This window comes from Phaenicophaeus curvirostris, chromosome 1 (genome assembly GCF_032191515.1).
Source record: "Phaenicophaeus curvirostris isolate KB17595 chromosome 1, BPBGC_Pcur_1.0, whole genome shotgun sequence".
Classification (NCBI taxonomy): domain Eukaryota; kingdom Metazoa; phylum Chordata; class Aves; order Cuculiformes; family Cuculidae; genus Phaenicophaeus; species Phaenicophaeus curvirostris.
This window is the reverse complement of record NC_091392.1, coordinates 8,114,746-8,258,924: the sequence shown is the minus strand read 5'-3', so window position 1 is coordinate 8,258,924 and position 144,179 is coordinate 8,114,746. Positions and strand designations below refer to the sequence as shown.

At 40.1% G+C, this 144,179-nt stretch overlaps 1 protein-coding gene across 4 annotated transcripts; it reads left to right on the top strand.

Moving 5' to 3' along the window:
* Positions 1–33,024: 33,024 nt before the first annotated feature.
* GRM3 (glutamate metabotropic receptor 3) lies at positions 33,025–138,452 on the top strand. Of its 4 annotated transcripts, none has more exons than XM_069873784.1 (7): positions 33,025–33,101; positions 72,915–73,019; positions 95,303–95,906; positions 107,840–108,695; positions 126,001–127,067; positions 132,218–132,392; positions 137,910–138,452. In XM_069873784.1, the coding sequence occupies exons 3-7, from the start codon at positions 95,409–95,411 to the stop codon at positions 137,981–137,983; spliced, it is 2,670 nt and encodes an 889-aa protein (XP_069729885.1). In that variant the 5' UTR covers positions 33,025–33,101; positions 72,915–73,019; positions 95,303–95,408; the 3' UTR covers positions 137,984–138,452. The 4 variants fall into 4 exon arrangements, with proteins under 4 accessions (XP_069729885.1, XP_069730137.1, XP_069730055.1 ...); XM_069874036.1 differs by lacking the exon at positions 137,910–138,452 and adding an exon at positions 134,096–134,236; XM_069873868.1 differs by lacking the exon at positions 33,025–33,101 and adding an exon at positions 37,427–37,471.
* Positions 138,453–144,179: the final 5,727 nt, after the last annotated feature.

Below are 144,179 nucleotides of genomic sequence, written 5' to 3'. Positions count from 1 at the left end.
ATCAGGTTAGTCTGGCAAGACCTGCCTTTTGTGAACCCATGTTGACTGGGCCTGATCACCCGGTTCTCTTGCATGTGCTTCATGATAGCACTCAAGATCACCTGTTCCATGACTTTCCCTGGCACTGAGGTCAGACTGACAGGCCTGTAGTTTCCTGGGTCCTCCCTGCGGCCCTTTTTGTAGATGGGCACAACATCAGCCAGCCTCCAGTCCAGTGGGACTTCCCCAGTCTTCCAGGACTGTTGGAAGATGATGGAAAGGGGTCTGGCCAGCACATCCGCCAGCTCCTTCAGTACCCTAGGGTGAATCCCGTCCGGCCCCATAGACTTGTGACTGTCCAGTCGGGCTAGCAAGTCTCTGACCACCTCCTCTTGGATCATGGGAGCCTCATTATGCTCCTCTAGCTCCTGGGTTTGTACACAGGCGGAACGACCCTCCTTACGACTAAAGACTGAGGCAAAGAAGGCATTAAGTACCTCAGCCTTTTCCTCATCCCCTGTTACTGTTGTCCCTTCTGTGTCCAATAGGGACTGTATGGTCTCCCTAGTCCTCCTTTTATTATTTATATATTTGTAGAAAGATTTTCTGTTATCTTTCACTGACTTGGCCAATCCAATTTCTAGCTGAGCCTTAGCCCTTCTGATTTTTTCCCTACACAATCTCACTTCCCTCCTGTAGTCCACCCAAGAGGCCTGTCCCTTCTTCCAGAGGCCATTATGACATAGATATAAGGGACCTAGGGAGTTTCCCATGGGTTCTACTGGGAATCATTTGCTCAAGACATCCTTGCTTCTAAGTAGGTTTAATTTATGCTTCATTTGAGTCCGTCCTGCAGTGTCGACAGAGCCACGTAGGGCAGAGATGGAGTTTATTGCTCACAATTTAACAGCATGGCAAAGGCTAAAATGAGCTTCAACTCACACCTAATCTTGTTGAAACTTCCCTACTGATGGAATGAGGTATTGCAGGGGAGATTTGGCCCAGTCTGAGAGCATCTGATCTAGAAACCAACAGAAAGTTACAAAACATGGAATCTACATCGATATCTTTACATTAATTTCCCATAGGCAAGAGATTACAATTTCAGAAGCACCTAAGACTATGCTTATATGACATAAAGCAGCACAGCGTGAAGATACCCGAGCAAGTGCTGAACAAACAAGCTTTATTGTGGAGCTCCACTGTGACTAATTAACACAGCTAGAAGTAGCTATATTAGTCCGGGCAAGCTGCCATGCAAACCTCCTATACTGCTTTTTGCATCCAAGTAAATTACTTTCGAGTTACCTACGGCAGCTGGAATGCAATAGACTTTAAGGGATGGAGGAGCCTTAGTCCCACAAATTCTTAGAGATGCAAGCTCCTAAAAACTCATTGCCCCTGAATCCTATTTTTAAGTCGGAAAAAGCTTAAGGGAATAACCCCCTTCTGGAATTTAGTGCCTATACAATCTTTATTTAGTAAACTCTCACCATATTATCCACTAAAATTCTTCAACCCTCTTGTCTGATTTAGATAAAGGTTGCCTGTGCTTAAGGAGCATGAAAAGAAATAACCCCTAAGAAGCCAAGATAAAGGGGATTCCTTCAGTTTAAAGATAATTAGTATGATTAGAAACTGAATAATTTATTTTTTTTACCTAACGTGGATTCAGCTCCAATTTCTTCCTTCCAAGAATGAACTCACAGTCTTTACCATACTTCTGAGCAGAGGTCCTACCATAGTATCCTACTTTTTTTTGTCAGTCTTTTTAAGGGCAATGATATTTCTCCTAATTTTATCTTCCTCAGTAGCAAAGAAAGCGCATCCTGTAACTGTCTGAAGAAGGCAACATTTATTACCTTTGAAACATTAGTGATTGTAAGTTTCATGAGCACTTCTGGAGAAGTGTTTATGCTCAGAAGTGGCTGAGACAATGCAAGTTGTGCAAGGGATTCTTATGTGGGAGTATGTTAAGAAGAATTGTTCATTAAAGCTTATAAATATGGTGAGCTGTTTTAATAAAACAACAGATATAAGAACTACTGAGGGAGGGGAAGGGATCTACCTGTCTCCTCTCTGCCAAGATACTGTCAACCAACATTAACAACATTTCACATCACAAAATTTCCATAAAAGGACTGATCACTACCATGCTGTGTGAGAACGTCTGAATCTAGAGGACTGATCATACTGGAAGAAGGTCCCACCAGCCATTTAGTTCATGAGGACTCTGTTGGAATGGTGAGCAAAGGTGCTGCAGATAACCAGTTGTTGATTTCTGAGAAATGAAGCCGTAGCTGCAAGGAGCTGATCCAAACCCCTCACTTAATTTGATAAAAGCTTTGCTATCACTTACAGTTTATGTTACTATAATGCGTAGCAGTTGCATTCAAATCACTAATATAAATGCCTGACTTAAATTTTCAAGCATGTTTCAAGAAGAGTGATGGCTGTATTTATTTTTATTTGTTTGTTTGTTTGTTTTCTGGAGTTGACAGATCTGTCTCTTTCTATAATAAATGACTACTTGTTTGCTTCAGGCTTTCCAGTACAGTGGACCTTTGTGTGCATCATGACAGAGGCTATCTTTAAGAAGGATTATAAAAGGTCTGTGTAGATTTTCAAGGTGCAAGAATATCCAGAGCACCAGGAATGGAAGGGAAGCCTGCTGTGGACGCTCCTTTGAGTGGATACATAAGCAAAATTAAGAATTAAGCTTCAAAAGATCCAAAGAGTATTTGATTGCCCTCAGCATTTTTATGCCTTCCAAAACAATATATGCGTAACAGTAATATCACATCAATTTGGGAAAAAAAAAATGATCAAGCTTCACAAGTTAACTATTTGTTCCCATTTCCAATGAGTTTCACCTGAGGTTCCCAATTTGGGAGAATGGTTGGGTAGTTTTGACCTTGTTTTTTGAAGAAGCTTGCTTGCAAGTTATATTTTTCCCACCTACCAACTGCAGTTCTAACTGAATCTCAAAGATGAGACCAGTTTTGTGTTGGGTAAAAAGAAACATTGAGATGATGCCTAACAGCAACAGGACACAGTTGAAACAGAATATTATGATAACTACACATTTGCTAGCTGAGTAACAGTGAATATGGCATTGTGTCTTCTCTTGACAAGCAATTTAAAGAAAGTGATGTCTATTCCAAAAGATCATGATCTAAAATTTCAGCTGGTGTATAAGAGCTGGTGTAAAGGTCAGTGAATTGGTTAAGACCATTCAAGAAGCTGGCATTTTTCTGTTGGTCATTTTTTCCTGTCCCTTGGTTTCATGTCTTAAGTGTTCGTTTCCTGGTAACACCTCAGTAAATGTCATACTCCCAAATATTTGCCTGTAGATATATTTACGCAGCAGTACTTCTTCCTGGAGTACAGACTCTGATATGTAACAAACAGGATGCTCTATAACTCAACATAGGAGCAGGGGATATAGCCTTTACCTGCAGCCAGATGAATCGAACTGGCATGTTTCTTTCTGCCTGTACATGAGCAGGCATTTCCAGGCTGGGAATCATAATAAAAATTTAAGTCTTGCAAGTAACATCATTCTATTTATACCAAAAGACAAAGAGAGTGCAGAAGGAAAGCAGTTTTTTTTCCTCTGTAAGCCACAATGTCAAGAAAGCATAATAAGCTTCAATGTTGAAATCAACAGTTTTCCAGTTCCATTATCATTGGATAATCACAATAGAACTCTGCTCTATTAACAATTCAGTATCACCACAATATGGTTGGCTTTCCATAGCCAGTGATAAGTGTTTTCCTACCGTACACCAAACCGTAAGTGCAACTTTTACAGCTGAATGTGAAATTACAGCCATTTTGAATGTGTTTTGAATTTGTTCATCAATATACATTATCTTAGATAATTCTTAGGTCAGTATGAAGGATTCTGATGGTCAAAAACTTAAAGCAACACCAGTTTTCTTCTATTGGGGCTTCTCTGAGTTGTACTACAAAAGAACTCCCCGAGGTGTCACATCATTTGTAATAGAGAAAAATTAATCATTTCTGACCCAAAGATGCATTCAGCAATTGTTGGATTATGCTCTAGCAGAAAATAAAACATGACTGTAAACAATTGTTTCAGCCTTATCTTTTAAAAAAATCATAAAGTAAAAATGCAGGTTTTCTCCAAAAAAATATATAATGCATTTATAACAAAATACACTCTCTAGTGAATAAGATATACAATCAGCTGTAATCCCAACTATGTGCCAGGCTCCGTTCATTTTTTCAAGGAAATATGTGGGCTGCTTATAAATATACTGAACCAAAATATTTAGGTTATCATGAGTTGAAAGGATCCCTCTACTGAGATTAATCCAGGAAAGTAAAAAGCCCAGAAGTTGTTCTACAAATATGTGTATACGTGTCTATAAATATTCCAGCATTTCCTGTAATTAGTGTTGCTCAATATTTACTGGTTTAGGATCTTTTATTATTTACTCATGATTTTCCTAATAATTTTGATTCAGGAGTTTTCTATGCTGGTGCTATCCAAGAAGATTCAGAAGTAGTTTGTTTGAATCAAAACAGCTAATGCATTCCTGCAAATACCAATGTTCAATAACAGAAAATAACACAGGGAACGTTGTTTGTTTGGGTTTTTTTCTCTAGAAAGATTGGAGAGTTCTAGGATGCTTTGTGGAGGGGTTTGAAATTTAGGTCATTTTACTTAGGGTGTATAAGAAAATCTACAAAAAGATGAGCAAATTACAAGCCTTGAAAAAAATCTCAGTTCATTAATACTTAAGAGAGATCATTCTCAGCCTAGCAACTGAAATTAGCACTACTAAATAGTGCTAATAGTACTATTACTATTAAATAGTACTAAATTGTACTATTACTGTCTCTGTCCTGAGCATGCATCAGTCCCAGCAAGGCCCACCAGTGCTCGGATGTCCCATCCATCATTTCCCTTGCAGCAGAGGAGTATGCCCCAGACAGTTCCTGTCTCTTTGGCTAGACTGTTTCTTCTTCACTCTATGTTGAGACTTTCCTCTTACTCTACCTTTTTACATCTCTGAGCCCAAACTCAAGTCCAGTTTCAGACTACAGGCATGTCCAATACTGACCTAGCCCCACAGTTTTTCACCTTCCCAATCTCTCGGGCCAGGTTTTTTTCCTGGACAAGTGCCATAATTCCCCCTTATCCTAGTGCCCTACAGTCTTTCTTATTTGTATTTTCATGCTAACTCTTATTCCCTTTGATCTGCAGTCCTTAGCCCAAGTATGTTATATACTAGTGGTTCTCATGCTGCCCTCATGCTGTACCACCAACAAATGAGCTTTTAATATTTTCCAAACTAGCTCATTACCCAAGTCTCCATCCCTGCATGGCTCTTTGTCCATTTTACACACCCTATCAGTCCTAGCATCCACCTACAGTCAATCAGTATCAGTGTCTCCTCCACATGCCCAGTCCCATGAGACTCTTATGGGTTTTTTTAAGTTTTCTCCTTTATTCTACCTGAGTCCAAAAAGGGCTGTTAACAGTATGGCAGACTTCTTTCTGACTATTGTTTAGCGAGACTGTAAGCAGCTACTCTTGTTAGAAAAGATGATGGGTAAATTTAATACTGGATGATGCTACCAGGCCCATCCTATACTTGCAGAGTTGTGCATGTGTACGTGTAAACACACACGCATGCACACATACAAACAAATGCACTAGTGTATATACACAAATCTTTTCTTCCAACTTGTTTCTTTAGAAGAAGCTTTATCTGTCTTGAAAGATACAGCTGCCACTTGCCCTGGATTTGTTGATACACCAGAGCTCTTTGGCATTGCTCCACTGATGCAGAGAATCACAAATGCTGCTTTTACCAGTTTACAGCTGCTTTCCATCATCTGAGATGCACCACACAGAAAGCTCATACCAGCAGATCTGGTCTTATCTTTATTTTCAGACATTTACAACCCTGATCTCTCTGTCCTTTTCCCATTTATCCTTATGTAAATAGTCTTTAGAATTTAGACGATGAGAGATTTACACTGTGATTTTTCACTCTGGAAAGTGAAACTTGTCCAAGGACAAATTTCTTTAAACGCTCCAGGGTGAAATTATCATGCTCTGCAAAATATTATGAAGCATTTTCAGATCAATGACTCCTTATCACGGATATGCCTTTTCTTCTGATAATTCCTAGGAGGAATTAAGAGTAAAGTGACAAGACCAGAGTATGGAAATCATAGTGAAAGTACGGTCTTGACTAATTTTAGACATTAAATTATGTCCTTCAGTCATGTGAGTTTACACCTACATCATTAAAACTGGAATTTTCACAGAGGTAAACATTCTGTAGGCTTAGTCCCACCCTGCACCAGACTAAGTCATAAATAACAAGAAGGCAGGGGTGGGAAGAAAGGAAATGTCATAAGGAAAAATGTTACTTCTTCAAAGCAGAATTTCACTGGCTGCAGCACTGCCCAGTGGGACTGAGGGTCTGAATCAAACCCCTATAGATGCAGTATTTTACCCAGTAGTCTAGAAACAGTATACGGAGATATGAGAGAAACCTCAATACAAATTCCACTTCTTTGTGAATAGGAACAGATGCTATCCCTAAAGGAAGCTTTAAGAATCTCTTGTGAGGCAAGTAGGGGTAACAATTCAGTCAAGAACTACTACTGTCTGTGGCTAAGACTCCTCCTAAATTTATTTCCATCTCAGTCATCTTTTAGCAGTCCTCTTCAAGAAGAAGAGTTCAGTTTCTTATCCTTCTCGCTCCTCTGCCTCCAAAATCAGAAATCTGATGATTGTATATATTCCCCATACATGGCAGCTGCAAGTTCATCTCTTTCAGAGAGGAGAGGTATTTGAGCCTTAATAGCTTTTCTACACCTCATTTGAATGCAATCAAGTTATTAGGAAACAAAAAACACTGCTTTCTTGCTGCTTATCCAAATACCAGGGGCATGTAAAGACTGCTGCCATACTGGCCTAGGTTAGAGGTAGGTGCTTTGCTTGTTACTGCAGATGGTACTTAGCTATGTAATTCAGAACTCTTCCCAGCACTGTCAGCGTTTCAGTGGATGATGACTACCACAAATATATGGACTTGACAGACTCTTCCAGAGGAAGTTGAGCTGTGAATGACTTCTACTGGTTTGAGAACATGGGATCTTAAGGTTAACAACTTGGTCATAAGTATCAGATCAGCGAATAGTTTTAGATGTAGGCACATGTGCCATTTTGGAAATTAACTTCTGGATGTTATAAATCTTACTGAAAGTCACTGGGTTTGTTTTCACAAATTCTCAATCACATTTAAGTACACTCTTGACATCTAAATCATGTTGACACATCTAAAAAATTTTGCTGATGAGCTCTGTGAAATATATGATGTGTATTTAAAAGTGGCAGTGCTAAAGCTATAAATCTGTCCAAGTTTCAGAAGATCAGAATATTGTTATTGTGCAGCCAGGCAGAATAAAATTTAAATGCCAACTTTTTCCCCCAAAATCAAGACACCTTCAAATCCAGATATTTACAATTGATTCCAAGTGTGTTCTGTAAAGAATAAAGTTGGAAAGAAGACAAATCCCATATGTAGGTCATTATTTGCTTGCAGCTGTTTGTCGAAATAAGAATGCTGGCTTTCACATGCAGCATTAAATTTGGACAAATATATTGATCACAGGACTGCAGTATAACCAGAATATGCCGCTTTCCCCTATGGAGAGGACTTAGCTAGTACTGCAGAATTTCTCCTCTTAGTTTAAAGATATGACAAATCTCTCTTGGCAGCAATACTGTGAACCATCAAGTCAATCCATTGCTCAAGGAGATTACTTGGATTCAGGAGAAGTCCCAGAAGGAGCCATGAAACTTCAAGGCATACGCTTGCAGTTTCACATCTCTAAGAGAAAAGCTGATATCAGTCAGTCCTCACAGACAGTCCTTATGGTATTTATTTATTGAACAGATAGATATTTCCGTATCCCCCACTCTTACAACTAGTAACAGATTCAATCAGTATAAGCACGAATGGCCTAATAAAACTCTTGATGGCACATAGAGAATTGAGCACAGTTTTCCTAACAGAGGTCATAAATACAAAACAGGGTTCATAAAACAGGACCAAAATCCTGCAGGCAGTAATATGTTTCTTTTTAACTATCATAATAATCATGTCCTGTGGCTCAGTATTTTACTTCTCTTGTTTGGGACTCTGGATTTTTATTTTCTAAACCCCACCCTCCTTATTCTGCCCCCCTGGTGTATAATGTTCTAAGTTCAACCTGTTTTCACTCATTTTAACTACATGGGAAGTCTGTAGAATTCCTTAATTTAATTGCTTTGCTGATGCTGCAGCCCCAGAATAATGAACTTTTATTCACTTAGGCTGAGAAGAAAAGTCTGGCTGCATCAGACATGCCAGCTCCCATTCACCTCTTGCTTGCACTGAGCATTGTCAGCATAATCCCATTGGTTTGACTTTTTTTTCTGGTTTATACAGATGCAAATTAGTATTACATAGAAAAAAAAAACCACAAACCAATCAACAACAACAACAACAAACAACAAAAAAAAAGAAAACCCTAGCAAATAACTTATTGTTTCCATATAAAAGATGTTTTCATGGATCCGAATCATCACTTTTACAACATTCATGTCTGGGGAGAAAAACAAAAACAAACTCTTCAGAACAATTAAATATTTGATTTGATATTTCCACAATAGCATCTTGTTATCTGGGAGGCAAGATTTAGAAAAATAGGCACAAATAACAAAACTGAATCCTGTTTTCCCAGTTTTTGCATATACCTCAGGTACTAAAACAACATGCATTGTGCGGAAAGCCGATATCCAAATTGTTTCTTACCTGACTTGGAATATAAACAGGACCTCTTTGGATCTTAACATAAACCACTCAATCCTTAAGGAAATCTGAGTCTTTACTTCTTAGATAAACATATTCTCTATCACAAGCCAAGAGAAAACCCCTTTGGCACAAGAAATAGCATCTAAAGTCCTTTATTCTATCTATTATTTTTCTTTTATTTTCCTCTTTATCTTGTTTTTTTTTGAACAATGACCTACACAGCCAGATATTTGCACAATTCTAATTAGAAGTAAGTACAAGGAAGCCACAGGGCAGAAAGAAGCCTGTTAAGTAAATTCAGTAAAGTTATTACTTATTAACACAGACACAAGCAAGAAGACAGGCACTCTGCTTTTAACACTTCTGTTATTTGCATCCATATATTAAAAAATTTCAAGTACCAATAGCCGGATGTGTTTCTGTAACTTGGTAGATCTCCACTGAGCTTTGCAAATTTGCATAACCTGTGGATCTGGTCCAACTATTTAAGCCAGTCAGCATCATGCTATGTGAGCTTGTTTTTCTATGGTCTTCACTTTTGATTGATTTCTTCTAGGAAGTGATGTGCCACACACCTGCCTGAGAATATCCTCTGGTAGTGGCTCTGCTTCTATTTGAATCACCAGTACATTTCACTTAACCCTTTCATTCACCTTTAAGCGAAAGTTCTATCATGATGAGTTTGAATCTCTGGATAAAATTTCTAGTGTGACTGCATTTGCTTGATCTTTTAAAGTCAGTGACTATTTTAAGAAGTCATGGTGTTATTTCGTTCTCTTTCTTACTTGGTTTCAATTGTTTACAATGAAATCATTAGGCATAAGAATATAAAGTACTCACATAGAGCTTTCCTGAATAAAAATTTCTCTTTAGTCTCAGAACATCTGCTGGCAACCCACCATGCACATAGACAACTTATTGGATATCCATGACTTTTTAAAAATGTGTGTATGGACTATCTTCCTAAGAACATTACAATACAGAAAAGCTTATGATTCCAATTCTCAAATAAATGCAGTCATCCTCTGGCAATTCACTTCCACTCCCCTGGCAGGACACTCAGAAGACAGATTCTTCTGTGTACCCAGTTTCTTCTCAGTGCAGCAATGGGGAAAAGTGACCACGGGATAGTCACAGCTCTTCATCTGAATGGATTGGTCTCAGCCAGCATGAACTAAAAAATGCCAACAGACTCTTAAATTAACTAGAATTATGGCAAAAATCTGCTTTGTGCTTCTCTCTTACTTCCACACCATCCACTGAATTATGAGGACAGGAAGCAACTGTGTTATATCTATGCCAGCTGAAAGCTGGACATATTGTGAGTAAATCTTGTAGGCCAGCCAAAATGAAAATCCAGGTCTGTTCCTTCATTTGAGCAAGGAAATGTCTGCAAAGCTTTATGAGTCAATGTGTTGACTTCAGAACTTGTGTTTGCCCTAAATTGTCCTCTCCAGGCTGTAGGCACCCTGTTCTACAGAGGATTTCAGGCCATTTAAAATAAAGGCACTACAATCAAGCCCCAGCTGAGCATGGGTCAGACTTTGGCTTTTATGTGGATATATAGTACTATTTTCTTTGCATAGGACTGTGGGAGAATTGCAGTCCCCAAGTTCAGGCAGATTTATGAACTTCTTCTTTCAACCAGGAAGCCAAAAGAAGAAAGTCAGGAAGGATCAGCTGTCAGCCTAGACCCAGATGAACTACTCCTAAGCAAGGAGCCTGAAAGAAGAAAGTGCTAAACTAGACATGCAGGATTTGAAGAGGAAATATCCAGGAGGGGAGATGGCTCCCTTTACATGAACCCCTTCTCAGAAAATGTCGCATCTTAAGCCCTATGAAATATTACTGTTCCGTTCTGATAAAGATATCTCCCCAGCTCTCATTCCAGCATTCCAAATAGAGTTATTCTGAACTCAAAAATGGTGTGGGCAAGGTCAGAATAAGGACAGATGTATTACACTTGCTTAAGCCTGGACTCCAGTCAGGATAAGCTCATAGACCTTTGCTGCTTCTAAACCTTTATTTCATCTTCAAGTGATTTCCTGGTATGTCCTTTGCACACTTCTCTCCTTCCATGTTAGCAGGCTTTTGCTCAAATAACAGTTATTAATAGGACTGAAAAAAAAATAATCTGACATAGCTCACTTGGAGTTCAAGAAAATAGGTAAGTAAATACTAGTCTAAATGGCAGGTAAACGTACTATATCCAGATACCTGTAGTGTCACCTATATTGTGAATACAATCAACTGTATTAATGCATACATCATCAAAATGTCTGTTACAGAGATAGCACAGTTAGAATTAGGGGATGCAGCTACATTTATTTGGTTCTTATCTCTTATGTGCTTTGTTCTGAATTAACAATAACCCCCTATTGCTTTTGTATTCTAGATGCAATAAACTGTTTTTATGAGAGATTAGCAGCTCAACTTTGCTTCTACATTTGATCAGCCAGAGCAGCTGTTCATTATTTTGTATATTTCAAGGCAGCAGAGATTATCAATTAAATAGACACTAAAACTTGTTGTGGGGCGAGTAATCACTTCAGCTGTTGCAGAACAGATTTGTTTGCTCTCTTAAAATATTGTAAAATGTTTAAATGTTTCTTTGACAAATGTTTTGTTTTGACAGCACACTCTATCACTTTTATTTAGTGAATAGACAGCAGTTACCACCCTTCTGCTGGTCTGGTAGGTGACTAAGGCTTGTAGAAAAACCCAAATATTGATTTTAATAGAAGTCAAGAATCCTGTCATAGAGAACTCTGTACTGGGACTAGAAAATACAGATTTTATCACTGACTGTGTGTTACATTTCATGAATCACAGATGTCTGGATATTCTAATATATCAAGCAATTAAGGAATTTTGGAGAATCTAAAGTTTAATCTCACTGTGCCCCATATGTCTCCAAAATAGAGTAACAGTTTTCTTGAAAAGTTACCTGCAAACTTTGGAAACCCAGCATCTTTTACTGGTTGAAATAACATGTCCTCTCTTACACAGAAAAGCAAATTAGATGATCATGATGAAAACTTTGGGGTCTGAAATGTGTTCATCTAATTCCCCATGAAGTGTTTAGATACCAAGACAGTTATTTGTCTTCCTGGTCATAATATTAAAGTACAGAAATTGATAAAAATGCCATTTTGCAATCAGATGTGTCCAGACAGTGAAAACAAAGCTGTACTCCATACACAAATTCAAAAGTTAAGGTTCTGAAGTGTTCTGGTTCCAGTATTCTGAGGTCACAGGTACCCAGGCGAGCATAATCTGTTCATTTCTAACTCACGAAGCTTTAAAGTGCAATTGAAAACACTTGTTTAGAAATCATGTTGACTGGAGACAATCTTCTTGCTCACAGATCTTATCGTCATCTAATTAAGTGCAGAAATAACATTTACCTTTATTGCAAAAGCCCTGTTGCCTGCTCATGCTGTGCAACCTGCAGATGTATATAAAAAAAGAAAGGTCCTTTCTACCCTTCTAATTTTCTAAAGACTAAGATGAGCTAAAGACATGTGTTATACTGAGAAATTAAGAGCAAATCAGGTTGATAGGCACCTTGTGAGATTTTCTAATGTACATATACATAGGCACCTAAAGTGCAGAAACCTGACTGAAACCAAACCAAAAATACTTTAAGCTAATAGACCTGAAAATCTTACCGGAATATGTACTTATTTTTAGGGGTCTGAACATCTTTGAAGATCTGGTCCAAGACCAGTTTTGCGACAGAACAAGGACTATGTGTATTCTGTGTCATATCAAGTATCTCACCCACAGAACTATAAAGCAATGTCCAAAAGGCACAATATTTTGTTATGGGAGGTTATGAAAGTGTCCTAGAGAAAAATAACATTCTTATTACAACACAAATCCTTACTGATCACTTTCCTGGGTCAGAAAATCTAAAAGAAACTACTCAGAAAATTTGGCAACATCCACATGAGCTTTCCTAGCTTTAGGCAGCTGAGGATCAGATATAACCTTTTTGGTATGATTCCTTCAGACAGTTTCCTTGTCCCTGTCCATAATCTGAAGGCTGAGGGGCAGGGATAACATATCGAGATTCCAACCATTTCTTCAGCATGGTATAATGAGGTGAAATCATTTGACTTCAACACATATTCCTGTAGTTTTCTTCTCTTGCTTACGTAGTCTGGCAGCTGAGTTTGCAAATGTTTCCCTTGACATGCTACTATATGGCTGGAAGATCATCAGAAATCCCCTTCTGTAGCTTTGTTCTGGCCTTCAAAGGTATAGGGAATCTAATATGGAACACTACAAGTGAGATTGGGGTATGTATCATCCAGGCAAAATAGCCTTGGAGACTGCTCTTCTTTCTGCCTCTTCCTTCTAGTTCATAAATCAAAGGCAGACTTCTGCTCCTGTCTCTTAATAATATGCTAGGATATGTTTTTAAATATATTGAGTGTTTGTATCCGTTAGATGACTGAAATTTGGTAAATGTAAATTATAAATCCTCCAGGAATGTTATTTCCTCTCTTCGCTCATTGCTATATCTCTGAGCAGATTTCATGGCACAGTTTCTTTCAGAGTTCTTTCATTTATATTCCATGAACAGAATGCATCCTTCCATTCAGTGCATCCTCTAGGTTCAAGATGACTTGAAAAGTCCAACTCCATCCTAACATGCAGTTAATTTCCCACCACAGTAAGCTATTTTTTTATTTAACTGCAATTTAAATTTCTGTGTCATTCTGGAGTTATGAGGTTAGCTTTATCTGGAGAAGTAGTGAGCTTGCAGTGAAGTGTTAGTAGCTATCCTATAATTAGTACTGTTTTGTCAATGTAAGAGCTGAAAAGAGTGATTTTCCTCCAATGCCACTCATTTCCTTTTTTTTAATATAAAAATCATTGATTCAGAACCTCATATCTGAATAATCCCTGATGCATGGGATGCTAATTTGAAAATATAGTGAATTAAATTTTTTTTGTCCATTTATTGGTTGGCTTGTTGCACTAACAAGAAAACTGATAAGTTTAATTACTTTTATGAAAATGAAAGGGAACTCTTATTATTTTGCTGAACTGCTATTAGTATTGTCACTGTAACCTAAACTAAAGCACACCACAGGCTAAGTGACGTGCTTGGTAGGGAGCATATCAAGCAATGGAAGAGAATTCTTATTTATTGTGACAACATTAGCATTTTATGGTACAGAGATTGATTACCCAACTCTGATTTGTTTGTTTCTCGCCAGCCGTTCAGTGTTCTCCTTTAGGCTCTGGTATAATTCCTTGTTTCCCAGCAGTAATAGTGATTATTTGATTCAATGACAGATTGTGTATCCTGTATGTAATCAAGAGATAGTAGCAATTACATTCCAAATTTAAAGACTTAAAAAGATGTTTACATGTTAGATTTAAAATAATACAGATGAAGTGTCTTGGTTTTCCTCTCTGAGAACAGAGTGAGGGATATTTGTTTATGCTTTGATTGTGTAAAGAATCCCTTATCATGCACATTTTATTGAAATGTAACTCACATGTGTCATTCTATTAACTGTCTTATGGGTTACTTTTACCTTCAGATCAGTGAAAGGTAGAGGGGAATTCACCCCTGAGACTTTACTGGTTAAGTTATCTGCCACCAAAAACTCCATTGTTCTATCACAACAACTAATTTTCACAGCAGGGAGGAGGAATCAAAAGCATCATTTTACAGCCTAAAATAAATTTGAAGGCCATTTTGAGTCTGGGTCATAAGTAGCAGCTGGAACTTCAGCTGTCTCTGAACATTTTTAGTGGCAAAACTTTCTTAGTCACTGCAAGAGTTAATTTAGTACTTTGGGAATTTGAGACTGAAGATCATAGAATTATAGAATGGTTTGAGTTGGAAGGGACCTTAAAGATCATCCAGTTCCAACCTCCCTGCCATGGGCATGGACACATCCCACTAGATCAGGCTGCTCAAGGCCCCATCCAACGTGGCCTTGAACACCTCCAGGGATGGGGCACGTACAACTGTCCTGGGCAACATGGGCCAGTGCCTCACCACCCCCATCATGAAGAATTTCTTCCTAATGTCTAATCTAAATCTTCCCCTTCGGATTTTAAGTCATCCCCTCTCATCCTATCACTACATACCCTTGTAAAAGATCCCTTCCTGGTTTTCTTGTAGGCCCCCTTCAGGTACTGGAAGGCTGCCATAGGGTCTCCCTGGAGACATCTCTTCTGCAGGCTGAACAACTCTTCTGTGCCTGATCCAATAGTTCATATAAAGGAGCCTTTTTTTATTGTTCTTCCATCTTTTCTCTCCCTTGTCTAGAACTCTGATAACTGTGTTCTCAGGAAGCTCGTAGGGAATTGAGCCACAAGCATCCCAGACTAAAGTGTAAAGTACTAGATATTGAAGGCACAAGCCTCTGAGGCAAGCTGGATCATTATGGGAGAGACAATAAAGCAAAGCTCCCCCCCAGGAAATTTTGTATGGTAATTGTTAAATGCTGTGTTTTTCTGTGTGGCCATATTATAACACCTCATTCAAGTAGAGCTGTCATTTTAATGTGACTTCTCTACATCATATGAAAATGCACGTAATAAGATATTAAAGTGCTTCTCTGTAGTGTGCTTGTTATCATGGGTCTGGTTGATCAGCAGTGCGAACTTACACAGCAGAGAAAATACATTGTACTTTCTTCTGGGGAATACATACCTGCTTTGAAAGATATCAGCTTGTATATTTTATGTTTTATGTGTGTGACTTTGTATTGCTATTCAATAGAGGAAAGAGCAGGAATGGGAACAGGAGTCTCCTCTGGGCAAAGCTTTCCTTAATGGTGCTTGAAAATTCCATTCAACTTATTTCCTCACTGTTTTAGAGGGTATCTGAGGATTCATTGATTACACTGGCTCATTAATCAAACAGAAATGAGGTGTCATTTCAAAAGCACTCCTTTATTTAAGCATTTGTGGTGTTAATCTTACCATCCAAAGAAAAAGCATGGGACTGAGAAGAAAAAATCTCTTCTGCCATATTAATATAAGAAAGAGTGATTGTTGCCAGCTACAATTACTGAGCTCTGTTCTCCTACATCCTTTTATCTACAAGTAAATGTACTCCAGATGAAGAGTGCCGATTTAAATACATGCTTCAACAGCATGAGTTGCCACAGAATTGTCTCTGAGAATGAAACAAAGAAACCTTGAGTAAGATGAGAAGCATGAAGAGGTAAGGCTTTGTGGAGAATAGAGAGGTTTAACAAAAGGTTATTAAAACACACCTACCAGCCTTAGGCTTTCCAAAACCAGGAGGCAAAGATCAAGTGGTTTTTGATTAAGATATACTGGGTTCCCTTGCGGTTGCCTTCTAATCTCGCAGCTCCTGAAGAGGACTCCAAAGTCCAAAGCATCTCTTCAGGCACTGAAGTATCTGAAAAGTCATCATGAATTTGACTTCATCTGAAAATTCAGCAGCTACTCTAACTGGATGGCTAGGCTTTCTACACAGTCACTCAGAATAAGGGAAGTGACTTTGAAGAGCAATCCAGAGAATTAATACGTTGAATGGAGCCATTAACCATATTAAAAAAAATAAAAAAAGAAAGGAAGAAAAACCAAGCAGACAAACAAAACACACACACAAACAACAAAAACACACTTACAAACATAAAAACCACAAGTAACTCCAACCCCATCCAAAATACAAAGAATCCCCAAATCCCCTGTGCCCAACCAAAACAGAACAAAAAATACTCCACAAGGCATTATCTGAATGATTAGGTAATAATAAACTGCTGCAGGTTACATGCCTGATCAAGACTCACCTTCAGCAAAGCCTCTATTCAGGGTTCATTTCAGTTCAGAGGTTTCAAACCCAGGCTACGGGATGCTCCATTATTCTGCTAAAATTACATTTCAAAGATGGATGCAGTGAAACAAATGGTGGCTTTCTAGCCAAACAGGAGAGGCACTCAGCTGCAAATGAGCCACCTCTGCTACTTCTCCACCACTTTTTTGAGGCAGGAAATGTTTTTTCATCTCATTATGAATAGATACCAGCTCAAGCAGCTCAGGGTTACCAAGATATAGTTAATCCATAGAGTGAGGGCAAATCACAGAATCACAGAATGGCCTGAATTGGAAGGGGCTCATGTGGATCATCAAGTCCAACTTCCATCCCTGTATAGAATAACCCCAAAATTCACACCATGTGTCTGAGAGCATTATCCAAATGCTTCTTGAATGTTTTTAGGCTCAGTGCCATGACTAGTTCCCTTAGGAGCCTGTTCCAGTGCTCCACCACCCTCTGAGCGAAGAGCCTTTTCCTAATATCCAGCCTAAAACTTCTCTGGCACATCTTCCTGCCATTCCCCTGGGTTCTCTCACTGGACACCAGAGGGAAGAGATCAGTATCTGCTCCTCCTCCTTCCCTTGTGAGGAAGAAGTAAACTGCTATGAGGTCACCCCTCAGTCTCCTCTTCTCCAGGCTGACTCCAGATGCTCCTCGTACAACACCCCTTCTAGAATCTTCACCATTTTTGTGGCCCTCCTGAGATATTTAAAAAAAAAATAAAATAAATGGGAAGTGTCTGATGCATAGCAAGAGATAAAGTAATGAATTAAATATTTTGGGGATGAAGGCCAGAGTCTCTTCAAAGTCATGGAATTAAAAATCAGAAAAGGCAGTCACTGGGAAGGACAGGGAACCTGGCAGAGGCCAAGGAAGCATAAAAGTCTTATCCCAGAGGAAGAAGGTGAATGAAAGGAAGAAGGGATAGGGCCTGAAAACAAGACAAATCTTCTAAATTAATGTTTCTGTATAAACTGTTTGGGACAAATTATCATTTCCAGAGTGACAAGGCCTGAAGTTCCCACTACACATCTTTTTTCTGTCTTTTGTGTACCCTATCCCAGATTAACGTATGGTCTAGATCCTGTTATGGGAAAGTAACAGTTCTTTTCCATAAGAAAGAAGAAATTCCACATCCCCGAACATAGCATGAGTGAGTCCATGTCTAGAAACAAGGGCAGACCCACCTGTCTATGCAGGTTGTGCCCACATGGGGAGCACTGATGCACGAGAGCAACCCTGCAAATGTGAGCAGCCCCACAGCATGTCCTATACACAAGCACTTGGAGAAATAAAAAAATTGTTACTGGAGATGGAATCCATCTCTCCTAATTCTGTGGGACAGACATCTTCACCTGAGCTGGTTGCCTGAGGCTGCCTTTCAAAGGCAGCAGAGAGGAAAAGTCACCTTCAAGAGCCACTTCACTTCATCCTGAGGTAGACATACAGAGAGCAAGCTCAGGGTGAGCGTCCCTCAAAAATATGTCCCTAGGTTCAATATCTGTCCTTAATCAGATGAATCCCACCTATTTCTTCAGTGTCCTCAGACGGAAACTCACAAACCAGAGACCTAAGTGAAAACCAGGCATTGAACCTGTAAATGGTGAAGGAGCTTCTGTCCCAATGTCTACAGGATGTGCAGATGCAGAGGATGCACACTGCAAGCTCCCTGTAACATGCACAGGGAGTGAGAGGCTCTGAAGAAAGGTTAGAAGGAAAGCAGGTTTAAATCAGCCTTCACAGCTAACATAGGGGATCTTTAGCGAACAGATATTTCACTGGTGTAGGTGGGACTTAAGTAAAAGGGTGGATGCTGGTTTGTTCCACAAAGTGCAGCAGCTGCAGCAATGCAGGTTCCAGAATTCCTTTCAGACACATCCAAAATGAGGAATTTTTAGGGACAATGAGGTGAGACTCTATGAATACCAGCAGAATCTGCTTTAGATAATGTCTTAGTATATCATCAACCCTTTAAGTTCCCTTTACCAATCTCACCCCCAACCCCCTAAAAAAACTAAAAAGAATTTTCTTTGAATAAGTCAAGACCTTAAAAAAATCAAATAAGTGGTAAGTCTTAACAAAAAGTTGTAAGTCTCTTTCTCATAGCATAAAGTTCCCTTCCACTTTTAGAAGAGATAGTAATTATGTGATTTGTGTAGGGGAACATGAGTAAAAAAAATAACTAAGGTAGAATGTGGCTCATGCTAGATCTCACTTTTTCTAGGTCTAAGACAAGTATAATTCTGGGGACAGAGAAAAAAAGTGAAAAATCCTGATTTAAAAGAGAGCTGCTTCTAAGACGAATTGAGTTTTATTTTGCTGTTTGTCGTGTTTCTGTTACGAGCACCTCAAAGTTTCACAGTACTACTGTTTGAGTGAAATGGATTAAGAAACAGCCCAAGTGAAAAACTGCCAAGTTCATTGTACTTGCAGCCACCAAATGGCTTTGCAACATATCCCATTCATATTGTATCACAGGTATGTATTTGACATAGGTAGATATGCAGGCATTTTAACACTATGAGAAATAACGTAAGACAAGCACAGTTTGTTCACAAAAATTTTTTTTTACTAAAAGAATAGCTGTTAGCAACATTAAAATTTGAACATGAATGTGTTATCCAGAGCAAAACAGTGTATGTGTCTGTTACAAAAATATTTTCTGTTCTGTCTCTAAGGCAAATAGGACATAAATAAAAATAAATGTCACATGATCTGTAGTTTTTCCCTTTTCAATGTCATTTTCTCACATTTCCCTAAGGAATGCTTCAGTCACATGGAAATTAATTTTAGATTTAGAATAGGTAAGATTTTACACATACTAAAAACTGGCTTTTGGGGAAGGGGAGTCCAAGTCTATTTTTTTAATTTATTATTAGCCCCATAAACACATAATTCAACTCTTTTGCAGTTCAGGCTTTTCAACTTCTTATTGGCACAAAAGGATTAGATACATGAACCCTGCTAGGAAGTCACTCTGTAAATCAAGGTGAACCTGGCATGTCCATTACCATGGTCCTCTACTGCCCCAAGGCAAAATAGTAGCAGGGATTTTCTTTTTCTTTTTTCTAATTCTCTCAGCATCAGTAAGTAGCACTGTTAGTAGCACTGCAGGGGAAAGGGATGGCTTTGTGGCTGTGCTGTGTCCATGTGAGCTGCAGGGCCGGGCATGGTGGGGCTGCTGCTCTGTGACACAAAGGGAGGATGAGCATTACTGGAGGGAGGCTGCAGACCCCTCTGACCACTTCGCCATATACGTTCCCATGTATCTCTAGGCTTATTTTAGACTTCAGACACAGACGTCAGCAACAGCATTTACAGAGGTGTTCATCTGGTTAAATGTCTAGGGTATAGCTGATTTAGCCCCCAAGACTCTTCTTACAGTTAGCAGAGGGAAATAAGCCACATAAGGATGTGAATCATCGAAACCCCTACATCTAAAAGGTATGTTTAAAATGGGTAAGATTGGTTACACTCCTTAAATTTTAATTAAAAAAATGTAGTTTCTCTTGATTGGCTACATAGTGATCCAAAAGCGGCTAGTTCACTGTACCCATTTATGCTATAGCTACTTTGCGCTCTTGAGGTCTGATTCTCAGTGCTATACTTCACAGCTGATGTGTCAGCTGGGTTTCTGACATCTTTCATCCTGCCTCTGTGGCTTGGATTGTACTCTATGGCAAATTAAATCTTTCCTTTGTTTGTCTCATCTGCTTCATCAGTGGCAGGGACCGCTTCCTATGCCTATGGCCTCAGCAACACCAGCCAGAGGTAGCTGCACCTCATCCATTCACTTTGTCTTATGTCACTCAGATGGGAGATACTACTTGTGATTTGATACCTGCATTTTCACATTACTTTTCCTTGTGTGTGCGATAATCACCTCTGAAGCCAAGACCTGTCATTCTCAGCACTACTGTGATATTCCTGACTTGTGCAATGAACTTTTTAAAGAGAGCAGAAGGGAGCCTTGGAAAGGATGTGGAGGATGAAAATTACTCACTGTAGGGTTACAAACCAGCATCCATATATATTGAAAGGCTGTGGAACCAGTTATGCAGTTGCACTTATGTTTTGCCGTGTGTCCCTCTTTGGAACCACCCAACTTGAAAAACAATCATCACTGCATTATACAAGCAATTGTATTTGTGTGTTTTGACTGAATATAACTGCAGAAATGACAACTTCCAGTAACAAATAAAGCATTTATTGTGGTGACACTACATCTCAGCTAAAGGTTTTATTCACCATGTTTATGCACTGTGTAACACATATATAAAAGATAAAACATATCTTACTTACACATGATGTTAGTTGTAACAATCCTTGTAATAACACCAGCTTGACAACTATTATAAGTATTAATCTAAGGATTATATCAGCTGTGGCTCTGACTCCAGCTTTGTCCTTCCATGTCTTTTTCTTCTAAGGTAATATCACCTCTTTGAGATACATTCCCACCTGGAGATCTTCTCACGCCCGCTGGAAACATCAGCACGTGCTTCAGAAAAACCTTTTCTCTGTTTGCCGGTGTTACGTTCATGTTTGACTAGCTTTTTATTACTTTGACTGTGATTAGCAGGTTAGGAAAGTTTGAGTTATTCTGATAATAATCTCTGAGCACAGAGCTATCTCAGGTACTTAAGAGTATGTGTTTCTATGTCATATAGCATTAGTTATAACTTAGTGTTTGCAACAAAACTGCCATGCCTGTTGTAAGCGCTTGGTGCCAGTTTTCCTCTTTCTGTAGTGGAGCTATGTCAGTAAGACCCATTATGCTGGATTGGAGAGAAGCACCTTTTCTCTGCAGACATCCTCAAGCCTTTTTATTCATTAGCATGCACAGGTTTCTTTCAAGTCTGTCTAGCCTGAAGTAAAGGAACTTGGTTGCAAGCTATGAAACCAAGTAAGCCAACTTCATCTTTCTACTGTAGTGCAAAAAAAAAAGACATATATTGATCAGTCTAGTGTATTAAGTTAAACATTTCACTTCCTTTTCTCTTTCTCTGCTCTCATAAAAGCAATTCAGGAAATATGAAGCAGAGACAGAAAAAAACTCTTTTTTTACTGCTAGTGTAATATCTCTGACGCTCTTAATGTTTAGAAGCATGATCAGAAAGGTGAGGGAGTCAGAAATGAAATAGACCATCCAGAGAGTGAGCATTCTTTTGAGCAGGGTCAGCAAAGTATTTTCCATTTATTTCTCTGCAAGACACTCTCCAGTAAGACTTCACAGCCTGGTAAAAATCAATGAAGTAAACATTTGCGGCTGGACCAAAGGAAAGAGATAGCTGGAAGTGTACTTTGAGATTCCACTAAATTTACTTTAGGAGTCCTAGCATCTACTCCACACTTGTAAGAGTTGTATCAGTTGCCATCCAAATGGTCACAAATATCCCTGCCCTCATGAACAGTTGTGAAGCTCAGAGTAGCTTATTTACATCTTTCTCTCCTGTAGTAGATGCCTATTCGTCTTGGAGACAGGATTTAGGCAATTGCCCTATGGTATATAAAATCTTTGGTGTCATGTGTTAAACTGAAAAAGGTTTGGAGGTGCAAGGTGCAAAAAACAATCATAAAGGCAAATAATAAAGTTATTCTTTGTTACATCAGAAGAAAGCTTCCAGAGTTTAGGGGTCAATAAATAGTCCAGGTACAGAAGAAGCACTGAAGGATGTTAAGGCTGTAACAGAAAACATAAATGAATTTTTCACACCAGTGTTCACCATAGCCCTTCTTTACAAGTGGCAAGTATGAAGAACTGTCTCAAATGTAGTTGTCAATAGGAGGAATATTAAAAAAATGATAAAATGAACAATAAAATTTACCAAACCCAAGCAACAAAGCGGTTCAGATATGAAACTGCTGACATACTGCCAGTGGTCTGTAACCTATTTCTTAAATCAACTCTATTGCCAAAGGAACAGAACATATCAGGGGGGTTTCAAAAGCATTTTGAGGGTGATCTGGAAAAATGCAGACAAATAAATCTGTCTGTCATACCAGCAAATTGCTGAGAAAACTATGACTAAGTATGGTATTAATTAATGTGTGGAAAAAACTGTTAGAAATAAATTCTTGATATAGAGAAAGCCATACTGCACATGGCTGCAAAAACACTTTGGAGCCTATAAACAGATACAAGCTACATATGTCTAGATCTTTCCAACGTTTTTGACAAAAGACTTTCATGGAAACAGTGAAGACAACAGGAGGTATAAAATGCCTGAAACTGATGGAACAAAGGATAGAAATTGACATTCAGTTTTCAATATGAAAGAAGACACCTAGTGTGTTCCCCAAATGTCCATTCTGGGACATGCACTGCTTAAAATAGCCTGGAAAGATCTGGAAATTATTGACTTGCAAGACATGACACTGTTGCTTATATAGAGACATATTCAGTATAATAAAAAGTAAAACTACTAGTTACAAAGCACAAAAGGATCTCACTCTACTGACTGAATAGACAATAAAATTGCAGATTAAAGTCATTGGTAGTGATTGTGAAACTCTGCAGATGAGACAAAAAATAACTCAAGCTATGCATATGATACAATGGACTCTCAATTAAATAATATTGCTTAGGATGGTTCTCTGAAAATGCTAACTCAGCCATCAAAATGATAAAGAATATGTTAGGTATTATTAGGAAGGAACATGGAAAAAAAGATAAAAAGAAAGAAAAAGAAAACCAATGTCATCATTGTGACACTATAATAACAGGTATTTCTCTCACATCTTGAGAGCTCCAAATCATGGTCTGCTGATCTCAGAAAAAGGTAAAGTGGAGCTAAAAAGAGAATAGAGAAGGGCAAAAATGTGGTCAGAAGAAAATCACTAGAAAGGAAAACTAAGTAGCCTAGAGTTTTTCAGCTTTCTCGTGGAGGAGGGGTAAGAGAAATGTTTAAAGCCATGAACAATGTGAAGGAGATGAGAAAAGGAAAAGTATTTGTGGTTCTTCAGAATTCATTAAATCAGAGTTCACACCAAAACAGGCTTAAGATGCAAAAAATGGAAGCGCTTCTCATGCACCTTTTAATTCAGTGAGGCAATTTCCAGTAACAGAGTTTTTTAAAGTCAAACACAATAATGAGATCAAAAGGATATTAAAGTCCCTAAAGCACAGGTTACTTGAAGCCAGAAACAGTATATCAAGAAAAAAAAAATCTGCTTTGTCAGTCTACATATTTTCTAAGCATCTGCTGCTGACCATGACTAGACAGAAAATACTATCCTCGATGGATACTTGGTGTGATCCCATATTAATATTCTCAGAAAGCTATTTCTTTTTCCAGGCCAGGTTCTGGTAACTGTCACCACATGACGTGCTTCTTACACACCATAAAAAACTACCAGAGCAAAATCCATATAGGGCATATACTTTCAGGATCTTCTCACCCTTCTTTACTTTTCCCTTCTGAAACCCTTCTTCTGTGGTATTTAAAGTCCAGACCTTTTAGAGTGTGCTGTAATGTTAAGCCAGGTGATGTAAGAAAACTCCATAGGGAGAGGGATTGATGTTGTTCATCACTATTTATTACTTGGAAAATTTTCTTTTTTTTTGTACTTTTATTAATTTTTCTTTAATTTTTATACTTTTACTAAGTTTTTTATTTTATTAGGGCTTTATATCAAAAGTTAGGACATGGAAATGGAATTTCTGTTATGTATCTTCAGTCAGACTATCTAATACTGGCACACAGCTTGGGCCTTATGGCTATACAAGAGTCAACACTGGCAGACCCCTCTCCTGGGAAGCGTGAGCAAAGTCCACCATCTCTAGCAACTGTCTGCAGGCGATCTCAGCCTCCCCTTACATGGGAAGCAGGGAGGAAAGGCCCACAGAGATGTAGTCATACGAAGTTTGAAAATAACATGTATTTGGCAAAGAGCCTGTAAGAGACAGAGACCAGTACCAGAGGAAGACACCTGCTCCCCTGCCATCTCACAGAACTCATGGAACTGGCTTTGCAGAGTGATCCAAAAAGGTTTGTATAATGTATGATAATCACCCTGCTGATGACAGTTAGTATTTTAGACTAAATTCCCATCACAACTTAATATTGGAGTCTGTTAGAACGCCAAGAACAATATCAGGTAGTGGTAGTAGTCTAATTACTGAGCTTTTCCCATCACGAAGCACTTATTTCAGTGGCTTAAAATTCTGCCAAAATTTGCTTGTTGAGATGGACTTTTCTATATTGACTGTCTCTATGCATGATTTCATACAAAAATATTTAATTACTTATAAGAATGAGTCTAAGAAAACTGTATTACTCTCCCAGTCAAAACAGAACCCAATAAAAACCAGTAACTAAGCACAGACTTAAATTAAGGTGATCGACATCCGTTATTTCAAGCTGTAATATGAACTATTCAGAAGGTTTATACTTCCTAAATACGAAAAATCAGACACCCGTCAGCCAAGGAAGCTTTCAGGTTAGCATGCATACGCCTTATCTGTGAAATGGAAATTCAAAGCACTAGCCCTTACCTAAGGAATGTAGTAAAACTAAATGGGAAAAAAATTTGCATAACACTTCAGTGTTTTTCTGCTGAAGATATTGGCCATTCTCACTCTAACACAGGGTCAGAATAATGCATGGTATACAGGGCAGAGGCACTGTTCAATGCAGAGAAATAAAACCATTAACAAAATCCTCTTTCTTTAGGGTGCTGAATGTCTGAGGATTCTCTGCAAAAGAAAAAAAAAGACAGTGTTAAACCAATTAAACACTGTTTAAACATGCATATGCACAAGGGAGCTGAGTTAAGATTCCACTGTCAATGTTAATTCTCATATTTCTTAAATTTGGGTTGCTTTGCAACCTTAAGTTATTCTCCTAACCACATTTACTGGTGTGCAATTTAAAAAGAACAAGCTGAAGAAAAAACATACAGCTCTCTCAATTTGCCTGGATTCCCTCTCTTTTCTTAAATTAGATGGGACAACAGTATTCTGACAGAAAAAAAAGAGGCATTCAATGAAAGGTTTTAAAACAGCCTAAGCGCTATTTTCATCACCACCTGCTCAATTATATTTTGTGCTAGTAACAGTTTTCTAAGCACAGGTATGTTTTCCTTCTGGGAAAATGTTTTAGGTTTTGTTAAGGGATAGTTGAGATCCTTAACTTGTTACTCGCTTGTGGTTTGGGGGTTTTTTCCCTTTTTTTTTTTCCAGTCTCCTTTCCAGGAATTTTATTCCATTTATTTCAACTACCTAACTTTGGACTCACTGTGTCTTTCAGGAGTGCTAGTGAAATTAAAAAGTTGGGAAAAAGAAAATGAAAAAACCCAACAAAAACAACAACAAAGAATCCCAGCCAAGATAAAATCCAGAATATCTTTCAGCAGACAAATACAATAAACTTCCTGTTTATAAATTCAGCCATTCATTTTTAACTAGTGTCAAAGCACAACCTCTGCAGGATATGTAGACAGTAGTATATCCAGATGGATTCTCAGTGTGAACAAAGTCTGAAATACACTCACTGACATAATAAAACCAGTTTTTTCAGTCTTGCAAAGCAATGGCACAAGGGTTGTGGGTAAATTTAAGTCACAGGAAGCACTTATCTTGAACTAATGGGAAAACGCAGATCTTTTGCCTTGCTCTGTATGTGGTAGGTCATAGATCTGATAGGATTATAAAGGAAATAGATCTATGTGCCACACCCCCTGGCAGCATTGCGCAATATTTCTTGCCCCGTGCCCTAATTCAGAGTCACAAGCAATCCCTTCTATCAGACAGTCAATGCTTAAAGTGGCTCACAGCTTGACTGCATTCACGTAATTCCCCAGGGGCAAAGCAAACTTGTCAATAATTCCTAAGCACCTTAAACAAAATATGTAAATGCAGTAATTCCTACAGAGAAGAGAGATGGGGGAAGGGAAACTGTTTCAGAAGAAAAGAAATGTTGTTAGGGGATTTTCAGGGGGAAGGAAGGAGTAGTTTGAAGAAGCCGAATTGCTAGCAGCTGAAATACTAATAAAGATGATAATAATGCACAGAAATGTAAAGGTGACTTAAGTCAAAAGGAAGATGTGTTATGTGATTCCCGTATCTGGTATCTAATTATTCACATTGCAGGAAAAAGAGATAACAGTCAGGTTTTTGTAGAATGGGGTCATCTATACATATTAATTTAAAGAATATGATATAGACTAGAACACGCTATTTGGTCACGTCCTGTTTGCTTCTGAGGAAGATCCCTGCTAGTCTCCTCTCCAAAACCAGGTATCACCTCCTATATCACAGACTTAAGGGAGGATGGAGTGATAATATGTAAACTGATAACAGACCTTGACGCCAAAATAACGAGCAACTGAAACAGGAGGTGGTTTGAAGTGTGCTGCACATATCAGGAATACATAAGGTAGAACCTGTGTTATGCTTATCCCAGCCCCTGCACAAACTGGTGCAGAATTTTGACTAGGAAAAAGTTGTGGTGTGTAAGTGGAGTGAGTATATTTGTATCTATGGCAGGGACCTCAAGGGACCCTTGCTTTTTCATGTATTTTTATGAAAGAGCTCCACTTAAATGACAACTGGTGTCATGTGTGTCCCCAGCAGTATGTTGAGAAACTTAATTTCTGAGAATGAAGAAGAGGTGGAAAGAGGGCAGCTAGTTCCCACACTGGAGCCAGACCTTTTCCCCTCTTGTAGCTGATGAAGATTAACACCAGCTGCTGTGTTTTTCCATGGAAAGAGGTCTCTTGGTTGAGAAGGGGCAAGAAAACCATGGGGTTAACTAGAGACATGGCCAACAGACATGAGCAGGCAGCCAGCTGTTTAAAGAGTGAAAGGAAGGAAGGTGAGAACAGCAGAAGGAGACAGAAGGAAATGGGAAAGTTGGCTGGAGCTGAGAAGAAGAGGTAAGTAAGGACAGTGGTGGTCACAGGAGGTAGAGGCAGAGGGGAAGTGCGTGTCCACAGGTATCATTGAGTGCAGTCTTCCTTCCATGGGCCATACCATACCACGTGAAGCCCAGGGTTATGTTGCATTGAGCCCTGCAGTCAGTTTCCACTGTCCTTGTGGCTAAGAAAGGCTCAGGCTGCCCAAGAAAAGCCTGAGGACATGATGGTAAGTTCTCCATGTTGGTGCAAGGCCAATATCCCTTCAGTCAGGTGAAGAAGTTATCACTGGACATTTGACAGGAAATAACAAGGTCTCTAAAGTCCCAATGAGTGCCGCATGTATCAACCATAAGAGGGTGAGCATTGTCAGCAGTAGTGTACATGGGGACTTTGTGCACTGCATGTATAGACCTAAAATCTCTTCAAAACCATTTAAAAATAAGAAAACAAGACATTTCATTTTTAAGTTAATAAACCATCAGTGCTGTTTAGTGAAAAGTGCATACTAGTGCCAGAAGAAACTCACTAGATTGCCACTTCTTGGTAGTGCATGAGGCCCCTATATATGACAGTGACATCCATTATACTTCTCATAGCTGTGGATCTCCCCTAGGTATACCCAGATGGGGACACATCCCCCTGAAAGCCCTGTGCCATTGGGCCATTCCTTTGGAATATGTCAGTGTCACCTACAACTGACAGGTAGGGATGAGCCAGACAGTGAGGGGCATTGTAGATTTCCACATCAGCCATTATGAGCTTTTTGCCTTTGTGTCTCCAAATATGGAGACTACCATGGCCATAGTGTTGTGAAGGCACGTCTAGACCCTTGTGGATGCCAAAAAATGGGAGAGTAGCCCTCCTGTTCTATCAAAGAGTTGATTTGCACCCTAAGGTTGAGAGACTCTCAGGAGAACAGGACACCATCTCCAGGTGCTGCTGATGTGTGCCCAAAGCCACTGAGATATGCCAGGCTTGGTTCTGTGATGATGACAAGAATTGTTATCTCAGGACAACTGCCACAGAATGGCATTATGCCCAGTCATACTCAAATGGAGCAGTTGCAGAGCTGCTGGAAATCAGGTGGGAGAGAACAATTTGCTAGAAAAAAATCATTGATCCATGTCCCTATTCTCTGTCCATTTCTGTAAGGTCCCCAGGAAAAAAAGAAAAGATCACAGGCCTCATGAATTATTCAGGTATGCTTGGCCCAATCCATAGATCACTCACTGGCAGTATGTGTACACTTGCAATTTTTCTAAAGCATCACTTTGGGATTTAGTCTGCAAATAACATGAGTGTCTTTCAAAACAGCTGCTTATAGCAAGTTAGGGAGCCCTACAAAGTGTTTTTTTCTGGAACAATATCTTCAGTATCTTGCTATCGGATGTAAAACTGGAAAGTTCCCATATGTACAATCTTAAAGCTCATGTCATAATTCCATGCAAGAAAAAGATACACATCTGTTTACTTGTGGTGGTAAGCCTGTTAATTAATCACTTTCCTGAACTTTATAAAAACAAATTCTTCGGTTCATCAAAGCTTTCTACAAGCTCAATGTGGTATGGAAACTCAATTTGAAAGAAATCTATCTTTTAACTAGCCATAACTATTTTTTACCAACAGATAATTCACAAAGGTAAAAACTACTTATTTCAGAAACTTTTAATGATGATTTTATATTTTTGTGCTGGAGATAGAAAATCAATAAATAAATAGATTTCATAATAAGTCTCCTTCTTTGGATCCAGGTCAAAGACATCAAGGGCTGTTGATTGCTTTGTTTAAACTGTCCCTGGCAGAGCTCAATTGGCCTGATTGCTCTGTCTAGCCATGGACATACCTACAATCAAGCATAGCCTAAGGTGCTCAATTTAGACTCAAGGGAGTAATTTGCCTAATAACAGCAAACTACAGCTTAACACAAAGCTTCACTAAGACCTTCGGATTACCCTGTATTGTAACACTGTGTGTATCCATAAGTCTTAACATCTGGCTGTCTGAAAACATATGTCCAATATGGGACTGCAGCTTCACTACACCCACTGAAAGTAGCACATGCTATCTCAAAAGGGAACTAAGACATACTTGTTTTCCCTACAAAAATAAAGATGGTTCTGCCACAGTCATACACTGGAATAAGGTCTCCAGAATCCTGCTTTGGGATGACTGGGTAAGGGTTCTTGTGCCTAAAATGAGAATAAGTTTTGCTAGGAGAACCAGCTGAGGAAGTGCATTGGCAGAAAGTGGGACTGAAACCTTTGTGCCTTCACCTAAAGCTTTGTTGGCTGGTCAGGTTTATTCCCCTGCTTCTCAGTAGCCATAAATCAGGTGTAAATGCAAGTAGTAGTGTTAGGGACCATTATCAAACACTGCACAGCAGCAGACATGGTAAAAGAGTGATCCATCAATGCCAAAAATGCTTCTTGAAGTAAAAGCATGAATGACCTGGTCACCTTCTTTCCTCTAAGAGACCTATTCAAAGTCATACAATACTTCTCAGCTAAATTCCACTTGCTGCCTGTGGTGATCAATTTCATACACAGTGGGTTTTATATCTTACCCAACTAAAAAGTTACTTTTATACTCACTTTGAGCCATGACTTCTGTGTACAAGACACTGCAGAATCAGATCCTTCCTTCCACTAGTGTTTTTTGGCAATCAGCCTGCAAGACTGTGAAAAGAAAAAAAAAATCTCTAGACCTATTTGTCAAAATGTGTTATGATTTAAGATGTGAGACTGATTTCCTACTCATTCCAGTTTACCCTGATGTTACTGCAATGTCTTACTTACATTTTAATCCAATTCACAGTAGGGTAAACCTAGAGGAACTGGGCTCTTTCATTTCACTCCCTGCTTAACTTTGAAGTCCTTAGTGAAACAGTATAACATGCACACCTTAGTAAATGTCCTTGGCTTCCAAGAAAAAGCTCTTATAAAATTAACCAAGTAGCTCAAATGTAATGGGAACATAACAAAAGTAAGAAGATGTTAAATAACGTAACATAAAATATTAAAAAGCGGATGCCTCTTTTTTCTTTTATTTTATTTCATTTTACTTTGGCTTAATTCCTTACCAGAACCATGGCTGCTGAAACAATAGTGTCCCCATGTGTGTTGCTGGATTGCAGCTCCTGACTGCAGTGTCTTCTTGCTTCATCCAAGCACTGATAGGAATCAAGTGGGGACTTGAACTGTAGTCAAGTCCAGAGGTGAGAGGGAGCATCCAGGGAGAGGTGGATGATGGCTTTCTCCCTGCTGAAGAGTTAGAGGTGAGAAAATCACAGTGTCCCAACCAGAGCTGTGATGGAAAGGAAGGGCTGGGATTTTAGGGACACCCTCTCCATGCTACACTCAATCAGCAGGAAGCAGCTGCTCACTGTCTCCAACAGCAGAGAATGAGCAATGAAGCCACATGTGGTACCAGCAGTGCCCCATGAAGCACAGCTTGAACTCACCCTCTCTGAAGTCAACACATCCACCCTCACTGACTGCTGCAGCTCACTCACCTCATGGTATTTAATGCCCTCTTTAAGATCATGACCTTCTGTTAGCACTCTAAGTGATGTAAACATGTGGGTTTCAGACATACATAACACAAAAAGTAGCTTTCTTTTTTCTTTTGCATCCTTTGCTGCACTCTAGAGTGACCTTTCCCCAGTAACTATTTTTTTTCTGCCTTCCCATGCGGATTACAATATGGCAATAATGTAAAGAACATAGATAATACAGATAGTTTGCATGGAATATATATGTCTGCTCATATATGTCTATATATAAATACATTTCTATATTTTGCATCTATGTATATATATACAAATGCATTCTTTTGCCAGGAGATATAGGGCAGAAGCAAATTTATCAAGCCAGCTGGAAGAGAGAAAGCCAGGAGGGTGGTGATACAACCCCCTGAACTGTCTCGGCTCTCCTGCCGTCTCTCAGTCCCCCCTGCCCGCTCGCTGCTTTTTGAGGATGCGACAAGTCGCAGTGCCAGAGCGCAGCATCCTCGGAGGGGCGTCCCTGCCCAATCAGGGCCCTGGGGGAGGGATGCTCGGGGCAGGGATGCGGGGTTGCCAGGCGACAGCAGCGTCCCCTTGTCCCGTCCCCCCTGCTCCCCCCTCCCGGGGACCAGGCTGCGCTCCTGCTCGCGGTTAAACGGGCTCGGGGAGCATGGGGACGGCGGCGAGGGCTCCCAGGAGCCACAGCCGGCTTCAAAGTTAGAAATAGAAACGCAGTAAGCGAACACACGGTGGGAAGCTCCGGCAGCCCGGCTGCAGAGCTGCCGCACGCCCCGAGTAGCCGGCTCTCTATCCTTCCCTGCCTTTGCAACTCTAGCTCGCCTCCTGATTTAAAGCTTTGCACCAATCCCCTTGGCCCGGAAAGGAGAGGAAATCTAGAAAGATGCCAGGCTGCGAAAAGGGACCCCAATTAACAGCGCGGGTACCAGGCGCTGCCTGGCCGAGAGGAGACGAAGTTGCTCAGAGGAACGGGAAGCGGGTGCTCCAGAAAGGAGGGAAAGGGGCCGGGATCATCGCTTGGTGATCGCAGTCTCTCCTTCCCGCTGCGCCCCTCGTCCCCTTCTCCCTCCCAGCCTTACCCTTGTCCGCTCAGGAGGCCTCGATGAGTTTCCGTCGGGATCCGATCCAAGGCAGGGGGGAGAAAGCGTGACCGTTCCCAAAGGAAGCAGCTCACACAAGTTTTGGGGGGTGAGACTCCCCGGTGGATGTTTAACGAGAGCATCGGGAGGCCCGCGATGCTCGGGAGCGGCAGGAGACCCTCGCCGGGACATTCCTCCATGGCACGGTAAGGACCTGGGCGCTGATACCCCGCTCCCTGCATCCCACATCCCGGTCCCTGCACGCTGCCTCTCGCATCCGTGCATCCCGCTCCCCGCATCGCTGCATCTCAGCCTTCTCACCCCAGTCCTCTCATCCCAATTCCTCACATCCCACACCCTGCAGCCTGCATCCCTGGATCCGGGGTCTCCGCAACCCGCACCGCCCGCCCTGCCCTCCCGAGCAGGTGCAGCCGCTGCGGGAAAAAAGTTTGGAGACGGGGGTTTGAAAGGGGGTTTGCTGACGGGGGTCAGGGGCCAGGAGAATCTAGGGGTGGGGAGGAGGAAGCGGGGGGGGGATGTCAAGAGCTTTGACACCTGCAGAGGGCAGGTAGGATGCAGGGGGTCCGCAAGTGGAGGGGTGGGGGCAGAAAGGGCTCGCCCAGGACACTGCAGCCGTGACCAAAGTTGCCCGGAGGTTCCTGCTCCCACAGGGTTTGGAGGTGAAAGGAGGAGATCTTGAGCTTGCCGTCCTGTACTCTTCCTTAAACTGGGGTGGGAATTGCCGAGCCAGCAGCTGGGAGAGCCGTGCTGGGTACCCAGCTCATCTCACTGGATCTGCTGCTGGGAGTGAGGTGGGGAACCTTAAAGAGGCTGCAAGCGCTTTGCTCCTTCTGAGCTACCTCCCCTGCAGGGACCTGGCTCGCTCCAGAATCCTAAAATTGGAATGCTTCAAAAAGAAAGGAGAAATTAGCAGGGATGGTAGAGTCAATGTAAACTCTCCCTCATACATACCTGTATATCTATCTGTCCATGTGAGTATGCATCCAGCTGTATAGGTGTGTGATTCTAGAGCTGTTTGTGCCTATGTTTGTGCCTCGCCTACGTTCCTATGTCTCTGGGTATGTATGTGTGTATATCTATGCTCATGTTTGCTTGGGTGCATATAGATATATTAAACATAGAGATTCATAAGAAAGTGATTTTATTCCTAGACAGTGTTTGTCTAACTCTGTGTAGACCTAGGGGTGTGTAGGCATGTATCTTTCATCTGTGTCAGGTGCCCATATCTGCTGAGATACACATGTGGGTGTGAGAAAGTATACCTCTATGCTAGGGTTTAGGTAGTATTTGAGGGGTGTGTTGGATTATGGAGACTTTTTTCCCCTAGGTTATCATAGTTTTTCCGTGGATCATTTTACACATACATCCCTGTACTACAGCAATCTTGATAAATCCCAAGCAATTCTTGAAAAACTAGGCATCTTACCAATACTGCAGTGAACTGAACTAAGGATCTGCTGGTAGCTTGTGAGTTCTTTGGCTTTTTCTCAGTTTATGCCACCTGCTGAAGATTATTTAATTTTATTTTTAAAATAATTAATTCGGCTTCAATAAAATCTCAGTTGGAAGACTATCAAACAGAACAGCCTGGGACACAGACTGGTACCTATTTCAGGTTGCATATGTCTCACATTGATTAAATATGCATGAAAACAGTTTGAAAAGCACACAATCCACCTGATCAGATACATATTTTAAGAAAAATATTTTTTTCTTTTTTTTCAAATGTACTTAAATCATTATGACTTCTTTTGCAGTTGCTCATGTTGATAAATGTAAGTATTATAAGAAAATGTCACTTCTTCAGTTATGCTGGGAAAAAATACACAATAAGCTACTTTTATGCACAATTAGGGTAATAAAAACATTTTACCTTTGTAACGTTCATTCTCATAGTAAAATCAATAACAATCCATGCAAATCCTTCTTAATAAACTGATTACTTGAAGAGCAATGAAAGTTAATTTGTCCTCTGCTAGAATATTTCATAGTCCAATTTATGTGCCTTTTTTGCTTGTTGCTTTTTTATAAAGAATGATGTAGTCCACTGCTACGCTCAATATTTCTGGAGTCCTGTGTTATATATAAAACAAAACACACTTCAAAATAGAAAATCCATCAATTTCTTTATTGTTCTGTAGCTTAAAAACAAGGAAAGTGGCATTGGTACCAAGTGCATTAAAGCAGGACTTTCATCCCAGAGTCAAGATGCTTTTCTAATTGCTGTTGACGTTTCTCTGGGTTACTTGTGCTGCTGACCTACTTATAGCTTCTACAAATAAAGTTTTTTAAGCAGATGTTGACACCTTGTCTAGGAGTAAGATTCTAATTTTATCATTGAAAGAGTGAACCTAAAGCAGGAAACAGGGGTTAACTATCTTTCTGTATTCACTTAATGTTTTTATACTTAATTAAATTATGTTGAAGCAAAGTACTAAATATGATTAGAAAGCCAAAAGAAAATAAATACATCACAAATAGTAGTATCATTCGGTTCAGTGCTGTGCGTTACATAAGTGAAGCTGAATCTGGAAATGAAGAAAGTGTAAGGAGATCTACTGACATTTGAAGAAAGAGCTATTTGGATGTTTTCTTCAAACACAACACACCTGTGGAAGTGTCCTACAGAACACAAATTACTCTGAATGTCTCAGAGTCCCATTTAGAATACTATAAGACTTGAACACCCTGGTTCTAGTGTCACTTACACTGGAGTCACATTGCATTTTTTTCTTTAAACCCGGTGGGTTAAATTCTTTATTGGTCTACAAGAATTGAGGAGGGTCACATGAAGTGTATGCCCACCAAGAGTCTGGTTTAACAGTGTGATTTCAGAATCCAGCCACAAGCTTTTACAGGGTGCAATATTACTGCTTGTGTGTGAATGTGTGTAACTACAGTAAGCTACATAAGCTCTTGTGAAGAAGATCATGTAATATTGACTGGTTTTTCATCTGCTTGCTGATATGAAACTGATAGCTGATGTAAAGCTTAGTTTTGAACTTAGTCCAGGTCAGAGACTTAAAGACAAGACTGTCTTCTTGCTCTCTACTAGTGTGGAGATTAAGGTTCTGCTCTAATCCCCGGGTAGGTTGCATTGGCAATGGAGGGGGGTCCAGAGTCAAAGGGAAGCAGTGACTAGGAGGATAATGAAGCACGCTGCTCCAGCACCAGGTGTAGAATGTCCAGAGCATGACAGTGGTGGATTTGGGCTACCCATGTGGCAGGGAAGGAGCATAGTGTTTGGCTGGCACCATCTTCCTAAATCTCTCTGTGACTGTTCCGGGCTACGAACTTACTAAGGCAAACTTTCACTGTGATAATGTAGCACTAAACAGGTAGAAAAATCTAGGACACATTTCATCTTATGAAAATACAGATTTGCTTGAAAATCATGATTTTATCTTAGTAGTAGGAGTAAAATGACAAAAAAAAATAATAAAATAATAAAGGAATTCCTCCTGGGCACAAGGATGTCTGGGAACAGCCCCAGTACAATTGTTAGATATTTCCACTGAGATAAACACATAGCTCTTTATTATAAGTGTTTTAACTATTACAGGTTAGGGCAATTGGTTCTTTTTTTCAGGTAAGCCAAGAATGCAGTATGTAATCTAAATGAATTTGCTGCCTTGTCTATTGTCTTATGAGCCTTTAGAACATTTTATTTGAGGGATGTTCATTTTTTCAAAAACACTGCAAGAAAATACTGTCTTGTTTCTAGCCGTTTTTCCAAAGCAATGCATCAAATTTTCATAGGGGGTAAATCTCTCTAAACATATTAAAGTCAAAAAAGAAGTGAATTTACTAGAGCTTTAACAAATAACACAAAAATAAGACTGTAGAACTGTATTGCTTTTACTTCATATTGGCCTTCTCAAATGTAGAACAAGGTATTATAGCTGAAACTATTACCATGCTATTATTCATAGCTATGCTGAGATTATGGGAGCATTTATGTAGTTAGCAATTGTACTGCTTACATAGCAACTTATATGCTCCTCAAGTAAATCAATAGGTTGTGTCAAAAACCTAAGCAGCAGCGTAGCAGCTTTTCCAAACCTTCTAACACACAATTTATCTGCATGCAAAGACATGGCCTTAACCCCAATTACTGAGGCAGCCTTCGTTCAGAGTGCCTTAAAGTCTAGCAAATAGCTTGACCTTGATAATACTGATGACCTTGGCCACAAAAGACCCCTCCTCAGTACACACAAAGGCTGATGACTAAATATATAAACTATATCATATATGCACCAAACAAGGTGTGTACAGAGGGAAATCTGAACATTTCATGAATGAAATGGGAACTTAGAAGAGGATTTTGGGGATGCTGTGAAAGCCTGAAATTTTCAATTAGAAAAGTGAACAGACAAGAAAAACAAAGTTGTGTAGACAAAAAAGAAGGTTGGAGAAAATAGATCTGTAGGAGATAAAATGGGAAAAATAAAGAGAAGAAAGCTTGATAAGACAGGAAATAAAGAGCAGTAAAAACACTCAGATGAGTATTTAAGCTGGAAAAAAAGTAAATAGAATGGTAAATCAGTTGTGGGATGAAGAGATTGTAAAGCTAGTGAAGATGGTGAAGAAGACATTCTCATTAAAGAGATCAGAAATTATACTAGCAAGGTATAAATATCGCACATTTTATGGAAGTGGTAACTGCAGAATTTAACCAGGCAGAGGATTACATCCACGCATACTGACTAAGGACGGAAATGGCCTCAGAGATTTAGGAAAGGGTGACCTAGTAGAGAAAATGTCATAGAGGTGGGTTGTTTTTTTTCCCATAGTAATCTTAAGTAACAAGAAAGATATAGAAGCTAGGTGGATAAGTGGAATGTGAGGGAATTCTAAAGTTCACCACGACCAAGAAGTCTTATCAGGTGTCAGCATACATTGAGCACACATTGACAGCTTAAGCATATTCTTGGGAAAAGGAGGGAGGGGAAACGTCTAGTCACGCATGGTCTTCAGGTAAAATTCAGACACAGCGCAATAAAAACAAAGGAGGCAGAAACAGATTGATGTGGTCAATTAGGAAGTCAATAGAGACATTTTCAGATTATGGAGGAAAACCAATAAACTACACACAAGGGAGAATGAAGTCAAAAGCTCAGTGGGTGACCACAGAGTCAGAAAATTCATAGGTCAAAACTGTGTTAGGAGAACTAGTGTGTTGAAAGGAAAGTATTCATGGGAACAATGATGACTGTTAGCTCAGAACACCCCTTAAGGAACAGAGCATCTGAGGGGAGGGATGCTAAGAAGGAAGATGTGCTGGTGAGAAGAAACAGGACCACACTTGAGCAAATAAGAGATGTTTGATCAGAGGACAAAAGTAAGAATAAAATAGGGAAGGAAAATGATAGGGTTGGGACTGAGATGAAGTCAGGGGAAAAGCATTTTCAAAGGCTGAAAGCAGGGACTGCCAAAAAAAAAATGAAAGAAAAGAGGAACAGAGAGGGGTGATACAAGGAATTACTTCCCACTGGTACAGAGGATAAAGAAGGGCCTAGGCTGGGAAGGGCCTGAAGGGAACCTGAAAACTGTAAAATAACTTTGTCTAGAAGATGACAGGCAGGTGAAAAACAGCAAAAAAAACCCAAAATAAGTGTGCAGGATGCAGCGACTGAGTGCCCACTCATCTGATAAATATAGTAGGACTCTCACAACAGCTTCCATTCTCATAGAAAGCTCCAGTAACAAGTCCACACTCAAATCAGAGACAATTTTATCTAAATGCTGTGTCTGGAGAGGTTAACATAACTGCATAACTGAATAATCTAGGGCTCTGCAAAGCCTCAGCCTCTGGTTTGTGGTTGCTAGTTCTCAAAAGCACATGTTGTTAGGCAGACAGTTCGTGAAGGAGGATGCTGCAGGCAATTCACTGAGTCTGAGATTCAGCAGTGCTGGGACTCTTCTCTGGAATTAGCCCTGCAAAGAGGTTGGCTGACATAAGTGGCCAAAAAAGAGACCACCTAATTGTATGGTGCAACTCCGTAAGCCTCTTTCAGCAAAACTAGTGTGTCAGGTGCCAAATCTAGCACTTTGGGTCATCAGTGATTTGCAACAGTCATTGAATACTGTGTGGTAAAACCAATGATTATCAGATTGACCCATGAAGTATAGGAAAGGACACCATTTGAAACGGGTTTGAAAATCTTACAAAATATTGTTTCATCTCGAAACTTCTAAAGTTTATCCCTAAATTTATTAATAAAATTTTTCATCTCAAAAAATCCCTAAGCATTATTTCATCAGTGGTGCAATTGCCTGCTCCACTGTCATGTAACAGCAGGGCTGAGATGGTTCAGGAGCTGTCAGACCAGCCCCAGTCCTTTGCTATGGGAATAAAGGGGTCATGTGGGCTATATTTATTCCAGTGAGGAATGGAGCCCTATAGAAAACGTGTCTGTTCTCTCAGATGCTCCTACATCATTCTTTACCTTGCTGACACTGGCTATCTGATTTAAGGTACGCATTGCAATTATTGACCATTTTAATGTACAGCTCAGCATCAGGATGGTTGTCTTCTTCATAAAACTTAGTTTTGTCTACATTGACTTCTTAGATCCCATAATGGCTCCAGCTTGTGTGTGCCATGACTTCCTGATGGGAGACTGGCAGTTGTACTTGAGTGAACAATTCTGCATATATGTTTTATATGTCTTTGGCTGAGCTGTCTTTTTGATCCAGTACTTACTTCCCAGCAATTTCTGTACTGTTCTATAATTATTATATATTTGTATTGTTATTAATTTAATTCACAGTGGCTGCAGTAATTTGTGAAGAAATTATTAGGAAATCATAAGAAGACATCGTTCTGCTAGTGTTTAAAAATTTCACATTTGTGATACTTAGCAGATATTAGCTGCCTTGCTGTTGGAATTGCATAACCAAAGAGATCTGATAAAAATCAAGAAGTAAATTTTGGACATGTTTCTAGAACAGAAAGAATGAATTTATTTTTTCCTTACTTCTGTGTATTTTCATTGTGAAATAAGCAGATAAACAGACAAAATGATGAAGGCAAGGAGAAATATAAAGATGTTGTGCAACAAGACATATAGAGTTCAGTTCTAAGGTGTCAAAACAATTTGATCACTTGGGGCAGCTCACACAGCTAAGAAATATCAAAAATTATCTTTATCTCTAAGGGCATTTAAAAATTGATGTTTTATGCAAAAATATGATTGGTTTTACCATGAAAAGGGAGTTTTCAAAAAAGCCTCATAATATCTTTTTGTTTATTTCAGTGTTATATGTGACTAGTTGAGAATATATCCATAGACCTTCTGGCTTTTTATTATAGATTTTTAATGGCATTTTTACATTAGTTCAGTTAATCAAAAAGACACCTTCACTGTGTGTCAACTGACACCTAGTTTGGTTCCATTGTTAAAGATTCTAGATTCTTCAGGATACAACAGGTGAAAGAACTTAATTTTACCTGCTCACAGATGTATTTTGCAGTATTTAATTCTTTTCCTTCTAGAAAAATGAAGTAAAAATGTAATAGAATTGGATTAAAATTTAGCAAAAATTTGAGAATAAAATACCTTACAATGCCTGGTCTGTACAACGCATTATTTGCATAGACAATGATAAGGGTCTGCTTTTCCTCATTTTTAAATACTTGACCACAAAATGCTACCACAGAATGACTTTTTAGTAGAAAATTTACAACATTTATAAGAATCTTCTAAATACTTCTTCCAAATGCTGTAAGAATACACTAAAGTGCCTTTGTAAACCTAACTTGCAACCATTTTCAGTGTATTCCCTTGGGCTCTCTTAATACTGTTTGCTCACTTTCTTCTTTGCAAACATCATAGCTTTAGAAGAACCCTGGAAATAGCAGGCAATGAGATCAACAGACAATGTATTTTCTTAAAAACTACATTTCTTACAAAGGTGTAAGCCCATCCTACCTGGGACTGATGCACTAAATTAAGTTATCAGGCTAGGTTTTGCTATCCCAAGTTGAGAAAAGGGTAGAAATTGTCTGTGTGGAGATGGTAGATCAACACTAAAGTCTATTTCAGCCCAATATACCATTCTTGCAGGACACATTTACCTTGAAAAAGATGATTTTCTTCATAACCAAGAAATAAGGCGTATGTCTCAGGGTCTTGAAAGCAGAATACAAATGACTCTTGTTCTAGCAAAAGCAACATGCAGTCCGTGCCCTTTTTCATCCATTCACTTGTCAATGTGGCTGTCAATAAGATCGTATTTACATATGGCTAATCCCACACTCGATTCATTAAGATGATTTTATGAGAGAAAAAGGAAGATGACCTAATCAGATAGCTCCAGGAATACAAATAAAGTGAGATAACTTTCTGAGAATAATAATTTTGCTTTCTGTAGTGGACTTCAAATCCCCCAAAAAAGAGAGAATAGCCCTGCTTAAAACAAGCTTTTCTTCTTCATTCAGAAGTGATCTCCGATTAATTGTGCAGTTTAGCTGAACTTTGCTTTCCTTGGTATCCTAGGAGAAAAGCTCTGGCAGACTGGGAATTTTAACTTGTTTGTAATGTAAACTCAGCATACTGGTGGTGCTTTTTAACACTCCAGAAACTGTTTGGGAGGAAAAAGAAATAAGTAAAAAAGCTTTGATCCTCTAAGCAAACAAAGAGGGGAGAAGGAGGTTAAAAGAACCATCATTTGTGAAAGGCAGAGAAGGAAAATGCTGGAAAGGTGTCTTTATTTTAATAGTTTCAGAGACTATTTGAAAGACTATTGGAAATATCAGGCACTCCAACCACAACAGAGCCCTCTAACTAGCAGGGAAAGATTGATTTCCTTTTATTATTTCATTGACATTTTTGAGGTTTCTCAGGACTACGGATTTCTTAATGATAACAGTTAATCTGCCCAATATTTTTCACAGAAAAATACATCTAGGACAGTGCTTAGTGCTTAGATGTTAACGTAAATATATTGAGTATCAAGCTCAAATAAATATACTCCTTCTGGCATCACTCGGTATGAAGAAAGGAAGAAGAATCAAGTCTGGAGGTAACACTAGCTCCTGGGAGCTGGGAGATGACTTGAAGCCCAGGTTTCTTAGCCGAAAGCTGAAATGTGAATTGAAACATCCAGTTGTAGCAGCAGGGAGTGGTGTGATCCAGCAATTCCTTGTTGTTTGTTTATCAATGGGAAATGTTCCTGCTCCCTAAAATGCCACTGATCAAGGTAGTTTGGCCAGTAGGTAAGAAGGTGGAGCCAAATATCCACATGCTTTTTCAAGCTCTCTGTCTATTTTGCTTTCACCGGTTTTAAGCAAGGAAGCAGACAAATAGCTCAATTTAGACCTAGATACCTTAAATCAATGTCCAGTGAGCAGCTGCAGAGAATAATAGGTGTTCTTAGTCCCTCTGATTTCCTGGCAAGGGCACAAGGTCGAAATTAGAACTTAACCTGAAAGGGTGAAAAATCCATTGGGGTAGAAATTGATGGAAAGAGGCCTTTTTTATGTAAGATTGTTCATTTTCAAAGACTGTACACAAAGTTCCATTTTCCTGAGCAGAGTATTTATAGTTCCACAGATAATGATACTAGTAAGGACTTCATCAGATCCATTTCCCCTTCCAAAGATGACATAAACTCTCTCTAAGTCTTTATTAACTAATACTTACTGAATTATTCCCTTAAAATCTGCAACAACAGAGATTTCACAGCCTCCTGCAGCAGTACATGCAGTGCTTCATTGTTCTTATGGACTCTAAAAGTTTAATTAAATCCCACTTTTGCAACCAAGCACTCTTGTCCTCTCTGCTATAGAGATTAGAAGCAATTCAGTACTTTCCTTTCCATTCCAGTCCTTTATATTTCAAAGGGATTCGATTTTAGCTTTTTAAGATTCATTTATGTAATGTTCTCCTCAGTATTCTCCTCCTGACTCAATGAAAAAATCTGCTTTTCCTCTATCCATGTGCTTCTTTTAGGATCTTGTTGTTCTTGCTGTTTTCCGTTGAACCTTCTCCAGCTGCACATTTGGACCCATACCCAAAGAGATAAGTATAGTTGATGAATGGCTTGACTTCACTTGTCTTGAATACCCTCCTCAGAGAAATCCTTTGTGCTATTTCTTTGCTTTAGTCTCCAAGCCTTACTTCTGTCAACATTTTCCCCAAAGAGCCCTCAGGAGCCTCACAGAACCATATTGATGCCCTTGTCCACCTTTTTTTCTTGACTGCTTCTGGTCATTTCTAGTTCTCAAATACTTACATATCCAACCAAATAATTGTCAGCACTCATATCCACATTCACATTTCAGAAGAAAATTTCTTATGCAGTTTGAACAACCTGTTGCTTTGTCCTTGCCAGAGGAATCTACATGGGCGATGGCTTCTGTTGGCTCAATCGTTACTAAACACAGGGATGCTTAACTGCTATGTTGTCTAGCATAAACCATGTTCAGCATGACATGTTTGGCATGTTTGGTATAAGATGACCATTGTGATCATTAACTTCAGCTAGCAACCTGACTGTCCACAAGTCAGAGAAATTCTCCCCAGGAGCATGTGTAAAAGGGAAGCCTCCAAGTCACTTCAAGCATAAAACAAACCAATGAATACTACAGATGTGAGTGATGGATACAAACACAGGATCAGTATTTGAGCAACGAAGCTGGTGAAGGGGCTGGAGAACAGGCTTTATGAGGAACAGCTGAGAGAGCTGGGGTTGTTTAGCCTGGAGAAGAGGAGGCTGAGGGGAGACCTCATTGCTCTCTATAACTATCTGAAAGGAGGTTGTAGAGAGGAGGGTGCTGGCCACTTCTCCCAAGTGAAAGGGGACAGGACGAGAGGGAATGGCCTCAAGCTCCACCAGGGGAGATTTAGGCTGGACATTGGGAAAAAAATTTTCACAGAAAGGGTCACTGGGCACTGGAACAGGCTGCCCAGGGAGGTGGTTGATTCACCTTCCCTGGAGGTGTTTAAGGCACGGGTGGACAAGGTGCTAAAGGGCATGGTTTAGTGTTTGATAGGAATGGTTGGACTTGATGATCCGGTGGGTCTCTTCCACCCTGGTTATTCTATGATTCTATGATTCTATTTGTTTGGGTATTTCCACAAAAAGGTAGTAGCTTCTCATGCTTTCAAGTTCATAACTGTGGAGCAATGTGTCAGGAAGTCTTGGATGAGAAGTTCGACTTTGCTGCTGGCAAACCCACACAGAGTTCATCTACGTTAAGCCTGATGAATGTGGCACTAGGCAAGAATCCAGAACTTCATGCCCCCTAGACACATGTTCTGCATCTCTTGTTTAATTTCTCTTCTTTTTTTAGGGCTTAAACTTTTCCCTGGCAGACTAGAATATACCTCAAATTGTCAAGGCCACAGATAATGTCAGAGGGATCCTAACAGAGCTGCCACAGGTGGCTGCCTCAAAGGCTCCTTAGGAATCCCTTTGCAGCTACTAGGTTAATGCATATGAGGGTAGCAATTACTACCAAGAGAAAGTCTCAGAAAGGGAGAAAAAGTAAAAAGCATTCACTCAAGTATCTACATTAATTCATGGAGCACCTTAATATTGCAACAAAATACGTCCCCTCTAGAATTCAAACTAATCAACATGACTTTTTAACATATCTAAGTAAATTAAAACACACCTGTCCATCTCATTAGTTCCTGACCATTAACTTCCAAGCCTTGATTTCCCACTGAACAGGTGAACAGCTGCTCCAAATATTGAACTGGCCTGACTCCACCATAGTACAAGCTACAATTATGCATGAGAGTAGTCCCTTTCCTCCACCCTTTGTCTAGCTTGATCACACTGAGACTGCTATATAGGCACTACTTGGATGCATTGAGTGAAGGGGAAGGTTCATCTTACGTGAGAGAGAACTTTTTTACAGTCTGGGATACAAAGACATGGTAGAGCACAACCGGGCAACCAGTGGGATACAGCTTGATGCTTTTTCCCTCCAGTAGTAATGCATGGATTCAGGGTTTAGAAATCCCAAATACTCATCTGGTGTGTTGTGTCTTGAACCTAGATCACGACAAGTAAGTTAAGTGTTTACATACGCTGTATGATCATGGTCAGTAGAGCCTACCTTTGTAATGCTAGTTATTGGGTGGTTAAGAGTTTATTTCTAAGGCCTTAAAAACAGCTTCCATGTAGAGTCATCTATATTTAATCCAGATTTAAACAGGATTCACCTCATTCCTATTTTAGAGTGCACCAAGTTCTTTGCAACACTTTTTTATAAAGCACCAACTAATAGATGCTCCAGTGCATCCCATTTTTGTCCGTTCCCATTTCTAACACAATTTCCATGTCAATGATTACAATGTAATACTAATATAAGTAGTTTCGAAAACAAAAGCATATTTGGAATCATTTGTGTTTATCTTTAGAGAGTAAGAGCTGCAAATCAGAATGGATAGAAGGGGATTAAACACTAGGCTAATTGTTCATTAGGCAACCTAAGACTGATTAAGTGTGCTAATCCATTTAATATTTTTTCTATTTGTTTCCATAACTACCCCTGCCAAAATTATTTTGCATGCATTAATTCACCTATATTTATTTATTAATAAAGGAATCAATTGGGAAATCAGGTCTTGCATCCTATGGTCCTTTCTCAAGAAAAACTTACATGACAGCAGTAGCAGAAGGACTTCAAGATGTGACAGGAACTCTCTGTACTGCTTTTTCCCTAAAATATAACTTCAACTCTTTCAATAAGGTTTAATGTGAATGCACTCTCCATCTGTATTGATTCCAGGTACTATTCCTGTTTAATTAAGATGTCTTATTCTGCAAAATTCTACATAGTTCCGTGTAATGTCCTATGAAAGTGGTCCTGATTGTACCCAACCCAAAAGAATTGTTCTAAAATTGATTGCTGACTACTATTTTATATTAATGTTTACATTATTTTGATGTGCAATTAACTAACTTTTTGCCTTATAAGTAGAAGATAGAGAGTTATCAGTAGCTAACTTGATTATTACATATTCCAGGTTCCAGAAAGCAATGAGTTTTTCAGATCATCTGCACTTTAGTAGTGCCGGATTCTGGTTCCCAAAATAACCCTTGGAGGAAAGTAGACAATATAAAATTATTCACAAAGATATTACCACAAATATGGGAAGATGAGCAGCAGGCCAGGTAGCAGTTAAACAGAAATGGATCTGAATTTTGGAAGGTTAGAAGTAATATATGACTCAACTGCATGGTATGGCACTGTTATGAAAAAGGGAAATCTCCTACTCAGATTAATACATAGGAAAAATCTCTGCAAGATATGGAATGTAAGCATTACTCTCTACCGAACTCTCATAGTGAAGTATTTGTAGTATGGTGCCCACTTTTGCATGTTATGTTTTAAATAAGAAATATAAATCATTGAGACAGAAAATAGAGAATATCAATAAGCCTTCTTGTGTGAAAAAATGGTTTTATCACAGGTAAGTAACAGGTTGAAATTGTCACACAGAAGACTAGCCCTCAGGAAAAGCTTTCAATGATAAGGAGAGTGAAGCAACAGAATAAACTGCTGGAAAGTCTCAGAAGTTCCTATCACCAAAGCTGTTTAAAAACAAGCTGGCAAAGGCATGAGTTAGATGAGAGTAAAGTTGATCCTGATTTGGGTAATAGCAAAGAAAGATCAAGATCTTTCAGCATCCCTTCCAACCCTCTTCTTTTCTAAGTGACATGAACATCATTCAGGGGTCATACTCCAAGATCTCACAACATAGCACTCCATACTGCAAAAATCTGGCTCCTCCAGAGACAATCTTAACATCTGCCAGCAAAGCAGAGCTTCCCCTGTTCCCTTTGCGAGGTGAAGCAAAGGCAAAAAGAGAACAATATGCTTCTCTTAGGGAATTAACAAATTTCAGGACCAAACAAGGTTGCATTGCAAGAGAGAAGTAAGCTTTGCTATTTAGAGACAGACCGTGTGTGTATGCAGGGAGAGAACCCATGACAATTCTCTGCTCAATTCACACACAAACTCATTATGAGGGTCTATTCAGTTCCTGCTCTGCTCTAGAAGCAACAGCATGCTGTATCAGCTTCAACATACATAGCAAAGAAGCCTGTCATGTAAAGACCATTAGCAGTCCTGCCTCTTACCATAGGGACTATGCAGAAGTGTATCTGTCTAGAAAACCCAACATTGAATCGTTAAATGAGCTCTAATATTAGGAGAACAGAGAAGCAAGAAAGGAAAGAACAACACAACTTGCGCTGTCAACTTCAACATCTTCTCTGCATGTTCTTAGGCTTTGATACCCTCATGTGTAGGCAACACACTGCATAAGGTTATAAAGTTATGTGTGTTTTTAAAATATTTGCATAAGGATGCGAATGCAGTAAATCTATTGACGTCGTCAATGCAGAACTACTGTAACTCTAATGCTTTCTGCACTGCAGTGATGATTATGAAACTAGTAGGTATTTTATGTTATTAACTTAAGGCATCATCCTGGGTAAATACTCATAAAACACATTGGCAAAAACATAAACTGCAGAAACATGAGTAGGAAATTTGTGATGTGTTCCTTATAATAGACAAAATGTTAATACTGTTACCCAGCAATTATTTAATCAAAAGTATACTTGAGAAAATCTAAAATAACTGAGAGATCTCAGTTGTTAGAAATAAGGGCCCTCTCTTCATGTTAATTACTGAAGCAGGGTTAGAGTATATTTTAATAAAAGTGTGAGGCAGTATTGAAATTCAAATAAGTCCTTGGAGGTTTTATGACTCATACAAAATGCAAAGAAATTCAGAAAGAAGATTTTTCAAAATTAATAAATCTTTCTTAAAGAGAGATAAAGAATTATATGCCATCTTCTAAAAGGACATTATGTTTTGTCATGAGTTTGTGAAAACATGTATTATTCATATAATTGACAGAAAAGATATTTTGCCTAAATTATATTCTTTCCATTCTACCCTGAAATTTTTCTTCCATTCAAAAACTACTGTATCTTTCATCATTCAAGGCCACTCTGCATTGACCCTGAAGAATACTGAAATATTCCTTTTATCAATTCTAAATCAAGTGAAGAGTAAAAAGGTTTTGATTTATCATACATTATAAATAGCTGACAAATATATAAAAAATTAATGCAAGATTCAGTGGATCAAATCTTAGGCTGTGATAAATTAGTGACAAAGTCAGGGGACCTACCCCATGTTACACCAACTGGCAATGCTGTTCAAATTGTCAGGCGTACTGCACTTCAATCATTTAACAGCTTCAAGAAATCAATAAGATCTGCAGTTTCAGGTTTTCAAATGTCAGCCTGCTTGCATCCCATATGCTTACTTAAGCAGTAGAGAGGACTTCACAGTAAAATCCTTGCATTGCAATAAAGCGTTACCTTCAGACATGCTTATAGCCTGTCTAATTGAGACTAGATATTCTGACACTGAGCTTGGTTGTAACCAGCAGGAAGCTTCTGTGGAGTTCATGGTATGAGAACACGAATCATACAAATGTTATCTCAGTCCCCCAACTAGTGTAAGTCAGTGTAGCAGCACTGTTAAAAGATCCAAGGACAGAGACAACTTGTAAATGTAGGAAATATGGGAATTGTGCAACATATGTAAGGCTGGAAGAGGCAACAGAAGGTCATTTGGTCTATCTCCTGCCACAAAACAGTCAGAATTATTTTGTCATTTCTGGAAAATAAAAGTTTGATTATTTTTTTCTTGAAAACTTCCGATGGTGGAGACTCCACCGCTTTCCCAGGCAGCATGTCCCAGTGCCACGTTACCTTCCTCATCAGAACATTTTCACTAGTACCTAGCCTAAAAATTTACTTTTGCAGTTGAGTTCGTTTCTGCTTTACCTAATGACTGCAGCCAGAGTTCTCCTTTCATCCCAATTAATGTCTCATCTCCTGAACTTGTGGCAGCTTGGCATACAATATGGTCTGGTCACATCTTTCATGAACCCGAGACTGATGATGTGATCTGGAAAACTGAGAGTCTCGGGCCATTCTTTCTATGATTTTTCTAGTCTTCTGAAAGTAGCTCTTTTCTCAGTCTGAGACAGCTTCTAAACTCATGAACTGGTCACAAAACCATGAAACATTTATTTCCACTGGAAAGACTCAGAGTAATGCTTGCAGAACAAAAAAAGTCCTAAGATTGCTAATTTTTAAATTTGTCACCTTTTACAGGGACATTCTTTTATGGAGTTTAGAAGAAGAAACAGAAACCAAGACACATTTGAGACAGTGTAATTAGCATGGTATGTTCCAAAAGGAAGCACTTCTTTTTGGCACAATCTCATTCATCAGCAGTGTAATGTTCTCTTTCTAAGTTTTAGCACCAAATAATCTTATAGTCCTAAGTGAGACAACAAACTTCAGCCCAGGCATTGTCTTTCAAATGGCACCAAGTTTTTGTTGCATGATGGCTCCGACTAACCATAGAATCACAGAATCATAGAATGCTTTGAGTTGGAAGGGACCTTAAAGATCATCCAGTTCCAGCCCCACTGCCATGGGCAGGGACACGTCCCACTAGAGGGAGTGATTCATTGTCATCTCTCATGCTCATTAAAGAAAATATTTAGAATCTATTCGAGTAAAGGGCTCAGTGTTTGGTGGAGGAAATAATACTCATTTGAAAAGTAAATACAGTGTAAATAAAAGTGCTGGTGAGGAGTTGATGAAAAAGTATTGAGAATGGCAGAAATGTCCCTTTTTCCCCGACAAGTGTTTCTGCTATGATCTACAAAACCTCCTAGACTGACTCAGATGGTTTAAGAGTCATTATGCTTCCTAATTCGATTATTGAGAAGAAAACAAATCGGTTCAAAACCTTTGAATTAAGCACTAGCCATGGCTGAAGCTCAGTCTGGTATTTCTTCACAGAGGAAATTCAGTACGGTATTTCCCTGTCCCAGGCTTAGCCTCCACTTGGTGCTAGGGCCACATCTCTTCTGCCTAGAGGGAGGGAAGGACCCTTGAATTGTCTGATGGCCAGAGACATTTGCAGACATTTCCATGCCTGTGTTCCTCATTGCGGACTGTCAGCCATACTCTGGTGCCTGAATCGTTTCCTCTGTTCTAATCCTCCTGTTTCACTGCAGAACCCAGGCACCCATCTTAATGACATCCTTCAGATGCTGCTGAGACACTTCTCTTCTTGAAGTTTTCCGACAGCCTCTAGACTATATACAGATTGTCTACTAAATTCCTTTCTGTCTCCTGCATCTCCAGGGGCTGGTAATCTCTGGCTTCTATCATCCATGCTGACGTTTTCAGAGCAATAGCAGAGAATACCTGAAATGATACAATAGGCTTATTTTCTCAGCCGAGACACATTGCTATGGAGTAAAGCTACTATGTGCTGGAGGACTTTTGAGCCTGTGGAGAGTAGAATATTATCTGGATTTGTGCCTGGCACGTAGGCAGTTGACTCCTCGCTCTTGCCCAGAAGACTTTCACTGCCTGTAGCGCTGAGATCCTTGTGCTCTGAGCCCCTGGGGTCATGTTTGACTCCAGCTCAACTAAGTATGTGGAGAGCAACTGTAAAGACTCAGTTGATTGCACAAGTATGCTAATTGGTTTGCCCTTAGGTCTGAACTTCATATCATTTAATCTCCCTACAAACTCTTTGCAGTTAACCAAATAGTTGCATTTCATCTCAGATACTTCAGACTAACATCACATAAAAATGTTTTCTACGGAAGTAAGTAGTCCTTTCCACTTCTAATCAAATCCATGTATTTATATTGAACCTGTCTGCTTGTAATTAATACCAACAGTGAAGGTAATATTTAATATGCCTCACATCCCTCAAAAAGACCAAAACTGCCTTGACTCCCACTCAGATGTCTAGAAGAACAAGCAGTCTTTCTCCAGTTCCCCTTCTGTGAGATAATCTCCTTCTATTAAGTCAGATAGAGCTTGTGGACTTTGTGGGTGCGGGGTTGGGGAGAGGGAAGGATGTATCTATAACAAATCACTGCACTTTTCACGAATTCTGTTATTAACTGGGCCTTTTTTGGTCATTTCACTCCACAACCTCATTCTTTGTTCAAATGAAGGAAAAGAAGAATCCAAGAGTGAGATTTATCTCAGAAGACATAGCATGAAGATTGAGACAGCCACAACACGGAGGTCTACATCTGCAGAATATTTTATTTAATGATAAAAAGAAAAATAACATTTATAAGGAGTGACTCAGCTGACCCATTTCAGACAAAACTACTGTAAGAAGAGAGCAACCATGTCCAAAAAAAATTGTTTTTTTTCTATAAAGGGACCTTTGAATAACCAGATCACTTATAGGAATGCATAACATGACTTTTCCTTAGAAGGATCCCACCTAAAACTGTCGGGTAGGACTCTAGCAGAGTCTAGAGGCTCAGTTTTATCCACATTTCCTGCACAATTAAAATTTTAGTCATAATTTTAATCAGAGCCTGCTCTGTGACTGCCCTCGAACAAAATGCCACATCAGCAACAGAGGAAAACCTGGTGCAGCTGTTTTTTTTCTGGTCTTTGCCAGGTTGTTCTCCCTCATTTATTTCCACAAGAGTCTTCTCTGCACCTTTTCCAAAAATGAAAACTCTTTGCAACACAAGATTTTCAGTAGGAGAAAGGCAAACTGTGTCTGAGATCCTACAATGCCAACTTTATTATGTGGAGGTACATTTGCCCTACAAAGGGAATTTTTTGTCCCAGAATTCAGAGCTTTCCTTTCCACTGAGACTGAACTTTAACACATGCAAAAGGAACAATTTACTTATGCTGATGGGGAATTTTTGCCATCTGAAACTGCTAGAATGCTAAGTTTTTTTAAAAACTTCTAATCAAAGGATGCTACCAAAAGGATCGCTCTATGAATGCATTGTCACAGCTATGCTTCCCTAAGTGTACACTGATGACCTCTGTCAGAGACTGAATAGTAGAAGACATGGAGCACAGAGACCTTTGCTTTAACCCAGCCCAAAGACTCTTAAGTTTTTTGTGCTGAACTATTAGGCTTGAAGTGGAGCACTATTAGTGCTCTACAGGAGAGGTCAAGTTGGAAGGTCATCGCAGACCCTATGCCCTTAAAGTCAGTAGATCTGTGAATTAGCTGTTCATAATTTTCAGGGATGACAAATTAAAATTATGTTAAAGTGAGAAAAAAAATATTATTAGAAAACCTGGCAAGCATTCAAGCTGTTCATCTAGATCTTGCTGATTTGAAAGATTTGCATTTCAGACTTTTCTGAAAATATTAAGTTATTCTTCCAATCTTCTCATAGTGTCAACACTCTGGTCCAATATTAAAGTCTTTAAATATGCAAACATTTCTTAGTTTACTTACCATGCATATGTGATAATTTTCATCTTGGTTATAATGAGGACTGAACCAACAATTTCCTCAGCCAAAACCATAACATTCTTAAACTAACCCTCCTTCCTGTTCATAAAGTTGAATTAGGCTCAGAGCTTCTGTGGTTTGAGTGTGGAGGAGGTTACACTGCACAAATTAAAGCAAATACACTTTCTTCCAAGTGATGCTGTCAGAAAGTGACTTCTGCTAAACTCAAGGTTTTCATGTAGAGGCGTTTGCAGTATCATAAATACCTGCTCTTCCTCCTTGCGTCAAGAGTTCCTGAGACCTCGAGTGCCCTTATTTCCTTTCTGAGCACAGATTCCCTGACAGGGTTCACCAGAGTTTAGTTTAGTTTAAATTCAGTGACTGGTGGGTTGAGTTCTTTCTTTTCTTTCCTTAGCCTTTGCTGTCTGCTGTTAAAAGCTGACATGCATTTGAAGCTCTCCGATAAAAGGCTAGACTTTGCACCTTCTGCATAAAGCAGCATGAATCTGAGTCTTATAGCCCCCAGGAGTGGGTTTCTCATTATTTCCCTTGTGTACTCCTTTCTCCTCCTCAAAGCTACCTTTTATTTCTCCTCCCCTGCTGCAGCTTGCATTGGCTCTCATTCTGAGGTTGGGCTCAATTAGAGCCAGAGAAAGTCTTTCCCAGGGCTGTCAAAGCTTCCTGAAGACTCCCACAATCTTGCAAATATTTTGCCACCTGCTTGATTTTCTCCTTTCTAAGTCTGCTGACTCTAAGGCCCCAAAACCAGGACTATTAACAAGGTCAGCACAAGACCATTAAAACATCCATCATCTGTTAGACTGATCTTCTCCGCAGTCAGAAATAGAATCACTTCCTTGGTATGATTTGGGTTAATATGGTTCATCCCTTTACATATTCAGATTTTCCTATTTATTAGTCCTTCTGACTTTGAGTGGCAAAACTAAGTAATAGCAACAACTGCAAGTACGTTTCTCTGCTGAACCTCAAGAGGATGAACCATCTGCATCACTTAGTCCGTATGGCCTGGCTTGTATTTACCCTTTGGCGTTCAGGGATCTGGGGATTTTTTTCCCCTTGTTACCACTTTATGTCCTGTGCTTGTATCAAGGGTTTATAAACCCCATATACACACTCCCTTCTATCAGTATCTGTTAAGGCAGCAGAGGATTAGTTGCAATACAGGCAGCCACTGGACCTGCTCTAGGACTGCACGCAGCCTGCCCTACTAGTACTGGTCCCTAGTACTGACCTTTCAGGATGATGCTGTTGCACTGGTTGTTTGATGATTTGTTTTTCCTTCTCTAGGTCTTCATTATGAAAACCAGAATTTAGTGTTAGGATATTCCTGCTGTGTTTAGGAATGTCCATTTTTGCTAATGTCTTTACAACTGAAAATATCTCTACAGCATGAAACTGAAGTATCATCTCCACTAATTTTCACCGAATAACTTCTGAGTTGCATCATCATAAACATCAGAGAGGCAGACCAAATTATCCCATTGCATAATTTGAATTCATGAATCATCACTAGCTTTCTTGTGTTCATAGATGTGTCTAAACAGATTAAGACTGTTTTCATAGATGAAGTATTGTCTGTGTCTCATTGTGCTGTGTATTTACTGCTTAAATCCATCAAAAAATATGTACAGGACATGGAAACCACTCCCCTTATGTCTCATATTTTACTAGGTCCAAACTATTCTTAAACTGCTCCAGTCCAGAGTTAGCATATTTCTAAAATGAATCTCAACTGTCAATGGATGATTAGAGGTACAGAACTCATGTCTAAAAATTATTCAGTTCTAATGTCATGTCGTGTAAAAAAAAAAAAAGTGTGATATTAGGTGAGACATTCATAATACTGGACATCTGTCTTTGACAAATAAATGTGGCATATTCAAGCAAAGCAGCTCTAGGAGAATATTAAAGATGTTACTGAGCTTTTATAAAAGAGAAAGAGCTAAGGCCATTTTTTCCACAAATACAGATGAATGAACAGCTAGAGAGTATTAAGATAACATCAAAGACTGTAATTTCATAAAGTCTTATCTGTAGCTTGCATCGTATGCCTGAGCTCTGTGATTTCAATGCCCCCCTCCATGACTTACTTTAAAATGTGAATTTTGCTTCCTTGTTCCAGGAGATTATGGGTTTTATCTGGCCAATTAACACTCTTTTTCCTAGATGTTATTTTGGTTTGATTTGGTTTGGTCCAAAGAGTTGAGAAATGCCGCATATATTAAGTAGAACAGACAACCTTTGATCTCCGATCCACCTGCTAATTCTCCACTGGGTATTCAACATAAATTCCTTGCACAGACCTGTCACAGAAACGAACAGCAGCTCAACATGCTGGAAGTGAGAAATACAGACAATGCCGAGCAAAAAGCTGGCTGCTGTTCACTGCTGATGGGCTATTTTTAGCTCACAGACTGTTATTCCACTGAGTAAACTCAAGTCAGGTAAAAGAAAATGCACTTTGCAGGCTCATCTGCATGGAGTGCTGGATCAATCGGAATTTTCAATACCTTTAATGCACTCATATTTTTAACACTTGGCTGGCAATATTTTGTCTGCCTGATTGCTGTGGCAAATCCAACAGAACTTCTTCTATAGAGCAGTCATGCTGTTATAATAATAAGATAACCCCTAAATTTACATTATGCTAAAATAGACGCCATGATCATCCTAAAACAGCTGGCTAGCAACTTGAAGAGCCAATAGCTGCATTTATATTGTTGCAATAAAAAGGGCAGTCAGCACTTTCCCCTCTTTAACTGCATCTTGCCAGTTTGCAGCTTCTTTCCCATCATCAAGAATGATGATAAGATTTCAGGTCTCCCTTTTCTCTGAGCAAAGGGCCATAGCTCACACACCAGGTTGGAGATTTAGGCCACAATTTAAATCTTCAGTTCCCAGCGATCAGTTTAGCAAATCTGACTTCAGTGCAGCATTTTCTGTGTGACGCTGTGACAGCGTCATTGTTGTTGACAGTGTCAATGACTGTTGCTATCTAGCTTCTCTGCCTTTCAGTCTTTCTTGATACAAAAGTCCTTAATGAACCAAGAGGTTTCTATTGCAAAAAAAAAAAGTAAAAAGAAAGAAAAAAGAAGGTCATGGAACTCTTGACTCCAGTGGTTCTCACCCATTTTTGCACTGTTGAACCCTTCCTATATTCCCTTGTAGATGCAGATTCTGCTGTAAGTGCATTGGCATTAGGGTAGCTTTTCTCAGAAAAGTATAAAAGCATGGATGTCAGGAAAATAGTCCCTGGACTCATGTGGATTTACAGGTCAAAAACTGCAGTTTTACTGTCATTGGGAAATAGTATTATAAAACAAACAAACAAACAAAACTGCAACCGAATAATACCTTAAAAGCTGTCTCTGGTCTCTTAGATCACACAATAGTGAAAGCAGATTTCTGGCTTTGGAAGAGCAGACAATTATATGAATTAAGGGTTTTTTTCACCTGAGTACTTTTCCACAATACTTTCTTCTGCGTTATCCCATGCAAGTCCATTAAAGTGGGATATTGCACTCTTAGCTTCCTAGAGATACATCTCTAATCCAAGAATCTAACATCTTTGTCACTGACGTGGGCAGTGGGATTGAGCATAACCTCAGCAAGTTTGCTGACGACACCAAACTGTGTGGTGCAGTTGACATGCTGAAGGGAAGGGTGAGGGGACCTTGAAAGGCTCAAGAAGTGGGCCTATGCCATCCTCATGAAGTTCAACAAGGCCAAGTGCAAGGTCCTGTGCCTGGTCAGAGTAATCCAAAGCACAATTACAGGCTGGGTGGAGAATGGGTTGATAACTGCCCTGAAGACAAGGACTTGGGGATGTTAGTGGATAAGAAGCTCAACATTAACTAGCAATGTGTGCTTGCAGCCCAGAAAGTCAACCATATCCTGGGCTGGCAAGTAGAGGGAAGTAATTCTGCCCCTCTACTCTGCTCTTGTGAGACTCCATCTGGAGTACTGTGTTCAATTTTGGAGTGCTTTACACAGGAAAGATATAAATCTGTTGGAACGAGTCCAGAGGAGGGCATGAAGGTGATCAGAGGGCTTGAACACCTCCAATAAAAGGAGAAGCTGAAAGAGTTGGGTTTGTTCAGTCTAGAGAAGAGAAGAGAAGGCTGCAGGGAGACCTTACAGCAGCCTTTCAGTACATAAAGCAGGCTACAAGAAAGTCAGGGAAGGGCTTTTTATCAGGGGGAACTGTCACAGGATGAGCAGTAATGGTTTTAAGCTGAAAGAGGGTAGATTTACATTAGATATTTGGAAGAAATTTTTTCCTGTGAGGGCGGTGAAGCACTGGAGCAGGTTGCCCAGAGCAATGGATTCACTGTCCCTGGAGGTGTTCAATGTCAAGTTGGATGAGGCTTTGAGCAACCTGACCTAGTGGAAGGTGTCCTTGCCCGTGGCAGGGAGTGTGGAACTAGATGATCTCTGAAGTCCTTTCCAACTCAAACCATTCTATGATTCTATGATTCCAAAAACCAATATCAGTATTATTTATGCCGGATATATATTACTAGAAACATAATCTCACCATGTTGGTAAACCCTACTTACATTCTTAGTTCAGCAGGGAGCTCTTACATTTTGCCCAGCACCCTGGAAACTGCATCTCCACAATGTCTGTTTCCTGACACATAAGGTATTTGGGTTACTGATTACTGGCTGAGATGTCCAATGCATTTGTCCTGTTTACGCTCCAAAGATGGTGTCCATCATACTGTTGTTTTCTTACTAGACAAAGTGAGGTAGATCTCCCTTTTCATATCAGCGGTCACTTCCTATGTTATTTCTCATTAGCTCTTTTCAACTTCTTAAAGCATAATAATAAACTGTTCAGGGAAGGGCAAGGCTTCTCCTGTTTGTTTACATGCTTTAAGATTTGTGGCAGTTCTCAAACCCCTCTGTGATAGTAGCTTACATAGGTAACTTCCCCTTAGGCTCATGCAGGTACACAAAATGTTTACAATGATGATACATAGGTTTTTGAGCATTCTGAGCATCTGCTACAACTGTGTAGCTCTGCTTCCAATGCCTCACATCTGGCAGAGACTTTCCAGTGCATCTAGCAACATCCATGAGCTATCTCTGTGTTATTAAACAAGTGAAAATGGTCTTTTCTCCATTTGAGGTTATGAGAAATCACACGTAATTCTGCTAATCCTAGTTGTACTATAGTGACCTTAGGCCATTTCTAAATGTCTTGGAGAAGTGTAGCTTTTGGGAGGGTTAGAGATCTTGTCTATGTCAGACTAGATTAATTAGTCTTCTCCATTTAAGGGAGAAGCAAGGTTTTCAGCTTCCCCTTTTTATGCAATTTTCCTGGGTTACAACGAATCTATCTCCCTTGAGGTCTCTGCCTCTCTGCACTGAGGAGAGGGAGCTTTGTGATGTACATGTCTAGGCTCCAGTCTTCTGAATGGTTAAAATTAAATAGGATTAAATGCACCCATTTTGCTTATTTTTTTCAGCTATTGTATCAAATGGAAATCATTTGCCTATTTTTTCTTCTCAGTAGCAGTTTGGAGGCATTAATTTTTTATGACTTTTAAATTTCAGGTTTTTTTAGCATGAACTATGATGTATAATATCAGTGGAAATATTATAACACTGTAGGAACTTCACCACATGCTCCAGTTGTTTTTATACCCTTATTGCTGTGCCATCTTAATGCAATTTTCCAGAGTCCTGTATTATTAGCATGCATTTATCATTTATATCCCTCTCCTGAGGCTTGTTGTAAGACTCTATAGAAGAAGATAAATGAATTACAGATACAGGAATTAATTGTTGCCTCATTGGATCACCCCAATAAAGGGATGTTAGGAACATTGGTTGGAGTGAAGCAGCCCATAGGCCACACAGATGGCAACGGTAGGAAGAAGGTTTGAACAGAACTGGAGAAAATGGTAAAAAAGAAATTCACAGATTTGTGCAGATATGAAAATGGAATCCAGGGGAAAAGATAAACAGCCACAGACCTCCAAAGAATGAGGCTTTGGAAGACAGATGTTAAATACGCCTTCCAGCAGGTTTTCTCCCTGTTGGTCACACAGCTTTTTCTACAAGCCATGTCACCTTTGCAGGGATCATTAGCTAGCTCTGCCTCTTCTTTCTCCTCATTTCCCTCCTCACTTCGGATCAGGCATAGAAGTCCCTGTTCCCTCTAAAGGGTCAAAGTGGCTTGACCCTTCCTGGCAGACCCTTGATGGCCTCTGGTCCCAGCCTCACCTTCACCCCAGGGCTGGCAGAACAGCTCGAGAGGGGAGCAAGGAGAGTGTGAGGAAAAGAAAGAAGGACCACAGTTCTGAAAAGGAAGACAGTGTTAAAAGAACAGTAGAGAGAGGAGGAAGGAGGGACAGAAGGACAAAGTGAGTCCAGAGAAATGTGGAGGGCACATCAAAATGATTGTGTGTATTAAAGGAGCATATGTTGTGTTGAACCACAGGGGAGCTGTGTCATGCTACAGTGGGGAATGACACAAAGCAGTAGCCTGCCCCTTTCCCTGAGAGTGGTGTGGTTGGAATGTATAAAATACACCAGAAGGGAGAGGAGTGAGTGGAATAGAGCCACCAGGTAGCACCAGAGCTCAGCCCAGCCAGATGTGTTAGCAGCAAGGCACTGATGCCCTCCAGGAGCATGGTGAGACAGAAGAAAACAGGATACAGAAGACAGAAAATTGTGGTGAGGCAGACGGTATGAAAATGGCCAGAGATGGATGCAAAGTTTGTCTCCAGAGAGAGACAGGTTTGCTAGCCTGACCTCAAGTGTATGCAGAGCCCATGAGAGGGTGAGAGCATGACGGAGTTCCTTGCTTGGAGCAATAATAGTGACTGTGAAAGAAATGGAAAAATGGCAAGCAGGCATAAAAGAGAAGGAATCTGGGGAAGAAAGGAAAAGAACATGAAAACACTGTCCTCAAAACCAAGGCAGACATGCCAGCCATATTAATTTCTAGTGCAAAAGCCCTTCCTACACTTCATCTCAATGAAGGATCTGAACACGTTTAAGTTGTGCTTTTTAAATAACAATAATAAATAATAATAATAGCAACAACAACAACAAAAAGCCAATGTCAAGAAAGAAAAGTCAAAAGGCTCAGCTTGATTCTGCAGGAGAAACATAAGGAGAAGCTTTATATGGAGGTGAATGTGTTCTCTGTCTAAAGGAGAGATTTGTGGGTGGTTTCAAGCAATTTCAGTGGTGGAGCTGATGATGCTAAAAAACAATCTCTTCTGTTATGTACTACAGGGTTTTTTTAACCACAGCTATCAATCAGGCAACTTTTCAAAGAAGGCAACTGTCAGTATCTCTGCTCTGCAGAGGGAGATGAATCAATTCACCCACAGGCAGCCAGTATCACTCACCAACAGGGCTGCTGCCTGGCCAACACCACCTGTGTGATCCCTCTGCAAGGGCTGGGGTGGCTTTTCTGTTGATTTGCTGGCATGACAGTCAGAAAAAGGCCCTCACCTTGTTCAAAACCATAGGGTAGAAATTAATTTTCATTGACTGTTGTGTCCTACAGAAAGTGGTCATTTCTATGCCAGTGAGCCGAAGCAGATTATGGGAATCTATAGCGGACACATGCACTGGAATAACTAAATGCATGGGTGATATTCCAGGTGGTTTGTCTTGATTATGGTCGTTCAGTGTATGACTGGGAGAAAGCATTTTGTGCTTCCGACAATGATATCTAAAGTCTGAAATAGGTACCTCTTTTGTCCGGTAGATAAAAATTAAACCTACACATAATATCAGCCGCAACAATAACTGGAAATTATGAAGATGTTTACCCCATTTGTGAAAACATAATCTCTACAAATTCTCATATACAAATTCTCCCTGCAACTTCTAGTGCTGGACAGTCTCTGACACAACATGTTGGACTAGATTGGACTTGGGTGCAGTCCAGCCTACAAATGTCCGTACTCCTAAATGAGCTGTAAAATACTTCCACATTCTGGTTGTCAGCCTGTATAGAGTCCAAATAAAGCATAATCCCCTTCAAGAAATCTCACATTACATACTTTCTTATATTCAGAAGCAAAATCCCTTTCAATGCTCTCTTCAAAGCACTTGTTCTCCCAGTAATGGTTTTGTAATGTGCTTATCAAGGCTTCACTTACCCAGCAGAGAGCCACAGTTAATTATTGTAGTCACAGAGTGTTTGAACCAGTGTTTCCTAAACACCCTGCTGTCCTCAAAGTTGTCTTGTTGGCTCAGTCTTGAAATGACCACCTAAAATAACGGAGTTGATAGAGATGCTCCAATTGTTTTGCACATTTTTAGTATGGAATTATTTCATAGAATCATAGAATAACCAGGTTGGAAGAGACCCACCGGATCATCGAGTCCAACCATTCCTATCAAACACTAAACCATGACCCTTAGCACCTCGTCCACCCGTGCCTTAAACACCTCCAGGGAAGGTGAATCAACCACCTCCCTGGGCAGCCTCTGCCAGTGCCCAATGACCCTTTCTGTGAAAAATTTTTTCCTAATGTCCAGCCTAAACCTCCCCTGGCAGAACTTGAGGCCATTCCCTCTTGTCCTGTCCCCTGTCACTTGGGAGAAGAGGCCAGCACCCTCCTCTCTACAACGTCCTTTCAGGTAGCTGTAGAGAGCAATGAGGTCTCCCCTCAGCCTCCTCTTCTCCAGGCTAAACAACCCCAGCTCTCTCAGCCGTTCCTCATAAGGCCTGTTCTCCAGCCCCTTCACCAGCTTTGTTGCTCTTCTCTGGACTCGCTCCAGAGCCTCAACATCCTTCTTGTGGTGAGGGGCCCAGAACTGAACACAGGATTCGAGGAGCGGTCTCACCAGTGCCGAGTACAGAGGGAGAAGAACCTCCCTGGACCTGCTGGTCACACCGTTTCTGATACAAGCCACCTTTACTGCTTCAAAGATTTATCACCTTTACTGCTTCAAATGTGCAGTTTGTTAAAGAATAAACACAGAAACATGGTTTTCAAAACTGAACTCCAGTTTTCCATGGGAAAATGTTTCTTTTTGTTCTACAAATGGAGGATAGATGAAAAAAAAGATATTTCTTTAGAAAACAGAGGAGCCAGATTGGTGCATGGATGAAATTGTTCATTTTCATTATCTCTTTAAATCCAGATCAGTGTTCTTTTCATCTACTTTTTACAATTACAAAAGAAATTGTGTCTTGTATTACACGCAGGTATCTTGCTTTGCAGAAGGGAAGCATCTACGTTGCTTGACTGGCACTGCTTCAAACAAGCTACATAACAAATAATCAGCAATCACATTTCATTTTAGAAAAATGCACTGTCCCAAGGCTCCAGCAGGCCAAATGCAGGATCTGAAACAAAAGCTAATGGGTACAGATATATCTGGTTAACTTCGAGGGCCAGGCACAGAGTTACTGTCCTGTATAAGAAGCTGGTAGATAACAGATCCAACCTCACAAACGGTGGTGAGCAGCTTGAGCTTTCAAGTAGATCTGTGGGAATGATGAGGGAAAAAATCAAGTCCATATAACAAACGGTTTTAAGCAGAAATAGATTTAAGTAAATTCTGAAGCTCTGACTCTCCAGAAGCTGGGAGCTTTATTAGAAGAAATCACAGAATCACAGAATAACCAGGTTGGAAGAGACCCACCGGATCACCGAGTCCAACCGAAATGATCACTAGATGTTTCCCTGTTCTTGTATTTTATGTGCCTCTGTACTGTTTAAGGAAGTATGTCACATATAAAGGAAGAGGACAAATAAAAACAACCAAGCCTCTAAATCCATATAACGAGACAAAGCAGAGAAAGCAATCAGCTGGATACATCCTCTTCCGTTCATCCAATTTACACCTGCTGTAGAGCTGACCCTTGTAGGAAAATAAATACCTGGCAGCTATTCGCCGATCATGCTAGGTATTACATTCCCTTCTCACAAACCACCAGTGGCCAATGCACTGATTTTAAAATCAGTCCGAAAGCAACATTTTTAACACCATGCTGGATTATTACTCCGGCTCTGTCTTAAGGAACATTTCCTCTAGCTCTTGCATTTTCCTTGGCGGCCTCTCCATCTAAGCACTGACCAAGCTCAACATGCTTTAGCTTTTAAAATATGACAAGGTAATAAATCACGGCTGCAGGCGAGTGGGGCAGCTGTGTTATTGTAGCTTAGCATGAAAGCTGCCACACAGTGCCATGACAGCTTCTCATTTTGCTCTCTGTGGGCAGCAGTGTGTATGTCAAAATCATGTCCTGAGGTCAATAGGCCTCCTGTGTGCCCACACCCTGGGGGGGTGATAGAGAAGGGATGTAAGCAGCAGGGACACATTGCAGAAATAGATTTCCAAAAATAACCTGGGTGTTGAAAACTTCTAAAATAGGCCATAGGACCCTATAGACATCATCCTCCATGGACATGCCCTTGCCTCAGGCGTTGGTAACCCATTTCCTTGCCCTGGGATCCTGCAGGCTGAAGGCAAGAAATCAATAAAGCCTGGTGTTCAACAACATGGTACTACAGCAGTGGGCAAGTCCCTTGAAGCAGTTCCCATGTTCAAAGAGGCTACAGATGCTGCATCTGCTGCTTGTCCTACCAGCCTTTCCTCTCCCACGTAACCCAGTATGCATCGTGCTCCTCGCAGCACTCCTCAGATCATCAAACTCATGTTGATAAATAATAAACTCTGGAGATTTATTGTCAAATAGTGGAGGAGTCATTGGGTAACTTTCAGATCAGTTTAGGGGATTTTTGCCCAGCAAATAAGAAGCAATAAACAGTGGAGTCCAGCCTCACAGCTGCTTCGCTGCCAGACACAGCGCAGCAAGGCTGGGGACTCGATCTCTAGCTGGCAGAACAACGAAAAGGGGAATCCTATGCCAGGCACTTGGAGCCAGTTTACAGCTGCTGCAATAGTTTTGAGAGAAATCTGGCCCTCTACTGCCAGCAGCAATTTATGCACATTTGCAGGTGTGACAAATCTGCTTCACATGACCTCTGGGAAGGCAAAAGCATCGCTTTGAAAGTGTGTCAGTGATACCACTTAGCACTTACATTTTCTACTTCAAAGTGTTCTACCAACATTAATGAAGTGAGCTTTAAAATAAGAGCTAAAACTGCCCTAATAACATGAAAATATTGCCCTGGAACAAGGATATAAGAAAGAAGGCAAGAAAACCATTATAAAATGAGGACATTTTTTTTTTTCTCTAATGAGCTGGCTTTGCCCAATCCATTTTAAATGTAGCTCATCTGTTTAGCTGAAACCCTCCAGCCTTTTCTTGATTGTACTGTGCTGTGGAATATAGCAACTAGGAATGTAAAACCTCAGTTCCTGTTGACCCTGGTGGCCTGGGAGAATATAGTACTAAGTTTAGGAAGATCTTAAATTACTTCAGTTATCACTCCAGACTATTTTTCTAGGTATTTAAATGTAAATTACAGAGTCCCTCAAAGAAAGACTTAGCCCCTGTTTTGAAGTTCTGGCACTGAGGGATTCAGCTGAGATCCGACTGGGGTCTGTAGACATCTGAAGGTGCAATTCTCTTCTGAAAGCATCATCAGGACCCACATAACTGTGAACAGATCAGATAGATTTGAACAAAGCAGGCAAAACTGCTAAATCCAGGCATCACTTTATCTAGTCTCCCATTGCTTTTAATAGGGTTAGGATTTTTGCCTGCTAGAACAAATTCCCATCTCTACACTGAATTTACTGCAGCAGAAATTCCTTAATCTCTCTGTGCTTCCTTCTTTCTGTACTCTTTCCTATCTCCTTATCTGCAGATAAGGATGATACTAATGTCTGCCTCCATGGGTGTTATGAGAACTAATTAACCGAACTTTCAGGGAAACTTCTGCAGCAAAGGCAAATTTTTTGTCTGGAGATGAAACACATATACAAGCACATATAAATACAGATAATTGTGTTTATATAGAGATACAGAAATATATAAATACAAGCCATACCTATTACCTGTCAGACTTTTCTCCATGTCAAGGTTCTTCTTCTCTTTGCCTTGTTGTTCTGTTGCAAACTCATTATTTCTAAATGCTGGGCTTTATTCCAAGGCAGTGTGGGAATGTCAAGCAGGTAGCTGTCAAAAAGAAAAAAAAAAAAAAAAGCCTTTGCCTGTGTCTTCTCTGCCTTCTCTTTTTTTTAATAGCATTTTTGTTCTGTAAACATCGTTCCTGCCACTCAGTAAAACTACTTGGTTTTTAATGAAAAATCTGTACATCAACAATTTGCAACCCTCCCTTTCAATACAGACATATCCTTTGAATTTAATTATGCCTCAGGCAATGCATTATAGCAGGCATGTGATAAGTGACAGCAAAATCTTACAGCAAATACAGCAAATAACCCCCACTGGGCAAAAATAACAGTACCATTTTGCCTGTTTTGCTCCCAAGTCACTCAGGGCCAGAATCTGCTTGATTTACCCCATCTGGGTGCAAGTGTCACAGCTTGGTCTCATTAATGCCAGGAGAGCTGAACCCTTTTAGAGCTGCTGAGGGTCCTCTCACCATGTGTCACTTCCCTGGCTCTGGCAAGAGGAGGCAGCTGCAGGAAAATGTTAACCCCAAGGAAGGGGTGGAGGATCATGCTCTGTGGCAGAGACATTCCTGGTGGAGTGATTCAGAGCAATCAGTGGGAGTGCAGGGGGCAAGGGAAGTGGATGAGTTTGGGAGGTTTCCTTTCCTTCTGGAATAACTTCTCACAAGCTGTGTCAACTATCTGCAGTTAAACAAATACTTGAAGTATCATCATTTCCCATCTGGAGGGAGAGGCAGCACCAGTTACCTTTGGGTTTGTTGTCTTGGGAGCAGCAACAGTCAGTGAGAGGGGACTGCCTGGGATGTTTTTGAATGTTCGCAAACAAAAATTTCCTTTGAAAACAAACATCCAGAGCCCTGCCTGTAATGCAACACCAGGGTTAAGCTCTGTCCTTTGCAACCTTCTGGATAATGCAATGCCCCTGTGTAATTTAGTTCCTCTGTCATGGCCAGTAACTCCCAACCAGCAGCAGATCATAGAATCATAAAATGGTTTGGGTTGGAAGGGTCCTTAAAGATCATCCAGTTCTAACCCCCCTGCCATGAGCAGGGACACCTCCCATTAGATCACGTTGCTCAGCCAAACCAGTCTTGAAGACTTCCAGGGAGGGGACATCCACGACTTCCCTGAGGAACCTGTTCCAGTGACTCACCACCATCAAGATGAAGAATTTCTTCCTCACAGCTAATCTAAATCTAACCTCTTTCTGTTTAAAGCCATTCCCCCTCATCCTACTTCTATATGCCCTTGTAAAAAGTCCCTCTCCATCATTCTGGTAGGCCACCTTTAGGTACTGGAAGTCTGCTGTACAGTCTCCCCAGAGCTTTCTCTTCTCCAGACTGAACAATGCCAACTCTCTCAACCTGTCTTCAAAGGAGAAGAGCTCCAGCCCTCTGATCATCCTCATGGCATTCCTACAATCCCGCTTCAACAGGCCTATGTCTTTCTTATGTTGGGGGCCCCAGAGCTGAACACAGTACTCCAGATGAGGTCTCACCGCAGTTGAGCAGAAGGATAGAATCACCCTTGATCTGCTGGCCAAACTTTTGATGCAGCCCAGGACACAGTTTTCTGGGCTGCAAGAACACATTGCCAGCTCATATTAAGATTCTCATCAACCACCACCCCTGAGTCCTTTTCCTCAAGTCTGCTCTCAATCCACTCTCCATACAGCCTGTATTTGTGCTTGGGATTGCCTTGACCCAGGTGCAGGACCTCGCATGTGGCTGTGTTGAACTTCCATGAAGTTCACTCATTTGTTTCATCAGATCCCATAGACTTGTGCACCTTCAGATTCCTTAGATGGTCTTGAACCTGATCTTCACCTACAGCAGATGGTTCTTCATTCTCCCACTACCTACCTTTGCCTTTTGTGACTTGCATGGTGTGGCTTGGGCCCTTGCCAGTGTAGACTACGGCAAAAAGTAGTTGAGTACCTCAGCCTTCTGCACATCACAGAATCACAGAATAACCAGGTTGGAAGAGACCCACTGGATCATCGAGTCCAACAGATATCCTGTTTTCTTTTGGATGGAGCCAATGTTTTTCCTTAGTCTTCCTGTTACCACCGATGTACCTATAGAAGCTTTTCTTGATGTCCCTGGCCAGATTTAATTCTATCAGGTCTGTAGCTTTTCTAACCTCATCTCTGGCTACTTGGACATTTTTTCTGCCTTCCTCCCAGGCAACCTGTCCTTGCTTCCACCCTCTGTAGGCTTCCTTTTTGTGTTTGAGTTCATCCACGAGCTTCTTGTTCATCTATGCAGGTCTCCTGATGTTTTCCCCTAATTTCCTCTTTCTTGGAATGCATTGCTCCTGAGCTTGGATGAGGTGATCTTTGATTATTAATCAGGTCTCTTGGGAGCCTTTTCCCTCCAGGGTTTTATCCTATGGTGTTTTGCCAAGTAGATCCCTGAAGAGGCCAAAATCTGCTCTCTGGAAGTCCAGGGTAGCGAGTTTGCAGTATGCCCCCCTCACTGCCATATGATGCAAACAGTTTGGCAATGATGGTGGTGCACAGTGGCTGGGTCTGTTTATTTTCAGAAGGCAAAGTATTCATATGTATAGGGAGACAACAGTTGCAAATGCCTCCTGACATGAGTGGGCAAATATCAAGACAAATTCCATCTAACCTCCTAAGCCATACAGCCATAAACACAAAATGAAGCAATTGCAATCCTGCCAGAGACATTCATTCTTTCAAAGTGGCTGCATGTGACCTGGTCTCTGTCTTTCATCCCACTCTTTTCTGTACAGATGCTTTGGCTCAATGACATTTTCAGAGAGGCAATTACATTAATTGTTTATCAGATATAGCTGCTCTGGGTCTGAAGACCCCTGTTCATGTCAGGAAACTGGTTTCCTGCAGTGTTGCAGCTCTCTCACGAGCTTCTACAGCAACTGCTTTCATTGGAGTCTGAAAGATGGAAGAGACATAGTGCTTTATAGAAAAGAGGCCTAGGATGCACAATCCAGTTGTTATGGTTTAATGTATTTCAGTGCAGCAGCTGAGCCACAATCCAGCTGGGTTCATACCTTCAGCTTGTGGTAAATTCAATATTTAAGTGTCTGGTAAGATAGTCACAACAAATTGTCCTCTTTCTTGAGCACAAGAACTCCACCACATAGCTGAGTCTTCCATGTACTTAAATATCTAATTTCTGATTTCTCCAGTAACTTAACCTTGCAACCACAGGTCATAACACCTCCTTAGGTTTCAAACTTCAGGTGTAAAATGGATATAACAGGAGTGCTTACTCAAAAGGGTATTGCAAGGAAAAATACAATAAAACCTGTGAGGTGCTGAGATATCCTGAATATCTCAGCTGGCCTGTGGGGCATTTTGCACACACCATTCTGCTAAGAGGAATCAGAATAGCAGTGCTTTGCTTTTGGTTATTCACAGTGCTCCTCACTATTTATTCAGCTGCAGAGCTGACAAATGATTTAGAGTCTTGTCTTTTGCCGCAGTAAATAGAAGCCAACAGGGCTGCGTTACTTTACAGGAACTGAGAAGCTGGCCTGCTTTGTTGCGTGTTTTAATGTGAACCTGCAAGTGACAATTCTTGTACCAAAATATTTCCAAGTATATCTCCTTTGAAAGATGAAATTTTGGGAGCTGCTCTAGTATATCGCACATAAACAACATGAAGGATAACATCAAACATTAGGAAAGTGTACAAGTACACCAAAGGGAAATATGGTGATTTACTGAGCTTTAATCAGTTCAATATCATTCCGTGAATTTTATACCTAAAGGACTTGGATTGCTGTAACCGTTATCTGTGAATAAAGCTTGCTTTTGGCAAGTGATAATTAATTCTTAAATCTTGGAAGCTTCTGAGTTTCAGAGACCCCTAAGCACATTTGTATGAAGATTAGACATTGTTTCTTTTCTCCTTTTTTTTCTTTGAAGTCTTTTCTTCAAAGATTGCAGCTTGTTGTTCAGACTGTATAAACCTTCTCTTGACAGAGACCACTTTTATCTGCACTCACAGAGGCTTTGGGTCTGACTCTGCATTCCCCTACTCCGCTCTGCACCTCACCAAAGTATATAAGAAGACACCAGCATCACAAAACTGTGAATGGGGAGGAGAATCAAACCCTTTGCGTAATACCTCAAGCGAATTGCTCATCCCCTGTGGGGAAAATTTACCACATAACAACATTGTAATTGGTATTGATGGTGCATGTTGTTCACATTTCATTTTTCCAGACACTTGTTTTCAGGGTTGGGAGAAGTCAGGTTACAGTGATCAAAGGTCAAAACCTGTAAAACTACTTCCCCGAGGCTATGCCCCATGTGGGAAAGAATTAGTGGTGAGATTTATACAAAGCACATACCTAAGTTAAAAAAGATCAAAGATGTTAAATTACAAGAGCGAGATTTTCTTCTTCTTTCCATCCCTGTGAATTGTAAGTAACTTCTCTGATGTCGAAGGAATGACCTCCTCCTCATTTTTAGTTGGAGTAGGAAGTGTTTGTTCCATAGCAAATGCAGCTGAACTCTTATGTTCACACCTTAGATGAACTTCTTACTTCTCTCTTTTCAAGCTGTGCTTTTCTTGATCTTGTAATGAAAAAATATTTTGCAACTCCTTTTCTGATAAAAAAGCCAAAACAACTGTGCAGTCAAGAAGTGGTTTGGTTGTTTTCTGTTCTATGGAACTGCTTTCTGTCAGCTCATTATAGGGGGAAAGGAAGAGAAGGGAAAGGGAACAGGAACAGGAATGGGAATGGGGGAAGGGAAGAAGGAGGGGAGGGGAAAGGAGAAGAGTCATATAGTTCAGGAATTCACTTTTTTACAACTTGGTATAAACAACCCTGATTAGTGAGAAAACCAATGTTCCACCTTTATAACTCAGAAACCATAAGGATGACTCATTTATGTGTATAGCAGGACCCCAGGGTCTTAATGCAAAACAGGACAGCCTTCAAATATTCCTACTGATGCTTGTACTCTTAGCTGTTCTCCCTCAGAGACCACTTACCCTGCATGACTTGTGTAAGGAATTCACTGCTGAGGTGAATAAAAGTCACATTATCTAGACGAATTCTTGTAGATTAAGTTTATGCTCAAGGTAAACCCAGTGATGACCCAAGGCACTGGTAAAAAGCAAACAATATTCTACAGCCTGGCCAAAATTGGCACCTTTCCATTCAGCAATACGATTTTAGCCAAGTCACTGCAAGTCACTGCAGAAACCTTCACACTGAAAATACATGGCTATATGTTCAATGGTGCAAGTGATACTTAATTCACACAGTGTCTTGCTCAGCACTCGATACCTTTAAAAAACCAGTTAGGCATGAGAATAGAGAAGTGGTGCCTTAATACATCAGGGCCAATAACAGAACAAAGAGTAGAGCTTGGAGCTCTCACGTCACATGTTCAAACTGCCCCTTATGTTACATAGGTTCCTGATTTAGTGTCCTAACTGGTCTATTCATGCTCCTTCTAAGCATTCTTGAGAGTTTGCTCTCGTATTATTTCAAAGCACACAGCCTGATGAAGGAACTGTCTCTAACTCTTATTGTGAGGCTCTTTTTTTTTTTTTTTCCAAAAAAATTCAATGCACAGACCTGAAATTTTGAGCCACTTCTTGAGAGTGGCACTCCAGGACCCACATGATTCCATCACCCACTCTGAGCGTGCACAGCACTGCCCCATGGTGTCCCAATATGCAAGACACACCAGTGTTACTGGACTTCTATCCAGCGGCCACAGGCCAGATGACAAAGAGCCAGGAGAGGAGGTTTATAGCTGAATATTTTTGCCCAGGGAAAAGCAGGCCAAGGAACACAAAATGTCGGCAGAGGGCTTGTTGCCCTTGATTGAGAGGAGAAGGGCCACTGCTGGCTGGTAACCCAGAATTAACAACAACAACAACAAGAAAATCAGTAAGGCTTGCCAGCTGGGGAGAGAAATCTGGCTAGTGATCAGAGGGGCTTGTGAGTCAATTAATCCATCTCCTAGCTGGATTACCACATTGAAACATGCTTCTCTTCACTGCTGCAGAGGGACCTGTTGAATGAGCTGTAAAGATGAATGGAACTAAAGAAATTTCATTTAGATGAAGAAAAATGGCTCTGAAGTAGTGGGTGGTTTTTACATGCCTTACGTGCTGCAAGAATTAAGTACAACTCAGAGAATTTAGGGCATGAAGGAATGATTAAAGCTCTTGTTTTTAAGTTCTGATGGATTTAAAATTTGTGTCTAGATATTTGCCTGTTTATTTCTCATGCTTATACCATACCTAGGATGTAAGATACTGCAAACACAGATTAGGATAAATAACTCTTTCATTTCATTCTTCCCGTACTGTATTATAACATGTTAGAAGCTGTTCTTGGGCTCTTTTGCTATTATATGGAACGGCAGAACTTTTGTCAATGACATCATCCTGCATTTAGCTTTGGAGAGGTTGAGACTCAGTCTCCAGCTTCTCTGTCATTACAGATAAACTGGATATAGTCTCCTTAGATACTTTTTATATCATTAGAGGTAGGACTTGAAGGGTCTGCTTTTGTCACACAGTTCAGGTTGTGCTGTCATGAGTCTTCAGGTCGTATAATCCGTTCTGTGGAGTTGTGGAAGCTCCCTTTTCAGTTTTTATTTTTTGGCTGTTATTCCTGGCGTTGGAAGTCTTTTCCAAAGCTTCATCCCTCTGCTGTTTAAAAACTTCTTTATAATTTTTGATGTCTGTTTATTAAGGACCAGGCTATAGCCCTATTGTTCTTGTGCCAGAAATATCCTCCCGTCTCCTCCCTCTGAAGTACTCAGTCTCCTGAGGTGTCTATGGATAGCTGTCAAAAACTTCATTGGTCCTTTTATTCAGCTAAATAAGTGAAGTCACATTGCTCTCCTTCCTTAACAGGCTCACTAGTCCCCTGGTTGTTGTAGTACTCTTTTCCTGCACCTATTCCTATTTTAATTATTATTTTCACAGTAATACATGGATTATACACAAGTTTTAAATGGTATCCTGTGCAATGGCACCAGCACCTGCCACCTACAGAAATCTGTACCATGGAAGTTATATTCACTGTTGAAACTGTTGGTTTCAGCAAAGAAGCTTTCAGCTTGAGGAAAGTAAGAGGCTTTTTTTTCTAGCACCTGGAAGCTTAACACTGGAGACCTCTTAGGAAGAGATAGATGAGTTTTCTTATCCAGGAGAGGACACCCAGAGACAATCTTGATGCAGATATCAAGGTAAATTCGGGGCTCAGATGCATCAGCCAAGATTTCTTTAGTAGAAGTAGTGAGGACTGCATTACTAATAAGCTAAACAGTGCCAGTGAAAAGTCCTAGACAATATAAGCTGATTGCCCATACTCAAAAGCTTACAGAGAAGCTCAGAGGTTGCAACTACAGCTCTTAAACAGTGACACCAGATTACTGTTATCTATTTCACTTAATTGCTAACACAATCCCTGGCCCTTGAGTTTTGGCCAAGATAACTCTCCCAAAACAACTCCTGGGAGGAGGATGGAGACCATGTCAGCCCCAACTACACTCACAACAGACCTCTGAGATATGACCATCCAATTCTGGAATGCAAGATGTTTTATTTGCAAAAGACACAGTACGATGGTGCCAGATGGTGTCTGGACCAGAGAGTTCCATGACCCATCCTGTTTGCTAAGATAATTGCAGAGACACTGGATCAGATGTAGTAAAGGGTTATTTGAGTGACCAAGAGAATACATAATTAACCTTATGAGAGCAGATAGAACAGAATTTCAATGCTTTTAAAAAAATCCTTTTATATTCAAAGACTGTTTTATGTACAGAAACTGTCCACAGTCCCTGGGAATTTGGTCCTCAGTTCCTATAACTGGAGCATCCAAAATGATTTCAGCTTTCACATGTTATGTATGACAGACAGCGAGCTTTGACACAATATGCACCCTCAAATGGCTGTGGCACTTCTCTGGGAGGCAATGACAATTGCTGAGCATGATTTTCTTCCCAATAAATATGAAAACTCCACATACAGCAGTCAAAAGAAGTTTACTCTCCTTTAAGATATTTCATATGATTCACCTTCTTTCCTCGGCCCCTCTGTTATCTGTCTCCTCTTTCAAGGAAAGTGCCAAAGCAGATAAATTCAGGGCTTACCCCTCTGGAAAACTAAAAGGCTTAGGGTAATGAAAGCCCAAAACCATGAGCATCTGCACATAACTAGGATCATATCAGATTTGCAGTGCTATTGTCTAGCCCAGTGTCCATTGCCAGCTACTGACTGTTATCCAAGACAGTCTCGGAGATAAAAAGGGAAGTACTCCCTCTTATCATATGTATGAAGTCTAATTCAGTGAATGTTTTGCTTTGTCAAGACTCTTAGTTATACTTACACAGTGCCTAATCTACAATATTTGTCACAAATTCAGTTATCTCATCTGAGGAACCAGAGAGGAGATGGGAAGTGCTTAACTGCTTTAAGTGCAAAGGAAAGCTCAGACATGGTCCCCAGTCTCAAATATGTTCAGACTGGAGGCCTAATAATGCAAAACCTTGTTTTTCTGAGGACCACCATCCTCTGATGGTGTCTGAGAAGCAGCAAGTTTAGTACTTGCATGCTTTTTAGAGAGGAGAGAGTACATACAGAGGAGGATCAATGCCACAGACTACAAGGGTGCAGAAACATCTCCACCCACTTCCCTGCAGGTCCAAAGGAAGGTGACTTGGGACTAATCCAGCTATCATATTGTCCCTTCCCACCAGCTGCCGGCATCCCATGAAATAGATCTAAATACCCCTTTATAACCATTAAGCTATGTTCCTTCAACATGGCACACCAAGAGACACACGAAAAGGACCAAGGAAAGACAAGCCTGTTCAAGACAACTGTCACCCATTTAATCTCTGTCAACTGTAACACTGTAGGTGTTTGCTGCCAGGAAAAGCAAACGGCCAGCAGTGGCCATCACAGAAACAATCAGTCCCTTATTCACGAAGGAAATGAAAATGAGTGGTTCAAACCTACTCACAAAGTGTCCTGACCTCACACTCCTGTATAAGGGAGCCCATGTGTTATAAAAAGAAAGTGTTGTTTAAAGAGAGATTATTAGCTTGTTTAAAAGTATGTTCAACTGAAGCTCTGGGAGTAATACGGAAGTGCTTAAAGCAGATTGCCTGCCTCATTCAGATGTGTCAAGCGGCTGATCCAAAGACATCCAGGAACTTTATAAGGTGCTGGAGCACACCCATCAGTTTCTTGTATTAACAGGAGCTGAGCTGTTAGAGCTTTTACATGTCATCCTGGTAGAAAAAGCACTAGCATTTGGCTTATTCAGGAGAGATTTCACCATCTGTTATTGTAGAGACCCAATAATGATACAAAAAACAAATAAGCGAAAAACCCTAACACACTGTCACCATTTCAAATTTAGTGAAGTCTTAAAATATTCCTGCACAGGTAGAAGATTTTGCTGGAGAAGAATCAACACAGCAACGGGCTCAATTACATCTGAGTTTCCTGTGTAAGATCTGTCAAGCAAATCCTATCACCACGTCTGTGAGTGTGAGTAATGGGTTTTATTTAAATTCATGTGGTATTTGCTACCTACGCCCAGACAGATAATGGACAGATAGCAGAACAACAATCAGCAAGTGGCTACCACCTAATTCTTTATTTATTCTGCAGTTTGCCTGCCTTCATCTGTCTTCTTTTCTGAAGAAGCAAGCACGTTCCTCCTGTCTCACATGGAAATGCAATGGCCTATTATGAATTCATTGCAAGATTTCCATTTTCCATCCAAAATCATGACAGTGATAAAAAACCAAAAACCCACAGTATTTGTTTCCAAAAGCATTCAGCTCCATGCATATATGTTAAACTTCTTTCAGCTGGGTTTCATATCCCCCAAAAGACATAGTAAACAACTGAACTTTCTAAGCAGCAAATATAACATTTAAGGAGTCTATTTACCTTACCAAAACCAATAGGTATTAAGCATGGTGGTATGGACAAAACATCCTAAGAATCATAGAATCATAGAATCACAGAATAGATAGGGTTGGAAGGGACCTTAAAGATAATCTAATTCCAACCCCCCGCCACGGGCAGGGACATCCCACCAGCCCAGGCTGCTCAAGGCCCCATCCAACCTGGCCTTGAACACCTCCAGGGATGAGGCATCCACAACTTCCCTTGGCAATCTGTTCCAGTGTCTCACCACCCTCATAAAGAAATCTTTATATCAAGCCTGAATCTGCCCTTCTCCTGTTCCTCCTCATCCTATCACCACAAGCCTTTATGAGTAGCCCCTCTCCAGCTTTCTTGTAGGCTGATGAGTTCACTTGAATTGGTGACAATAAGCCCAGTATTGCATCTCCTCGGGTGGGGATCTCTATCAGCTGGACTAAGAAATTATCTTCAATGCACTCCAGGAGTCTCCTGGATTGCCTACAGCTTGCCATGCTACTTTTCCAGCATATGTCAGGGTGGTTGAAGTCTCCAAGTAGGATGAGATCTTACGAGTGTGAAGCCTCCTGTAGCTCAAGGAAGAGGACTTCATCTGTTGGCTCTCCTTGATTGAGTCACCTGTAGTATACACCAACCACAAGGTTCCTGTTAGTTCTTCTGTCTTTTTTGACTCACAAGCTTTCAACCTGTTCATGGCTACTCTTCAACAACAGTTCTTCACACTCGATCCCTTTCCTGAGAGAGAAAGCAAAGCCTCCACCCCTCCTCACCAGTCTGTCCCTTCTGAACAGCCTGTAGCCATTGATAGCCACAAATATACAAAAGAAATATCGAAATAATCTGTTGACTTGCTGCAGTTCTATTGATTTCAGAAACACTAAGAGAATATGCTGAACAGGATGAAAAAAACATTAAGTAACATCACATGAATGCTGTAGTTAAACAACCTACATACTCTGCCAGATTCCTGCAGGAAGAAAATAAATGTTTAGCCCTTAAAACTACCTCTTTCCAATACAAGTATTGGTACGCATTCATTTGCTCTAGCTATCTGAATTCCTTTGGGTTTAGTGAAGCTGTCAAAACCTTACAAGTGTGAATGCTGTTGTGTAAGTAAAATTAATGATTCCTTTTCTGCTTCCCATATTTTAAAGCTTTAAATGAGTCTTACTGATGGAGGAAAGGGGGAGGGGGGGAGCAGAGGGGCTGTCAAAATGGAATTGTAAATCTTTCAGCATTTAAAATCTTAGACCTGATTGACCTCATGACGGTGCTTCAGACCGGCATTTATCTTGGTGTTGTAAAACAAGCATACTCTCTTTACTGAGGCATTAATCCCACTGTGCAATCTGTTGTAACTAACTAGGGTATGAGGCTCAAGTGGAATGCTCCAGTCAAGCAAGTAAGCATTGAAAAACAAACAAAAGATTTTGCATTTGTTGAAGTAGCACGTGTATTTATAGTCTGCCCTCTGAGTGTGTGTAAGTGTTGGAGAAAGGGGACAGTAATATGAACATAGTTGTAAGTCAATTATGAAATAAAATTGAAATATATGGACAATTAATACCAATAATAACCAGTGCTTGCCAGGCTGGCATGTGCTGGGGCTTTAGTTTATGCTTGTTATGATAGGAGGTTGCAGACTAAGGGTTGTTTGGGGAGAGGGCTTGCTCAGTGTCTGTATACCCCAGCACGTTTTGGGCTGCCCCCCAAGGTATAGGCTGGTTATTTTCAATACAGCAAGGTAGACTTCCCAGCAGCACCACACTTATGGCTGCAAGACAAAATCTGGCTTCAGAAAGCAGTGTCAGCTTGCCAAGCACCTCTGTCTATATGCTGTCTGTCGACAATAGTGGCTTTGGACTCACCTCAACAGAGCTTATTAACACCCTCGTATTTCAGCTGGCTGCCCTACACTCCCCCGCACTCATTCAAAAGGCTCCCCAGAAAGCATTTTGAAGCAGCAGCCAGGCACAGATGCTCTGAAAATCCCATGGGATTTTCTTAAGGAACTTGCATATGCCCCAAAAGAGGGAACCCTGGAAAGATGACTAGCTTATGACTTTTGCTCTACATGCTAGCAGCAGCAATGACCCCCACATGCCTTATTTAATTGTTCTTTCATCAGTCATTTCAGAGGGTGCAGGTGATGTAAATCTCTGGAGTTTTGCCAGCATGTGTGCACCTGGTTCGTGTTCAACCTGTCAACGTACTTTCCCAGAGCCCAGAAAAAATCTTCCGTTGCAAGATATGTCAGAATGTTGAATTCAGGTTGGAGGAATGTCGCCAGCTGAATGAAGCCTGGAGATGATAGGATTCATGTTGCTATCCAATGGGGCCAAATTTCTGCTGCCATCAGAGGAATATCTAATTTACTTCCATGCAAAGAAGAACAGAGTGTACTTACTGACTACCATTTACAAGACTGTGTAGAACATTATAAGCATTAATTCTTAGGACACAATCACAAGGTCAGAAAGCAAAATTATCCCGATTTTATATCGGCACAAAGAGGTGAGCTAAGGACTAAGATGAGACTGGAACCAAGTTGCAATGCATTGTTTTACTTACTAAACTGGAGTTCTTCCAACAAATAGAAGGGAATTTTGTGTATTATATTTTGAGCCCAAAGACAATAAAAATAATCCTCATGGTTTTTAATGAGTTGACTGCAGAAAATATGGGGTGTACATGAGTTTTCATAAGAGATTTGCAGGAGTCAGTCTTTAAATTAGAGATCATCACAAAGTCAAAAAGTGCCAAAGGACAGCTTCATAGAAAATGCCAAGATTTTCTCCTCTCAGAAACAAAAAATTCTATTCAGGGCATTTTGAGAGGTTCTGATCTAGTCTTTCAGTGATCTTTAGCCTTGGTCCTGCTACTGGCTGTTCAGTCACTTCCCCAATTAAATTCATCACCTTTCTGGACAAATGGCTTTGTAAAGAGAAAAGTTCTGGCCATAGTGGTCTAGTTTAAGTGCGGCAATATTTGTAAAGATAAATGGGGATTCAATTTATGTTTTTGAGGAGAAGCAAATAAGCTTTGGATAATGAAAAAGAATGGTGTCTACTATTTGCAGCCGCATCAGCCTTATAAGAAGAACCACTTATTCTTGTGTATGCACTGGGCTATACTGAAAGTAATAACTCACTGCCTCTAGCTTCTTGTTGTCTTCACTGCTCTTAAACACTGATGATATCTGAGAGCTAGATCCTGGCACTGGGAAAGATGTGATCTTTCCTTCTTCTGTCATGGATTCACATTATACTTTCTTTTCTTCACAGCTTCTCATTGGTAAAATACGGGGATGACACTTGGCCCCAGCCATAAAGGCATTTGTAGGTGATAAAGAAGTACAAAATATTCTTGTTTATTCTTTCAGCTAAGGGAAAAGAAAGAGCTGTTCACAAGTCCATGAAAAAATATTACTGAGTGTAAGGGTTAGGTGTTCAAAACTGAAGGAACCACAGGAAAATGAGATGTTTTACAGGTTTACTTCCCTGTTGCCTTACTGAGCTGTCTGGGATATTAACAGTCCCTGAGTGAAGATCGTGCCAGTGGTTTAGACTCACAGAATGCACTGAAGCACGGATAATGCTTTACCGCGATTGTTTCCTGAATGTTGAAAGCAGCCAGAAACCCCACACGTATGCATACATATATATGCTTATTGTTATTTTGTGGCTGATGGAAATTTTATAAATTGCTTACCCTATCTGGGACTGTATTGCTTCCAACCAAATATCAGTGCACTGATTTGAGGAGCAGATCTAGGAGTTGAAATTCAGTTCTCTGAAATAGCAGGCTTAAGAGCTGAAAGCATCAAAACTCTGAGCCTCCATACTGGCTATCTGATAAGTTTTCAATTTCTTCATGGCTCCTGAGGTGCAATAACAATTTCCTAGCTTAATTCTGCTGGCCTATAAGTATCAATGGAGAAAGTCTGCACCTTCTCTCAGAAATGAAATAATCTATTGGTGCATTTATTTAGACCTCTAATAGTCATGTTAATATGGTACATGTGCTCATTTTGCCAACTTGTTTATTCCTTTAGAAAATACATTTCCATGATGACCTGCCTAAACTCACAGCAGTCACTCAGAGTCACCAGTGTGCATCTAGTGGAATGGATTAGTTCTCTTGTATGTGTGTCAGGTAAACTACTGCCCCAGACAATGAATGCAGGTCTGTCCATATTCCTGAGAACAAGATCCAGTTCTACTTCACATACAAATTTCTATTAAAGCTCTCTGGTTTTCTTGCTACACTTATTCACCTTCAATACACTTTGTACTAGATCCATCAAGTAAGAAAGGAAAGAAGGGAGGAATTTAATTTTTCCACTTGAAAAATTATGGATCTTTGCATTTTATTTCTGTGCATACCCACATTACACTCATATTTAATTTAAGGTCTTAAGTGGTTTTAAATATGGTTCTAAGATTCAGTTTAAGTACAAAATATTCATTCAGGGTGAATGAATAATTCTGAATAGCTGGAACAAGAGAACAAAAAGATTTTAATGCTAACAATGGGCTGAATCAATCGACAAGATAACTATGATGACACAAATGGGGTCTTTTTCACCAATGCATAATGCAACCATTGCATTGCAGTGTTTTATTCCCCATGATTAGAGTCCTAGCTCAAAATAGTCTGTGGGTACAAGAGAACTCAGTTCAAGTCTATAATGCTCCTGACTCAATAAACCAGTGGAGGCAATCAAAGGTCTCATGTTGACTCTAACGGATGTTGATTCAACAACTGACACAAATTCTTGAATTCAGTTTGAAAAATGTATGTTTTCTCTCCGTGTAAGAGATCCTTTCAGCAATGCCTGTTGTAAAATTTGTCACACGTTTCCCATAGTGTGTTCTCTTGAGCAATAGCTGAATGGAAATTTAGGGTATGGTATGCTTGAGGCTCAGTTTAAGTTTAGCTGGGAGTGGGCTGAGGACGAGGAAGTTTTAGCCAGGTATTGTTTAAGAGGTGCAAATAGAGATGGAAAGATGTCTGCTTTGCCATTTAAAAAAAAAAAAAAAAGTCTAGCAAGCTTTATTTGAAAAGCAATTACAGTTGCTTATGCTCTAAAGTACGACACTGAGAGTGAGCAGAAGAGTCATTTGGCCAAGAATTTTGCTAAACCTCTGAGAAAATCCTGAGGCTGGGCTGTTACCAGCCCTTCAAAATAATCACCACTTACACATACTCAGGAAAATGTTCTTAGGAGTCGAGTAGCTGAAGCCTTTAAAGAGTGTGTCCTCACTGAAAACACTTGAGCCTCTCAGAACTTCTAGTGCCATCCAGGATAATCCCATGCAATAAAGAAGGAGGATGCATTGCTTCACAGTGTTTGCTTAGGACCAGCTTTTCCATGCAAAGAATGCGAAAAGTATAACAGTCAGGATTTCAGTGCAACTGCAGTTCTCCTCAGCCAGCCATGATGGGATTGACTGCCAGCAGAGTCTCTTCTCCATTGCCAGCACAGTTAAGTAGAATGCAAGAAAAAAGTGATGCTACTGTAATGTTAAGGGCATCCAAAATATCCTGCTGTGTACAAATAACTTAGGAGAAAGAGTCTGCTACCTTGAAGAGGGGGAGGGCTTGGAAGAGGAACACAAGGAGACTGTATCTGGGAATGAAGAGTGGGATATGTCTGAAAGCTGCTGAAGGACTGACCCAAGCAGTAATCAATTCAAGGAACAGTTCATAGACTGAAGCAATGGAACTTTTAGCATTTGCAATCATGTTGTATAAAGCAGACTTTCTACATGCAAACATCCTAACTACAGAAAATAATAATAAGAGCATTTATCTGTCACAAATGCAAGCTTGTAGATTGATAGATCATTTGATCTTTATGACTGTATTATAGATCTGTCATTAGCTTTCATCTTTAGCCATGATAGCAGAATCAGAAGACATATTTATTGCACTTGGTGGGTTTTAATCGACTTTGCATTTTCCTGTAAGTAGAGTTGAAACACATATAATCTGTAAAAGACACTGACAGTCTTCCAGCTTATTTTGGTTTATTCATATATCTAAAAAAAAAAAGCAGAAGAGCATATCACAAATGTATTCTCCTGTAAAAGCTTTACATAAGATTTATAGGAGAATGAGCTAGCATTAGCCATAGAAGACAGAAAGATGCAGTGCAAAAAAAGAGCTTATCCTCCGGGCCTCATGAAGAAAACAGCTCAAAGCCAGCGAATCATTGATTCCAGAATGAAACTGAAACACTATAGAGAACAGATCTGCAAACTATGAGTTCTACCTATTTCATATAGTATTGCTCCTACTCACAGAAGGGAGCTTTCTAGTACTAAAGCACACAGTCATCTGATAACATACAAGTAATGTTAGAGGGGTTGGTGTTTAGCCGCATCAAAAAGCTAAGAGTGCACGAAAAGGAATCCATCTTACCTAGACATCTTTGTTGCAGTTGCCTGCATGTGAACTAACTGACTTAATGTGAATTTCCACAGAGCAAATAGAGTGTATGGTGTGATTCAGCCCAAAATAGATGCCTTCATTTGGTGAAATGAATTACATGCTGACCTCTTTTGGCTACACTGACCTCATTGACTGTATGGGAGTCTGAAGGGTTCACTTGATGCCAAAAACTCCATTATGTGGCTCCACAGGCCCTCTTTGCTATCACTGGGGAGAAATAGATACAATTGGGTACAATTTATTTCATCCTATTCCAATGTCTAAAGCATATTAGGTGAATCACGTCTTATAATTGACTAAATTCAGGAGTAAAACTGTTCTGCTGGCTTACATAACAATAGACGAGGTTTAAATATTAGAGATTGGGACATTGCAAGGATAGAGGAGTGCTCATAGCATGGTCTGGTCTTCGGAAGGCTGATTTCCTAAGGAAATAGGGCTTACGCAATTGCATGAGTTGTCCATTCCAATAAAGTTTAAATACTAATCAGTTTCAACAAAATTGTGCAACATGAGGACCTCAAAGGTGTTAATTTTTTAGAGGTTTCCTTTTCAGGAAAGAAAGGTAGATGTGCAAAGGAATGGAGAACAAGATTAAAACTTCACTGAAAAATAATGACTGAAGAGTAAGCTCAGCCACAATGGCAGACACTGGGGAATCCTCCCTGGAGAAAGCCAAAGGAAAAAAGTTTCAATAAGCCCACTTGCTCAGATGTACTAGATCACTGCTGTAACCTATGTTACATCAGCTGGAAACCACTGGATGATAGGTTTACCATGGAAAAAAAATAATAACATGGCTTTATACAATGTCAGAAAGAAAACACATGAACTGTGACATAAGTGTCATCTGGGGTTAACCTGGGTTTGAGTGACATCAGTGGAAGTTTGGCTCTAAATTCAGTAAACTCCGATTTCACACATAGTAACCTTGTTCTAGAGATAAAAGCTGCAAGTAGAGCACACTGAAATCATTCAGTAGTTTACCCAAGCCAACAAGAAATCCTTAAATCAGGATGACTGACCATCTCTGATACCTGTTCTGCCCTAGAAAATGAATTTCAAAATTTCCCCTCAGAATTCCTTCATATTTCCATACTTGTTCTCCCTCTATAATTCCTCTCTTCCCAGGCATTGCCAATGAGACCCTCCGAATTTGCCCACAGGCTCAGCAATGGCCTGACCTGCTGCTGGGGCAGAGCCACTTTCAGGGCTGCCATTTGCTCCCTGATTTTTGTCCTTGCTCAAAGACACCTTTGCAGTTCATCACCTGTGATGTAGGGTCCCTCTTCTCTTGGAGCCATGGCACAGGGGATGACATCACAGCCCAAGCCTCCCCCCACCCATTTGCTTCCCATACATCTGCAAGACGGGAGGAAGAACACAGGATCTGCAGGGACTGTTCTCCTACATCATCTTACTGCCCTGTGAAACAAGCAGTGAGTCTAGAATAATATGTCCTTGAGGGGAATGCATTCTGGATCACAATGTATAGCATGTATGATTCCTAACCAACTTTCCCCTCATGCACCTGGTCGTGCGGTTTCTCAATTCACATTTTTTCAGTCACTGTTCAACAGGAGAATTTGGGGCAACTATAACAGAACAAAATTCATTGTGTGCTCGTTGCCACATGGACAGTTCTGCTGGAGGTCCTGCAGTCAGTAGAAATGCTGGCAGACATGGAGCTTCTCTCTGATCGAAGCCAGAGAATGCAAGGAAAGCAATGAAATCCTCACCTCTGGTTCAGTTTTGTTAACAAATACAAGTAGTGACTCTTGGCCGGTTTTTGAATTCTTTAATGGGATTATTATTCATTCATGCTGGCCTCAGTGAAATTTAGGATATAAGAATTAATCTTAAATTGCAACGAGAATTTTAATAACAAGAAAGCTTGTTATTACAAGACACACAGGCCACATAGAAAGTATATTCAGTCCTAGCCCTCCCAAAATAAATCATATCTAACTACTCCAGGAGTGAGAGAGGAGTACATCCCTAATGTGAACCATACCTTCCAAGAAATATCTCTATACAAACAGCCAGGTTAAACAGCTTTAACTCTTCCCTGACCAAAACTCTCAGTCTCCCTCCACTGAAGGATGAAAGACACACAGTTAGCTTTACGCTTCTGATTGAGGCAGTAAAGTTAGGGTTGTTTTCACCATAAGCTTCTGCTTTCCACAGTGGAGTTAGCACCTATAGAGAGTATTTCATCCCACCCAGGACATAAATTGCCATTTGGAGGTTCTTATCTCTATTCAACCTTTGTAAAGGAAACCAGTCAAGGAACCTCTCTTTAGATGTTAGAAACAACCATTTGTGTTTAGTGGACAACTTTGGAAGTTGCTTTATGTGTCACAATTTTTAACCAGACAAATTACCTTTCCAGCATAAGGATGAGAGGACATGAGACAAAAGATGGAAGGGGACAGGATCAAACAAGGATGTATGTTTTTATCATGGAAAAAGGTGGGTTTTCTAGCTCCAAAAACCCATTTCAAAGCTCTAAAGGTCATTTGATGGGTGCTAACAGTTTCATGCATTCAAATAGTAAATTTACAAAATAAATAATACTATTGCAGGTAATAAATGCAGGAGAAATCACACACAACACAGAAAAACCCTGAGCTGCAAATTGTTGAAGATTGGGAGCATGTTCATGGGAAGTAGCACAAGGCACTTGACAATTTTTGCTCACTTTTTTAGGCTCAGCTTTAACCATGCCAGAGAAGGATACACAGAAGATGAACTGCTGGCCTCATGCAGTGCAGCTGCTCCTAATCCCTTTACAAATTAATGTCTAGGTTGTCTCTGCTGGTGCATTCATGTTTTCCCAGTAAAGTCAATCAGGAGACACCTATTTCCACAAACTACAAAGCAAATCTTAATTCAGTAAAGCCTCACAACCCTGTGCCTTATAAACCATGACTATGAGGTATAGAGAGCTTAAACTGCCGTCCCACATCTTGCATCAGTCCACAGGGCTAGAGTAAAACTACAGTCCAGCCTATGCCAAGAGTGGACATACAGCCTGCCTTTCCTAGGCAGGGAAATCCTTGGGAAGACTTGTGGTCTTTATTCTTACTAGCCCAGTGGGGGATTTCTCCCCCATAAGCTTTTCCAGTGACCCTGAGCCCGTGCAGACAACTAGCATCCACACTGACTGGCAGCAAGCTTTGAGCAGCACAGCAGTGTCTTGGCAGGAGGACCCCCTGCCTTCATCAGGTCTTAGCATGGAACTTACTGCCTATCCATGTGCTCCCTCCTTCATGTAGCAGAGGAGACAATGAAAGGTCATCAACCGTGCCCTGCTTATGTCCACCATGAAAACAGACTCTCAACAGAACAACTTCCAGGTCTTGCCAGCCAGTAATGAACAGTTCACATATGCATGTCTACCTTCTTCTATTTTCTACCTTAGATTATGGAGTCAGCTCTCTGTTTCCTTTTAGAGGAAGTTTTATTCAATTCATTGCCAGATTGCATGTTCTCATATGATTAATAGGATCCAGAACTTATATAACCTCCGCCTTTCCAAGAGTAAATCCATTCCTAGGTAGCTGAGCTGCAGAGACTTTTCTTCTGCCTGTAAGTGCCCACTCTTCTAGCTTCTTTCAAGTCCTAGTACCTCTGGAGTTCTTGTGGACTAGTTGTCTGAGAGGAGTCCAGGAAAATATTTTCCAAGGATTTTTTATGAAAACAGAGACCCATGGCAAATATATCTCCCTCTGAATAGTTTTTATTAATTAGTGTTATTCATCCAAAGATTAAAGATGAAATAGAACATTTTCACCATGCCTTATATGAGGTGTGACCACATATAAGAACAGGGGACAAAGTATGCTTAGGTTCAGAAAGAATCAAAGAATCATAGAATACTTTGCATTGGAAGGAACATTTAAAGGTCATCTAGTCTGACACCCAAGAAGTAAATGAAGGGCTGAATTACCAGCTACCTCTGAAATTCACTAGGAATAGTTGAGATCTTATGCATTGGCCCTTCCTCTGCACTGTTATCTTATCTGAAATTTGGCATCATAGAGCGACTCCTCGCAAGCAGTGTTAAAGCCACATGTTGTGCTTTGTCCTGTGACTCTGCCGGGCTCTTCATCTGCCACAAGGCACACTGATGCAAAACACTAGTACTGTTCACAAGATTTTAAATGGGGCCTGTGTCTCTCTTTGCTTTCATTAGCAAGGAATTCCTCCCTCACACTATCAGACCTGGAAGTATTCTGGCAGAGGTATTGAGGACCAGTCTGGGTGAACAACAAATTCAATTCTGTGGCTGATCAGATGACTAAAATGCCATTTACTATCAGTATATAGAATAAAGACAAAGGCAGCATTAGAGAAAGTTGTTTCCTGTACCATGACGAGCAGAAGGTGTCAGACCACAGGAAGCAAGGTCCCCAGGGTTTCCTGGAGCAAGCAGAAACTGGAGCCATGACAGACCATCAAACCATGGCTTTACACAGAATGCTGTTGCATCTCTTCTTTCATAATTTGTGCTACATGCCTCTCTAAATTTTAGGTTAAGCAGTTGTTGCCATAGTGATGGCCATTTAGAATGAGAGAAGGCAGTGAGCATGTTCAGAATGCGAGGTTCTGGCTCTTTGCATAAATATATATATGGATGTATGTACAATGCTGTGTAGCTTCATGAAAGCAGCCAAGAAAACCACTTACACTAGATCTGAGGGATGAACAGAGAATATGAAACAAAGTGGCTTGCTGCAGGTTGGAGGTGTTTTTTGCAGCACCCTCATTTACAAGTATCTGGATTCAAAATACAAATGAGCCTGACTGGTGACTGACTTTTATTTAGCTTCAGACCTAGAAGTCATTCCCTCAGTCAGGATGAGGAATGTTTCTTAGTGCCTTTGTGGGCTACATCTATGCAGAAACAGGAAGAAATGGTTTTCATAAGCTTATTTATATTTAAAAAAAAAACAAACTAAAAAACCTGACTGCTAGCTCTTTAGCAGGAAATGCTTATCAGCAATCTTATCCCAGTGTTTATACTAGTTTATTTGCCAGGGCATAGACTGCTAAAAATCAATAAATAATACAGGTTTTCTATTATCTTATTTTAGGTCCTCTTCTAACATTTGTCTGCACTCCCAGGACTAGCATTTCTGGTGGTCACAGCAAGACGGGTTCAGAACTCCTGGGGTTTATTCCTGACTTTATGACACCTCTCTGTGGGTTGAGAAAACTATGAGCTTAAATACTTACGGCTTGAGGAAGATCCTGCCTACATAACTGAGTGTTTTTGGGCGCTTTGGCAGAGTTTAGTCCTACTCTGAGTGAATTTGACTAATAAGCTAGATGTCACCTTGACCAGCAAATACAAGCAATGCCTGAAGTTAAGTGCTTTGGGAATTCTCAGCCTGCAAGTGCGTGGTTTTGGTCCCTGTAGCACTAACTGATGCAGAAGAGCAGCCATTTGGCATCGCTGGCTGGGACCCAATTTCTGTCAAAGCCCCAGATTAGACTGATTGTGAATGTCCTTTCTAGAGTCCATAAATTCACAACAGGGCATCCAAGTTTAAAAGATGTAGCTATAAACTTACTGTAGCATACCTTGTCCATCCATGAGCCCAGACAGGGTCATGGATCAGAATTAAACATTACTAGGTTCCTGTAAGAAATCAGGATTTAAGTTTTGAAAATAATTTTAGGCCCACCAGAGGCAAATGCATGTGAGTATTTTCTAAGTACAGCTCTATACTGTGGCTTGTTTCTCAGTGCATGGAAACTGCCAGCTCCTGTTCCCTGTTAGCGACATTACCTGCTTCTAAGGGCAAGTCAAGTGGATGGCAGGTCTGAGAGACTGAGGATATTTTTTCTATCAAGGTCCCAGTGATATTTTCTGGCAGAGGCAAGGCAATCTCACACCTTTCTTTGCTGAACAGAAAATAAAAACAAATTGGATCTCTAAGTCAGGTTTCAGTAGTTTAGTGATTTACAATAGCTGTAAATCAAATTCAGTAAATTTTTAGAACAATCCAGTTCATGTAGATAGCTGAGGGCAGCTTTTGTTTCCAGTAAACTTCTGTGACACTTGTGATCAAAATTAGAAAAGCAATAAGCACAATTCACCATCAATTATATTTTATTAATGTTTTTTTAATACACACCACAGCCCAGTAATTATGAAGCTGTTCAACATCCTTGTTCTAAAATCAGCTAATAGCAGGATGCAATTTGCAGCTGTCTCTGTTCACTTACTAAACACTTGCTCTGTTAATTGTGATTTCACACTCTGCTGAATGCTGTAGCCTGGAGGTAACATTCACGTGATGGAAGAGTTACCAGTTTAAGCTCTGGGGAGGGGGGGATCATTTTGAGAGAAGCTACTGTTGTTAATTTTTTAATCCTTTTATGCTAAAAGAAAAAAAGGTCAGCAACAAAGAGATACAATCCACTGCTATACGGTTCTTTCCTTTCTTTGAAATTGGAACAGTCTTTCCCTGTTTTGATCCCTTTCTGTTGTGTTGTGCTGCTATCAATAACACAACAAAACGTATGACCAATACGTGAGATCCTATGCATGTAATCATGCAACTGCCTTAATCATATGTTGTAGATGCTAGATGAACTAGTCTGCCTAAACTAAGTTTTCATTAGAAAGTTTTTTGTACCTTTGAATGTCTCCAGAGACACCTTCTGTCTTTCTTAAGTCAGAATAGTCAGGAGATTGTCCTGGGAAAGGTCAAAGGTGCCTAAAATGCTGCCATATGCTAAGTATGCAAGTTATGCAGAATGAATCTCATCAGTAAATGGCTGGTGGTGATGAGCCATGGGCAAGGCAGCAGCTGCTGCTCTGAAGCACTTCCAGTGTGTATGTCAGAGTGAGAAACATTGCCTTGCTTGACAAATGATAGAAATCATCTTAACCGGGAAAATTCCCAGCTGAGGTTTTTGTACTGCTACGACAAGCTTGGAGATAGAGCTCAGACCAGACAAGGGTGGGACCACCAGCCTGGGAAGCTTTTATTTGACTTATGGCTAAGTGAATGGGGGACAACCAGGAGCCCTGGAGGGGGCTTTGCTTACTGCTGCCAGTAGCCTTTGCTGTTTCAGAAAAGTTTCTACTGCCCTGACCAGTTATGTGGAGGCGCACTGGGCCAGGTTTGAATGCCAGTATGTGGGGCTCCAAGCCAGTATTAGGTCCCATTTGAAAAGGCTGGGTGGCAGCAGAACACATTCCATGTACAGATAGAGAAGAGAAAGTGTGCACACTTGACTGCTTTGTAAAGCCTGTATGATTCTAAGGCTGGCTGTGCTGGCAGCCAGATTGAATCTCAACAGAAGCAGTAGTGAGAAAGGACTCTGCCCTCCAAATACGCAGAGGCTCAGCCATATCTTGGTCCTGTAGCTGTGATGTGAGGGAAAAGTCTTGCCAGAGGAGTGATGAGAGTGAAATCTGGCAGCTCACAACAATGCCACTCAGAGGGATCCAAGAACTCACAGGCAGAGCACCTCAGCTGGACCATGGGCAGAAGCTCACAGAGAGATCTGAGTGCAAGAAAAACCCTTCAGATGTTGCAGAGAGATGAAGAGTGATTACAAGCATGAGACAGAAGTGAGCTCTGCCAGTGCAGAAAAAAAAAAAAGGTTGCTTAAAAATCAAATAAGAAAGAAAGGATAAATACTTGTTCAAAGACTAAATGCACAGATAGTGCTTGGGGGCTATACTTAGGTTGCTGTTAACTTCACTTAGCTAAGCTTTATTTGCATTAAGCACAAGTATTAAAGCTCCTCTTAGTTAGAAGTTTTATATCAGGACATGATACTGTCATGGTTCACTTTGTTCATGTCCCCTCTACATTTATGCCATTACCTTGTTCACCCAGCCTTTGACATTGTTGGCCTTAGCATGGTGATGATGTTCTTGCACCACCTATCAGGAATAATTGCAGTGACATCCACAGGTCACAGGAGCCAGATGCTTCTTTGTCCCTAAAGTCTTTATACTCTCACTTTTCCTCTCTGTCTTTCTCAGACCACACAGGGAGACTGAGACTGAAGTCAACTAACACACAATCAATAAGCAGACAGCATTGTCTATTCGTTACTGTGTCTGCTGGTGTGCTTTCAGCTGTCACCAATGCCTGGAAGAAATAAGCAGATGGATAAAAAGCAGCAGCATTCAGCTCAATCCAAAAAAGACAGACGGGAAAATGGTGGGACTTTCAAAGGTCTAACCCTGCATTACATCAAGATCATTACACCACAAATTGTCCAGATGGTGCAAAGCCCCAGGCTCATGGCTGGACTTCTCAATACACTTGAACATACTTATTGTCAAGGTATGGAACAAAGTCTAATGAGTTAGGAGACTGTGCGGCCTGACCCAGATCTCTGGCTCTGGTGGTCTGCTCATTCCAGCTCGCTCTGTTGAGATCAAATTTACTACAGAAGGATTCAGTCAATGCCAAATGCACTCATTCAATATTACAAGTAGCAAAGACTCATATTTCCGCACCACATTAGAGTCTGGTAAACTCCAGGGGCTCCTTGTTCCTTACCGGGCAAATTAATAGAGTCCTTTAATATCTAGAAACTTCAAAAGCATCACATCAGAGATATCTGTTTTCCTGTGTGATAACTATCTTAAATTCTCTTTTTGAAACAAGATGAATATATTATAGATCTCTGAGGAAAGGGCTGGGCATCTGTTGTATGTTGACATTGTAGAAAACAGAAAGCATCACTTGTTGATGCCCACACAGTACAAATAATAATGAAGTGCTCTGGTTATATTTGTTCTCATTGTAAAGTAACAGAGCTTAAGTTTGTATTTAAAGAATAGTGTTCTCCTTCTACACTAGCATGTTATTTCTTGCTTTATATGTCATTCCTTATTTTGAAATTGCTCCTAAATTTTTAGGGCTTTTCAAATTCTTCTACAATATGCTAGGCATGGTATGAACTTGTACAGCTTGTACTCTCATGCTGCTGACAGTGGTAATTGTATTAATTAATGTTTTTCATGTATGGATTTTCAAGTGGAAGGGAAAATCACAAAACTACCCAGCTGTAAACCCATTTTTGTCATTTTTCCCAAGGAAAGACAAAAAAAATCTGAGGTATAACAGCCAGCAACTGAAATTTAAAGCATTTTGATTCATTTCCAGGACATTTATGTGTCAGCATCTGATTAAGATTTCATGAAGGAAATTTCTCCATTTCCTTGAAAGAAACTTACTTGTTTTCTCCACCTCAGTGTATTTTCTGCAACTTTTTCTTTTTTTTTATCTTCCTGATTTTAGCTATCAGATTTCAGCCAACCAGAATCAGGATGTAAGCAACTTGTGTACCTGGCACATATCTGTCACCATAAGGCTTGGGTTCCTTTACAAATATTTCTCTTCCAGAGGTGATGGCTTCTCTAATTACAATTGGTAAGGAGACTCAAGCTTGTCCATCACTTTTCTTCAATTAAGTGAGGCATCTTATGTTTCAGTGCAGGTCTCATCAAGCATTAAGGTCACATTCTGGTAGAGCACATATAAATGTGCCAAACGTGTTGGATAAACAGTGTTGCTGTGCTGGTTATTGATGATATCTGAGAGGAAAAAATCATGGCATTTAATTTGTTTTGTCAGTCTTCAAATATACACCAGAATTTTGAGCCAAAATTGGAATTGTTTTAGGAACATGCTTCCATTGGGTAAGATTTCTAGGTCACAGTGAGGGCTCCGAGACAGATACCTCTCCGATAGGGTGTCCTCAGAGACAGATATATTGATGGATCTATTAACTTCAATGCTGTGATGCACAACAAGGGTACATACGTGGGCTGCCTCCCGTGTGACCTTCCACTGAGCACAGTTTTCCTCCAAAGAAAGTTTACTAAGGGTGGTAGGTGATACCAAGTAGACATATGGCCCCAGGCACCACAACATCACATTACAGTCCTGAATAACACAGCAAAAATATGTGGCTACTAAGAGGGAGGCAGCCACATTAAAGCTAAACATAATCTTCTGCAGCACCCATGTCAACTCTCGTTGCATCCTTTCTCAGGAAGCTGGGTAAACAGAGGAGTCCTGCAAAATACTGTAAAGAAAAACAAATGTGGGGGAGTTTAGGACAGAGAATATGGTAGGGATGAGGGGAAATCCCTCCAGAGTCTCAGCCCAGTCGTGTAGATTGTGCCATTTACTAGTTAATGGTGTTGAAAAATAGCTAGGAGATTTGAGGTGTCTCAGCTCACAGCAAAGTTTCTTATTCCGTCCTTAGTCTTGTAAGTGAAAAATTGGAAAGTTTACAGCTGTATAGTAGAAGTCATCAGCAAAATTGTCACTCATGTAATAATGATCACACTCCATGTACATGTCATTTGGCTAAATGACAAAATCAACTGCACTTCTTGGAGTCCAACACCTAGAAAAATAGACTGACAAGAGACTTAGCCTAATAAGAATTCACCCCTGAACTGGTAGCACAAGGGGAACTACTCTATGAGCTGCAAACAGAACATCTGCAGAAGGCCAGAGCTGTGATGTGAGTATATCCCTGGGACAAAGCCATGAAACACAGATGTAGTTTCAGAATCATGACAGTGGAATACTGAACGTGGAAAACCCAGACATCCTCTTCCTCAGTCTTGTTGCTTTCACAGAAACAAGAATCTGCACATCCTTAGTCAATAAGCAAACTTGCACCAAAAATAATGGACTTATGTCATCAACATTTTACATGCACAGAAATATTCCACTAAAATTGGCTATTCAGTTGTGTTAGAGGCAAAGGTATTTTCAACAAGAGTAGCAAGCACAGCTTTCATTTAACACTAGGTGAGTGAGTTGCTTTTATGGAGGGAAGTGCCCACAGTGTCCCCCAAGAACAAATGTAGCTCCCCACTGTGGATCTTTGCTGGTGGAAGGAGAAGGGGCTCCAGAGTACCACGTCAAGGTGTCTCACAAGCTGAGTGCTGCTGGCTAAAGTTCACATAAGGAAGGGCTGGGAGAAGCCTTCTGAACAAGGAATGGAAACCTTTTAACTTTTGCCTGTTTGGATTTGTTTTCATTTCAATATTTGGATCACTTCTGCACCCAGGCTCTACACCTATTTCCATAAAAGATCCAAAACCTCTAGGGCTGAGAGGGTACATAATTTAAATGTTAACAGAACAACCGCGCCTGTAGCTGAAGTTCAAACATTCAATACAAATGAAAAGTTAAAGAATTGGTTTTTAAACATCCTAAAACCAACTTTTTAGTAGAAGAGGGTACTTCAAAGCCAAATTGGAGTGGCTAGTGTAGTGAAATCACTTTGGGTGAAAAATGACAAACCTCAGCTCTGGGTTCTACCTTCATTATTGTTAGGGGAGGAACATGGACTGTATTAGCCTGGAATAGGTGTAAAATGTTTATATATACAGTTGTGAGTTATGCAAGCTGCAGAGAAATCATGTGGGAGTTACATGCTAGCGACAACAGGAGAGAAACTGAGTTGCTAGCCCATCTTTGCAAGCTGCTTTAAAATAACCTCTCTTCTTCATATCAAGCTGTCACCATAGTGATGCTGCTCACTGGCCACCCAAATCTGCCTGCCAGCTTCCTTCAGGACTCCTACTGCCAAGAAGCTGTTGCTCCTGGAAGCATCTCTCCCTCACAGCCCAAAGGGGAAACCTCTCCTGAAAAACCAACCTTCGTATTTATGCCTCTTCTCACAACATGTGCACAGCACCCATGGTCCTTGGCAGGACACTGCAATCCCAGTCCACGGGCAGCAGTACACAGAGCCTACAGAAGGAGAATACCTCAGCTGCCCAAAGCTGTGTTCTTGGTAACTGTCCCCCATTTATAAACAAAGGATCTGAACACATAAGATAAGGTGATCCTGTTTTCCTGGAAAACAGAACTCTGCATGCACTGTAGCTCTCTAGTTTCAAAGCCTCTGTGAAAAGCTCAGAGTTTCCGAAGAAATGCCAGGTGAGGAGGATAAGACAGCTGGTGTGGGTGGATGTCCCCCATCCGTGGGCACCCCTTGCCAGCAGTGTGTACTCACATAAAATAGCATCTTGGGGCTTTATCCGGTGGAATTCCCACAATCTCCTGTCTTTATATACCTGGATACCTTCAGACCTATACTCTCAACACAAAGTGGCAAGGAAGAAGCAGAGAAATGGTCATAACTATTCCCAGCCCTCACCTCCTCCAATTGCTTCTTGACCTCTGCTGGGACTGATCCTCTGCTGTTCCATAACTGATTTTTATTTCCCCCAATAAAGGCCCTGTAACAAGTTTAAGTGATAAAACATAGAAATCCTTTGCATTCTTTGCAGGGAAAATCAGCGTTCTCTATAGCATCATTAATTTTACATATAGACTTTTTATGTGAAACATCAAAGTATTTTTTTGTACCTTTTCAGCCTTTATTGCTGATGTACCAGAGACACATAGATCCCTAAGATACAGATGTGATGCTAGGTGGACAGTGATGCCATCTGCAGAAAACAGCAGCTATGAAGGAGTCAGGGGGATAAGAACAGTCTCCTTGCTGGTCAGGCTAAATCCACCATAGCTTTAGGCATGTCCCAAGCAGGTTTTACAAAAGCTCATAGAGAATCCTGTTGCAAGCCTTTTCTTTGGCAAAATTAGTTGTTCTTGCTAGTGTTGAAGGGCTGTTGAAAACAGATTGGTTTTAATATGAACTTATCGAAGGCCCATATAAAAGCTAGAAGGGGCAATGAGAAACAAGGGAGGTTTATCATTAAGGTATCAGAGAAGCACTAGAAAAGATCAAGGTTTGATTCTTAGTTGTGCTGACGACCTTAGGTAAATCATTTAGGATCGGGCTTGGAAGAGAGGCATCAGCTTGCTTAGGAAGTTCTTCGACACCACTATCTCAGTGGGAACCAGGGGGCGTAGGGCACAGTTGAAAGCATGTTCTTCGATTCCTGAAGGAAAGCAGAGACCTTTTCAAAGTTTGATAGAGATTGTGAGCAATAAGAAAATAAAATATGAACTTAGACTCTTCAGAGAATCTCATTTCATCTTCCTGTGCTTCTTTTTTCCCAGAGTGTAAAACAGGGAAAATAAATATTTTACCAGTATTGTAAGGATAAATGTAAGAATGTTTGCTGAGCTACAGTGGTGACAAAAGTGACAGAAGTAAATAGGATGGATATTGCAAGGAAAAAAATCCCAGATATTGTTTTACCTGTTTTAATCCTAAAGGTGGATTAGTGATGAGAACAATGGGGGTCAGCCCAGCTGCATTATTAGCCACAAAACTATTTATGTGACATATGTCATCTTTTTGCTTGATAATTCTTTGCAATGGGATAGCACCACCATTTCATAACCCCTGTATACACTTGAATAATATTTGGTAAATTATACTTCTAAGCCTGACACAGAAATTACTGCTGAATACAGTTGCTTCATTACTCCTCCTAACATTGCCAGATAATATTTTTTCTGGACCTGCCTAATAAACCACAGATGATCATCAAACTATCCTACTTATAGATCAATGAAAGATGATGAAATTTGCTTTCCATTGACATATCACTTACTTATTTCTGAATGGAAAATTCTGCTGAGGGAGCCTGCAGTTCAGACTACACCGGTTACTAGCATTGCAGAGAAAGACCTTTACAGTACATCTGACACATTATTGATTTATGAGAGAACAGTGTTGGACTAAATATGAATAAAAAGCTGTCCTTTCACATAATTTGGTACAGCAACATTGAAATTGTACCAGGATAAACAACTGCCTTGCAATAAGAATGCTCATCCATAATTCAGTGCTATATCCTAATTGTTGCTTATTCCAGTTTATTTGTGTTAAGTGTTTCTAAATTATAAATAAACCTGCAACTCTAATAATAATACACTCTATGTTAAGGAAAAGGTAAGTACAAAAATAAATTTTACAGTGTTCTATTTAAATATTATCACACTTGATTTATCTGAGGATTTGGAGATCAAAGTAGCCATATACTTGAAGACATATTGACAAGGAGTCTATGGACAAACCATGCATCTATGTTCCGTAAATAGACTTTGTGTATGTGTATTTATTAACAAAATTCTTCAACATGTCTTCATTCTAAGGCTTGATTTTTCTCCTTTTAAGGTCATTGGAAACTGTCTTGACCTCGATGAAAATAAAATCGTATCCTACATACATTACTGCTCTGTTCTCCCCTTGATCAGAGCACTGAACTGTAACTAACATTAAAGAGAGCAAATCCAGCCGTAAGCATTTTCATGCCTTAAGCAAGCATTGAGTACAAGACTCCTCCTTGTCATGTTTCTTCTTTTTCTCTTTCATCTCTTTTTTTTTTTTTTTTACTTAATTCGCTTGCAAGAGAATCTTCTGTGCCTTAAGGAGGGATGTTTTTGTGATTAAGGCATTTGATGGATAACCAGGTTCAACTTCCAGGCCTTCTACATAATAACTAGACTTGGAGGGTCACTTAGTATAATGCCTTGCAGAACTGCAATGCTAATAACAAAACGGACCATGGACCACTCTCTTTTCGTGATGGCCACTAACACAAAATAGCCAAAACATAGTGACCACATTCAAATAGTTTATTGGGAGATCTATGGTCTCTGCTTGGCTGTTAATCATGCCCAGACACTGTTTAGAAGACCACTTGTTGACCTGAGTCAAAGCTGTCCCAGGGAGCATGTTAGCAGTTAAATGGCATGACATGTTCTTGATTGCTTTTCTATTACAGAACCCGCTTTCAGCTCCCAGCTGGTAAAAGAGGGCTTCTCCTGTTTCAAACATTTGTCATAGCCCAAAAATAGAGTTAAAGTTCCAAGAGGTTTCTCCCATCCTCTCATTGCCTGCAGCAGGTGAGTGGGCTAGTAAAAGAAGGCAGAACAGGTGGACTTCAACAAGAGACTTTGGATCTGAAGGCCAAATGCTGAGTTCAGCAAAATTTAACAGCAGGGAGATAGCACTGTGACAGTCCTATAGCTGAAGGAATAGTAGATTGAGTCAAATCAACATAAGAAAAAAAATAATTACATGGATTAAGAGAAAGCTGGAAGCAGCTGGAGACACAGTGGATGAGAATATGTAAGACTGAGTCCAGAAGAGAGAATGGAATAAGAGGGGATGGTATGAGAAAAATGTCAGAAGTGATCTCTGTCCTTGCAAAATGTAAAACATTGTTGAGCAGTGGTCAACATCAAATATATCACCCCATATATCTGCCATCTCTGTTCATAACTGTCATAAAAAATGCTTAGCCTGTAATCATTTATGAAGCAAATGGAATAAGGAACTCTATGAGAACACAAGGCAAATAGGTTTTTCCTTTTTATGCTATCCAGCAATCCCTTAACATGACTGTTCTATGTTTTATTAATAAAAGTTTTGTAACATCTCACAAGTCCATTTGCCTTTTCTAATTGCTTACTTCTCTTCTTTAGAGGTCCAGTGGAAAGACTTGTTGGCTTGTTCTTCACTGGCTTGTGGAACAGAACTTCAAATTTAACAATGGATCAGAAAGATTGAAGACCACTTTTGCTCCCACCAATGTTTCTTAGAGCTGCTAAAACAGGACCAATGAAGATGTTCACCAGACTCCAAGTCCTTGCGTTAGCTTTGTTTTCCAAAGGAGTTTTCCTTTCCCTAAGTGATCACAGCTTTGTAAGGAAGGAAATTAAGATAGAAGGAGACCTGGTCTTAGGTGGCTTATTCCCAATCAACGAAAAAGGTACTGGGATAGAAGAATGTGGGAGAATCAATGAAGACCGAGGCATCCAACGCTTGGAGGCCATGTTGTTTGCCATTGATGAAATCAACAAAGACAACTACTTGTTGCCAGGGATTAAGCTTGGAGTTCACATCTTGGACACATGCTCCAGGGACACATATGCCTTAGAACAGTCTTTGGAGTTCGTCAGGGCATCTTTGACTAAAGTGGATGAAACAGAGTATATGTGCCCTGATGGCTCATATGCCATTCAAGAGAATTTGCCATTACTCATTGCAGGAGTCATAGGTGGTTCCTATAGCAGCGTCTCCATACAGGTAAGTCACAGGAGACCCATCAGGTGAGAATCATTTATCTGCAATTCCCATGACAGAACAATTACTTGCATAAGTTTGTCAATTGAGAAAGTCTTAGCTTGATCATTTTACCCCAAGGGTCAGTTTAGCATATAATTTTTTATGAATTTGTGTTAGTTTGATTCACTCCTTAAAACACTTGTTGTAATTTAAACATCTGACAGTTGTCTACTTCCTTTAATTATGGTGTATCTTGAGGGAATCAAAACTTTACAGAAGTCTGTATTTATTCTACAATTTGGATTTCATGAGACTTTGAAATGAGAAAAAGGAATCCTTATTTTACTTCCAGGCTAAAATAAAGTGAAAATGGCATCATGGCATTTAAGTCAGAAACTTAAATTGCATCTGACCAAAAATGTGCAAGTTTTTAGTGTCTAATTAAACACACAGAAGCCAATGAACATTATTCTCTGACTTCAGTGAACGAGGTCTTAAACCTCCCATACAGGCAGTACAATTTCTGAATGGATTCTAAATTTGCTGTCTTTCCTTCTACTTCCATATATAGTTCATACTAAGATAGTTTTTCTGCCAGGAAATGTTGCCAGGCAGAGTGCAGTGTAAGCACTGTCAGAAGTCCAGCACAGAAGATAAATGTCCTCAGTATATCTTACTTTTTGCTTCAGACACATTGTAATTGCAGCTTTTGGTTTTACAATATTAGTTCCAAATAGGGTCTCAGTAGGGTGTTGGAGTGTAACGACTTGCAAAGGTGTAAAGTTTCAGGAAGGTTAAATGTTCCATATACCCTCCCGAATATGGTTTTATTGCATGCTTGGTTTCAGTTGCAAAAGGGATAAACATAATGCTGATTTCTTTTGGTCTTGGCTTCCCTTTTTTTCTTAAATTCATCATAAAACTTTAAGTTGTTAGCATTTTTTTTCCATTAAATGGATGTGAAGAACACATCTGTGCTCTTTTGTAGCAGAATTTCCATATTTCTTTTCTCTAGACTAGGTACTCCTGTGACCAGGCAACCTCAGAGGTTCTAAAGTTCCCCACCACTGTGAGCGTGCACTGTCCACAAGCCAAAGTTCCCCCTGGCTTCATTGAATCTGCAAAATTTACATATATGTCATTATTTTGGGTTAAATTAAATAAGCCAGTCCACATGACTTATAACCACAAGTGAGTGGTTAAACCAAGATTCAGTTAGACTAAGACCCTGCATCTAGTATTTCTAAGGGTAACACCAAGCCTTGATAGTACTGGACATGACTGAAAGAGGCCACTGGACTTCCATGAGCAGTATGATTTTCCCAGACAGAGCACAGGCCCTAATTACTGTATGAGTATCAAAGGAGAAAAATTTTCTTCTGTACTACAGACCAGCAGAGCAGTGACAGAAACCTCAAGGAGATTTATTAAACTGTTTCATAAACAGGTCAACAGTTCATCCAATGCTCATTTCAGTCACAATTACATTGTGGAACTGGCTCCTGCCCTTGCTGAGGCATTAAATCCCAACAGCTTGGGAGCAAGGCCAGTGTTCATTAGATATGCATGAGCACAGAAGCATTTCAACTGCATTTTATTCCTTTTTGTGTTCCAGTGTGTGGCTTGTTTGTGTATACATAGCAGGGACTACATGGTCAAATGGCTACCCATATCACAAGAGAATAGTTTCAGCCAGCAGAACCTCAGTCACCTTTCATACTAGAACTGGGTTTGTCCCGCTGTCAACCAGCTAGAGCAGCAGAGATGTTCACCAGTTACCTGGGTCTGATCCCTTAGAACAAGTAAGTTCCAGGGCTGGAAAAGAAACATCTTGAAAGGAGAAATGATAGCTACAAAGGCTTGGGCAACTCAAACAATTAAGGAAATCATTATTCATTGTCTTTTCTAATCACACAAAGGGAAAGTGAAACCAGCAAATGGCAGGTTGTTGTGGATGTTATAATCTAAATGAGTTTGAGAGGTGACCTAGAGATGACTAGAAAAAAAATCGGCAGAATTTGTATAGATATCGCCTCTGTCTCAGCAATTCCCAGAGCTGCAAGTATCTCAAGGCTTGTAAAATAATTTGCAACATCATCTGCTTGCCCTGTCCCACTAGTGGAGAGGTGGCAGTGGTTTTGCTGTACCTTTGGTCTAGTCACTGTGGTCAGTCTCTTTCTCAGTTCACCCTGAATTCAAGCCTGTCCAAAGGACATGAAGTAGCCTAAAAGTCACATCCATAAGAGCAGTTAAAGCTAAGGAAAGAGAACAGATATTTCCTTCCCTCTCAGAAACCCTGAGGCAGGCACATCATGCTCCAAAAACGCCCTAGGGCCTCTTGCACATCTGTCAATCTGTCCCTTTGAAGCCAGTCTCTGGTGATCACTGACATAAGACCAAATCCATATCTGAGGCAGCACATTGGATGCAGTACATGCTGATTATACCCAATATATACTAATGTTTCAAATTCCAAAAGCCTGAGTATGGAGCAGCTGTCACATGAAAATATAAAGTCCTGATAAGAAACTTTTTCATTCAGTGCACATGAAAAATGGCAGTACAACTGCATGAATATTGGTGCGTGGCCCAGTTTTCAAATTTATGAGAGATGATCAGACAATAGTTATATCTAATATTACTCTATACAGCTTCCCTGTAGTTGCCAATAGTTGTTCAAACATAAGATTTTTCTTACACAGTTCTTCAGAAAAATAAAGAGGTAGACACAAATCATTTAATGTGTCATTGAGTATTTTCCACCTAGAAAAAAAGTATTCAGTTGATTACTCGCCCTTGACACAGATAGTGTTGGCCTTTCTTAAGTGTTTCTTTTCTAACTTTCCTCTAGATTTCAAATTATTTAGAAAATGCGTAATTCATTCCTACTGCTCATCTTGTTAAGATAGACAGTCATGCCTTCTGTTTCAAAAGAAAATCCCTGTCAAGAACAGTAGACATTGCAGACTCAAGCCTGAAAGTGTGAGGTCTTCAAAGCATTAAAGATATGTGTTTTGGGGCCATGCCAGAAGAAGAGACTACTAAATCTCAGAGTAGATTCACCTGTACAGAGCAACTCCAATAGCAACTGGAACGGCGCCACCGCTGAATGTCAAACCAGTTCAGAAGATGCGTGTGCAAGGCCTGTTGTTTTAAAAGCACTTTGGCGCTGGCTGTTTCCAGATGTAGCCCTGTCAAGCATTTCTCTTGTGCCTCAGAGATGTAAGCATCATAAAGTCCACATAGAAGTTTCTTAGCCTTAAAATAAACCCATTAAATGCTGAGCTCTTCAGACTAGAAACTGCTTCTCCTTTTTTTTATCTCTTGTGAATTTGCCATTTTATTTCAATACCTTTTCTTCCCCTCCTTTCACCCTCCCTCTCCAGGTTTTTGTCTGGACAGCTGTCTGCCAAATCACTTCATGATACTCCTGCTGACAGATTTCTGCTTCTTTCATTATCCTTCCACCAAGGAAAAAAGAATTTGCTGGTAAATCAGCAATGAACATTTTTCCTACTGAGTCAGTATGCGAGATAGGCATTTTTTGCAAAGAGTAGAAACAACAAGAGAATGCAGAATGCTTAATTATTTTCTGGTCAGGCTAGGCTATTATCGTTAATGATGATCTGGATAATTAGTTTTTAGATGTTGTGTTTAAATTAGCAGTGAGCCCAATCTGCACAGCATTTGGTCCCTCAAAAACCAAGCCAAGTATTTTAGGCAACAGAAGAACTCATGTAAAAAAGACTGTTTTCATTATGTAAACTTCTAACCTGAGCTGAATATGGGATCAGAAGGTGAATTCTCCAAAGTCTGGAGGACTTTATTCTGCGTTCGTGGCTTTTCAGTCAGATCAGAATATTCACCCTCTCCTAATTTGCAACAGAAATTTCAAACATATTTTCCTTGGAGTTGTTCGATTACATTGTAAAATCGATAAGACAAATCATTCTTCTTTTGCACAGCAAAGCACCTGCATTGTTAATCCAAATGCTGTGATTAAAATACTAAGGTCAGGTCAGTCAAGAATATGCATGTGTAAACAGGAATATGACTATTCAAGTGCTGGATTTGTTCATCCTTAATCTTCTCAGTTTCTGAAAATTGGACCTGTCTTTTGAAATTGAAGACTGGGATCCATTCCCTCCAGTCAGCTCTTTTATAAACACTAAGACATTCTCTTAGGTGAGCTGAGCTTTGCATTCCACACCCCCTGTACTGATGTAGGGCCTTAACACTGTGTAAAGGTTCCTTTATGCTACCAAGTCACAAGACCTCCAGATCACAGTCATGGAAGTTGTGCCCAAATTATAGCCCCATCCAGAAAAAAATGCCAGAATAGAAAACAGTACCCAGTTGTCATCTCTTGAATTCCTTGCTATGTCTCAGGTAAACTGTAGCTAATCCACTAGAGAAGATTTGAAGGTACATTACTGCTAAGGCTTCTCCCCTAAAGGGAGTGACCATCCGGCATGAAATTCTGAATATATACTCATTTACTGGCCATCTTTTCCTGGTCATCATTTCTCTTTAGTCACACAAGTCTGCCAAGGGCTTCTGGAGCCTGAAAGCTAATCATCTCCATTTCTGTCCTCCAAGGATAAACCATTTTCCAATTAGTGTCTTAACAATAGCTTGTGACTTCCATAATCACTGAAAATAGTGCAGAATCCTTAGAAGAGCTACATTCATTTAAAAAAAAAAACACAAAAAAACACATAATATATGTGTTTCTGTGCATGGAACCAGCAGGGATATGGGCAGGAGAAATGTGCAGGAAGCTTCAGAGGTTCAGCAAGGGCCACAGACCGTGTTTGCTGTTTGTGCTGTGCTTGTAGAGGAGCTTTGCATTCAACTGTGCAGCGATAGCCTCTGGTGGTTTTGTGCTCGTAAAAGCTAAACCAGATCCTTATTAAAAGTTCTGTTCTGTGAAAAAGGCTACCCTCCACTAGTATGTAAGCTACTCGTGCACTTGTTGACTTCCTTGTACCTCCTTTAAGTGCATTCCCCCTTTGATCTCTACTTTTTTCCTCCCTTTGCAACCTCTCAGCCAGACCCCTGTTGTTGGTTCCTCTCTTTGTTTCTGTCCCACGTTCAGAAAATGAACATTCACTAGAATGAGATTTTTAAAGTGCCCAGACCGCAATGGGCATATCTTTCCTGGAAGAAGAAAGAAATATATATAAAAAAAACAATGCTAGTATCTCCTGGCCGTCTTCTTTGAAAATCCCAAGATAACTGATTCCTGTGTAGCTTTTTTTTTGTTTGGGATTTTTTTTTCCTTCCATGAGAGTATTTTCTCCTTTTGCGAAAGGCTGATCATATGATTTTACAGGAACAGGTAAGTAACCCATGAGATCACAGGCAAGAAGGAAGGAGCCCTACCATGTTACAAGTGGGAAAGGGTGTAACTGCAAGAGAAAACAACCAAAAATAGGAACTAGTTAGGGATATCTTGACATGACCCACATTCATTCTATGTCTTCTGACTAGGACTTGTGCATCAGTTAATGAGTCTCAAGTAACCATATTTATCAATGATGACTCTTTTAACTCCAGAAGCTATTTGCATGCTTTTAGAACCATCTAGCCCAGTTTTAGTTCCTTTTCTCATCTTGTGTAAATGTGACATGAGTCACCAGTCAGGTTTACTCAGAGAAGAGTGGCACTCCTTGTGCAAAGGAAGGTCTTCTGCACAGACCTCTTCTTCACTTTAACAGTTAACGTTATATGGAGGGCACATGCAACAGCTCACTGTGCCACCCTCTGCAGGAAAATGAAAAAGAAAAGATTTCCAAACAATTCTTCTCTCAGAGTAAAACATTTCTATGCATGTCCTTCTTGATTTATTTTTGGTTACACAGAACACGCATATATAAAGAAATTCCTGAGTCCTCTGCAGAAATCCTAGATGTTATTCTGACAGTATTCCCTATTTCTGCTGTTCGTTTCATAGATGCAATTATCTCACTGTTCAAACACTGTCTCTGGATGTGACAACTATTGAGTCTGCTGTAAATATTTAGCTATATTTTTCCAGCTTCATTGCCAAAATTTTCAGAAGAGCATGGCTGAAAACAATGCTGTCTTCTCCCATCCCCTTGCTGACCAAAAAAAATCATAATTTTTAATTTGGTTAGTAATTAATTGTCTTTTCCTGAGTTATTTACCTTTTGGAAGTAATTTAGTGAAGGAAAACACTCACTGACTGGTAAAGAGCCCTCTTAATACCAAAGAGAGAGAAAGCTGGTGGAAACCGCTGCTTCAGTTCTGCAATGTGTCAGAAGTTTACATGGGAAAACAAGCCTAGGACTCTTAAATAACTTCTCTGCTTTTGGCTTATATCCTTGCAAAAGACCTTTAACAATTAAAAACACTGGGATGCCAGCATAGCTGATGCATTCCTGGAGCTAAAGCTTGAAGTCCAGCTAAATCCAAATGGACATTTTCTGTTGCATGTGGTGACACAGCCCCTACTTAGACACTCTCTTCCATGGTGCCTGTTGTATTTTACCCCACACATGACACCCACAGTATTCAAATAGGGAATGAAGAGAAGACCTTCCAGGCTGACAGAGGTATTTTACCTCTGGAATCAGTAAGGAAATTAAGCTCCTAACTTCCCCTTGAAAAAGAAATCAGAGTTTAGAGCGATACATTATTTTGGGTTTTTTTTGGGTGTGAGCTGAGTAGCATTGTTTGACGTCTTCCTTGCCCAAATACTCCCAAATCATGTGAATATGTCAGAAATGCCTAAACTGAATCTCACTGGGTCACACTGTCATCAAGTTGAGAGCTGTGCCTTTGAGCTTACTTAATCCCAAGGGGACAGTTATGGTGGAGCCCATCTCTTTGCTGTTGTTCATACTTATTGCCAACAATGCAATCTGACAGTACTTTAGGCTCATAGAGTGCTGGGCTGTACCTGCAGGAACATATCCCGTAGATACATGGAAATTGTCATTTCTCTTTATTCCATTCTCATTAAACCACATCTGGAATGCTATGTCCAGCTTTGGGTCTCCTAATAAAAGAAAGATTTAATAAATACAGGGATACATACCCTATAAGAACATACTGAGGGAGCTGAGTGTAGTTAGCCTTGAGAAGAGAACCTTTGCTGGGAACCTAGTATCAGTTTTTCAGTACATATAGGTTGGTTATCTGAGATGCATGACAAGAGGATGGAGGAAAATGCGTACAAATTGAAAGAAGGGAGTTTCTAGTGAGACAAAATGTACAAGTCAGGAGCTAGAAAGATGGGGAGGATGTACAGGCCAGTGTAGGCAGTAGATTAGAGACAGATATCTTGTTTATTCTTTACATTAGGATTATGTTACCACTTACCACACGCCCACACTTCAGCCCGTTCATAAGCAATGTTTCTTTCCTGCCTTTCTAAAATGACAATTTGTGAAAAAAAAAAAACTGTTAAAATATTTTTAGATTTCAGAAAAACAGAAAAGTTAAAAAAATTAATAACTGGAGCAAATACTATACAATTTGAACTGCAGATGCCCAAATCATAACAAAAAGCCCACACTGTATATTACCATCATTTAGGAACAAGACAGAACATTTCTCCAATTGAAAAGCTTAGTTCCTCTGCTATAGTGATGACCTAGACATTAGGAAATCCTTGGGACACAATTTTGCTGCACTCTTGCTGTGGGAAATGAGACCAACAACTCATCCTCAAAACCAGAAAGACTTTCAGGAGACCAAAAGCAGCAGCTGAATCTCTGTGAGGGAAGATTGCACTTCAGAGGGTCAGAGATTTCTCCAGCAGAGACAAACCTCCTTTACTTCAATTCCATTCTGCTCAGCAGCCTAATTTACTGTCTGTTCAAAACATCCACAGGAGTTTTTGCCTGTCTCAAAAGAACTCTGTGAAATTAGATTCATTAAGCCGTGTTAAGTGCCATGAGATTTTCATGTGGTAAAATTTTAAAAGTGCAGACAGAACCGTCATCTAACAAGCCGCCTCTGCTGTCCAACAAATGCGTGATAAACACTCACGTATTGTGTTGAAAAAACCCTATCTGTTGTCATACTGGATATATATTTTTTTTTCCAAAGAACTCCTGTGCTCCCCAGCCTTGTACACATTCAAGCCACCCACGTAACAGCCTCTGGGATGTTAAGAAGGGAAATTTTGACAAAAATCAACAGAATTAATCCTACTGCCAGCAAAGAACATCATACCGAGGATAGGCAAAATGCTTGATGGGATTCAATAAATCCATATCAGAGTTTCTGAGACATGTAAGTTTTACCTACCTGACCCCATCTATCATCGAGACTTTTGAACAGCCAGAAATATACTTGGAAACCAGATTCACATGTTTGATAACTGTACCTAATTCAATACTTCTTGCAGAAAGGTATTGGGAAGCCCTTTTCAGTATTATATACTAGTTTGGCAATTTCCCACAAGTATATGTACTGTCCCCAGAGTGCAGAGAAGCAGAAGCGAGAAGTAGCTCCAGCACTGTGAGAGGGACATCAGTCTCCTCTGGCGCTACCCTAGCCAGTCTGTTTGCAGGATTTGCTGCTGCAGTCTGTCCTGACAGAGGGACACGGCTCTCACTGGCCTTTCTGCTCCCATTGGGTAGTGCCTTATTAATTACTTGCTGTCTTAGCAGCTGGGTGAAAGGCAAGTTTGCTTGGAAAGTGGACATTTTAGCACAGGACAGTGGCTACACTAATAAACTCAGCAGCGTGGGAGCAGATAAATGTTTCCCATCAGACTGGAAGCTGATTTTATTGACACACTGTTCACAGCAAGCTCTGCAAAGCAGTTTTAGACTTCAGATACAGAACAGCACCTGATTTTCAAGGGTGTAAAGCACTTGCAAAATCCGCTTCTTTTGACAGCAAAGTAACAGACTACTTGTTACTTAAGTGCCAACATATGAATTTCAGGCTCTAATTGCATGCACCATGGTTTGATTAAATTGCTGCCTGGAGCTTTGCCAAAATAGATTATTTCACTTAGCAAAAGCGGGATCCACACTGCAATTCTAAAGCTGTAGCAGGCATCCCAAGGCAGCATGCAGCTATTGTGTAGGTATGTCTCAGGTGTTTCAATCTCAGTGCACATAACTCTGGTTCACACTGCTTTCTCCTCTACTACACTGCAAAATAGACATAGCCTTAAACATCAGCTCTTTTCCAGAACTTGTTACTGATGCCTTTACCTTGTTGCTCGTTTCAGCAGGATCTGATTTTCAGAAAGTTCAGATCAGCAGGGAAATGGCTGGGAAAAAGGGACAGTTCCAAAACCAGCTGTAGCAGCCAAGAGCTTGAGACCTGACTTCTTTTGAAATATTAGTCAATAAAATCAAGTTGCTATAATATTTCAGATAATCCCAGATTTTGAAATTTCCAGAAGAGTGTCCTAATCTGTTTTAATAACAGATACAACTTCACTGAGCTCCTTAATCAGCCACAGCTTTCAGGGATGATTGGGTGACTATCCTCTATGATTAATCAGACTTTCTTATATATTTTAATTTTTGGTCTATAAAAAAACCTATCAGCTTTGCAGTGAAAGGCAGTACAGCAAACAGCACTGCCACAGGACAGCTTCCTTGTCCCTGTAGCACAGGAAGCAGAATTACAGGCAGTTTGCAGTGGTCCTAGAAGTACGGTGACCTCCAAGGCTCAGGGCTCCCTTGTGAAATGAGAGTGTAGTTCTGTTTCCCTGCACATGGATCCTTTTGCTGCTTAGACTAAAAGAAATAAAACCAATAGAAAAGCTGCTATATTTATTAGGAGTATATTTTTTATATATATATATATATATATATATTTTGTGAGCTGAAGGCTTGACTGTACACTGAATAACACTGCTTTAACTAGAAAAATGGACTTTTCTTTGAGTGCGAAATGCTGAATTATATGTGTACATATCCTTATTATGGTTCAGCTCAAATAAAATAATTCCTGCTAGAATAAACTGAGACAGGAATAGCAATTCCAGCCCACACGGTTCTGCAAGAAGTGTTCCGGAATAGCTGCACTGAGGACATTCTTATTACCTAAGCAAAGTACTCTTTTTGAGCGAAGACATGTGAAACAAACCATGTGGCTATGTGGGCATGTAATCAAAAGTTACAAAGACACAGAGTCTCCAAGCATCCATTGCACCTCAGTAATAAAACAAGCCTTTCAGTCCGCCCTGTTGCTTCCAAGCTGTTGGTTTAAACACCACAATGGAAATTAAATCTCACATTTCCAGTGTAATGCAGTTTAATGCATGTTACCGCCCAGCAGGGTGGTTAAGGATGCATCAGCTCTTTCCTGAAGGACAGTAACTTGTTCAGCCACATCATCTCCCAGCCACGTGCCTATACTCATAGGCAAAACCAGAGGGTGTTAGCCAAAGCTCCTCATCAGGCTACTTCTTCCAAGCAGTGTAGAAGCTGTTTTGATTTACTTTAAACTAAAATAAACCACTTCCAGAAGCTGATGCTATGAAGACATGCTTCAGCTCCCTAGATACAGTTACCTAGACTCGAGACATCAGGGCATCCCGCCTCCTCTTCCCTTGTACCTCAAAAGAATAGAAGGACAAAGATCTCCTTAAGCCTTCTGTTTCAGGTGGCCTGGGGCATTGTGGAATGGACTGTTTATGTGCAGTTATGCAGCAGAGTCTAGGCCAGACAAGAGATTACACCGGTTTACAGTGGGAGACAGAGCCACAGCTGGACAGTGATCCAATGTGTGCATTGCAGAAAAGACAGAATCTAAAGCTATAAAATCCCAAGACACACAGGTTGCCAAAAAGGAATAAAATTCTTTTGGCTTTTTTTAACCTGACTGCCTATTTTGCTCCTGACATCTAAGCCTTCAAAATTTGCCTTGTCCCACAGTACTTTTTTCAAAACAGTCTTTGCCTTTGCAGTCAGTCTGCAGTCAGATAAACATCTGGGGGGAAAGTGGAAAATTAATTTATTAGGCAATTTTTAATAAGTTGCCCTTAGGAATCTCAACTATGCTATCGCTTTTCAAATTATTTTGTCAGGTTGTACTCCAAGGTCGACTTTAAATTTAATTTACTGGACACAGCTTCCACACAGCAAGACCAGAAGACTGAAGTCTTCTGTTTGCTATTTAAGAGGCAATCAGAGGAAAAAATCTTCCTTCATTTCTTTCCAGATATAATCAGGAGCTACATCTCTATGAAAGTAGTGGAGTAGACTTGGGAATATTTAAGCAAGGGACATATCAAAAATGGAAAAGAAAAAAGGACTTTGGACAACATAAATCATACAAGAAGGACAATTAAAGATTATTAAAAGTTTTTATTATTTATGGAAAGCTGTAGGTCAACATGACATTGTGCAGCACTTGAGGAGTGTTAAAATACAGCAAATATTCCAGCTCAGGAGAACTGTAGAAAGAATAACTAAGGAAAGAAAGTTTAAAAGAATACAAGTAGGAGAGGTGAGTACTCAGAGCCTGAATAATTTGATTTAGAAAGCTCTGTAAAAGGCCTGTACATGTACATCTGTGATATTTGCATAAGAGAGACATTTATGCCTTGCTAGTGTATTTGGTTATCAAATATAATGAGTCTTGGAGAAGATGAATCACGCTATGAACAGGAAAGATAAGATATCCCCAGACCTTAATAAGGAGCTAAGACTGAAGTATATCATCTATTTGTGTCAATTTCTCTGTCAGTTTAAAAACTCAGCTCAACAGAAATAAAAGGTCCGTTATAGTCCCAGTGGGGACTTAACTGGGCAGCAGAACAGATATTCTGCACATGCATAGTGCACAACCCTCACCAGAGCACATTATCAACATCATCTATCAACACCCTTAATCTGCAATTGTCAGAATGCATTGTATTAAAATCACCGTTTATGCTGTTCCCTCGAGTTTTATTTTCAGTTTTATAAATACTAATCCTTAAAAACCCATATTGTCCTCCTTCCCTCTAGGTGGCAAATTTGCTCAGACTCTTCCAGATCCCCCAGATAAGCTACGCCTCCACCAGTGCCAAGCTGAGTGACAAATCCCGCTACGACTATTTCGCACGGACAGTGCCCCCCGACTTCTACCAAGCAAAAGCCATGGCTGAAATCTTACGGTACTTCAACTGGACTTACGTGTCAACAGTGGCTTCCGAGGGAGACTATGGCGAGACAGGGATCGAAGCCTTTGAGCAGGAAGCTCGCCTCCGTAACATCTGCATTGCCACCTCGGAGAAAGTGGGGCGGTCCAACATCAGGAAGTCCTACGATGGCGTGATTAGAGAACTGCTGCAGAAACCCAACGCCCGAGTGGTTGTGCTTTTCATGCGAGGTGATGACTCTCGGGAGCTCATCGCAGCTGCAAACCGATTCAATGTTTCCTTCACCTGGATTGCCAGTGATGGTTGGGGAGCACAAGAGAGTATTGTCAAGGGCAATGAGCACATAGCCTCCGGGGCAATAACCTTGGAACTTGCTTCCCACCCAGTTAAAGAGTTTGACAGATATTTCCAAAGCCTCAGCCCTTACAATAACAGACGCAACCCCTGGTTCAAGGACTTCTGGGAGCAAAAATTTCAGTGTAATCTCCAGAACCGAAAGCCACATAAAAAGGCTTGTGACAAGCACTTCACCATCAACAGTTCCAACTATGAGCAAGAATCCAAGATCATGTTTGTTGTGAATGCTGTGTATGCAATGGCTCATGCCTTGCATAAAATGCAGAGGACTCTGTGCCCAAACACCACCAAACTCTGTGACGCCATGAAGCATCTGGATGGCAGGAAGCTGTACAAAGATTATCTCCTGAAAGTAAACTTTACAGGTAATAACTATTCTTTTTGTATGTACAGAAGTTCATGTAATTAATGAAATGTTGATTTGTCACAGTAAGAGCCAGATGAATTTCCAGTAGCAACTATTATCAAAGTTCAGACAAGGGTCCTGTCACAGGAAGGGAGAAAGAAGACAGATGTGGAGTCTGGTAAGAATCTAAACAAAATCAAGCTTGATGTTCTTCCTGTTTCCAGCAGAATTAAGAGGTGGAGGTGGCAACAGCTGGTCTTGGAAAAATTACCTACTGCACAACAATTTCCATTTCATTCAAAGCCAACTTGGCTTCAGCTGGGTATATCTGGAGGCCAATGGTCATTTCACCACCTGCTACACCAGGCAACTGCCTTTTATGCCTGTGCCAAGACTTGGTCTTCTCTACCTCATTATTTTATGAATTTACACAATAGTTGGACCCTGGTAAATGGCTAATATCCTTGCAATAGTAAAGCAATAATTCCTGCCTAGAATCAGACTAGTATAAACTATTTAAGTATGTGGGAGGTTACCATTACTTATATACAGATCTTTAGGCTTTATGGCAAAGTATAAAAAGCCAGATTAAATATGTGCATGAGTTTTGTGGAGAGAGAGTGGATGATCTGGCAATGATAAACCCAAACTTCATGGGAACTGGCTGCACAGCACAAGACATCTCTGCATTTTTGCCATTACAAATGGCTGAGCTTAGGTTTGTTATTAATATTGCATCATAGCAAAGCTAAATAGTTGTACAGAGGAAACAAGTAAAGCATACAGCATCATGTCTTTTTGTTGTTACATGTCTAAATTTCTTCTGAAGCATATATACTGACCTTGCATTTGTATTATTAAACTGATATTCTCAGCTGGCCAAGCTGATGGCACAGAAACATCGTGCTGTGTTTTGTATGAGAACTAGCTCCAACTGGAATTGAAGGAATTGTTGCACCATACATATATGATGCATCATGCTCGGTCCCAAGAGACTTTCAATGATGGTCCAAAATTAATAACACTGGAAACTGTGTGAAACTGTCAGACTGGAGCTTGAACTTTTCCCTCCATCAGCAGTCTTAGCAGTTGATTCAGACCATCTCTAGGTAGTACTGACTATATAGACTATCCCTAGATCTTCTCTTACTCCTAATGGTGTATGGCTATTGTAGCCAAGTACCTCACTTTCTTGAGTATATGTAGACATACCTCCCAGCACATGCTGCAGAGCTTTTTAGGACCCCTGCTCTCCCAGCATCCCACTAGCTGACTTGTTTAGATCACCTCAGGGCTTCCTGCAGCTGGCACGCCTGGATTTCTTTACCATGGAAATCATGGAGGAGCAAATAGGACTGGTCGTATCCTACATCTTAACTCATCTCCCAGTAAGTGAATCAGGAGTTCCCAGCATTTTGCATATGCTCTGGTAACATAAATTCAGTCATAAAGATAAAATAATAATGTGCTTGGCAACAGCAGTTGGAAGTTGAGATGCTTCAAACTCTCATCTAAGTGTTGCATGCAGTGCAGCTTAAGCCACATGCCTGGCCTGAGTAAGATGATGCTTGCACGCATCATGCTGTTCAGTCTTTTGAAGATCCTCCTTCTAAGAATACTTACATACCAATGCATAGGCAATGTATATATGTATATCACATTTCATGCTGTAATTACATCTGATTTATTTATTAAATTCATGTGTTACAGTCAACAGCACAAGACAGAATGAATCAACAGAAAATCAGAAACATCGTTTCTCCTCCCCCTCCTCACAGTACTTACTACACAGAAACTATTTTCTCATTTGCCTACACTTATCCTTAGAGATATCTGAGCTGGGTCAAGACAGACTCATCACAAGGGATGGCAGCAGTGTGCAATGTGCTTCTGCCAGTGCCAGGGAGGCACTTCAGGACAGTAACAGCCTACATGTCAGAGCAGATAGTTCAGTAATTTAAACTTCAATAATTTTTAAACTTTTTCTAACATTCCAAGTATTTTTATGCACACAATCTTAATAAAATCAATTCTCAGTCTCCAATCTTGGTTCCAGTAAATGATTCCTAATCGTTTTTCTATTGTGCAGAGATTTTTTTAAGCACCCAAGCATTTTTCCACTCAGCACTTAAACATAAAGTCAAAATAATCACAATTTTCTGTGACCAAAGTCCAGGAAAATTTTTATTTAGATAGAACTAGAAAAAAATCCATTTTCATTTTGACTGAAATGGCTTTTATACTTTTTATAAACTGGAAGTTGAAACTGTTCAAGCTGAAAAAAAATTATTCAGAAACTGTCACTTTGCAGTTTTGAAAACAGAGGGTTCTTTTTTGAAACAAATTAATTTGTTTTAAAATCAATGTGGAAATCTTTGAAAGTCTGAGGAGCTTTAGTTTCAGTTAATTTTAATTTCCAATTTAAAGAACTGTCAAGTTCTTCTCCAATGGCTTTATTCCATATGCATATTTACTAGCGTGCAGCATGATTTGCTCCTGTTTCTTTATTATCAGTTCTTCCATTATAATGTTTTTCCATGTTTTGATGTCAGTGATTTTTGAAAGCAGATAAGTGATTTTTATGTAGTAAGAGAATCAGCAAATCTCCCATGCCTTCTTCATTACAGGAAGGTGTGACATTTTATTATATATAAATCTTGTCGTTGATTTCCATGGGACCAAGGATTCACCTCTGCTCTTTTCCAGTTGAAGAAAGTCTCTGGGTGTGTTGTTAATACCATTTCAGGACCCTGCAGCATGGATCATTTGGTCAATTATTTTCTCATATTTCCAGCTCCAAATCTCTGAATGTATTCTCAGTGCAGAGAGAGGATGGCGTGGCTGTATCCCAGTAGATAAACTGCAAACAAGTTGGACTGGGAATTTTCTTTCTTCTTTAGTCTAAGTATTGATCTGTAGCCACCAAAAGAGATCAGGCAAGAAACAGAACGTTAGCAATAACTACATGTGCACACACACCCCAGTTATTTAAGCAACGCCTCCTCTGCTGAAAGGTAGAGGTACAGACAGATGAGTCCTGCATGCATAAATCTGCAATTTGCCATGAGAAAAAAAATCTTACAAATGGCCCTGAATGTATTCTTCCAGCTTCCAGAAACACGTAGTGGTGTGTTTCAAATACACCAGTCTGAGGAAATGTTAGGGTTCATTTATGACTGGTGTGGAACTGTGCAACTTTAGACACTTGAAATAGTTTTGATTAGTCTCTGATTACAGTTAATGAAGAGGATCAGCACTTACAGGCTGCAGTTCACTCTCTGTGAGGTAACCCATATGAGGTAGCCCACATAAGACACGATTTGCCCACCCTTCTCTGACTATTGACTATAGATGGAGCTTAGAGCAGCTGAGATTCTCACTTGTCATTTAGCTGGAAGCCTGAAGTGAGAGTCTCAGGCACAGCAATAATGGGATCTGTAGGGAAATACTCAGGGACCAGCTAATAGCATGGTTGGAGCAGAGGACTGGTCAGGATTTGTGCAGTCTCATACTGCCACTGCTACTGACATGCTGTGTGACAAGTATTTCATTAATGTCTCTTGGGTCCTACTTATTTCGCACTTTTCATTAAATTGAACTAACTCCATAGAAATGCAGTGAGACATGAAGAGAGATTTCATTCCTTACTGTCTGCAAGATACACCAAGCATGCAATTTTCTTGCAAGTCAGTAAGATGTATATGACAGATGTCATGATATCCTGAAACCTTTCAGTAAGGGAGAAAAGAGGAGCCTATGCTGATTCACACTTCCAGCAGCAAGATCCGAGAATGCAAAGCCCAGACCCTAGATAAACGCCTTCTCTACATCTCAGTGCTCGTTTGGCCTTTCAAAGAGATATAGGCCATTTCATCTGCTTGATCTTCCCATGCTCTGCATTCCCTCCCGAGGGTACAAGTGGAGCACTTGATGTTCTGAATCGTGATGCTCTTCTGCTGATAAAGAGATGCTGGTTCAAGAGGCTGTTAACTTGTATTACCAGAACAACAAAGTGCTGAACATCAGCAAAGGGCTCCATGGGAGAGAGAGCACAGAGTAAACTCAGCTTCTCACTGGCACTCAGCCAATGCCTGATGGAGAGCAGCATGTGGAGGAGACCCTTGGGAAGACTATGAATCCAGGGATGAGGTCCAACATGAGGCAGAGCTCTACACATCCAGAAGCCTCCCTCCCTCAGAGTGATGGAGAGGCCAGTGCAGCAACCAGCTCTGCTAACTCGTTTAGCTCCTTTAAGCCACTGGGAAAACACAGAAAAAAAAAGTGTTAACAATGCCCACAGTGCTACTGCAAGACTCACAACTTTTGACATAGGTTAGCATGGGCAGCATGAAAGTGATGTCCATCATTTGCAATGAAGTGTCAGAGTCCTGCAAAGCTGTGCCCCACGTGTTGCTACCTGGTGTAGCAGGCTGGCCAGGGGACAGGAAGGACAACAATGATATTTGAGGACTGGCATTAGCCCTGTCTGGCCCAAGGTTGCTAAGGTGGTTGTGTAGGATAACAACATTTTCACTCAAGGACGTGAGGCTGGAGTCCAGCTTTTCCCACTGCACAGTTTACGGGGTTGATGGTATTTCAGGACTAATCCTGTCATGAGGCTGGTGCGGAGTGCATGGGCAGAAGCAGGTTGGATTTAAGGGTGCATGCTTGTCCACCTGTCTTCTGCAGCTACCTGAACCTCCACAGCAAATTGTAAGAGGAATTTAGCTAAAGTAGTAACTCTGGAAAATGGATCATTAATAATTTCAGGCAATACGTAATTTTATAGTACTCAGTGTCTTTTCCTGCCCCTTTCTTCCTCCACTGTTACAAAAATCACTGTCAAGTACCTCCCCCTAATGTGTTCAGAAACTCAGCTCTTCTGGTGCAAAGTCTATATCATCAAAGCTAGTTTATACTGGGCTAAAACCCCTCCACATATCTAACAATAATGACTTCTCAAAATGAGAAAATGGTTGTAAGTCAGGTCTGATTTGTCCCCTTTCATCCACTAGACTTTACAACAAACCTTTTGTTCCTTCCTGGTCCTAAGTTTCTGCATGGTTTATTTTCTTTCTTTTCTTCCTCCTAGCTGTGCCCCAGTCAACGCTCAAATAATAAACAGAAACACAAACTTACCTTCTTTATTTACTCATGAACACTGGTGAGTGCTGTGCTTGGAACATACTTTCACAGACCATTTCCATCACAACTCTTCCACCCAAGTAGGAAAGAGCTTGAAAGCCATGGTATGCAGCAGGCAGATGTCACCTCACTTCTGAACACAGCAGCCTTGGGTGGTCCCTGCTAGGGGATTTAGTCATAAATAGCTTCAAAGCTCAGTGTCCTGCCAGGCTCGCATGGAGCACAAACCAACAAACAATATGTCTATCAACACAAGTAGATTATGGATGCAGAAACTTCAAATGCCAGGTATAAACTTACAGCGGGGAGTACCTCTCAGTAGATGTGCAGGGTAAAGACAGAGCTCATATCCCAGGATCTGCAGCAGATGGCCCAGCTACTCTGCCATCCCACCCAATGAGCTCCTGCTTATCAGGTCAGATCCGCTTTGCCTCTAACACTCAAACAGCTGTAAAGTCCTCCTGGTCTTCCTTGTGACGCTTATTTGCAAAATAAACCAGAACATCACTTTCAGATGAAGGTAAAACTTTCATGGGCAGAAAGCATTTAATAACTTGTTAATCATAAAAATTTTAGAAGTGTAATTCATGATGGATTTGTGGCTGCCAGTAAAACCAAAGAAAACGTAGAGTCAATGACCCAAGATATTCATTAAAAATATACATTAAAAAGATGTCTAGGATTTATAGGAAAAATTATTGACTTTTTCATGAGATCATAAATGCATCATAACATTTAAAACCTTGAAAGCAGCTAAGGGACAGTTTCTGAAAGTATACTTGATACTTGCTATTTCAGAGCTGAGGAATAGTTGAACCTGCACAGTATTTTCCCATATTTCTCTCTTACATTGCTACATATGCACACAGACTGACAGTGAGATTTGGACAGCCTGGTTCTCCTGGTTCACTTCTAGTTTTTCCTTTCTCCAGCTGCCTCTTTGCAGACCTAGCTGCTGGGATCTGTAGTTCCTTTTCTTTGGGCAAATTTACCCCTTCAAGAGGTTCCTGGGCAGAAAACTCTCTTAGCCTTTCCTGAAACTTTTATTATGAGTATGTAGTCATATATTTATGTACTTCATTTACATACATGTAAATCTCCATACATATATATTTAATTGTGTATTATATAGTTTCATAATATATAGAATCATAAAGTTAAAGAAGCAGCAGAAAAACAGAAGCAGCAGAAAAACAGAAGCAGCAGGAAAACAGAAGCAGAAAAACATCTAACAAACGTGTCCACAAAATCCTAGCTGTAGGTAGCATGGCTCAGGCACAGGAACAGCCTTTTGATATGCTTTCTCATCTCTTGCTCTGGCCGTGGAGCAGTAGTAAATCAACATCAACTCACCTGCTCGCTTTTGGAAAGCAAGGGGGTTCAGCATTAAGCCACAGATGACAATGCCTCCAAGTAGAAGTCCTTAAGCTTGAGGCATGTAAGTAATAACACAATTACTAAGATCATTAAGTTGATTTGTAGGGTCTCCACACCAAAACTGACTGTCCCCTTAATGCACAGGATAAACAGCACAGAGCCAAAAGGCAGTAATGAGATGAATGCTGGCTGCAAACACGTAGTAAATAGAAAGCAGAGGTTACTGTATCCCACAATATGGAAGCCCCTGCCCCCTTAGATTTGCAACCACTTTTCATCTACAGTTTTGCTTTTTTGTTAGAAGCCCTTTCTCTAGCCAGTATATGAATCATCTCATCTCTTCTAGACTAATGGCACGTATATATCCAGCACTTTTCCTACAGAAGAAATTCAAGGGTTCTTCTACAGGCTGAGGCACTAATTTTCTAAATGTGTACATGTAATTACTCCACAATTCAATACAGGTTTAACGCAGTACATTTTTCTATCTGCTGCTATACATAGATTCCAGATGATTTGATGGACAACAGAATAAGCTAATGCAGCAGTTATTTTGTATGTATGAAATATTTACCACTTCTGCAGCTGAAATACGAAGCTCAGCTAAGAAAACACCTTACTTCACCCAGTGAAGGAATTGCACCATGCTCAGTGGAAACATGGAAATTATTAGTGTAAGAAAGCTTAGCAAAGCAGAGACTTCAACAAAGCCCTCACACAGGGTGTAGAGGCACAAAAATGCCATCTAACTCTGCAGCTGAAAGCTTATGGACTTTCAGGGTGGACTGTGATTTGTAAACAGCTGCATCTGACATCACTTTGACTCCATGACGCAGTATCAACCACACAATTGTATGGGAAGTTTGGATCAGAAAATACATACAGAGGCATGCACACAACACTTCCACAATAGTGCTCAGTTACTGTTCTTTAAAATTCAGATTTACTTAACCCAATTCTTCAGTAAAAAATAATGTTTGATGTATGATTGTTGAGTTTGCATTGCCAAAATGTGAACAGCAAATCAAAAAGCAGCAATCTTTGTCTAACAAAGGGGAGGGAAAGCCTCCTGCTGTTTAGGTTGCTGTGCTTACGAGTTGCAGCCTCCACAACCAGTGGGCAGTTCCAGAGTGTCTCTTCTCTCTTTTCCCCTTGCTCCTTTTCTTGTAGAGCAGTTACTGTTCTTGTAGCTTCTTGTTAACTCTTGCATATTTTCACCATATACAGGGTGTTTTGCACAGGATGTATACATGTTCTGTCTTGATTATGCCCTGGAAACAATCTACCCTTGTTGCCAACATTGAATTTCTTTGGTAATCAGTAGCTGACTATTTGCATGTAGTTCTGGACCCCAAGCACCTTCCTGTGTTTCTGCTACAGAACTCTCCCACTCTTTTCCTGTGGGGACACTTTCTCTGTGACTCTTTATCTTTTACAGTAGGTCATAAACTTGCTACAAAACACTAGAAGATGTTTGATTATGTGCAGAAATGTATGGGATGGGTTTGCAGGAGTCTTCTAGTCTATGCAGCAATATATAATTGCCCCTAAGATCAGAAGTTTGTGTTCTTGAATTCCCTTCCAAATCTATTCCTTTGACATACATAACTACAGATCATATGCCCTTTAAGTAATTTTTACCTATAGTTTCTCCAAAAGTACAATTTTTCCACAGTATTTGTCTTTAGCCCTGATGGATGGAGCAGCTAATTGCTGCTGCTAGATCTTGATGGTGGCATCAGCAGTGCCAGGACAGATCTCCACCAGATGTTGGCAAAATAAGACATTGTATGATGCTGCTGTTTGGAATTGAAAAAAATATATGCTGAAAAAGTTTGTTAAACCTCCTCTGTTACATTGGCACACCTATTTGAATAAATAGATAATGGCTAGTTAATAGCCCAGTAACTGAAAGAATAAAAAGCGATCTTTAAAGGCTCTTTAGAGAAGAAAATATCTCAAGTCAGACAAAGGTTTGAGGCAGTGCTGTTAATGTCCTTCTAGATCTGCGAAGCACTTTATCAGTCTAAGCCTATCAATGTGCCTCTGCTTCCAACACTAAACAGGCAAATAAATCAAGATTTTCTTTTTGCATTTCCCCCTGAGGTCCAGTGATTGTTGCTGCTGAACCGATTCAGTGGAGGAAAATGTTAGCAAAAATTATTTTGCGTTCTCAGCTTTATCTTTTTTTCCTGAGAGCAGAAGAATTTGCAAGTATTGATAGGGCACGCAGCTTGCATATTATAGGGTGATGCACACCAGTGAACACAGATGATGTTGAGAGAGTTGACATGATACCTTTGTAGCCAGTCTGTGATATGCATCAATAACCTTAAAAGTGAGGAGTTCTTATCATTTATCTCGCTCTTTTTGTACTGCAATTCATTGTCACAGTTAGCCCACTTTTACTTCTCGAGCGCTGTCTCAATATCTATTCATTCATGAGTTATACTGTATTGAATGTTGACTTGTCATTTTGGTAGATGTATGTTTCTAGCCATCATATTATTACATGGAAATGAGTAAAAAGAAAATCCAGGCTTGAACTTTTACAAAGGGAGATGAATCACATGTGGTGTTTGTGATTTACCTTACTGAAAATAGTAGTTTGATGATTTATCCATCAGTGGCCAAAATTCAAGCCAGCCAGCTTTCATATCTTCTTTGACACAATCCACTTTGTGGTCTGATAACTGGAGAACTATGGATGGAGGAAGCTATCCACCTTTTGGTGGCAATTCCATTTAGCCAGAGCCTACCTTTGGAGGCATTTGTTTCTCTCCAGTGACCGTAGGAGCTCTGTAAGAAAACTATGCTCCAAATACAGACACATTAATTAAGTTTAGCTTAAAGAAATATAGGGCACTCTTTTCAGGTACATATTATATCCACAAAGAAAACTGATCCTCTCTAGAATCTTACACCATAATATGTGTGAAACATTTACATTTCCAGCTGAACTCCAAATCTTCTTATTATGTCAGATGTGCCAAATACTATAACTGAGCCACATATGTCTCAGCCTAAAGGTTCCTGTGTATGTTTCACTTTACCATTATTTCTTTGTTCCAGCTCTGAATCATACTACAACTCCTTTTTTTTTTAACATAAATTGTTCAATAACTTTCAATTTCAGTTATTTCAAAAAGATGGTCTCCTTAGAATTCACTACTTATGGTTTTATTTTCCTACTGGAAATACAATTTCATTTTGCAAATTACCTCATTATTACCAATTTGAGGGGTGATGGCTGAGAGTTTTCAGTAGCTTCTTAACAAAAATAATGGCACAGAGTCATAAGATTTGTATTAGACTTCCCACATATCTGAAAAAAACAGAGAAGCTTTTGGCACAACATCTCTTTGCTGTATTTTTTCTTGCATCTTGATCAAACCTTCTGTTTCTAAACTGTATACTTTTTAAAAGAGAACAAAAAGCTTGCTGCAACCACTCTGCAAATGGGTAGTAATGAGACTGTTTGCAAAGTGAATTTGTGTTTCCAGGAGGAAATAAAAAACCTCATATATTGAACTCCAAGCAGAGCTGTTTCTTGAAAATAATGGAAGATCAAATTCCTTGAGCAAGTTTTCTGATGACCTAAAGAAGTGAACTTGTGCCTGAAAATTTGTGCACCTCTTCCATATATAGACTACTCTAATAAAAATACTGCCTTTCTTATGGGCTTGAATTTTTTTGAATCTTAGATCATCACAGCTACAGTATTACTACTACTAAATAATAGTATTGCATTATAAGTAATTAAATCTGTGTCAGCTAACCTGCATTGGGGGTGTCTTCAGATCAAGTCAATTAGGAATTAACAGCCGGAGGGTCTATTTCATGGTTCATTTGGTTCTGATCTCTAAGGACAAACTATCTAACTAAATTATTCAGAACAGTGTCTGGAAACACCTCTCTAATCCTCAAATCCCCATAGAGGAGCAAACGCTTTAACGAACTTCCCTTAGTATCTTGATAACATAACTACTCCTTCAGGAAGACATAGGACAAAAAAATGCTATTAGGTATTCAACACTCCCTCAGACATCAGCTACTGTATGCAATGTGGGACTGGAATTGGCACATTATGGAATGGTTCCTCCAAAATCAGAAAGATTCACCCCCCTGTGACGTGACTGAGTCCCTCACTTAGTCCAAAATTAATTTTAGCAAAATTAAAATGCAACTTCAACCTCTCTCAGCTGCACCCCACGGGTATTGAGAAGAGAGGGGTAAGGCATGACACCAGTTCCCAGTGCTGAGGTTAAATACGAATGTCCATCACCTGGAAATCTAAATGGGACACAGGGAACTCATAACCCTGGGGCTGACAGGAAGTCCCAGCTGAAATCTCAAACTCTGAAAGCTATTTTAGTGTTCTGCAACTGACAGGTAGCTTACCAGAGAGCATTTGTTTATTTTTCTCTGACCAGCATATCCCAAGAAATACCAAAGGCCAACCCAGAACTTATGGTTCCAGCTCCTGAGCTTTTGTGTTGTCACCCTAAGAGTGGCCATAATTCTTAAGAATGGGATTGGGTTCCCTCACTTCTGTTTACAAAATAACTAGTTGGTCTGCGGGAGGAGTCAGGCAGTTTAAGTCATGGTTTAATTTCCTTTGTAATTGCAAGTTGATTGCCAGTGTAAATTACCTTGCATGCATTTTAGCCCTTTGCCAGCCATTTCCTAAAGTGGATAATCTTAAATTAAAAGAGTGGTACAAATTGAAAGGCATTGCTAAGCTGGAATCTCACAAATCATTCATATAAATTATCAACTTAGTAGACTTACTAAAACAAGAAAAACATCTTGGATGTTTTCCATGATTGTTTAATTTATTTTAAAGTCGGACTTTAACCAAAACAACTTCCAGATTTTTTCTTAATTTCAGGGAATAAGTTTTGTATTTTTAAGAAACATGGCTAGAACTTTTACATGCTTTCTGTCTTCCATGCCTCAAATGGCTAACCCTTTAGGGAATCAGAAATGTCTGTTTTAATTCTTTAAATTTCCTTTAAAAATAAGAGTGATTTCTTCAGTTCCGTGATGAGGGGTTGTACCTTAGCAAACAGTTTATTCTCCTCAAGTCCTACAGACCACACATATGCCCATGGGCCACGCTAGCAAGATGAAAACACACACCTGAAAATGTAAAACATTGTGCTTGTGGCAAGTGTTTCACAGGAAAGGTAGCTAGGGACCTCTCTGTTCAGCCAGGCTAAGGAGAGACAAGCTGAATTAATGTCTCTAATCTTTCATCCTTTCTTTTTTTTCTTTTTGCCGGTGTCCACACTACTTTTCTCCTGGTTTGTTCTTTCTGACAGCTTGCAAGAGACATCCCTTCACACATATATTGCAGAGAGCTTGTTCAAGTTGCTACCACTTGGCGCTCCAGCTGTGAGCCTTCCTGTTGTAAAGACTGGTGATACTCATCTCACCTAATTTCAGATACATATGTGGCAGATATGTTTTAGCTAGTTAGTCTTATTATGATCAGCAGTAAAAAAACAGGTAGAGTTCAGCTGAGCTATCCTAGATGTATACTCCAAGGTGAACACAAGAAATACTCATTCTCTTTCGCAGAATGAAAGAAGAAAGACAGAAGCTTCAGATAACTAACTCATACACAGATACCTGTATGATAGATGTCTGCAACTAGACCAGGGGAAACATTTCTGTCTCTGTCTACTAGAAATGCTGTGGGGGTCTGTGACATGCTAAAATTCCCTGTAAGAAGCAATTTCCTAACCATATAGCTGAATGGGAAAATCTGCAGATACAGATAAGAACATTGCATTTGCAGAAGACTAATCTCATTCATTTCATTTCTTGAATGAGAAGCAACAATACTGCTTAAGGCCCAAACACATCTAGAGGCTAAATGTGACTACATGTCTCTGTGAAAACTGATATTTTAAGCCCATTCATTACTTACTAATTGTGGAGAGGTACAATTTAGAGACACTTCACTCTGAGCATTCCCTGTATCAACTTTTAAATTGCAAAATTACAATGTCGCTTCTGGAAGCAGTTAGACTCATAGTCGCTTCTGGAAGCAGTTGTGCAACCAGCTGTGTTATGCTGAGATAGAAGCAAGAATGGGTGCATCAGGTCCCCATTACTTAGTCCGAATGTTCAGCCAAGCAGAGATACATAAATTTGACCTCAGTATACCATATCTAGATAAAAATAAAAGAAAATGAAGAGATACATGCATTCTCAGGGTCCTTTGTGATACTTTTCAAGTTAAGGCATCACACACGCAGATGAGCCTGTTGGATAAACACGCCATATCCTGTTGTTATATTATTATTAAGGCTCTTCCTTGTAGTTCTTTAATAAGGTATTGCCCAGGACATGAAACAGGAAGGAGCAGGGTTCATTAAAAAAAAATAAACTGCATTTTTCCATTGCATAAACAAATGCCTTGTTTTTCAGTTTTAAGTCAGAAGTTTGCAGTTTTTGCAGCACCATCTAGTGAGACTAAAGAGGTTTTACTGAACTTTTCGGAAACTCCAGCCTTCTTCCTCTTTACACTTGCATTTCTTTTTAATCGTGATCTCCATATAGTTTATTGACTGAAAGTGTTTGGGCCCAATAAGCTGTTGAAGAAGGTGCCTTTGGTGCACACAATACTCCTTCTTACATTTCTTTCTAAGCACATGAAATCCCTGAGCTTTGCAAACTGCCGAGCTGAAAAACTGTAGAGCTTTCATCAAGCCTTGCTATTAATTAATTGCCTCCCAGCAAATGAGCTGTGCCTCTGATCTGCAGCTTGTTTTGAAAGAATACACTCTGCAAGCAAAGAACAGATGTGTGTTTTATTGGATATGAAGGATGATCTCAGATGGAAGCATGCCTGTCATCATTCCTATCTGGAAGCATCGCAGATAATATTTTCTATAAGACAACTTCTACACACTCAGCTCTGTGCCAGACACATGCAAAATGTATACAAAATACCTTCCCTGACCCAAAGACGTTGCTGGCAAACAAAATTCAGTCGGATTCCAAGCCAGTTAAGATGACGCTCATCCCTTCCTAGGCTGTCCTGTCCTTTTAAAGCTTCCCTATGCCTAATTAGGATTAAAACCGCTTTGTTTTCTTCATCTTCTCATTGCTGATTAAAAATTCCTGGAGTTTTCCACCCAGCTGAGCCAGTGTGAGGAATCAGAAGCATTTCAAAAAGTATTTCTCATACCACCTCTTAAAATCTTGGTTTTGGTCCATAAGAAAGTAAATCCCTCCTCCAACACTTGTCCGAATTCTTTCACGTCTCCAGGAGCTGCACATCACTGACATCAAAGATAATAAAGATTTCCCAATGTAAGTAAATACCTGCCTTTAACAGCACAGAAACATGTCCTTCAATGTTATGTGACTGCTGGAAAAGATGATCCCAGTTTGGGAATATGAATACAAAATTACATAACTCACAACATAAAAGCTGTGATGTTATTTTATGTTCTTATCCATGTCTGCTACTAAAACAGTTGTAAAACTACACAGTCTTTCCTCTTTTATCTGAAGCTGAAGGAGTTTATCCTCCACTTACACAATGGCAACCTTCTCCTTAGATAGGATTTCTTCAGTCACCTGATAGAGGCAGGTTGCCTGCATCATGACTCCATAGGTTTCTGTCTTCTGCACTCTGTATACCTGAGTGTTTCTCCTGTTTTAATAAATGTCACTGCTGTTGCATCTTCATTGCTGAACTGCTGCAAGCTGGAGCACAAAGCATCAGTGGTTTATCTTTCAGTCATTTCCAATAAACCTTTATTCCTTGATAAATTCTTTTACAGAATTTTTCTTGGAGAACTGCTTTGCATAAGAATAATTCATTTCATGAAGTGCAAGGGGAGGAGAAGATTCAAAGATTCAGCTCAAAGGAAACAAAATTATTATTGTCATTCAGATAACCCCTTAGCTAACAGCATGTGTAAGCCCAGAGAGTCTTGTCTCTCGTCTCCCAAGGGTCGAATCCAAAACAGCTTGTCTACAACCCTGAAAAACACCTTCCAGACACACCTCTTATAAAGATTATAGACTTATTCACAAAACTGAAATTTAACTGTGAAAGAATTCTCAGAGTGACTTAAGACATCACTGTTACTTCATCTCTGAGAAAATAATTTGCCAAAATGCAAAAATGATGCTTTTTAAGCTGGAACATAAAGTCTTGCTTTCATATGGTATTACTTTCTTGCCTAAAAGCATTTTATATTTATGATTATTATGAAATCATGTTTTCAGAAAAAAATGACACTTTGGAAGTGATCCTAAGGATCTAGAATATGTTGATAAATATCAGTTAAAATGCTTTAGTCATTTTATATGCAATCAATGGGTATATAAATTGCTGCCACCCAGTGGGCTCATTTGTAGGCTTTGGCTCACCATACTATAATTTAATACATCATTGTTTGGTTAAATGAATCCATCCTCTCCATCTGAAGGAGTATGATTTATTTTCCTCTATCAGCAGTTACGAAAAGTGTATTTTTCAGTCTGCAATATGTGGTTAACTTAAAAAATACTGTCCTACAAAAATATTTTCTTCTCATTCATAGTGTAGGAACAGACCCATGAAAGGCAATGTACACGTGACCTTCAAGTTAACTATATGTGGGATTACCTGCTTTACCCACCTGCAAAGTCTGAGGCAAATACCTTGTTCTATTTAAATGACAAATATTCTATCAAAACTAAGAAATTGTTTAACATGTTACCCAGGAGAAACCCTTTCCTGAAAAGTGCGGATATCTCTGACCTTCAGGCAACTTGCATTGGGGTACTCATGCCCTTGAATCTGTGCACTGGACAAAAGATAAGCTATGCAATCAGTTTGCAGATTGTCTTGCTTGCCAGCAGCTCCGGTGGTGCCAGCAAAAGTCACAGGCTCTGAGCACACCTCAGGAGCTGCCCCGTATAACACTGAAGTGAATAAATTGGCTCTTAAAACTGGGCTGCTGTGTTAACAGCTTCTACAATCTGTATAGTGTTCTGAATTATTAAATAAGACACCAGCAATGACAACACGTTATTGAAGAACTGTTAAGTGCTGCATTATGATTTCATTTTAATTCTGCTCCTGGATGAGAGACCTTGCATGCCTCGGCATGAAGAGGAGGAGGGAGAAAAGGGAAACTGTTTAATCTTCTTGTTGACCTATATTTTAAATTTCGCTACCTGTTTAATTTAGAGCACATTATTTCCAGGAGGACTGGCCATTTCAGGGAGTATTATGCTGCCCTGAATTTTTGTGCTCTCAGAGGTCTTGTTGGGCTATACAGCAGTACGACTAGATGTCACCAGTGAAGAAAAAGAGAAAATAATCCTTTTACACATTCTTGGGTTACCCAGACATAGTCTGTAATCCTGTAATCTGAGGCTGCCCATCGCTGTAGTTGACACAGGTGAGGTAGTAAAGCACAGGGGAGGACAGAGGGAAGAACAGACAGAGTCTTAGCTCAAACCCAGAAGAGACTATAGCTGGACATAAATTATCTTCCATCCTTGCCCTAAGATAAGAAGGAAATTGTGAAAGAAATGCCCTCCAAGTCCAGCACCTGAGGAGGTGCAGGTTATGCATCAACCCTCCAATCAGCATTTCTGTGCCAAAAACCACTGTCCCTTTTCCTGACCCTAGTGGGAGTATCACAAAATAAAGTAATGCTCTGCAGCAACAGAGCTGAAAGCATTTGGCCTCAGTGCTTTATAGAAGCTAAATTAATCTACTATGAGAAACCCAAAATATCTAGAGATTGAAATGGAGGACGATATTGCATCCTTATATGATATTGCTCATGCTCAGGAACAGCATGGGCACAGATGCAGGAAAAGAGATTTATTTCAGCAATGATAGTGGAACCTCTTCTGTAACCAAAGACTCTGGGGAATGAAATCACCTTTATTGCTCATGAGTGGCAAAAAAACCCTTTTGCTTCCTGCCTATAAAACTGCTCACCTTTGATGCTACAGCAAACGACCGATTGATCACATGGTAAATGCAATTTCCTCCTCCATTTTTAATGCATGAGCCTTAGCTGGAGGAAAAACAAAAACTCTCCAGAGCTTAACAGTTGGAAGTGTTACAGTACTGATTTCACAGATGGTCACAGATCCAGTTTATGCTTTTTTCATCTATTCCCCAAACAAAACATAGAACCAAAGTAGCACATGCTGGGAACCCCTGATCAGACAAGAAATACCAGAAACTGGTAAAACTGAAGCAAAATAGAAGTGATTCATAACTTCTTATAAACCAGGAAAAAGTGAAAAAGACATAGCAAGAAATTGTTTGGTGCTTCATAGTTACTTGTCCATCATCCTCAAAATTCAGCTGCTTTCCAGACTGTTGGCCTTCAAAGCTGATTTTTATTGATCTGACCATTTAAATTTCCTTACATCATTGTAGCCAAATTTTACCATATAATGCTGAGTGTCAGCTATAAGCTTTCTGTCTTTCAAGAGAAAATATGAAAGGTAGCAGTTGTGCATACTGGGAGAAATAATTGGAGAACGCATCTTTATGCAGGTAAAAACAGGTAAGGGCATTGTTAATCTAATATTACTCTCCACACCGGCAAACATAAGTCATGCAGTAAAGTGAAATAGGATTTATCATTTGAGTTCTTTTCTTTTTCCAAGTTGAAAAATGGGACAGATATAAACTCCTTGACTGACCAGTTGGAGCTTGCTTGGGATACTTCAAGTTGTCAGGTGTTTGTGCTTGCCAAAGGCATCAAAAAAGTCATCTGCAGCTTTGATAGTAACATTCTATATTTCTCGTTCTTTCACAGCTCCATTCAACCCTCCCAATGCTGCAGAGAGTATGGTCAAATTTGATGCCTATGGAGATGGGATAGGAAGATACAATGTGTTCAATTTCCAGTATACTGGAGGCAGATACTCCTATGTGAAGGTTGGTCACTGGGCAGAAACCTTATCACTTGAAGCAGACTCTATCCACTGGTCCAGGAACTCTGTCCCTGTCTCCCAGTGCAGTGACCCCTGTGCTCCCAATGAGATGAAGAACATGCAGCCAGGAGACGTCTGCTGCTGGATTTGTATTCCCTGTGAAACCTACGAATACCTGGCTGATGAATTTACCTGTGTGGACTGTGGGCCTGGAAAATGGCCCACAGCTGACCTGACTGGCTGTTACGACCTACCAGAAGACTACATCAAGTGGGAAGATGCTTGGGCAATAGGTCCTGTTACCATTGCATGCCTGGGCTTTATTTGTACTTTTATGGTCATTGCAGTGTTCATCAAGCACAACAACACCCCCCTGGTCAAAGCCTCTGGCCGTGAACTGTGCTACATATTGCTCTTTGGGGTCTTCCTGTCTTACAGCATGACTTTCTTCTTCATAGCCAAGCCTTCTCCAGCTATCTGCACCCTGCGTCGTTTGGGGCTAGGAAGTTCCTTTGCAGTTTGCTACTCCGCCCTTCTGACAAAAACAAACTGCATAGCCAGAATATTTGATGGTGTAAAGAATGGTGCTCAAAGGCCGAAGTTCATCAGCCCCAGCTCTCAGGTCTTCATCTGCCTGAGTCTCATTTTGGTACAGGTTGTGGTGGTGTCCGTGTGGCTCATCTTGGAGGCCCCTGGCACCAGGCGGTACACTCTTCCTGAGAAGAGAGAGACTGTCATATTGAAATGCAATGTCAAAGATTCCAGTATGTTAATCTCCTTAACATATGATGTAATCCTCGTAGTCTTATGCACTGTATATGCCTTCAAAACAAGGAAATGTCCAGAGAACTTCAATGAAGCCAAGTTTATCGGTTTCACAATGTACACAACGTGCATCATTTGGCTGGCCTTTCTCCCCATATTTTATGTGACATCCAGTGACTACAGAGTAAGTCTTTGGATATCTGTTTCCATAAATCATATACATCACTTCAGATGACCCTGTTGTCATTCACTAAAAGCTTCTTTCACTTCTTTTGTCCTCTGGATCCCTTGCAAACAAGCTCTGTTTCCATATTAATGTCCACCTAAGCCTATTACCAAACTTTAGCATATTTCTAAGCAAGATGATAAGGTGGTCTCATTTCAAACTGAACACATATCATTAGAGGCAGAAGGGCTTAGGACTATCATTCGGATTGTAATAGAGGCATAGCCTATGCATTAAGTATTCATATTGATACTGCACTATGTGAAGCCATAGTCCTAACAGAAAAACCTAGTAGATCACAAGCTAGAATGAGCCATAAGAGTTATCTGGTGAAGGTGGGCCTTAAACTAAAAACTGAACTAAATAGTCTCCTTCTGCAAAGGAATCTGCCACTCAAACACAGTATTTTCTTCCAAATGAAAAAGGTAAGGAAATAATTTCAGAATTTTCTATGAAATAAGTTATTTTCTTTTAAAAAAAAAAGGCATCTAACAAATATTATACTTGAATACAGAATTTTTTATTCTTTTTCTTCTTCATAAACAATAAAATACGTAACTCACTGACCAGAAAATATTGGTCAGCCTTTACCAACAAACTTGAAAAACAATGAACTGTTTAAATTGTCACATAGTGTTACAAAGCTTCAAGTTCAATAAAATCATATTTTTGGACAGAAGGAAATTGCCTCAGAAGAAGATTCAGATCTGCTCCACTGGAAATCTCACAGTTATTATGATGTGAGAATTGACTGTTGGAGTTGGCCCTTACAGCAGTTTGCAGCGAATTAGTTCAACTCTCTGCCCAGAAGAAAAGTAGATTAGCTTAGGGTGGTATTATTACCAGTACTATGTACATGGCATAGCATGTATTATACAACTGTGGAGCTAATAATGTCACTTAACATACTTTTGGTGTGACCACCCTGGAACACTATATTTAGTACTATTTTTCTCAGCTTAAGAACGGTACTGAAATCTCAAGAAAACAAGGGTAGATAACAAACAATGCAGTAAGACACACAGAGTGACAGTAAAAGAGCTAAATATATTCAGTCTAGACAAGAGAAAACCCAGGGAGACGTGATCACAGACTATAAATAATTTCAAGGCCACAAAAAGAGAGGAAGGGATTATTCGGTCTCAGAAGTTAGAATGACGAGTAATGGATTGAAGCTAATGAAGGAAAAGTTCAAGGAAGGCACTGGGGAACAGCTCCGGACACCCAAAGTAATCAGGAAGATAGACACAGAAGGAGGGTAAGATCAGTGCAGACAGTCACATCACTGGGCAGCACAGACACTAATGGTCAAGAGGAGCATGACTTGATTGCTCAAGCAGCGTTTTTCAGCCTTAGCTCCTGAATGGGATTTTCAAAACCACCTATAGACATTTAATTTAAGTACAAGGTTCCAAATAAGCCAACTCGAGTCCTATCAAATTGAAAAAGTTTTTAACACCTTTTTTGATACTTTTATGACATGTCAGGAAGCTCCTCACATTTTGAAAATCCTATCCTAGATCTCTGCACTTCTACGGTTCCTTTAGATGCCCATATTTAATTTACATGCAGTGTTACATGTTGACTCTGAATCAGCATGTGTCACTCTAATGTAGATCAATACTGATGTCATCACCAATAAACCACCTTAGAAACATAATAGTAGCAATTAAATTAAAATTCATGTTTACTGGCTTGAGATTTTTATCATTAAGCACAAGCACCACTTAGGACTTGCTCTTCTGAAAAACAAATGGAGAGCTCCTGGAAAGTCATCCAGATTTTTGGTCTTGACCCCACTGTAGTAGTTAAAGAACAAACAAAAAACATAGTTCAACATATTTTACATCCCTACCAGTACTGAAGCAGAAATGTCCCTGTATGAACACTGTATGGCAGGTGCCAGACAGCATGTTAGGTTTGCTGGCATGGCAAATTACTGTATGTCTTACAGATTCACCCACCAAATAACTCTGTTATTTGGTTAAGACTTTCTCTGCTGTGAGAAGGGCTTATGACCCCCGGTACATACATACTTTTCTCTGTTAATTAGGCTTGCTTATGTTGGCATGACCAGCTCTGTTCTCCCTGAATTGAATAAATTTTAACAGCAAAAGGAATTCTTGGGGAAGGGTTTACAGTGGTAATTGTACAGGTGGTGATTCAACTATGACATCAGCTGTGGGATTTTTCCACGCACAACCTGTCTTCACATAAACACCGAGGTTGGAAGGGATCTCTGGGAATTGTCTTGCTTAACCTCCTCTGCAGGGTCACCTAAACAGGTCACTTGGGGCTATGTCTATTCACGTTTTGAATACCTCCAAGGATCAAGACTCCACAATATCTTTGAGTAACCTGTACTGCTATTTGACCATCTTCACAGTTTTCTTATATTTAAACAGGATTTTCTGTATTCCAATTTGTGCCAGGTTCTTGTACCTGCAGAGCATTAGAGAAGATCCAGTCCACATTTTTCTCATCACAACTGATGCTATCAAGTTTGCTCACTTCCTCTCGTACCTCCTTAACGTGTCGCAACAGAAATAAGGTGGCAAAAGAAAAGGAAAACAACTCCTCCAGTCTCCATGACAGGCTTCAGGCATTCCTGGAGCCCCAAAAATGTGGAGCTGAATCCTCCCTCAGGAGCTTAGTCTGGGGTCTAGGATAACTGTCTGCTGCCAACTCTCCAGGACCAACTCTGTGCGTTACAACCTTACATGGGGAAAACTCTAACCCTAAGCCTGATGCTAAGGCGAACCCTAAGCCTAACCCTAACTCTAACGGCTCCATGTGGGTATTTTTCCCCACAAAGAGCTGTCCCACAGAGAGTTGGAGCACGGAGGTTTGTCTTGCAAAGAATTGTGCCCGCAGACAGTGTCCAGAATTGTGGACAGCTGGCTGTGAGGAGTTGTCCTTTACTGTTCATTCTGGCTCGATCCTGATATGCAAGGGATAGTTACCCCTGCAGGCACTGGGGACCATGCCCTGTGGCATCCCCCTTGCTCTGCCTGCAAACATAGCCTTCAGCAAAGATTCTAGCCCTTTCCTGTACATATTTCTGCATGCTGCTGAACCTGTTGGCTTCTCCGTACCTACAGTGGAATCTCTCCCGCACCTGCAACAAGAGTGCCCAACCTTACTTAACCAGGAGTCAGCTCAGACAAATGCTCCAAGCTTGTCAAGAACAGCTGACAGAGCTTCTTAGAAGCTGCTGGAGGTTGCTAGAACTAACAGCCTGCTGCAGGAATCCTCTACCAGCAGCGGCAAAGCACCCTGGTGTTCCTTGAATTGTTCCCAAGAGTCCTCCAATAATCCCAGAAGTTGTTCCCAGAAGGTACAGAAGATCCCAAAGCAGAAGCCAGGAGTTGCTCTACAAACTGCTCATTTTAGTGTCTGACTCTGTTTGCCCCACTATCAAAAGTTTAACGGGGAGCTGCTGAACAGATAGATTTCTCTGATGCCATTGATTTTCATGCAGAGGTCTACATTGATTTCAGAATCAAAGATACACTGAAACGTGATATGATTTAAGAAGCACACATAACACAAATTCACAGCAGGCCCATTATCTAGCACAATTAAGGGAATTTTCAATTTGATCACCTTAGACAAAAGCTTAAGAAATGCAACAAGAACATAGGAAGGGAAAAGTCTGGATGTTAAAGTGGTTATAATAAAATCAGGTGTCAAAAGTTCCTACTGTTTAGACAAGTTCTTCCCATGTTTTCTTTAGGGGTAATTCTGGCTCGAAAAGCTTGCCCTCCTGCTAGTCATTCCTGCCTGGAATACTAGTAGGGTTGCCTCCATTCTGTCAGCACACTGGTGCCTGTGAGGCCAGATTACACACTGAACTGCTGAAGTGATCTAGGTTAAAAGGAAAGCTGTGGGATGAGGCTATTTTTAACCCAAGTAATTTCGTTGATTGAGTGTACAATTGTGCCAGCACAGCTGAACTGCTTTCAAAGGCACAAGCCCTAGCAGAGCAGGGTGGGAAAGCAAGCCTTGTTAGTGAAGAGAATTTACCTTGAAACTACTGCTTTAATTTAATCTTGTTTTATAAGAAAAATCCCAGTCCCGTTTGATCTGTAAAGACAGTGCCCAGGTCAAGACCCACACAGAACTGATTCCATAACCCTATGGATGAAGTGCGGAGAGGTGAAGGAGAAAGCTCAGCTGGAAACATTAAGGTGTCCCTTTTTCAAGCTGTCCCTGCAGAGTTTTTCTTGTTGTTCAACCTATGAGAGCTGAGTATCTTTTGATAGTGCTTGCCGAATCTTCCTTGGGTACAGAGTTATTATTAATTATATGATCACATTCATTACACTCTCTGTTGACAAAGCACTTGTTGCTCAAAATATATGTATGTATATAAAGCAACAAAGTCCATTCCCTACTTCATTTTTCATTTTGCACCAATTATTTCTGACAAGAAGATATAAGAATCATTCCCACAGAAGAAATCTAATCTCAAAGGACTACAGGAGTGTAACTAAGAAAAAATGAGGCATGGTTGTATAATCATTCAACTTAAGTTGTAGAGTTTAAAGAAGTTTAATTCAACATTTTAATTAAGGAATGTGCTTGGAAGAAAAGAATATAAAATGAAAATGAGGCAGTACACTGGCAACTAGTTATACCATTGAACAAAAAGGAAGAAAGACAGTGTCATCAAAGTCACACTAAGGGATGCCCTAAGGTAGCTACTCTAAAATCCTACAGCCTTACAAACAATTCATTTCTCAGACCAAAAACTTCTGGGTTTGCAACCCAGTCGTTGTATGACGGGTGTTACAGTCAACTTCATGATCAATTTAGGACTCGAGGACATGAAGGATGAGAGAAAGAGAGCAGAACTACCATACTTTCACTAAACTGAGGGAGAACACATTCAGTCAAGCTTCCCCTGATATGCAGAGACACAGAGCACCATCAGCACCATGCATCTCACTCATATAAACATAGGACTGTGAAAGATAAGGCTACAACAGACATTGTGCAAACCCCCAGGTCTCTGATTCTTGTTGTTGTATGATAACTCTTCTAATATTCTGCATTTCAGATCTTTCTATACTGAAACACAGCACTTCATGCCCATTCTCTCCTAGGTGCAAACCACCACTATGTGCATCTCTGTGAGTCTGAGCGGCTTTGTTGTGCTGGGCTGCTTGTTCGCGCCCAAGGTGCACATCATCCTCTTCCAGCCCCAGAAGAACGTGGTCACTCACAGACTCCATCTCAACAGGTTCAGTGTCAGTGGGACCGGGACCACTTACTCCCAATGTAAGTAATAAAGCTGCCACCTTTCTATAACGATGTGGGATTGCAGTGAATTTGGATAAAGACAAGATGGGGGTTTTTTCCAGCAACAGAAAGACATTTATAGGTTGGGCTGTATACCCCATGAAAGCATCACTTCATTTGTGTCTGGAGAGAAAAACTCATCACCCTCCCAAGGGAATCAGAGCCTGCTTTGAAGATTGCTGAAGTCAGCAGAAAGCTTTCAGCAGGTTCTGACTCCATTCCACGGCACAAAGCAAGCAGAGCCTGTCACTCACTGTCACTCCCACAGAAGCGACAGGAACAGATTGCCCTGGAGTATTCCTGTCAAAATGACAAGCAAACAGGACCCGGGCCACAACACAGCGTGCTCTCAAGAGCTCTTATTGCCTGCATTATAAGGAAAGGTTCCATGTCTGCAGCAAATGCATACAAGGGATGGCATAAACTGTATCTGTGCAGAGTGTGAGCAAAACCCTTTGTAAGATCCACAGCCGGGAGAAGTAATAAGTGCTCTATTGCAAGGGCAGCTCATCTGCTCTGCCTCCCTCCTCTTCTTCATCTTCAGCCTCTTCATTTCAACCAGATGAATATGTATGATTTTGATTTGAGTTTGTTACTCCTCTTCTGGGTGAGGTGATTAGAGATTTGGAGGGAGGGAGAGGTAAAATAAAAAGATAGCTCACCTGTATTTTTGGGGTTCTTTTTCTTGTCAAGCTTAGCTAGTCAAGGATGGAAGCACATAGCATCTTTTTCCTTGAGCTCCGCAGACAGCATGTCTAACCTGGAAAGCTAATTGGAAAAGCTCACTGCAACTAGAAAGTGGCAAAGAACAAAAAAATAGAGGCAAGAGGGGGCACAAAGCAAGGCTTGTCATCAATTTCACATTAACCTAACCTCAGGATTTTGAGTATTACCTATATTTCAAAATTGTCTAGGAACCTTTGGTGCTTCAAATTTCAGACAGAATGTGGAAAGAACTTGGGACCCTGGTGTGTACTGCATTTGGTGTGTACTGCATTTGCAGGGATTAGCCTCAGCTGTCTCTGGTTCTCCCACCTCAAACCATAGTACATCATGAAGCCCAGGGTCCCTTAACAAGAAAACAGTCATGTGGCTTTATGTCACACTTCTCATCAGTGTTAGAGCGTCCAGCCCTGAAAACAGAACCCAAAATCTCCTTGTTGCTTTGCAAAATTAAAACCAAGAGAGTTGGGATGGTCGTAAGTGCCTGAAGTGCTGAGCACTCTCAAAAGGACTTGATTTGCAAGACCAGTGGATTCCCAATAACCTTTAAAGGTTTGGTCCCTTGATGAAATGGTAAGTCCCATGAGATCATTTTCATCCCTTGTGAATTCTCTATTAGTTTCACCAAGTTTTTTAATTTTCTCATACTAGAGAATCAGCTTAGAAATCAACTTGATTAATGGATACTTTTGTACAGGACTGCACTTTGGAATTTGATATTTTTATTATAACAGCTGGATAATACACGTGTGTGCAAGCATACATGCAAATGAAAGACAAATCTTCACATTAAAAGCCTACTTTTTCTGGTTTGTGAATAGCTTTAAGACATGACATAAAGCATAAAAATCCAGATTCATAATCTCTTGCTATTTCATTGTTTAGAGAGGTGGCTGCAGTCATTTACTTCTCCTGCGTACAACAAATTGAGGATGTGATGCTCGTCTTTGTCTTTTCAGACCATGGCAAGACATGGGCCTGGAAATAGGAGTCCATCACATACAATAGGAAAAGCCCTATAGTTTCCACCTAGTGCAATTATTTGGGAAAATAACACTGAAAATTCATTTTCAATCACAGCACCACTATTTTTAAGAAGGGAAAATTTTCTCTTAGTTCTTTCCATTTATTTTTACATTATTTTAAATAAAATTTAATTTATTTTTTTAATTGTTTTGTCACTTATATACCTCCAAAAAAAAAAAAAGATTGTCATCCAAATAGATTCTAATCCATGTCTAAAATATACCTCTCATCAGTCTCAGGGGTGTCTGCTTGTTTTTATTTTGGTCTTGATGGTTTTCATTAGTCAAAAACCATTTAATTTGAGATTGATCAAAATTCACTCCAGGGCATTCCTATAAGAGCAGCATCTGAAAAGCCAGCTCTTGTTCATTATCAGAGCTTTAGAGGATGGGAATACCCAAGTTGCTATAATGGGTGGTGTGTTTCCCTTCTCCAAGGATTCCCATGGCATCTCAGGGCTGCCGCTACCTTTTCACTCATCAGTCATTAATGGCATGAGCATACCAGGTCATGAACAGCAAATAACTCACAGACAATTTTTAACACAATTCCTTGAACTGTAAAACACTAAGAAAAGGTAAGCGATACTCATGATGCTCTTGAGTAGTATTAAGTATAAGCTCTAAATGTATATTGCAATTACATCCCTAAATTGAGCAGTGTAGGGAGGGCCTGAGTCAATGGTCACCCATATAAGCTGCAGTGCAGTAAAGGTCACAAGAGCTAAACTGTAGTCATCTGAATGCAGCTTTTCCTACTTGCTCTGCAGAAAGCAAGTAAAAATGAATTCTTGACTGATATGTGACGAAACTTATTTTAGAAGCACTGAGCTTTTTCATTTTGGCACCTGAAGTCTGGACTAAAATAGAATATGAATTTCAGGTGAAGAGAGGCAGGATGAGGAAACTACGTGAGCTGGTACTACAGAAAGGATGGGGGGCTAGAATCAACACATCAGGGAGAGTGAATGGACTCGGGAATGGACAGTACTACATTCCAAGTTTTCCTTCTCTTCCGAGAGTGTTCTTCTCTCTAGGAGACACCTCTACTGTCTATAGAGTTTTCCCTGTACCATCCTCTAGAAACCCTCTGTTCCCTCCCAAAGGAGTCATGGACAGATCACCGGCTGTCTTTCTGTGTCTGATATCAGGACGTTCATTGGGCACTGGCAGAGGCTGCCCAGGGAGGGGGTTGAGTCACTTTCCCTGGAGGGGTTTAAGGGACGGGTGGACGAGGCGCTGAGGGACATGGTTTAGTGATTGACCGGAATGGTTGGACTCAATGATCCGGTGGGTCTTTTCCAACCTGTTGATTCTATTATTCTATGATTCTATATGTATACTAGGTATTTGAAATGTTTTGAAATGTATAAATGTGCCTGTTTCTGACTTTGTAAGCATGCTGCAAGGTGCCTACAGCAGTGCTAGGCTCTTGCGTCTTACCTCTGGTTCTTTGCCTTGGATTATCTAAGCGAAATAAAGAAAAGCCAGGAAAGAGGAGATAAAAAGCATGAACTGCAGCTAAATCAAGACTTCTGGTCATGTCACGCATTTTCCCTTGGCCTCAGTGCAAGGCAAAATGGAAATGAAGGGTATGTAGCAGGTCCAGCAATATTTCAGGAAAGCCCTTGGCTGCTACTGTAAGACAAAATGTGAAACTCAGAATCCTGAAGGGCCCGTAATTAACATTGCCAAGGTCTGTAAGGAAAAGTAAGATCTTTTGTTCAGTCTCAGGGAGAGCTGGATACTCGGTGTGAACACTTTACTCCACCCAGCAGAGTTAATAACTGCCTCCCAGCACTTTAAGTGAGGTACGTGCTGTGAAGGAAGCCTGGCAACTGAAAAGCAAGGCCACTTGTTTGTCGCCTACCACCAGACTTCTCTTTCCAACTTTGACATCCTCCCGATCCACTTACTGCAGTATTTGAGCTATTCATACTCTTCAATATGTTGGACTTTAAAAAAACCCTGAAGCTAAAAATGTTCTGGGTGGGTGACTGATGTTCACAGCAACAAAATGCTTCAGCCTATAGTCATACTGCAGTAGAACAGGGATTTGAATCAGGCCTCCTAAGCAGCATTGATTTTTCTATTTGCCGACAATAAATAGAATGAAAAATGATAAACATTTCAGGTCAATGTGCTGCCATATTATACTCACTTCAAAACTAAATATAAAACTAAACATAAAACCTGATGGTTAATATTCACAAAATCATAGACGTTATGCCCTATGCCAAACGATTGCTTTCATATGTATGACTCACAACACATATCCAGGTTGTGAGAGGTCAAGCTCCATCTACCCACTTAAGAACAAGGTATCATTCTTGGCTCACCAGTTTATCAGGAATGTGTCCTGCCCTCTAAGAAGTAGGTTAGTCCAATAGGTGCCTCAAAATTTCTCTTGTTATCATAGTTCGGTGTTCCATTTATATTTATTCAGTCAGTGAAATAATTAGAAATAGTAGCTAATTTGATAAAAGTATATCTGTTGCAAAAATGATGCTGAACATCTTTAGAGAACCTCTGCAAGTGAGTCTGCAAGTGAGACTGTAGCCAGCACCAGTTTTGGAAGACTAAGCATGCCCTTGTCAGCTCCATAAATTGCTTTTTACACTGGGTGATTGAGTTTACTAAATCATTGCTTGCTGTGTGTTTTCTTTGATGAAGGCATCACATTTCTCTGGGTCACTGTTATCATTAACCTAATGTATCTTTCAAAAAACAGCTTTATGGTGCTGTGAGCAGAGATGTCACAGAGTATCTGAAAACACATTCCAGATGCCCAACGGATAATTTTAACAAAGAAGGACAAACCAGCTTTCTTTTAAATTAAAATCCACAAAGCTTTAGCTGAATGATAATATATCCTACAGTCAAAATGCAAATACATTTAGAAACAGATTCTGATACTCGGTTTCTATTGTCATCTTGTATCACTGAAGCAAGTAAAACCTGATGAATAAAATAATAGGCAATATAGACAAGGGTATCAGAATCTGTCCCTCCCCCATGGATGCATATTGAATGCTGATCCAGAGCTCCTAGAAATGAAGGGTATTATGACCAGAAAATATTCAGCAATCAGGTGATGAATAATCTTGTATTAAAATTGTTATTCAAACAGTTCTTCACTCCATCCAACACGTGCATAGAGGAGGGTTTGAGTTTTTTGTTTGTTTGTTTTTAATGAAAAAGTAGATCATCTCAGTTCTAGTGTGCAGAGGTGGATTCTTTCCTGGATTTCAAAATGCATGATTTATTTCAGGAATGCCCATTCCAGTTATGTGAAAGCTTGAAGCACTTCTTGCTAATAAAACACAAAAATCCAAAGGTTCACTTTTTATTCTGCAGACATCTCTTAGCACCATTCTGACTATATGAATTCACACTACCAAGCAAAGTGCTATAAAGTGAGACCCGGTGCCCCAGAATCATCAGAAAGCCTTAATGTATTTTATCCAGACACTTCTTAGAGCTTAGTCACCCAAAGTGCTCTCAACAGTCAGCAAAGAGTATCCAGGTTCCTCCAGAGGATGCTTCAGCCTCAGATCTATATTGCCTTGTAAATGTGCAAGCAGTGCCTCCAACAGCCCTAATGCTGTAGTCACATATAGCAACTTTTCATTGGGTGTCTCAGTTAAATTGGGAGAGGTGAGCTAGTCCAATATAAATTCTAACCCTGTACATTGTAATTTTCGTCTGCCCCAAAGCCAGTTGATTTTCCCCTCTCTTTCTCTTTCAGCATCTGCCAGTATGTATGTACCGACCGTCTGCAATGGAAGGGAAGTTCTGGACTCCACCACTTCATCTCTGTGATTGTGACTTGCAGTTCAGTTCTTGAGTTTTTAGACTGTTAGGCAAAATTTTGCACATGTTGTGCACTCCAGAAAACATCAGAAAACAAAAGAAATCAAAACAAAACTAGTACCTTTTTTTAGAAACAGTGTAATAAATTATTTTTGAGGATTGTACAGTATATAGTGATGTTCTGGAACTTTTTAGACTGATTTTAGCCCTTCTGTTGTTAATGGTTGTAAGGGACATGTAAATAACCATGGTTCACAATGTGCATAGTCCTGCAGTAAGGGAGTGATTTGTTGCAAGCACAGCTGCAATGTTAGGTGACTTCTTTCCTACGAAATTTTTTTGTAGCTCCTTGTTGTAATTAACTTAGACTGCATTTCTATGTTGTATATTACAGTTACCTTAAGTGTAACAGATGGTTTTCTCAGCACAAAACAGCAGTATTAATGTAAAGGCACCAATAATAAAAAGATAAAAGTTTTTCAGCATAGTTTGATTTTTGTTTCTTACTCCCTTAAGGTCATCACATTTCTCTGGACACCAGGATAGGTAAAAAGGATAAAAAGCCTGTAGCACTAGTGTGGGTGCAAGTGTATCTGTCCATGGGTCTGTGCTTCTGTTACAAAATCCATATGACGCTGTGTGTGCTTACTGATGAACGCTTTGCCAAGGTCTAGTAAAAATTTCCCCTCCTTAAAAAAAAAAAAGCACATTGTTAAAGCATCTCAAGTGCTCCTTTTATTATTAAATTGCAGTGTAATTTTCAAAAGTGAAAATACCTAATTGCACCTCAATGAGACACTAGCAAAACAATTTTGATCCTAGTTTCACTCATTTGGCATGACTTAATGCTGTCATGCACACAATAGATTGGTAGCATATAAAAAAACCAAAGACATTTTATATCAGGTTCGCAAAGAGAAGAAAGAAAATCAGTTATAAAATTAGATAAGACTGTTCCATACCTCCAGCCAGAACAAAGCTCATTCAGTTTATCTGCATCAACAGTGTCATGAAAGGTAATTGGAACACCTCAGAAACAGACAAAAAAAAAAGTCAAAAAAAGAGAAATCCAGGAGACATTTACACACATCTCTGGGATGACCTTTGCATTCAAACCAAATTATTCAAGACACACACTTAGACAGCTGCAAAATAACTTTAAAATCTGGCTTTTATAACTTCACTATTAAGGCAGCCCTCACTCTATTGAAACAATCTGAAATCCTCCTTTCTGCCCAGTAAGTCACTAAAGAAACAAACACACCTTTGATTAATGTGTCTGGGCATATTTACCTAAGGGCTTGTTCCCACTGATCTCATTCCTGTTGAGGTCAACAGCAAAATTCTCATTGACTTCAAAAGCAACACCACTGAGGCTTGAAAGGCAGGCACAGATATACATATTGTTGGATGTACAAATTCTCTGGAGTCCAGTTCTCCTGCACTTGCAGATGTTTTTACACATTTCTGGAATGGTGCAAGTCCTTACGGCTGAACTTGGAAAGGAAGTAGCTGTTACTTTGAATGCAAAAATTAAAGATTCAGGTTCATAAAATTCCATCCACAGATAGGTGCCTATTTTTTTTGACGTCCACATGTCCATCAGCAAAGACCTGTTGATGTCTACACTTCTGCAACTAGCTACACAGGGAGCTATTTAAGTTTCTGCATGGTGGATCTGTCTAGTCCAAAAATCCTGATGATTTTCTCCAAACCAGGCATTGCTTAGCCCACACTACATACAGAGCCCTGCATACAGGTTCTTTCTCTCCACATACCCTGGAGAGCCTTATGTTTTGGGCTTGATTTACACAGGGTCAAGCTTTAACAGGCTGACAGTCTTGCTTTCTAAATCAAGACCCCTTAAGGCATCTCAAGTTGGGCAGCTACATTCATTTGACTTTTCTATGTTCTCTTGTCCATTAAGAGGCTTTTCACAGTAAGCTAAAAGGTCAGAATATCTGACCATACTGATGTCCTTGCATCTGCATTATCTGCAGGGAGCTCTTAAAAATGCCTATGTCAATGAGAATGTTTTCTCAGTTTTTATGGACAGTATCAGTCAGGGTCGGGTCCACCTTACCTAACATTCATTAGTATAAACATATATGAGATGAACAACTTCTTCTGCCTTCATACTCAGTGAAGTAAGCACAATTCTCGTAGCTTCTCCCAGACTGCTACTTTAAGCTGAGATGAGTCTTTTTAAACAAATGCTAGCACAGCTTGTTCAGGTTACAAAGTTTGCACTGAAAATAAAAGGTTTGTGTGAGATGAATTCCACCCCTAGAACCTAAATTGGCATTACAGAAGCTAATTCATTGCAGAAGGATCTTATGGTCCTGGAGTTTTTATTTATTTCAATAGCACTATTGAGAAAATGATGCAACTTCTTTGTCTGACCATCATTTGTTATGAACACTTAGGTAGTTTGAAAGCTACTTGTATATGAGTTTTTCATACAAAAATACTCCACAGGGAGCTCTGGAATTGCAGCCCCATCAAATGTTCGCAATATTCTTATATTTTACTTGGTTTTGTCTTGAAAGCTTTTCACTACTTTCCACTGGATGCAGATTCCAGGGATTTTCCAGGGATGCAGATAATCTCCTATTACCTGATGATTCAAGTAACACAGTATCAAAACACAGCAAAACAAAAAGGAAAATGTCAAAGTCTGGCAGAGGCTTTGCACGCCATACTGGCATGAAAATTCTCTTGAGACACAGATTTATTTTTTCTCCTATAGTCTCACATCATTCTTTTAGTTCCTGTATTTAAAACAGTTTACAGGTTTTGTTCCCATTTGTGTAAAACTTGGCTTCAGAGTATAAACCTCTTCTGATCCCTTTATTGCTCCCATCACATATAAAGATTTGAGTAATTCACCTCAAAACACAGTAGGTGCCGTCACATTTCTTCGCGTGGTGGAGAGTAGTCCAAGTATCTTGGCTGTAAGCCTGAAGAGTTGTCACACTACTCTGAGCCCTGCATGCAGCCAGCTGGGGAAATTCATAGAATCATAGAATATTCTGGGTTGGAAGGAACTTTAAAGGTCATCTAGTCCAACCTCCTTACAATAAGCAGGGACATCAACTATATTAGGTTGTTCAGAGCCCTGTCCAACCTGGAGGCTGTAGAAAAGTTCAGGGTTTCATTTAGAAGCCATAAACTCAGAGTATCTCAGCTCTCCAGAACAAGAGTGCAGAAAAGATTGTGAAAAACTTACGACTTTTTATTCATTGGCTGAGAAGAAAAATAGGACTCAAAAAAATCATCACAGGTCAATCTGAAGTAAACGAGGTTTGGGGGATTTTTTGTCTTTGGTTTTGGTTTATGTTTCTTTGTTTTTGTAGGAGAAGTGTTTCTTTTTTTAAGTCTTGGGTAAAATTTTAAAACAAAATCAATATATACTGTGGCAAAATGAAACATTTTATTTTGTGATCAAGTGGTCGTTTTTCCTAAATTAATTGAACACAACTGGTTTCAGTCATAGCCAAATAAATTTCAAAAGGAATTCTCTTTTCAAAACATATTTTAAAAAATGTCATGCTCTACCAGAGCAAAACAAATCCCCCAGATCACTGAAAAGTGTCCCAAAATGTCACAGCAATCCTTCACCCAATTAGTATACGTAGAGTAAGCGAGACTGAAATAAACCCTTAACTCATCTCCAAGTGCAGTCTGATGTCTCTGACATCATCACCTGCTCATTAATGCCAGCAGACTGCAAGATGAAAGGCAGAAGCTGTTTATCCAGAGCCACCTCAAAGCTTCTCAGCAACATAGACAATGCTAAGTTTTTGTCTCTGCAAGAAGAAAAGAGGCCAAGGCAAAGCTGGGCTGGTTTTGCAATAGAAAGGAGATGGGCAGGAAGCAAAGGTTGGGGGAGATGTGGAAGGCAAATCTTCTCACTTCTTCTTCCTCTAAGAAATGACAAGTTCAGGAAGGGGCTTCCCTCTCTCCAGCAGTGTCATTGTTATACACACACCAAGCCCTGCTTTGAGGGCAACAATGGGAAGCCAGATAACAACTTCACCACTGCCTACAAGCAGCTGTGAAATAAGAGCATGTTACCCCTAAAGAGTGACTTTCTAGCACGTTGCCTTTTTAAATATGGAAGGAGGCAAGGGCAGGAATGGGCTGTATGTAACACCTAAGCTCTCAGAGGTCACTCTTACACACCTTTCATTCAAGCTAACACACTAGAATACAACCTGGTTTGGCTTTTAGGTACTGTTAGAGCATGAGCCTCACAACACGTGGGACCTTGGATTTTTCTTCCTGATTAGGTCCAAATCTATACATCCAGACTAAAAAACAAAACATGGTGGTAGTTTATGATCAACTCATTTCTCATAGCTCTCTTGTTCTTGCTGCATGTATTGAGGTGGCTGGGGATGTCACCATATGTTGTGACATGCAGAGCATATTTTAGGATAAGCCCCGACCTTCTTTTATTTCTCCTTACATGCTTTCTAAAGAAGCACAGTTTACAAACATTCAAAAGCAGCAAGAAACAGAAAGAAGGGGATTCAGTGAAAAAAAGAAAAAGTATACAAGGGAAAAGACTAAGAGAGAACATCACCAACACTAAGCAAAATTTTCCAAGATTTCTCAAGGTCATCATTCCCTGTTACATTACTTAGAGTAACTATTTAAAGCCTTCATGTTTCATGACGAAAGGATTGAGAGCAGCTCTACCAAAAAGGATGTGGGGGTACTGGTGGATGAAAATTTAGACACGAGTCAGCAATGTGTGCTTGCACCCCAGAGGTTCAACAACATCTGGAGCTGCATCAGAAGCAGCATGGTCAGCAGGCTGAAGGAGGTAAGTCTGCCCCTCTGCTCTGGTGAGACCCCACCTGAAGTACTGCGTTCAGCCCTGGAGTCCTCAGTACAAGAAAAACATGGACCTGTTGGAGCAGGTCCAGAGGAGGGTCGCAAAAAACGGCCAGGGGGGTGGAGTGTCTCTCCTGAAAGGCTGAGAGAGTTGCCCTAATTCACACTGGAGAAGAAAAGGCTTCAGAGAGACGTTATTGCAGCCTTTTAGTACTTAAAGGGGACCTATAAGAAAGATGAGAAGAAACTTTTTAACAGGGCCAGATGCAATAGGACAAGGGGAAATGTTTTCAAATTAAAAGAGGATAGGTTCAGACTAGATATATGGAAGATTTTATTTTTTTTTTATGATGAGGGTGGTAAACACTGGAACAAGTTACCCAGATGTTCCAGTGCTGAAACATTCATGGTCAGGTTGGAAGGGGCTCTGAGCAATCTGATATAATTGAAGATGTCCTTGTTCATTGCAGGGGGAGCTGGATTAAATGACCCTTAAAGGTTCTTTCCAACCCAAACTATTGTATGATTCTACGATATGGACCAACCAGCATATTCCTTGCTTAAGAAGAAATGTCATCCCTATTGGCATGTCTATACCAATGGTAGCTGCTTTTACTTTTACATTGAAGCACTTGTGCTGGGCACTGCTGGAGATGAGTCCACAACCACTGGCTCTCATCTGATTATAATTTACTATCTCTATTTTATGGGTACTACTGGCTCTGTCAGGACAGAAAAAACAAAACCTACAAACTCTCCCCTTTACTAACAAAGAGTCCCACAACCTCTTTTTCATGAGCATTTAGTCAAATCCTTTCTTTGAACAAAGATGACACCTCTTTGATGCTACTCGGTAACTTTCCATTGTGGCTCCAAGACACTTAGTTTTCCCAAAACCTAGACTCTTAATCAATCATATTACATATTACAAACATCAACCAACATAATCAGAGCCAAGACAGAAAACATTCTCTGCACATTTCCCCCCTAGCAAACACTGTCAATACTGAGACAATTACATTCTGCTAATTTGCCAATAATTTACACAGAGACACCACTAAAATGTGCTTAATCCTCAAAGAGATTCAGTTGCTTGACTCCCAATTTCAAAGAAAAGCATGCAAATGCAGCGATAAAATGCATTCCGTTTAATAAAGTGAACACATAAGAGACTGATTCACATTGTTTTATGGCATCAAATAACAGTTTCTAACGTGATTCCATGTGGGAGGAAAGCAGGAGGTTGCTTAAGTATATTTTGGCAAAATGCTAGAAGAGGTCACAGGAAGCTGATTTCTCAATGAAGTGCTAAAGATTTCCAAAATTTGCCTCTTACAGGAAAAATAGAAAATTTCCCTTTCTA

What these genes read in the sequence shown, in the direction of transcription:
- GRM3 (XM_069873784.1), top strand. Translation starts at nt 95,409, where the DNA reads ATGTTTCTTAGAGCTGCTAAAACAGGACCAATGAAGATGTTCACCAGA. An exon ending in ATAGCAGCGTCTCCATACAG is followed by an intron (nt 95,907 to 107,839) that starts GTAAGTCACAGG and finishes CCTTCCCTCTAG; the next exon opens with GTGGCAAATTTGCTCAGACT. An exon ending in TGACATCCAGTGACTACAGA is followed by an intron (nt 127,068 to 132,217) that starts GTAAGTCTTTGG and finishes ATTCTCTCCTAG; the next exon opens with GTGCAAACCACCACTATGTG.